The 139,799-nt window shown below is 40.4% G+C and overlaps 8 protein-coding genes and 1 pseudogene across 12 annotated transcripts; 5 read left to right on the forward strand and 4 right to left on the reverse strand.

Moving 5' to 3' along the window:
* Positions 1–6,262: 6,262 nt before the first annotated feature.
* On the reverse strand, positions 6,263–31,121 carry chd1 (chromodomain helicase DNA binding protein 1). Its single transcript, XM_029515304.1, has 36 exons — positions 30,795–31,121; positions 29,237–29,342; positions 28,269–28,479; positions 27,913–28,032; positions 27,585–27,766; positions 27,146–27,420; positions 26,771–26,996; positions 25,430–25,530; positions 25,159–25,337; positions 24,926–25,047; positions 23,910–24,126; positions 22,655–22,744; positions 22,308–22,498; positions 21,780–21,968; positions 20,344–20,506; positions 18,794–18,946; positions 15,941–16,012; positions 15,702–15,851; positions 15,321–15,469; positions 14,875–14,971; positions 14,688–14,783; positions 14,396–14,572; positions 14,103–14,263; positions 13,976–14,017; positions 13,762–13,895; positions 13,409–13,547; positions 12,848–12,998; positions 11,098–11,220; positions 10,850–10,993; positions 10,438–10,740; positions 10,154–10,285; positions 9,787–9,965; positions 9,574–9,673; positions 9,436–9,487; positions 9,087–9,348; positions 6,263–7,893 (listed from the first exon to the last, which is right to left on the reverse strand). The coding sequence occupies exons 2-36, from the start codon at positions 29,287–29,289 to the stop codon at positions 7,614–7,616; spliced, it is 5,415 nt and encodes a 1,804-aa protein (XP_029371164.1). The 5' UTR covers positions 29,290–29,342; positions 30,795–31,121; the 3' UTR covers positions 6,263–7,613.
* An 11,036-nt stretch (positions 31,122–42,157) lies between these two features.
* On the forward strand, positions 42,158–63,123 carry syk (spleen tyrosine kinase). 2 transcript variants are annotated; one of them, XM_029515316.1, is made up of 14 exons: positions 42,158–42,257; positions 46,511–46,972; positions 47,574–47,734; positions 54,749–54,887; positions 56,742–56,823; positions 56,952–57,007; positions 57,587–57,649; positions 59,413–59,491; positions 60,090–60,249; positions 60,634–60,843; positions 61,314–61,503; positions 61,867–62,007; positions 62,572–62,684; positions 62,777–63,123. In XM_029515316.1, exons 2-14 carry the CDS (start codon positions 46,571–46,573, stop codon positions 62,847–62,849), a joined length of 1,869 nt encoding a protein of 622 aa, XP_029371176.1. In that variant the 5' UTR covers positions 42,158–42,257; positions 46,511–46,570; the 3' UTR covers positions 62,850–63,123. The 2 variants fall into 2 exon arrangements, with proteins under 2 accessions (XP_029371176.1, XP_029371177.1); XM_029515317.1 differs by having other exon boundaries at positions 42,248–42,374.
* An 899-nt stretch (positions 63,124–64,022) lies between these two features.
* On the reverse strand, positions 64,023–75,102 carry reep5 (receptor accessory protein 5). The gene is made up of 5 exons (XM_029515351.1): positions 74,936–75,102; positions 74,672–74,765; positions 72,944–73,082; positions 64,953–65,121; positions 64,023–64,334 (listed from the first exon to the last, which is right to left on the reverse strand). The coding sequence occupies exons 1-5, from the start codon at positions 75,051–75,053 to the stop codon at positions 64,285–64,287; spliced, it is 570 nt and encodes a 189-aa protein (XP_029371211.1). The 5' UTR covers positions 75,054–75,102; the 3' UTR covers positions 64,023–64,284.
* Positions 75,103–78,519: 3,417 nt separating this feature from the next.
* On the forward strand, positions 78,520–83,286 carry cdk9 (cyclin-dependent kinase 9 (CDC2-related kinase)). The gene is made up of 8 exons (XM_029515343.1): positions 78,520–78,769; positions 78,880–78,993; positions 80,743–80,824; positions 81,179–81,269; positions 81,405–81,571; positions 81,760–81,931; positions 82,141–82,289; positions 82,373–83,286. The coding sequence occupies exons 1-8, from the start codon at positions 78,729–78,731 to the stop codon at positions 82,736–82,738; spliced, it is 1,182 nt and encodes a 393-aa protein (XP_029371203.1). The 5' UTR covers positions 78,520–78,728; the 3' UTR covers positions 82,739–83,286.
* Positions 83,287–84,522: 1,236 nt separating this feature from the next.
* On the forward strand, positions 84,523–97,961 carry lrsam1 (leucine rich repeat and sterile alpha motif containing 1). Of its 2 annotated transcripts, XM_029515315.1 has the most exons (25): positions 84,524–85,119; positions 85,829–85,957; positions 86,052–86,108; positions 86,743–86,787; positions 86,900–86,977; positions 87,192–87,260; positions 87,344–87,428; positions 87,517–87,640; positions 87,854–87,942; positions 88,675–88,784; positions 88,867–88,896; positions 89,306–89,428; positions 90,114–90,253; positions 90,379–90,423; positions 91,814–91,884; positions 92,543–92,642; positions 92,727–92,814; positions 92,904–92,978; positions 94,016–94,096; positions 94,354–94,449; positions 95,000–95,098; positions 95,182–95,313; positions 95,736–95,802; positions 96,205–96,410; positions 97,317–97,961. In XM_029515315.1, exons 2-25 carry the CDS (start codon positions 85,886–85,888, stop codon positions 97,437–97,439), a joined length of 2,205 nt encoding a protein of 734 aa, XP_029371175.1. In that variant the 5' UTR covers positions 84,524–85,119; positions 85,829–85,885; the 3' UTR covers positions 97,440–97,961. The 2 variants fall into 2 exon arrangements, 1 of the variants encoding a protein (XP_029371175.1); XR_003841315.1 differs by lacking the exon at positions 97,317–97,961 and having other exon boundaries at positions 84,523–85,119; positions 87,517–87,638; positions 87,852–87,942; positions 95,182–95,802; positions 96,205–96,286.
* Positions 97,962–99,335: 1,374 nt separating this feature from the next.
* Positions 99,336–102,454, reverse strand: LOC115052329 (uncharacterized; annotated as a pseudogene).
* Positions 102,455–103,049: 595 nt separating this feature from the next.
* On the reverse strand, positions 103,050–115,303 carry fpgs (folylpolyglutamate synthase). 2 transcript variants are annotated; one of them, XM_029515326.1, is made up of 15 exons: positions 115,148–115,303; positions 113,309–113,437; positions 112,838–112,891; positions 112,476–112,540; positions 111,495–111,609; positions 110,175–110,252; positions 109,765–109,826; positions 108,835–108,934; positions 107,704–107,781; positions 107,018–107,162; positions 106,517–106,600; positions 105,757–105,907; positions 105,388–105,463; positions 105,158–105,224; positions 103,050–104,134 (listed from the first exon to the last, which is right to left on the reverse strand). In XM_029515326.1, the coding sequence occupies exons 1-15, from the start codon at positions 115,292–115,294 to the stop codon at positions 103,758–103,760; spliced, it is 1,728 nt and encodes a 575-aa protein (XP_029371186.1). In that variant the 5' UTR covers positions 115,295–115,303; the 3' UTR covers positions 103,050–103,757. The 2 variants fall into 2 exon arrangements, with proteins under 2 accessions (XP_029371186.1, XP_029371185.1); XM_029515325.1 differs by having other exon boundaries at positions 108,835–108,937.
* Positions 115,304–119,179: 3,876 nt separating this feature from the next.
* On the forward strand, positions 119,180–128,788 carry LOC115051729 (long-chain fatty acid transport protein 6). 2 transcript variants are annotated; one of them, XM_029515321.1, is made up of 10 exons: positions 119,180–119,892; positions 121,218–121,421; positions 121,588–121,746; positions 122,734–122,858; positions 124,232–124,426; positions 125,393–125,483; positions 125,584–125,782; positions 126,123–126,220; positions 126,483–126,537; positions 127,328–127,463. In XM_029515321.1, the coding sequence occupies exons 1-9, from the start codon at positions 119,415–119,417 to the stop codon at positions 126,521–126,523; spliced, it is 1,590 nt and encodes a 529-aa protein (XP_029371181.1). In that variant the 5' UTR covers positions 119,180–119,414; the 3' UTR covers positions 126,524–126,537; positions 127,328–127,463. The 2 variants fall into 2 exon arrangements, with proteins under 2 accessions (XP_029371181.1, XP_029371180.1); XM_029515320.1 differs by lacking the exon at positions 126,483–126,537 and adding an exon at positions 127,540–128,788 and having other exon boundaries at positions 119,181–119,892; positions 127,328–127,458.
* Positions 128,789–128,971: 183 nt separating this feature from the next.
* prrc1 (proline-rich coiled-coil 1) lies at positions 128,972–137,075 on the forward strand. Its single transcript, XM_029515339.1, has 9 exons — positions 128,972–129,041; positions 130,033–130,159; positions 130,674–131,063; positions 131,868–132,013; positions 132,651–132,753; positions 132,842–133,005; positions 133,167–133,270; positions 133,549–133,651; positions 134,954–137,075. The coding sequence occupies exons 2-9, from the start codon at positions 130,072–130,074 to the stop codon at positions 135,161–135,163; spliced, it is 1,308 nt and encodes a 435-aa protein (XP_029371199.1). The 5' UTR covers positions 128,972–129,041; positions 130,033–130,071; the 3' UTR covers positions 135,164–137,075.
* The last annotated feature ends 2,724 nt before the right edge of the window (positions 137,076–139,799 follow it).

The following is a 139,799-nucleotide window of genomic DNA, read 5'->3' on the forward strand; positions in this document are numbered from 1 at the left end:
ATCTTTGTATCAGGGCTCAGTTGCGAGTGTCACAAACAGTTAATTAACAGTTACAGTTAATTATGTAAATGGAATATTTCAGGCTTTTACTTTAAATAAATTAACAAAACACTCAAACAAAAAACTTTTTTTTTTTTTTGCGTTGCTGATTTTATCACTGTAGAGTATTGTGTGATTGTTGAGGAAAAAAAATATCATATTTAAGATGAGGCTGATGTAAGGGTTTGAAAGCTTTCCTTATACACTCTAGATATAAGTTTGAAAAATAACGTCACTATTTTTATTATTAATAACATGTACAAATATTTGTAAAATGTGGATGACTGAAGGGCTCACTGTGTGCTGGCCCTTTACATGTAAAAGGACACTGAAGAGCTCTGAAATATTAAAGACCAATCTGTGTTTGAAGAGATGACGATATAATAAAAGATTAGGGAGTGAGTGCAGTGCAGAGTAACATCCACATTATACAGAGCCTTCTAGGTTTTTTGAAAGGTCAATGTTGAGAAAGAGGAATGGATATGTATGAGGATGAACGGGGACCATGGAGGATAGTTCCTCCTCATACGGCTGCAGGTAGGAAACTTCATTGAGACTTCGTCATCTTAGGCCTTTTTCAGTTGGTGAACTTCTGTCTTTCCTGCAGCAGTGAAAGCAAATAAAGCTTTGAAAGTTGGTGCTACGAGTTCATACAGATCAGTGACTTCAAGAGACACTGACCAGTAGCATACTTGTCCTTCATCTTTTATCCTTTACGCAGTGAGTCATAGCAGAGAAACAGATGCTGACGGAGGTCACGTGGTGGGTTAGGTATCAGAGAGAGCTGTAGTTATCCATAACAACTATTGGTGTTGATGTGCCTTTGTGTATTCATGTAATATACAAATATGGGAACGTAGACAAAAATGTGTGCATGCATGTAAACAAAGTGTAAACGTTGTGTATTCCCTGTGCATGTGAGAGTACTTGACTGAACCTCAAACGACAAGTTTTGTGCACATGGGATAAGAGATAGCGATGAAATGGCTGAATGGAAAACTGAGGCTCTGCGCTACCTGCGGGTGACATCACAGAGATTTCAGCCATGTTTAACAACATTCTGTGATTAGTATTGAGTGTTGAGGAGTGACTCTTGTTTCTGTAAGTTTGGAGCTGAAGTGCTGATGGTAGGGTCAGGGTTATCCTGAGGGTAGAAGAACAGGGTGTGTGCGAGCCTGTTAACAGACTGTTGAGCCCCTGGCCAGCGGTTGCATGCAGGCCTTCCCTGTGGCTTCGAGCTGCTGCACAGAGCTTGACACCAGGCTGCACATCCCCACTGTGGCTGGCCTCCTTCCGGCAGATGTCCAGCTCTAGGCCGGGGGGAATCCCACCACAAGTCAAGGTTGCGTAAAGAAAGACCAGTTCCCCAGTACTGAAGGCCTACACCAAAGCCACTACTTATGGGAAACATCAAAGGTATAACTGTAACGGCATTCTTCACACCATTTTTCACTTTTTGTTTTTTGGAGTTTTTTCTTTTTTTTTTCTGCTGTAGTTTTTTTTTTTTTTTTCTTTAGGAACGGCTTTTGCTACCACAGGTGAGCCCAATCTGAGAGATTTGGCTATTCCTAGGATATGTAGAAGCATCATTTCTGTTTTAACTGTCTCTCTGCAGATGGTTTTGGGCCTCAAACACTACTGAAGGTTCATTCGGGGTTCTTAAGCATGGAGTAAACACACAGACATTGTTATTTTGGCCTCACGTCAGTTGTGCTTTGTCTTCAGGGACAGTGGAAAGATCTTCATGGTGAAATGGACTCCTCACAATAGAAAAAGCATAGTTGCCTCTGAAGACGTGTAGGACAGTTCGGTTCTGTTCAGGTGGACAATACACAAGGATCCTTGTACAGCTCATGTTCTCTCACTGAAACTGAAGCAGAGCGATGGAATTCAGCCATCTCTTCATTTACACCCGTGCTTTTTAGTAAAATGTCTAAGGGGACAACAGGCCCAAGTGTGGAGGTGGACCCAGACATCTCAGAAGCTGCTCACATAATCCTCAGACCGTACATCAGTGGCTTGATTGGCAGGTTGTTTATCACCATTACTCAATCCACTTAAATAATTAATGAATCTGCCCGGGGACTTGGTTTAGTCGCAGAGTGCATGCTTTGCATGCAGAGGCCCTGGGTTCAAACCACAGCCAAAAGGCAAATCAGTGGTAGGCTTGTTCCGGTGCCAAGCCTGGATAAATGGGAAGGGTTGTGATAGGAAAGGCATCCAGCATAATAGCTGTGGCCAAATCAGTCATGGAAGTCACAGAGCTGACACCAAACAGGGAAAAGCCGAAAGAGGACAACAAAAATCATGAATAAAACTAAAATGAACAAGTTAAAGTTAAAGAATGATAGTAAAGCCATAAATAAAAACAAACTTTCCAATAAACACATTAGAATTATCATCACTATATTGTATATTATTTACCCCTTGAAGCAAATAATGCTGACATGACAGCGGTCTTCATCTCTACGCAGATGACACCCCCTTTCACATCCTCATACAGCTTCATACACCTGATGTTTGTCCTACAGTTGTTCCCTGCTGAAATAAACACTGGATGTCCAAACAAGTGAAGAACCTGATTACTGCCTCAGATCCTGCAGCAGTTACCAGTCTTTTTATGCTTTATAGGGATCTTCCAAAATTGTTGTACGAATAAATATAGGTCATATGAGAAAGGACTTTCTGATTCATCTCTCTCTGTCTCCACTTGAAAAATCTTAATTGTTTTTCGAGATTTGCAGCTTTTTCCAAAAGGTCATAGATCAAATGAGCTCACAGGTTCACGGGCTCTGCCTTAAAAAGAGTTATGATGAAGGACAAAAAAGCAGCCAGGGAGATGTTTCACAGCCTTTAATCTCCAAAACGTTTCTGTGTCCTGCATTAATGTTAATGCATATACAGCTCTTGAAAAAATTAAGTGACCACTGCAAATTTTCACAAATCAGCATCTCTATATATATGACATGATTCCATTCCAGTTTCTGTAGAATTCTGATACAAGCACACCTGTTTCTGCCTTTCTACCTACTGATGAGGTGATCCCCTCAACCAAATCTTATTTAATGAGGAAATGTATAAAAACCTTTGTCATGGTCATCACTATCCTCCTGCAATGGGACCAACTGGATGGCAAAAACAGTGCTAGTATAGTTCTGTGTGAGGAAAAGAAGGGTTAAATTTTGGCTTCACTGGCAGAGGGGTACAGTGAGCGTCTGGTTGCTTCCATCCGTAACACTTCTAAGACAGTGGCTCATAAGAACAAAGTCAAACAGCAGACATTGGAAACAACAAAGCTACAGTCAGGCAGAGGCCAAAAACAACTCTCCACTGATCAGGATGACGGCCACCTCATCTGAATGTCACTCAGGAACCGGAAAATGGCATCATGAAGGACAAATGGCAGAGGTGAAGTGTACAGTGAGAATGCTTCGAAAGAGGCTCCTAGAGGCAAGGCTGAAGTCATGTAAAGCTAAAAAAAAAAAAAAATGAGAAGCAAAAAACCAGGCTGAAGTTTGCAAAAGACCGCAAGGATTGGACCATGGAGGACTGGAGTAAAGTCATCTATGATGAATCTAATTTCCATCTTTGTCCAACAGCTGGTCATCTAAAGGCGAGAAAGAGCCCTGGAGAGGCCAACAAACCACAATGTCTCACACCCAATGTGAAATTTTGTGGAGGATCAGTGATGATCAGGGGATGCTGCAGCAAGGCTGGAGGGCAGATTTGTCTTTGCGAAGGACGCATCAATCAAGCCATATATAAGATTATCCTGGAAGAAAATTTGCTGCCTTCTGCTCTGGCAATGTTCCCCAGGCCTCAGGAATGTGATCAAGAGGAAGATGGATGGTCAGAAGCTGTTAAACAAAGCTGAGCTGCTTCAATTCTTGCGCCAGGAATGGCATAAAGTCATCCAACAGCAATCAGAGCAAATCAGTTATTCCACAAAGTATTGTTTTCAGAACATTTCCTAAATTATAGCATTAGTAATGTGCTTAAAAATGAATGTGAATTTGTTGTTTTTTTGTGTGTAGTGTTTGATGTCTGAAAACACTGGACCTTTTTTGGTATTTTTCATTCTCTGCAAATATAAGTGCTATAAATGACAATATTTGTATTTGGAATTTGGGAATATTTGGGAGTTGTCAGTAGTTTATAGAATAAAACAAAAAAGTAAATTTTACTCAAACATATACCTATAAATATTAAAATTAGAGGAAGTGCTAATTTTGCAGCGATCTCTTATTTTTTTCCATTGCTGTATTAGTATATTCTATTAATAAGTTAAAATTTGCCTGTTGGTGTCTTTTTTTTTTTGTGACTAATTAGAATTTAAACCTGACTCAATCAACTTTTGGGAAACCGATGGACATATTCTTATTTGCGGAATATGTTCTATCAAATCAAACTGAAATAAGGCCAGCAAGTGGAAAAACTTGGTTTGAGCTCAGGATCTCTTTTATGCTGCTGCCTCCTGCTGGTAAAGCAGATGAAAAACACAAACACTGACTGCCCAAAATCGAATCCGCTGGCTCATGCCAGTAGAAGAAAGAATAATTCACATTCAGTTGGAATAATGAGGTAAAGTTGGTAGACTGACAAGTTACAGTGAACTGCTCTGAAATGAGGGAGGAACAACACTTCAGATGAGCACTCCATTTACTTTGGATTGAGTGAAGGATGGGACCTGTTCTGCCTGTTAGTTTAAGTGTTTTAATACAGTTAAAGACAGCAAGAGTTATTTAGGCAAAAAAAAAAACAAAAAGAAAAACCTACAACTCAGTACAACCCCTACACTGTTTTTAATGCAGCATATACACCAGTACACACATGTATCAAACAAAAAACATGACAAGTAAAAAAACAAAACAAAATATAGACATAAAGGAGGGGGGTCCGGCGGTGGGGAAGGTGGCCGTGATTGTTGGTGGCTCTGGGTGGCTCCAGGCCAGGCCTGAGTTGTGCTGCAGGGGCCCGAGGCACTTTTTTTTTTTCTTCTTCTTCTTCTTCTTCCTCTTTCATCCCCCTCTCCTCCACCCTCCCTCTGTATAGCTGTGGTTGTTCTGAATATTATCATTATCACAATTATTATTTATAATTGCAGCATTATTGTCAAAACTCTGATTATTAACATATATGCAAGTATTATAACTGTCAAATTCTACTACTACAATTCTTACTTTACCAGCATTTATTTCTTATACTTCATAGTGAAAATGACAGTTATAATGTACACAATATATAACGCTATGTAATATATATGTAACAATTATTCACTCACACACACACCAAATTGCTCTCTACTGCAGTGCCACGTTGTACATTTTCCTTTTGTCTTATATGTACGTTGTTTGTGTTTTGATGTTTTGTATTTTATGTTTCCTGTATGTTATAACACAAGCACACCAATAAAAAATAAAGAGATGAGTTTACCTTCTCATCTCATCTCATACATGTCAAGAACCCAAACTTGCTCAATACAGGAAGAGTTTAGTCATGAGTATGTTGATCAATGCCGCCACTGGGACTGGATCAAGTAAATGTGACGATTGGTCATCACCACTGGTGTAAAACATGGGCTATTTCTCAGTTCCCGTCAAGTCTTACTCCATGTCAAACTGTAATCACAGAAGTTGTGGTTCAAGTGTTCGTTGAAAAACTCACTTCAGACTACTTAAAGTTAGAACATTCGATGCAGTATGGAACTTTGGAGTGGTTGGTCCGGTCAAAAACTGCAACACAATAGTTGTGCAGTGTATCAACGAATATATTAAAATCTGTGTGCTTCTCTCGGCTTCATGAAGAGGGGACTTGTTAGTAATCTCTGCTGCCTGTGAGGAAGTCCACCCAGAGAAAATTAGGAGCTTCATGGAGGCCAGCTAAATATTTCTATTAGATGCAGCAGTTGGAGAGATGTAATGCCACATTCGGAGTATTTATATAAATGAAGTCAATTAACAGTATCCCAAACAAGATGTGCATTTACACTAATGTTCTCTGACAGCACTCATTCAACACTTTGCTTTAATTGCCTCTTGCATTAATAAGGTGACAGTAAGAGATTAACCCTGTTATGAATACTACATCACTTTTACATACTAACAAGAATAGTACATGTAGGAACATTCCAAGACTGAATATTGTCATTTGGGAATCAAGCCAGGAGGATATCTAATCAGAACAGTGTGTTATTGTCTGTCAGATAAACAAACTGGACACTGTGTTGAAGACATGGTACGAGTGAGTACACTGATTAATTTTAATGGCTTTGTAAACAACTATATAAAACAGTTTGTAAAAATTCATGCACTTTCAGTGTAAATTCATTTTTGAAATAGCTGAAATTTATGTACAACAGTGTGAACTGTAACAGTGACTTCATTCAGTTGGGTGGTTCACCACAAATATATTCAGCTGCATAGAAACATTATTATTGCCTACACGGAAAACCAGAAAGCAAAATCATGTAAAAAAAAAAAAAAAAAGAAAAAAAGAAAAAAAGGAAAAAAAAAGAAAGAAAGAAAGAATAAAATATATTTCTAACAGGTGCTTCTATTGAAAGACGACTGTCCTGACTGATCAGACGGATTACAAAAGTCAGTTCCTTCCAACTCACTTATTTAGCTGAGACAAAAGAACTAAGTTCTAGTGAATAAAGTATTGTTTAAGAACTTTCCCTTTACTAAAAATTACATTCTGAAGTATCAGTAAAGATCTATTGTACATAAAGTCAATAGTAGACGACAAAAAAGCCTGAGTTGATGGGGAAAAGTCATAATAGATGAATCATAATAAATCCAAAAAGCCTGAGGAAAAAGACCACTGATTTACTATTTTACAAAAATTTACAACTGTATCATTGAAAGAAATAAGAAAAAACAAAAAAAAAAAAACAAAGCAAAACATGACAAGTTGCTCTAAAAAAAAAAAATCTAAATTATTTTTTTTACAGCTAAGATATGTTATTAAATAATTCACTCTTGGTGGAAAAACAGAAAACTTACTGAGGAAATCAAAAAAATGATGTAAATGAGGTACTTCAGGTGGTGAGCCTGAGCCCAGACTGGATTCAACCTTTATTTAAGCTTCTAACTGTTATTCATGAGACGTGTCCTCGAGCCAACACTTAAATAAGCCAAGTAATCACATTAAGCTTGATAGAGCGACAGAGAGACAGATTAACATAGAGAACAGTCAAATACAGGATCCAGTGTCATGGGTTGGTGGGAATATGAGGCAGCACTCAGGGTCAATTGTGTCCATTTCCAGAATTAAAAAAGTTTATAAAAATAACAAAAACTGTGCTGCATGCTGTTGAGCCTACACAACGACGCAGCGTTGAACTCTTAAATATAAAAATATGCTTTGATTTTTTTAAACTGCTACCTGGTTTGAGCCGCCACACCCCTGGCGTTCCTCTCCCAGGATCCCGAGATGAGCTGAAGCGTGGAGATGACAGTCATGCTGAACTGACTGAGACACAGTGTTTCAAACAGCTTCAGGTTCGAGTCAACAGTCCCTGTAAGGCATTTGCTAAGTCTATGGCTGCGGGTAGCAGACCCAGACAGCTCCTGTTATGTCTTCCGGCTGCTCCAGATCTGCTCAGGTGTGCTCTTGTGGTCTGACGAATAATCGAAAGGTGAACGGTGGCCCATGGGTGAGCGGGAGTCATAGGGTGAGCGCTGGTCTCGAGGAGAGCGGGGCCCACTGGCCGAGGCCCGTTGCTCTGTCTGCCAGTCTGAGTGGTAGCGGTAGGAAGAACGCTGGTCTGAATGGCCGTAGTCCTTCACATCCAGCCGATGGTCTCTGCTGCGGAACTCCTCCAACTTCCTGTGCTTACTGTCGTTGTAATATCTACACAGGAACACAGCATCAGCATGAGACAAAGTTCCTATCAGTGAAAAACGCACAAAATGACCCATGCCAGCCTTCATCAGTAAGGGGTCAAACCCCAGTGTTTTTGTGCTGGCTTTGCTAGTGCCAGTATCAATATCATTGGCATCATCACTAACCCTATTATTATTATTATTATTGTCATCAATAATGACGGAATTAAAGAGCAGCATCCTGTCGAGTTTGTCACTTTCTTAGGTTCTAACACCAAAGTTGATGTGTAGACTTCAGAAATTACTGATAAAAAGTAGGTGTGGATTATTTAGAAGAAAAATTATTTATCTTTAATTGCATTTCACCCTCCAGAAAAATCAACTACATCCCAGAGCTGACATTTTCAGCACATTAAAGTTATTCATACAACCTGGTATCATTTCAGAAATCAGTCAACTGACGGGAAATCAATGAACATCTTCAGACACCTACAGTCTCTAAATTTGGAGTCCAGAATCTTCAGAGGCATTCATCATCTCTCACTCATTCACTCTGTGTGAGCAATGCTTTTTATGTGTAACAGATGAAAACAGTGCAGATCTCATGAAGTGTGAGAGCATATGCAGCTCCTATGTCCCTTTTGATTTAGGCCGCAACGGTCAGGGGACAAATTCTTAGCTGTCTTAATCGCTACAGGCTGCTTGGACCCTGGTTATGGTTCTAACCCGAAGGAAGCTCTTCATCCTTTCGAGCAGCCCCGCTTGCGCACAAGTTTGCTTTAATGTTTCTGATGCAGTGTTCAAACTGTGACCACACACTCTGGTTATCTTTCACTGTAGAACAACCAGTTCAAGTGCATGCTTGAACATTACATTACAACTGAAGCAGTAGCACTGCTTATTTGGGGATCTTTAGTTAATTGGTCTTAATTCAGTAGTTAGTTTTACTGAAGTGCTTGTTGTGGTGTGAAACTGCCGTTCTTGTGAAAATAGACCTTAGTTGCTTTTGTGGAAAAGGGTCTATTGCCATCGTTCCAAAAGTTTTATGGCTCATCTGGAGAGTTGCCCAGCAATTTGTCCACAATGAGCCATACCCTGGATGAACTGTATTGGTTACATGTCCAGTGTTTATGCCTGCCTAGGGACATCAGAAGGATGTGAATAACTAAAGCTGGTAAGATGCAACTTTTATCATTATATGACAGTGAATTATGTCCCCACCTGTCCTGTCTGTCTCTGTCCCTGCTGTCTGGTCTGTAGTGGTCTCTTTCTCTGTGATCTTTGCCGTTGCTGAAGGAGGAGTGTGGCCTTTTCCTGGACTCCCCTCCTGCGGTTTTCCTATGAGAGTCTGAGCTATGTCTCTCCTTGCTGCTGCTACTGCTGCTGCTCTCGTGGTATCGTCCTGAGGCCTGATGCCTGTCTGAGCTATAGCTGTCCCTGCTGCTCTCGTCCTGGTGAGCGTTGTCCTTCAGTCTTTCAACATCTACAGATGAAGAAAAGAAAGCATTCAGGCAGCAGTCACAGCTTGCTTTACTTATGTTTTTATGTGCAACAGGGAAAATGCCCATACCTGCATGTTTAAAACCATGGGCGTTTATACTTCTAGTGTTCTGTTCCATTGCCTGAAGAAACACAATCATCATCATAATCATGAATTTCTATAGTCCGCAGAAGGAGTCACAGTATTATCATGAAGGTCTTCCCATACCTGGGCATTCTCTTGTCTTTTTTTGATTGCATGCTTATACAGTTTGTGCAGTTTCCTGGCATCAAACTCAGTGAATTTGGAAACAAATATCCACAGGTTTCTGTAAAGACAAAAACTTAAGCTTATTACATACAACAACTTATTTGTCAGTTTCTTTGTGTGCTAATTACACAAGTTACATGTGATAAATCATGACTGAATGTGTGTACGAACTTTCTCCACTGTTTTGTCTGGTCAGGGTTTGAATACTCCTTCAGACACTCTGTGATGTGGTCTCCAATCTTTATGAGACATTGCCTAGTATGCTCAAGCTGCTCTCGCTCAGACAGCCCTTTCTCCGGTCTGTCCAGTTGCTTCAGGGCAGCTTTCACCGGCCGCATCCTCTCTTTACACTGCAACAGTCAAACCCAAGTTAACGCCAGTAAAGTCTGTTTGAACTTTGCTGCCTCCGCTTGCAATACAATCACAGTATTCAAGCATTATACTACAGTATATAGAGGCTGTTTTATTGTTCCCTCAATCTTTAGCTTCTAATATTTTCTTTCAGGAGAAGTTTTTTTTTTCCCCCAGAGAAACATACCACACTGAAAGTCCGCTGGTCCAGCTCCTCAGACTCCTCAGACACCGGAAGATTCTCTCCACTTGCTGTTATGTGCACAGGGACATCAGAGACTTTCTTTGCTCGCTCGCGTACCTCAGTTTTTACTTCATTCTAGTGAAAAAGATTTGTGATGTGATTTATAATGAGATACTCTCTTGTCATTTACACAGAGCCTTTAGCATTATTATGTCAACATTATACTTTATTTAATGAATCAAGACTATGACCCACATTGGGAAAGAATATATGAGTCTTAGTTTCACCTTGTCTATATTCTCCTCTTGTTTATGTATAGCCTCCAGGGGCTTTATTTCTTTTTTCTCCTTTGGATCCTTTGCTTCTTTGAAGTCCCAGCTATCCTCCTTTTTCTCCTTTTTGCCCTCTTTTTTGATTTCCTTTTCTTTGACATCTCTCTCGCCTGATGAAGAGCCCTCATCCTGCTCAGGCTCCACCTCATCTTCATCGTCACCCTCTTCCTCTTCTTCCTCCTCTTCCTCCTCCTCCTCCTTCACCGTGACCCTGTCTGCCCGGCCCCGTCTGCTTGGGTGCTTCACTGGTGCCATCTCCTGTAAGGGTAAGGGCACACCACGCATACAGTTCCAAACAGGAAACATGCAGCTGCAAGGGGGGGGCAGATATAACGTGATTGTCACAAATATTAGTATCTGAATGTACCTTTTCCTCATTAAGTGCGTCCTCATCGTCCGACCGCTTGTCTGATGTGGCATCTGAAGACAGACTCTTCATTGCCTCGTCTGTCTTTGTCAGTTTCAGAGTTTTGCTTTTTTTACTTCGAGGTTTTCTCTTCCGTGAGTTGGCCTGCAACACGGTGAGACATAGTGGACTAGTAGACACATTCCACACTCCACAGCAATGGTGAAAACACAGAGGAACCTGGACATTAAGAGTCATGTTAAACTTACGGTCCCAGCTTGTTTCTGTGCTTCTTTTTTGGCCAGATCCTTGCTCAGTAACTTGATGAGGTAGTCCGCTCTTGTCTGTAGTTGTTTGGCCTGTGGCTTCTTATCGGGGTCATCTGGTAGGAGCTGATAAACAGTGTACACAGTTTATGCTTCAAATTCAATTTGAGTAGAAAGTTGCTACCCACGGCTCTGTGAAACTTTTCCCTTAGTTTAAACATGCCTTTGAAGTGACCGTAGACATAAGGCCCCAGTGGACAAGTTTATAGTGAGCACCTTGACTTTCAGTCTTTCATCATTTAAGAAGGGTTGGCAAATGTGGCCTAAGTATTATTGTGATGCAAAATATACATCTCCATCTTTTCTATAGGAAATCCAAAATGCATAATTTAACCCTAGGTGCTCCCCCCCATTGGACCCTGAAGTTCCATTATCTCAGATAATTTTCCATTGAGACAAGTGATCTGTTGATTGTCATACACTAAAAAGAAGACATCATGATATAGTTTCAATGTCTTCATATTACACAGGCAAGTCAACATATATAATTGATCTTGTCTATTTTTGACCCTTTTAGCAACTGCAATGAGAGACGCAAGAGGCAGCATGGACTACATGGTCCCATCAGGCACATTGTCAGTTATAACCATACCATGCACAATTTAATAACTAACTTATTAGGTTGAACGCAGTAAGTTCTTATACTTCCACCCATTGTACACAAATTACAAAAGCACTAACTGGCTTCATAGTCCCTCTGCTCACATTGCCCCAACACTAGGGGTGCGCAGTATAAGAGGCAGACTGCATAAAAGATATAAATTTGGCGTACGGTAGAGATTTGGACTCTACCGACCAATCGCAATAACACTTGTTGATGACGTCATCGTATCTGCCTCAGTGTGGCAATGGCTTTAAGCACAGAGATCATGGAGCAAGAGGGGCTGGTAAAAAAAAACAACAAAAACATGGTGCTACATCAGTGATTTGGACTTGGTTCATATCAAAGAGTTGGATAGTGAGCAGAAAAATTTAATTTGTAAGATGTATTGAGCGACAGTGCCTGCTAACAAAAGTAAAATGAGCAATTTGTTCTACTTCTAAAAACAAAACATGACCTCGAGTATGAGAAGAGCCAGAGGAGGCACTCATCTCAAATGCTCTGTAAGTCTCAGCACACAGTAGGGAAGAAAACGCAATATAATTTTAGGCCATATCACCCGGCCCTACCCCACACCAAGCTTCTTCGGCCACAGGAAACGCTCCACATGTGGACAACGGAGTCATCCGTCTAGCTAAAAACATCACACAACTGTTTCCATACGAAGTGGTGAAGTAAGAAGTAATTACATGTTGTTACTTGATGCATATGCATGGACACATTATGGGACAAGAACAGGTGGGAATTGACATGTTTCCTCGCTTTGTCTTGAGCAAAATTGATGCAGAATTATGAACTGTAGAATTTAACAGACAGTTTATTCAGATTCTGTTTCTTTCTTCAAACAATTCATAACATCCGATCGCCAGTTTCTCCTCTTCTCTTTAAAAAAAATTGGTAAAATTCAAAGACAGTGTTTTGACTTTTTGATGATGCTGGGACTGGGAATAAGCTATGGGGGTTTTTTAAAATGTTTTAAAATCTGGCAGCAATAGAACAAAATGTCAAAGAATAGAGGGATCTAAACACTTCCTAAAACCACAACACTCACAGACACTTGTGAGTACATGTACATGTTCTCTTCTAACTGACCTTGTGTGTAAGATTGAGGTCTGGGTCCATCTTGATCATCTCCCAGCTGCCGTAACCGTACTCGTAGATGCCAATCAGGAGGCTGGAGTCATCCTCCTTCCCCCACTCGATGTCAAAGTGAGCTGCCTTTGAGTGGCATGGAATCATATACCTGCTCACACACAAAAACTTCATGAGGTCATATTTAACTACAGGGTGCCTGTTAACACAGTATGAAATGTATGAGCCACTAACTTACTGGGCCTTTCAAAGAGTAAGGGTGTTTTAGAATACAGTCCTCTGCAAATGGACTAAACCCCATCTTCTTTAAGTGGACAGAGAAGTGGACTTTCTCCAATTTTCATTTGAAAGAGGACACTTTCATTATCCATCTCAAATCTGACACAGCAACAGCTAATCTGATTTCAGTTCAACTCACATTAGGGGGTTAGAAATGCTGACTAATTGTTCTGAATTAATTTTGGAGGTTGAAAGGGACCAAGTGTGAAAATAACCTAATAAAATTTGAAGTGAAGCCTGATCCTGTCCAACGGGAACCATTGTGTGCAATAGAAGCCTTACTTCTTCCTCTCCTCTGGGTCAGCAGGAATGGCCTTGTGCAGTGGTGCCAGCTCTTCCTCATGGGAGATAACAAGCTTGGCATTCACCTGAACTCCAGAGATCCTGAATGTGGGGCCTTTAACCTTTCCTCTTCTGCCTCCTGATCATAAAACAAGAAGAAATAAGGAGTTTCATCAAGGGAAGCTCCAAATCACATTTTGAGAACCATGAAATCACAGCAGACACAAAATGTCTGCAAATAGTGAATGTCATGAACTATTACTGTAGCCTTTTCAGCATGTGTACACAGCACAACAATTATACATTCATAAATCCTTCAGACCCAGGATTATCCATCAAGATCTGTTAGTCACCTGAGGTCTTGTCTGGTCCACAGGGGTTTTCTCGTAGTGTCCTCACACAGCCGTTGTGAACTGTTTCTGCCAATCGTTTCAGGTCGTGTTCAGACTTGTCCACAAGTTCAGCATCACGAGCAATAGCATCCAACCTGAGTTAAGGAGATGTAGACTTACTAGTCTGTGTGGCATATTGCTGTTATTAAGAATGAGTAAATCTGGAGTATCTTGCCTTTCCAGTGGTCCTCCAAATTTTTTGTAACTCTTGACAAACCTGTAAGGAGATGAAAGAGGTTTGAAGAATCAGCTGCTGGGATAAGATAAAAAGTCACAAATGAGAAATCAAATCAAACAGTCACCTCCGGATCTCAGCGTCACTGAAACCTTTGATATTTTCTCGTGGAATGGTCCGAGGCCGCCCTCGTTTCTTTGGCCTCTTTCGGTCTGAGGGGGAGTCACTGTCAGACCCGGAGTACCTCCTGTTCCTGCTCTGTCTGCCCTCGACAGCATTGAAGCTTATCTAATAATGTATCAAGTTCATTAAAAGTTGATATATAAAAGCTCATTAAAAACAAAAAACCCTGAACGTTCTGGGAACTAAACATCACAACTAAACAAACCCTGATCATATTATGCATGACTGCCTGCATACCTGTTTGGCACAATTCCTCATGCGTGGTAGCATGTAGATCTCCTCCAGCTCCTTCTGTCTCTCCTCCTCTTCCATTCTTCTCCTCTGCTCCTCCGGAATAATGTCGTCCCAACTCCGCTGACTTCGCTCAGAGTCGATGTCTATTTCTTCGTCTTCCATCATTGAGAAGTTTGCTACCTGCAAAGGATGGGTCAACAAACAACTGTGAATGGTACCCCTCTGAACATAAACACAAAAGTAAAGCCATCTTTGCTTTTGAAACCACTTTCCAAACCAGTGAACAATTTTTAACCTTGAACTGAGACAGCAGTTCCTCTCCTACTGTGGAAGGTCCAGGGTCATTCTCCCTGGTCTCAGCTCTTTTCAAGATCTCGTCAATATCCATTTCCTGTGGTACAAAGAACGCCACAACATGCTATATCAGTACTTAATCATGCACACACACTTGAGTAAATAAAACTGGTAAATAAACTACGTACCTGAGGCTCTTGCTCCTCACCCTCTGGCTCTTTGAAAAGCTCCTCGGCACCAAACTTGAGGATGGCAGAGAGCTCCTCCTTATTGAAGGGTGCTGAACTGTATTGAAAAGAAATCACCACACATTAATAGCAACAAAGTGTAACACCAATCTTTATGAAAAACACAAAGACCACAGATCTCAAAGTCACAGTGACTTAAGTATTTGGCCAATATCAGCCAATTGATCCTTGAGTCAGAGTTCCAAAATTTGAGAAATTCCGACAAAGAGTCACAGGGATGTCAAGTTCATTAGAATGATAAAAATTGACAACACCACAAAACGTCATGCCTGTGGACATGGCTCCAGCTGATTTGAAAATCTGCATTAATTCTGGCAATGTGACAACACAAGGTGGGCAGACAAAAAGGAGGGGGCATGATGGAGCAGCAGAGTGTGGTTTCTTGCCTGGATGGAGCAGCACCAGTATGGAGGACTGTTTTCCCTGTGGTGTCCATCCTTTGAATAACAAGATGGTCCAGCACCATTTTTTTCTTTGCCCTCTCAATGATGTCCTCCTCCACAGAGCCCTTTGTCACCAGACGATAGATATTCACCTGCCATTGCACATGGAAATCATAATATATACAGTTAACTCCTTAAATCATAGCAGAACAGCAGGCTGTGGTCTCTGTTCAGGTTAGGTTGGCAATCTTTATTTCCATGGGACAATTTGAGTGGGGTTATAAAACGTACAACAATACCAGCTTTTAAGTTAAATTCTATACTGCATTCCTGCCTCAAAATACATTGGAACATACTAACTGAGTTGAGACGGTGGCTGCTTACCTGTCTCTTCTGTCCAATCCTGTGGGCTCTGGCTTGAGCCTGTAGGTCATTCTGGGGGTTCCAGTCTGAGTCAAATATGACTACTGTATCAGCTGATGCAAGGTTGATACCCAAACCACCCGCACGTGTTGATAACAAGAAGCAGAAATCCTGAGAGCACAAATGGAGGTTGTAGCTATAAACAGTTGTGTTTTATTAAACAAATGCTATATTGACAGTATGTAGAGCAGAGAACTTACCTCTGAGCCTTCAGCATTGAAGTGATCCAACGCCTGCTTCCTCATCTCCCCTTTGATTGAGCCATCCAATCTCTAAACAAATAGACAGCATTTCATATTGAGACAGTTATAACAGACAATTACTTTCATTTTGTCGATTGAAAAGATAATGGTCTGAGTCCAACACTGGCTGGTGCGTGATGGCTCGCCACTCTCTCTCCCCCTTCTCAAGGGGGTTGGGTGGTTCTCCCGGTGCAAGGAAGATCTCCTTCTCCCGCAGTGTCCTTGGTCTGTGTGTGTTGGTCCAGCACCCTGCATGACCACAGCCCCACCTCGTCCTTCCTTTTGGGTGCTTTTCCGGTGTCCACCCGTGGAGGCATTGTCAGAGCTCCCAGGTGGGTCTCTTCAGCTGGTGGGGTGGTATCTCCAGCTCGTCCAGTGAATGGGGGTTGGGATTTGGGGTGTGAAATATCTGTGGCGGGCATGGATGGCTGGGTGGGGGGGGGGGGTGTGAGGCCCTCCTGTTCCACTCCAACGTGTGCTTGCTTGGGTGGTTCAGTGGTGCTTGCCGTTAGCTGCCTTAAACACTGGGGGTTGCAGCCATGTGGCTGCAGTGGCTCTCTGGGTTTGGTGCTTCATATGCTCCCACACATGGGGAGCCTTGCCTCTGACCCGACTCTGGACCCTGGTGATGGTCTCACTCATTTTTAGGGAATGCTCCCACACATGTGTGGTTTCACTTGCCAGCTCAGGTTGGGTCACATCATGAATCTTGATGAATCCTGCCAAAAATGGGCTGAGCTGTTCTGTCATTCCATCATTATGCACACCATCTTTGACTTGGCTCCTCTACTGGGACACCTTCACCTACCCAGACTCCCATCTCCCCACATATCTACACAGAAACCTTCTGGACTCTCTTAATCTCCGAGTGAGGTAACAGGGAAATCACAGTGTCCTATACTCTACCACCTGCTTTGCTTCCGCTCCCCTGCCCATCCTACTGCATCTTTCCTTTGCTTCCCCCTATAGTCACTGAGATGTAGCACTGCCTTCCCTGCCACACAAAGGTCATTCCATTCAACAAAGATCAACAAACTAGCTTCCAGGGAGGGCTGGTGATGGTCACTCACACACTCACACACACACAGAAATAATAAAATATTTAACAGCAAGACTATAAGTGCATCATTCTCATGGAGAGTTGATGCACCCTGTGATGTTAAACTACGAGAATAAATGCAGTACGAAAAAAAAAAAAAAAGAGTCAATCGTCATTAATCATAATGAAGTGTGAAACTTTATTTCTTTAATCTTGCTAACTTATTAAAAATTAAACTTGAAATCGCTTGACAAGTGTTTAGTCCCTTAAATTTGACTCCTAAATCTACAGATTACCTTGGATTAAAGTTCCCTGTATTTGTTTTCAGCATTTGTTTCAGGAAGATCTTCTCAAAAACCAGCAAATTGGATGGGGGAAACCTTTGAACTGTTATCTTTAGATCTACATGGTTTATTTCCAGACTGGCTGAGAGTCCCAATTTCACCCCGTCAACACATTTACATGTACAGTTAATTAAGCTATGGTTACACTGCGATAAAGCCATTTCATCTGACTTCTGTCCCTTTCCCAGTATACATGCACGGAAGTGAAATCGATTTATTTGTTGAAATCATGTCGCCTCCGCTATAATAGGTGACAATATGCACTCTTTTGGCTTGTGGGTAATGGGTCGCTACCGATTGACCTATGACATCACAGACTACAACAGAGGTGGAAATAAAAAAAATGAAAAAAGACTGATGAGCTAGCAAGTCAGCACATTTGTATCCACACAAAAATTAACTTTTGTTGCAGACTTGCCATGTTCAACGCTTCTTATGACCAACCTCCTACGTTTGTGTTTTAAATGCCATTCAACTTCCGGGTCATAGCTGAGCGCGAAACTTTAGTGCATGTGCAGATCACCTTCTCCAGCACCAGTCAACTGTCTATATACATGCAGCAGTAGATCGACTTTCAATCACATTATCTGGGTGTGTTAGTCCGACAATTACAAATTCGACTTCAGTCGAGCTGACATGTTTGCATGTACTTTAAATGTCCAGCTTTGGCCAGACTAATGCAACAATTAGGTTTTGGTTTTTTTTTTTAGGTGTCATGTAAACATAGTGACTATTGCCCCAGTTTCAGGTCATATGCACTCTGGGGTAGTTCATCCTAAAAAACTTTGGTGTATCTGGCTGCATGGAGCCATCCCTTGATTCTGTATTGTCCCTACCATAAGGCAATACCACCATAGCTTGAACCTGCCACACAACCATGCTTCCACATAAGAATTACATTAACCAGGGATTAGACAGTGAGACAGAGCATTATGCCACAATAGTTAAAATTTTCTCCCAAACCAGATCATCTTTGCCCCTAAAGTCTGAGGAAGGTACATCTTTTACTCCCATACATTTATTTAGTCATTGGTGGAGGGATGATCAGATGGCTATTCTGCCTTTAGACATTTCAAAAATGTTACATTGACTGAGTTCTTGGTCAGGTTGGCTAAAAGACCAAACGTGGGAAGAGTTGTGTGGCTTACAAACTTGCATTTTACACTCACTGAGATTATTGTGCTTCTGGCTACATTCACTGATCTATGCTGATTCATGGCTTGCACACATAAACCTTTGTAAACTGTCTATTTAATAGAACTTGCTAAAGGTTGACTCTGGAAAGGGTCCAATGAAGAACCTGATCACAATTCAAGAGCCTCAGCAAAAGCATATCATATCCATTATTTAAATTGTGTCCCAAATAAGGTGCTCCAAAAGTGTATGTACAGGATAATGGATGATCATGTGAGAGCAGTTTGTGTCTACCTGAAAGAGAAATTGTCGGCTTCTGAGGTATTCAGCCAGGATATCGAGCATCCGCACCATCTGGGAGAAGATAAGAACTCTGTGGCCTCGCTCCTTTAAACGCACCAGAAGTTTGTCCAACAGAACCAGCTTCCCACTGCTGCGGATCAGTTGCTGTGAGAGGACAGGATGGATTAACACAGTTATTGATCAGTATTCTCCAAGTAAAGAAATAAAGTTACTCAACCCAGTTATAGATTTGAATCTGTAGGCTTCACACATTTTCTGTCAGGTTCTAATTAGCAGTTAGAAAGTCTTCATATGGTATGTGCACACTTCCACCTTAATATGAATTACAAACAACAGCAACATAGGAGCTTTTATTTATAATTTCCTTTCAAGCTTTAACTAAAACATAAAACTTAAAAAAAGAAAAATGACAAAAAAACGAAAGAAAAAAAAAAAAAAACAAGTCCAAGTCTGTCTAAATAAAAAATCTCAAACTTCACACTGATACAAAAACAAGGCCATTTCAATAAGCACTAGCCAGCAAACTAAATGTTAATATATCCTTAAAAACACCTTCGAAGACAATAAGACTTTTTAAAAAAGTGCAGAGTAGGGATGCAGCGATTAACCAATTTTTCTATTAACTGTGCTTTAAGATGTCTCAATTAATTTAATCCCAAAGGCTCCGCTACACCGGGTTTTTCTCACTCCCCCCCCCCCAAAAAAAAAAGGTGTTCAGTGTTTTATTTATTTTCCAATGTAAGAGTGTTATTTGTACATTTAAATAAAAAAAACCCCTATACTGTCAGCTATAAGTCAAAAACCAACTAGATATTTTTTTCTACCATGTTTGCAAGTTCTCTACTCAGTTCTAAAAGAATTATAGAAAGAACACACAAACTGAATATACAAACTAGTTTTGTGATATTTTTAATCAAAAGAGCCATGCAGACAGAGGTCCTGCAGCCTTTGATTCCATTGTCTTCCCCCCCAAAAGGGAAATACTGATGTTTACTGATGTCTACAGAGCAGAGGCCACTTTTATTTAATTCCAAAGGGAGACTTTTTGTTTATCTTTATTATTTTGTACTGTATAATTTTATTAAGTGTTATTTCTGTCAATACAAAAATTAAAATATCTAAAGAATGCTCATGTGATTTCATTTCATCAGCAGTAGTGTGAAATTAATTAATGCATCATCGCGAAACTGTGAATTCGTATAATCAAAATCTATAATCATCATATCCCTGCGCAGCTCAGTGATGCAACAAAACTTTGCCACTGCAGCTAGAATCACACAAACATATCTAAAAAAGTCCCCCCCAAAAAAAAAAAAAAACTAGAAATTAACAGCTTTAGAGCCATCTCTCCTTTTGTTTAACTTTCTAAATTTTACAGCTTTAGTTCACCGTCACTGCTCTCTGGCTTTGGGCTGCAGCATCTATTTCTTCTAACAGTCTGAAAATAACTTCATTCTGTTAATCTTACCCATGTCATTAATTATAATAAAAAATAGACAACAACCCAGATAATCTAACACATTAACATACAATAAACAGACCTGTAGGGCTTCAGCTTTGTTGAATAACTCATTGTCCTCAGGGGGCTTGATAAGGTAACAGTGGTTACAACACTTCTTCAGTTCCATCATGATGTTGAGGAATCCTGATGTACTGCCTTTGGTACCTTTACTGAGAGCCTTGTAGTTCCTGGTCAGGATCCATCTAATCACAGACAGAACACTCACTTATTTTCCGTAACTTGCTTTAGTTTAGGTTTAGGAGTGTTTATGGGAATTTTTGACCATTCTTCCAGAAGCACATTTGTGAAGTCACACACTGATGTTGGACAAGAAGGCCTGGTTCTCATTTGCTGCTTTAGGTCGTCCCATGTTCTATCAGGTTGAGGTCAGGACTCTGCAGGCCGGTTAAGTTCATCCACACTAAACTCTCTCATCCATGTCTTTATGGATATTTTGTGATTATTTTGTGCACTGGTGCACAGTTCTGTTGGTATGCCACCATGACATACAGTATGGTATTCAAGTGATTTTGGACAATTGCCATGCTCCCAACTTTGTGGGAACAGTTTGGGGATGGCCCCTTCCTGTTCCAACATGACTGTGTTAGAGCAGAGACTGAGAGCCAGGTTTTCTCATCCTACATCAGTGTGTGACTTCACAAATGCGCCGTTGGAAGAACAGTCAAAAATCTCCATAAACACACTCCTAAACCTTGTGGAAAGTTTCCCAGAAGAGTTGAAGCTGTTATAGCCAACATCATATTAAACCCTTTAGATTAAGAATGGGATGTCACTTAAATTCATATGCGAGTCAAGGCAGGTGAGCGAATACTTTTGGCAATATAGTGTATGTCTAATACACTATATTGCCACATGTCATCCCTCACCCGCCCACCCGCCCCCCCCCAATTCCTTGTTACTCTTCAAACTGTCCTATCAAATAGAGAGAGAAAAAAAAAAAAAAAATAGATCACGTATCTGTATTGGATGTTATAATCTTAAAACTCCATTTTAAAATGTTAAGATATTCCCCATTTGGGAAGAGACAACAGAAACATTTTAAATAATGCATTGCATTTCAACTTAATCTTTTAGATTTTTGTTGACTACTCTACCATAAATTTTGTCTGACTAAAATCACTGTATTTCATCAACACAAAATTTAAAGCATTGCAGATTATCAAAATGTGACTTTAAGTAAATGGAATTTTCTTCAAGACTATGAATAAAAGTTAACACTGACTTGAACTGTACAAACTGGCTTTCTTGGTTCATATTTGATCTTTCCATCGTTATGTTCACACAAGGCACATGCACTATTGCCTGTGGTGCTACTATAGATTTGAACACAGAATAAACATATTTAAAACTAATGAACAGATGTTTATGTCTCCATGATAAAATTGTATGAGCTTGACTTGGGTGCATGATGACAAAGGGACAGAATTTCAGGATTCAAAAGGAAATGCAGCTTACTTATAATACTGTTTCTGGATAGCGCTCATCTCAACTCGGAGGATCTGTTCCACTTTGGCAGGAAGGGATTTCTCAACGTCCTTCTTTACCCTGCGCAGCAGAAAAGGCTCAAGTTCTTTGTGTAGACTGGTGTAGCCAGAATCCCTGCCTTTACCATGTTCCTCTTCAAACAGTTCCCAGGAGTGAAACCTTGAGGAAAAAGACAGTTATACAGTCTGCTCATGGTACAAATTACAAACTGAAAATTTATTAAAGATTTTTTTTTATGTATCAGTGTGCTAGTTGCTGATGATTTCGATTGAGCCACCTGGCCTCTTATTTTCAAACTTTTAGTCTTCGGCCCTAAGAACTGCTGACTCAAGTGACATCAAGAGGATATTTTTCAAACTTCACACAAATCCCTCTTGAGATACAAAATATTTAATTCCTCGCTTTTTATCCAAGTGCTTCTTTTATAATCTTGTCCACATTGCTTTTTGCTATAAGGAACAGTGTTTATTAGCCTTTAAGTGTGATAAAATGACCTACTTGTCTGGCATAATAAAGCGTAGCAGGGACCAGAGCTCTTTCAGGGAGTTCTGAAGTGGTGTTCCTGTGATCAGAAGCCTGTGATTGGACTTGAAATCTATCATGGTCTTGTAGAGGAGGGAGTCATCATTCTTCAACCGGTGTGCCTCATCCACACCAATGAAGGCCCAATTCACACTGCCCAAAAATGACTAGAAAACATTTATTATAGTTGTGTTAGTATCATGCACAGCTTTTGAACTGATCTTCACCACTTAATGAGTACAGCATGTGGAGGGGAAAAAAACAAAAACAAAACAACAACAATCCAGGACTATGTTCCATAATGCCATACAGTAGTTGCTTACTTTGTCTTTGAGAAGAATCTCGTATGTTGTGAGTAGGATGTTAAATTTAAGTCTCTTGCTATGGACATGCATCCACTCCTGTGTCCTAATCTACCAATTGAAAACACAGAAGAAAACATCATAAATGCAAAGACATTCAACAACAAACTGCATCCATACATTTTAACCCTTTATTCCCAGCAGGAGTGTCCTCAATCCCACCAGCATATCTATGTTTCAGTGCCTTTAGAATTGCAAGCAAATAAGATAGAGTAGCAATACTTTCTGCATAGAAAAACCTGAGGAGTTTATCATGCATTCAATGTGTCCCAGAGCGCTGTTTCTTCTTACTAAAGTGTTTGCAGAAATCCATTGTAAAGCGGACAAAAGAAAAACATAGTCCAGACTGTGGGCCTTCACAAGGCCCCCTATGTTGGAATACACTGTTAGAAAGATCTATTTTAAAATGGTACAGCTATGACGTAACTGTAATTTTGAAAATGTATGTAAAATTTTTTATTTTTTTTCACTTTCAACATTTTTATTAAGCTAAGTTATACATAATAAAATTTGGGATTGTATTGATGTTTTAAAAAAATTAAATACTACTAAAAAAAAATAAAATTAAAATGGCAATACAGCATGTAAAAAATTAACGATGCACTCTGGCAGATGTTCTATGGTAGGTCAAACAGTTAAACATTAACTACAGGAAAAAGGAATATTTAAGTCTTTTTTTTTTGGACCAGCGCGAATATTGAAGATGGATTTAGATGACTTGCTGTGTCTCCATCATTCTGATACAATCAGCTTCTATTAGCACAGTATTTACTGTCTGCAGCACTGCTAATTTAGCACAATGACTCCAGTTTTAGATAAACTGACGTTACTGAACTGTGTCTAGATGACAATTAGAGGCTGAGGGCTACACATCTTGTTACAGACAGTCAACTGACCTGTTCTGCTTTCCTGGCTGAGGAATTAGAAGTGCTTTCACCACAGTGACCCTCACCTCACACAATGCTTAGCTTGTGTTAACTGGACTTAACTGTAGTGGGATCCACTGAAAAACTAACTTTCTGTGATTGATCCATGTACATTTTATAAAGCTGGAATCACAGCTCAGTCTTTCACAAAATCACCAAAGAAACTGGCTAAGGTTTGACGATAGTAAGTCCGGACCTTCTCTTCTCTTTCTTAGATTTCAGCTGGAACCCACACTATTGAGTCTGTGAATGTGTGTCTGTAAGTGTACAGAGTGCCTGAACAACTATACCACATTTCTGCTGCTGATGTCTCCCAGATAGACCACAACATTCATCTGACTGGCCCAAAGCTGAATTTCTCTCTGCCAAGAGGTGAGTGTAGAGAGAGGCACAACCAGCAAGAAGGGCCCATACAGTTGGTGCTCATTAAACAGGTAGTTAAGAAAGCAGATGGTCTGGATGGTTTTCCCTAAACCCATCTCGTCTGCAAGGATGCAACTGTTGCCCCTATGAATGAGGATAAAGCAGAAGAGAACATCAGAAATTCAGTTTATTAGCCTGTTATGAAGCAGCTAAAACATGACTGTGGCATCTATGCCATTTCCATGCAGTTCTGTGAAAAAAAGCAAACAGTTCAACCCTCCTGTGAACACACATTAAAAATAACCCTTATTTAAAATGTTTATGCCCTGTTATCTTTCATTTCATAAAATAATAGGGTGAAGAGGGATTATACCAAAAGCTTTAGCTTGCATTAATTGACATTTTGAGCTATACCTGGATCACTGTCCTGCTGTAGAAGCTAGCCATGGTTCAGATATCTAGATTGACCTATCCCATGCAAGTTTGTGCCAACTCCAAAGATAATACAAAATGAACAGGTGTGGGAAAGTTGGTGGATTCATTGCTCTCCATGTTTCTTACTTTTTACTGCCTCAAATTAACTCAGTCAGTCCGGATTTCTTGCATCAATTTCCTTTTTACTAACATGTTTTTAGGCCTTTAAGAAACCTTACACCCAAATACAACTGATTTGACATTTCAGTGGAGAAGAAACTCCACGTTGGCTCAATGATCACCTTCATGAGTACATCATAATGAGATGTCAGCTAATTTGCATTATGTGAAGAACAGTAACTGAAGATTCATTTGTGCAATCCTCACAGAACTGAATAAAAACATCCTCCAATATCATATATCACTATCCAACCCTATATCACAAGCAAAAGTTGAATCACATCCAATAAAGGGCAGATTAATGTTGGAAGGTGAAATGAAACCAATTTAAGGACAACTTGAGACACACTTGCACCAGGAGTGGGCCATCCAGTTCAAACTGTCCAACTGGTAGTCTCGCAGCTCCAGTCCTTCACCAATGTAAGCTGGCTGCTTCTTCATGGGCACAAATCTGGGTCTCTGTTTAAGCACCTACAAGGAACAACGGGAGTTAGTTGACATGATTAAATGCAAAAGTCTACTAAGTTACCAAGTAATCACCAAAAAACTGCCACTGGCTGTGGAGACCTGGCAGTATTTTACCTTGCAGTCTCTGGATGGAATGGTCTTGGACTGGTTTCTGCTCATATAGTCGTTGATGCATTTCTGGAACTTTTTAGCAATCAGGGCACCATCTTCCCAGCTACATTCTGAATATGGTAAGCCTTGCCACTTGCACAGATAGTCTGGATAACCTGCGGCTGACTTCTGGTTTGAGTGGCCTGGCCAGAAGAATTGAAGACAGTTTTAATTACACAAGTTCAGTGGCATCAACTACAGTCAGAAAAAAAATGTCTGAGTCATAATGGCGCACCTATGATTCTCTCAACTAATTGATACTGAGAGTGAAGGTCATCCATCAATTCTTCCTGACAATTGAAATATTCTATATCTTCTGGTGAAGCCATCTTTAACCTGTATGGGGGGGAAAAAACAGAGTTTACAATAACCAGTCCATGTTGGATATGGGACAAACCAACACTTTTTTGGAGTGTACTAACTTATGTATTTCACAAATTCTAGATTTCATCATTAAAAATTAGCTGGTCAGTGGGTAAGAGATGATCAGTTTAAATCCCTACATAAATTAGAAAATTCCTATGGTAAAAAGATTAACCAGAGTAACCGTTTTATGCCTCTAATATTAATGCAATTGTTTCCAGGATATAAATAACGCATCTGGTTTTAAAATTTGAACCAGTTGAAGTTGAAGTGTAGCTGAAGACTATTTTAGAGGTACAGGTGTCTGAAAGCATGACAGTCAAGACAGTGGCCACCTATCTTACTGAATACAGGTTTTAATGGACAACATTTGTTTTTATGTGTTCTTGGTTCTTTTGAGACACCAATTTTCAATTAAATTGAGGTTTAAATCTGTGAGGGAAATTTCTGACAAAAAGATTGTGGCGTATCAGTTTAAAAATGTTTTCATGCAAATGTATGTGGATAGAAATAGTTAAGTTAGAGATAGGTCTTAATTTTTCTTTTAAAAATAAACCTAACTTTTTAGTCTGGCTTTTAACAAAGATATAAATTGTCTTTGTTTATTTGCCTGTCCATTTATTTATATATTTTAAGGTTTCCTATAGGGCAGTACAGCAGCATAGTGGTTAGTGATGTTGCCCCACAATAAGAAGGTTGTGGCCTCTGTTCAGGTTAATTGAGAACATGCACACAGAAAGGCCCCAGGCTTAAGAATGAAACCCATGACTTTCTCGCTGTGAGGAAATAGCACTAACCAGTATGCCGCCATGCTGCCTTGTCTAAATATGCATTTGTTTCTTTTTTTATATCAAATATTTATCTATTTGTTATCATTTTATTGCTCCTACAGGTGATTCATATTAGTGTTTTCACAGTTTCTGTTATTACTGTATTGATTTTTTTTACTCAGTAATGGGTAAATGGGTGTTTTAGTTTCTGTGAGGAAGATTAAATGGATGTAGGATTTTTTTTTTTTTTTTTTGCATTTCTTGGTAAAGTAAGTTACACGTCTATGAAAGTGATGAATAAATAAAAGTCCGATGAATCACTGATTGTTGGGTTTAGCATGGACACGACCATTGAATTCTACAGAGAGAGCAGCTGCCCCCTCTATCTACTTTTATTTATCATCTAATCATATGAGAATCATGTACATCAAACAAATTCTCACCATTTCTTTTTTTCCTGTTCCTTCTTCTTGAAATTGTCCAGTTTCTTCATGCCCTTGGCATTCTGCAACTTGAGTGTTTCCTCTGTCTCCCAGGTGTTGTGGATATGGGCCCAGTTCTTCCATTTTATCAAATACTGGACCTCACCAACTTCTTTGTTGGGATTAAAGTTGGAATTAGGGTCTCCATCTGCTTCTACAGCATAAACAGTGGTTGAACTTCCTGTTGCTGTTTGGGAAAAAAAAAAAGATGAGAATCATTCTTAGAGCTGGGCTCAAGTAGCCATAAATCTCCCAGGTATTTCCTAAGTTCCCCTGAAACCCCTCAACAATTTTTCTCATTGCTCCATCTCCTAAATTCTGAGGAATTTAACTTACCTCTTTTCCTTCCTATCCTACAGTCCATCACTCTCTCCAGTGTTTCGAATTCATCTTCTTCAGGCTGTGGGACATCTTCTCCTAAGACTTCCACCACATCATCTGAATCTGTCTTTAGTTCTTCATCCTCCTTGTAGCTGATGTTAACTGTGGCCTGCCGCCGTGGCCCCGCTGATGCCACCTTCTTGTAGTTTTCGTCTTCATCCTCAGAAGAAGAGCACTTCTTGGTGTTTTTCCTCTGGGTACTACTTTTTTTCCCGTTGCGAAAATTCAACCTAAGGCATGACAAGAAGTGATGCATCAAGTTAAACTCTGTGTGTGCACTATTGATCACAGATTTTATGATCAATACTTAAACAGACGATGTGACTGATCACTATAAATGGTTTATAATGTAACCATACATACCTTGGTAGACATTTAAAGGAAAATGACTTACTTGGTTGGAGGCTTTCTGCTTTTGATTTTGTGGCTCGGCTCATAGTCTGATGCCGTTTCATCACTATTCTCTGGTGATGAGTCTGATCCAGAGCCGCTCCCCGATGCAGAGTCAGAGGAGCCTGAATTCCTTCTTCTTTTGGATCCACTTGAAGAGTCAGATTCATCGCTACTTGATGAGTCCTACAAAAGATTATTGTTAAAGACAAGCACTTTTCTTAAATAATAAGAAAATGAGTCTAACAATTACATTTGCAATGGAGTCAATTAGTTCCCAATTAAACAGCACAACAAATGTATACTGGGAATCAAATTAGTTTGAAACCAACCTCATCAGATCCACTGTTTGAAGAGCTTTGTCTCTGCTGCAGTTGCTGCTGCTGAAGCTGCTGTTTCCTGAGCATAGCTGACCTTTGCACCGCTAGGATACTTGGGTTGGACTTCCAGAACTAAATCAATGAGTGAGGTCAAAGTTTAGCCAAAATAGGTGCAGATTAAAAGCTTTCACATATTAAGAGATTTAATGTGTGTTTTAATAAGTGTTATGTTTTAACACTAATGCGGCAGAGTCAATTTTGATAAATAGTTTAATGCAGTGTGAACCATTGGATGCTGTATTACGAAAGGCGCTTTACAGTTAATATATGAAGTTCAAATGAAAGTCCACCTTTGATAATTTCTTTACCTCAGCCCCATCAATATTTGACTTATTTGGTGGTTCCATCTTCTCCTTGGATTTCTGTGTGTCAGAGTCTGACTGGCTGCCAGAATCTGAGCCACTTCCTGAGTCACTGCTTCCTGATTGGCTGCTGCTGCTGCTGGAGGAACTGGAACTGGAGCCTGAGCCAGACCCTGATGCAGAGCCCGATCCAGAACCCGATTCATCATCAGAATTACTGTAATGCCAAAGGAAAATCCAAAAATTATTTGTTCGTAGTAATTCAGATCAATTTGGTTTAATTCATTCAAAACATTTTTGAATGGCTTCCAATAAAACACCTGTGGTTGCCTTTTATATACTTGGACAATGACAACAATGCTCCAACATTCATCTGAATTAAACATTTGTTTGTTCTTTAATTTGTTAGTATTCATGGAAAGATGACTGAAATAAAATTTGTTGTTAATACAAGCTGACACATAAGATTCCTCTGTAAAACTTCTTCATCTGTCAAAAAGGAGCTGGTCACATACAAGTGTCTGAATGACACTACAGAGGTTGTCAGGGACTTTAAATTACATCAAACTGAACGTGAAAATCTATACAGTCACCAGTCCACTTTTACAGTCTGATTGAATCCATACAAACTATTATTGCATTTCTCAGAGAGAAAGAACCAACTTGTGGAAGATGAATCAATTAAACAATTTGAAGTGTGGTGGCAGTGATGGAGGAGCCATATGACCATGGAGGTGTTAGCTTGCATTTTACGTCTGCTGATTGTATTTATGATTCAAATATTAAAGTTAATTAAATATTGTTAGATATCAGTTCATATAAATGGCACACATCAGTGTCAAACAAAAGATGAGGAGTAGTTCAAGACCACCCTGCTTCTGTCAAATGTGTTGAAATAATAAGATCCAATGGACAGTGGGGATTTCAATTAGTGTCAGCAATGTTGTAATGTCATTTTGTGAATTATGGCTTACCTTGATTCTCCACTGCTGTTGCTTACACTTTCATCCTCACTTCGTCCAGCCATTTTGAAGTCCAAAATATAGACTTCCCTTTACAATTAGGTTCCACCTAATTAACCTAAGAGAAGATGCACATTTAAAACATTATATATAACTGTCTGAGAAATTTTGTTTTATCCTGTAATTGCCTCAATTTGGCAAAAGTTGCAAAAAAATAAATAAATAAATAAATAAATAAAATCCAAGTCCTGATGATCATAAAATAAAAATCATATTTCCAACTCAGGACACTATCCCAAACAACGTGTAGTTGCTTCAAAAAGTTCAACACACGAACTGTCTATATGGAGCTGTCATTGCTCATCAAATTCGATTTATTAATGTCACATTTTCTAAAGCAATTTTTACACTGCGTTGTGCTTTCAGTTAAAATTGCGTCTCTCCTGCATGCCAAATCACTTTAGCAATGAATACCTGAAAATAAAATCTAAAACATAAAGACCTGCGTGGATGGTTGTTGTTAGCTACATTTGTTCTCTCACTGCAGAGGCCTATCAGGCCTGCGCAGAAGCAGCGTGTTTTCCCACTCACACAAAGATCCGTAAGCACTATTACCTCTAAATAACAACAAGGACCTTAGCCACAGTCAAAACAATCTTATCATGCGCGAAGTTATACTAACCTTCGATTCAGAGTACCAGTGAGTCTCGCTGTTGCTACACTTTAGCTTGTTGCTAACTACCCAATACCGGTTAGTGACGCCAGTATTAAATGTTGGCGGGGAGCGTTAGCAGCAATGTATACAGAAACGGTAAAGGCGCCAGTCAGCATTTTATCTCCGAATCCAAAAGGCCAACAAAACCAGACAACGATGGCCATAATATGTGGTACCAAGAACCAATTTGATTAAGGCTAGGTGCTCTGCTAGCCGCTGTACCTCACGAGTAACCAATTACTGTTTGTTAGCTTTAATGTGTTAGCATTATGATTTTCTCACAGAAAATTATAACACTTTTAAAATTAGAAAAGCATCAGTTAGCGTTATATGTCCACCAGATGAGCCACAAAAATGTCAGCCAAATGTTAAATGTGGTACCATTTATATTTTCGACCAACGTGAGGTCAACAAATATTAAGGTAGATGATAGCCCAGCGTTCACTGAGGTTGTCAAGCAAAGTACCATTGGCTAACGTTGTGAAGCACGAGGCTACCACGGAAGCTAACAAAATGACAAAACTTTGCCCCAGTTCATCTGAGCTGGGAACCGCTGGAATGTTCAATTTCTACTTATGGTCGACACTCGCTGATTAACAGTCAACAATATTTAACTATGCAAATGCATATGCAAGTAGTCGACCTTGATGGACTTCCAAACGTGTTTACTATTCATTATTAAACCCACAAATACAAATTAGCTAACCTAACTTCACCCTCTTCCATCTTGTTTTAATTCGCCGCTCACTTCTCGCGGCTTTTACCACATAAACATGCAACGTTAGCTCACTTTCTTGCTGAACTAAGTATTGAATTGCTCCGTTCTGTATGTTACTTTCAGTGAATCTTTGTTACCTGGAAAATGGCAAAGAAATAGCTGACTAAATCCACCTTTCCACTTCAGAGGTCCTTTCTTCTTTTATTTAACTGGTGAGCTAGCAGCTGCTGGTAGCTAACGCTACCTTACGCTAGCTAGCTATCTCCCAGTTCGGGAGAGCTGCCCCAACGACTCAGTTCTGTAAATCTGGAGCAGTTTTGGTTTCCCCCTCGCTTCAAAAATCAAGTTAAGCCCCCTTTCCCGTTGTAGGAGTAAGTAAAGTCTAATGCTCGTCGTCAACCACGATTGTAGAAAGCTGGCATTTCAATCCAGGGTCCTCCGACCGCCGGCCTCCGCCATGACGCCGTAGGGTTCACTTCACTAGGAAACCCCGGGCAGTGACGTAACGACTGGGCTTCTCATTACAGCAGCAGCAGCAGCAAACATCTGGCAGCAATGGGCATCAGAACTTCTTCCAAACACTTTAATCCCAGCTATGGGACTGTAAAATAAAAACTCCGCTTATTGAAGGATTAAAATCGTTAGGATTTAGACTGAAACAGGCTTATTCTACTCAGTGATACAGGGTTAAGGTTAGGGTTGGTTGTGAAATTCAAGGCACAACCCGATGAAACCTGGCTGCTATACATCCTTATCATTATCAAATATTTGCATCCTCTGAATATAGGAATATATGTTTATAACACATGGGTTATAAGAAAACATAAACAAACAAAGAATTTAAATATGTATCAAATAAAAAACGATTCAAAGCATTTCTGTAATATCCATGTGATATGGCATATACTTTTTGATAGAGTTTGACATGTAACCATATGTTGTTAAAGTACATTTGATTCATTTTTGCAGGTTTATTAAAACAACACATTAAAAAATAATCGCTTAGAATTAAAATTTCAATACGTTCAAGTCATTTTTTCTTATAAATGGCTATCTAATTAATTTAAAGTGCATCTTCATGTACTTTAGATGTATATGTATCTATATAGCATCTACAATCCAGCATAAAAAACATAAGATAATACATGCAAAATACTTACATTTGTAAATAAACTAGTTTGAGATGGTCATACACTGATATCAGTCATAACATAATGACCACATGTCTAATATTTTGTCAGTCCCTCTTTTACTGCCAAATCACCCATGGAGACGTGGACTCCTCTAGATGTCCAAAGGTGAGCTGTGGCATCTGGAGCAAGAGTTAGCAGCAGCTCCTGCAAGTTGTGAGGTGGAGACTCCATGAATGATGGATTGGATTGAAATCTGAGGAATTTGCAGCCAGGTCAACACCCTGACTTGGTTGTTGTTCCTGAACCATTGTAGCAGTGTGGCAGGCAGCATTATCCTGCTGAACGAAGCCACTGCCATCAGGGAACACTGTTTCCATTAAGGGCTAGACTTGGTCTGAACCAAGTTTAGGTTGGTCTTACATGTCAAAGTAACATCCTTATGAATGGTTTCCCAGCAGAACATTGCCCAGAGCTTTACAATGCTCCATCAACCCGTCTTCTTCCCATGATGCATCCCGGTGTCATGTATACCCCAGGTGAGAGAAATACACGCGCCCGACCATCCACATGATGTCCACATGGAACCAAACCATCTGCTTCCATTGCTCCATAGTCCAGCACTGATGCTCATGTGTCCATCGTAGATTCTTCGGTTGTTAGACAGGGCTCAGCATGGGCAGCTGCACAGCTTCATACACAACAAACTGTGATGCTCTGTATGTTCTGACACTTTTCCAACAACAACAGCATTAACTTTGTGCTACAGTAGCACTTCTTTTGCATCAGACCACATGGACCAACCATCACTCCCCAAAGAGTCATGACCCAGTCTGTAGTTCAGTGTCTTTCCATCCTTAGACCACTTGTGGTAGGCTCTGATCTCTGCAGAGCAGGAATATACCACAGAGCTGCAGTGTTGCAGATACTCTGATCAAGTGGTCTACACATCACAATTTTGCACAGTTGCCCATTTTTCTTTCAACACATCAACTTCAGGACAAAATGTTCACCTGCTGCCTAATATATCCTACTGACAGGTGCCATGGTAAACAGATATCACTGTTATTCACTTCACCTGTCACTTGTCATGTTATGGCTGATCATATACAATTTAATATATGTAGATGACATAATTGCATTTGAATAGATGTGGAATATATTTCTTTCTGGTTGCATGTACAGTCTGAAGAGTGACAGCGAAGTGAACGGAAAAGTCAGTGGCGTTGACTGTTTGAGCAGCTCCATTGGTCGGTAGAGGAACTCGTTGTCTTCGACTCCCGACCAATAGGAGATGATCCATTAATTTGGCAGCTTCGGAACGGAAGTACATAATGTGCATCCAAACATTTATAAGCAGCGATAACAGGATGCTACTGCCGGGCCGTGAAAGCAGCACCAGCCCTGCTCACAGCACAGAGTCAGTGTAATCCCCGATCAACACACTGAAGCCGCAGGCGACCGGACGGAGACGTAACGATGGGGTGACGCTGTGAAGGGACGGCGCACCGCAGGGTGAGTACGTTACATCCACCATAGTGACACATCCATCATCCAGGCTGCACCGAGCAGGCAGCAGGATATTCAACAAACTGTAAACACCAAAGAGCACAGATGGAGAAGTGTTTTAACAGCAGGAGTTAAGTGTGAAACGGAAGGACGAGGGCAATGCGGAGGAGCAGCGGCTCCGAGAGGCTGGTCTCGACCGGCAGGGGACGCTCCTCCTGCCGCAGCCAGCGCAGCTTGTTCATGTGGGATAGTTTAAAGGCGCAGTTCAATCAATAAGAGCTTGACAATGAGTCACAATAAAAAGTCAAAGATGGAGCACAAGCCAGGGTGACCTCAAAATGCAACGTCGAAAATGTAATGCTGGCCTATGTATATAGGCCTGTGTCTCTTTATCAAGATTAATGTTGCTGTATAAACTATAAAGGTGCATATTATTATCATGCATATATCCTCTGGATATATGAAGATGTGTTTTTGTAACATATTAAATTCAAAGAAAGGTATCTGCACATGGAGAAAAAGTGTGCAAGATGAGCTCAAATATAGTATTACATGTTGCATCCATATATTTTAGCAATATTTAAGCATATATATGGAAGCTGAATAAAACAACACAAATTCATGTAGGACATGTTGTTCTTTTTCAAATTCTGGGAAAGTCAGGCTAAAAACTGCACCCTAAATAATGTAGCACATATTTTGAGTTGGAAATATGCTTATGCAATTAATGCTTCTCAAAATGCAGAATAAATAACCCCCATCTCTTCTTTCCGATAAACAAGTAAACAAGTGAGTCTGTCTCAGCGGCTGGCTAAAAGATGAATAAGAGGGGGCCATTACCGTAGAAGAAAGAAAGAAGGGCTTTCTCAATATTATGCGGTTTATTTATATATAGCACATATTGCCTTCTTTCAATATTATTTTTGCCCCCACAAAATAAAACAAAATTAATAATGAATGAATATTATTATTATTATTATTTCAAATAATATAGTTACCAGTGCACCATTGTGATAATTTGTTGCTGCTCCCATTATTAATATCACTTATCCATGCAGAATCAAGGGTCAAGCCAAGTCTTTCACATGAGGCAAGGGTGTGGAACACCCTGGACAAGTTACCAGTCTATAACATGGCAGACATATAGAGTCACCAATTCACCTAGAGGCACATGTCTTTGGACTGTAGAAGGAAGCAGGAGAACCTGGTGGAAACCCATGCTGAGACATGGAGAACAAGCAAACTGCACACAAAAATAATAAAACTAGTAATACTTTTGAAACATACTCCTAGTCCTCAAACATAGCCTCAAACTCAGGTAAAATGCAAATGTTGCTCTAATGTCCTTTTGGCCACTCCTCCAATCTTACCCAGTCTTAGCTAGATGCTTTACACCTTTTCACAAAAAGTGAAAAAAAAAAAAGTGTTATTTATTATTACTCATTTGATTCCTGCTCCTTATCCTGACTAGTGTGAAGCCACAGCTAGGCCACATACACAAAAGCCAAGGGCAGGTGTTGCTCAGTGGTCGCACAGCAAGCCAAGAGTAACATCATCATTGTGCATAAAAGTCCTGAGGAAACATCATCATCTAAGCAGTTATGGTTTATAGCAACACTGTTTCAAGGATGGTAAACAGTAATAATAATAATAAATGCATCATCATCTTAATCACCACTATCATCACCATCACCATCATCATCATCATCATCATTAAATACACAACTGGGGGTGCAAAATAAAAAAAAACTATAACAGCAATAAAAAGGAACAAAAAACCCAAACTATGACACTTTCTACAATACTTAGTTACAGACAATTATATTTAACTTCCTAGGATCCTTGCATCCATGTCATATCAGGACATTACATTTTGGGTTGTCTTTGTAATTATACTTAATTATACTCAACTCGGTCTTGTGGGCCTCATTCCTGAACAGTATTGTCTGTTATGGCCACTACAGGTGGTTTCATATTCAACAATAAAACCTGACAGAGCTCTGCTCATGGCTAGTTCAAGCTGAAATGAGAATGAGAATCAGAATCAGCTTTAATGGCCAAGTTTGTGCACTCAAACAAGGAGTTTGACTTCTTTGCTTAATATATACACAACAAGATGAACGTGAAAATATAAAAAATTCTCAAAAGTGAAGATGTCGAAGACTGGCAAGAGAAGGAGAGAGAGAAATAAAAATAGAACACAAAAAATATAATTATAGAAATAGAAATATAAATGTGCAAATATGCAAATGTACATATGACATATGACAAATAAATAATAAAAATAAATAAAAGTATTTGTACTTGAGTGCTTTGAATGTGAAGTGTTCATCAGATATAATTAATATCTATAACACAGTTTGCACAATCAGATAATTGGACACATATCTACACGTCAGATTTGGTGTTTGAGCAGAGCAGGTGGGTTCTCCAAAACATTCGGCCGGCACCTCAGCCTCTTGTGATTTGAACTAACAGCCTCATTCTTTTTTGAGCCCTTTTGGGATTTTGCACACAGCCACTTCAGCAGCAACACCACAGGGGGGCGGTGTGTAATAGGCTACACAAGCTTTACAATGACCGATTAGGTATGGAATGCTGAATAATTTCAAGAGCCATCTATGTGCTTGTGCTTACAGCTTTTGACGCTATCCGTCGATGTACTTTAAAAGAGATACCCAACCAAAGATATTACTCTTACTTGCATTAGATTAATAGAGTAGTGTTAGATTTAAGTTTTTTGATCAACCTGTCAAAAAAGCTACACAAAAAAGAAAAAATATTGTGTGCTGTTATATTTTGTTATGATCTAATTTCAGAAATGGTCATTTGCATGTTATAGGCTTTTAAAGTAGTTTCCACAAAACTGTAGAATATCATACAAACTCACCAACACTTTGGAGAAATGTATAAATCAAGTAATGGAGGGCGCAAGGGAACATGAATGATTTTATATGGTAATGAATTAGCTTTTACTGTCAGCAGTAGTGCATCCATCGAGCCATCCGGGTGCTCCGAGTGCTAGAGCCAATTTCAGCCAACATTCCGGGCAAGGGGCAGGATACACCCTGGACAGGTCACCAATCCATCACAGGGCCAACACACAGAGACAGAGACCAACAACCACTGACACTCACACTCAGACCTACAGCCAATTTAGAGTTGCTAATTCACCCAAGCATGATGTCCTTGGACGGTGGGAGGAAACCCACACAGGCATGGGGAGAACATGCAAACTCCACACAGAAAGGCCCCAGGGTGGGAACCGAACCCACAGCCTTCTTGTTGTGGGGCGACATGAGCAGTAGACAATATTTAGTAATTTATGGATATTAATCCTTTTGCTTGTGGTCTTGTTCAGTGGAGTTAACGTGAATACTGTAAGCCCAGTTCCACAAGAGTTGAGAGGGTGTGTAAAATGTAAATAAAAACAGGATACACTGATTTGCAAATCAAACCAATATTTTATTCCCAATAGAAAATAAACAACATATTAGGTGTTGAAAATTAGACTTTTTTTTCACAGAAAATATTATCTCATTTTTACATTTCATAGCAGCAGCACATCTCAAAAGAGTTGGAACTGGGCAACGTTTACCATCATGGTGCATCCCCTCTTCTTTTAGCAACTGTCTGTAAATTCTGGGAAGTGAGGATACTATTTGCTGGAGTTTTAGGAGAGGAATTTAGTCCCATTCTTGTCTGATGCAAGATTCTGGCAGCTCAACAGTCCATCTGTAGCATCTGTACCATTTTGATTCATCTGAACACAGAACGGTTTTTCCATTAAATGAGCTTTGGCCCTGCAAATAAGGTGTTTATGGACTGTGTTCACATATGGCTTCATCCTTGCATGATGCACCATTAACTTGCATTTGTGGCTTGCACGACAAATTGTGTTCACAGACTGATTTCTGGAAGTGTTCCTGAGCCCATGCAGTGATGTCCAGTAGAGAATCATGCCTGTCTTTAATGCAGTGGGCCCATCCAGTTTTGACCTTCGGCTTTATCCCTTGTGCACAGAGATTCCTCCAGATTCTCTGACTCTTTTGTTGATATTATGCACCGTAGATGGTAGGATATTCAAGGTTGTTGCAATTTGCATTAAGGATAATTTTTCTGAAATTGTAAGATAGGTGAACCTCTGTCCATCTCTACACATAAGAGGCTTTGCCTCTGTGAAATACTACTTTTATACCCAGTCATGTTGCTGACCTGCTACTAATTAGCTTAATTAGTTGCCAAATGCTCCTCCAGTTGTTTTTGATTTGTGCCAGTTACTTGTCTAGCCTTTTGTTGCCTCTGTTCCAACTTTCTTGAGATGTGTTGTTGCCATCAAATTCAAAATGAGCAAATATTTTCAATGAAATGGTAAGATGTTCCGCTTTCAACATCTGATATGTCGTTTATATTCGGAATATATTAGGAATTAAAATGTGGGTTTATGAGAACACAGCGCCCCAACTTTTTTGGAATTGGGATTTTAGAACTTACGTGCAATTTACTCTAGTAGTGTATTTATCAGGTTAATCACTGACATTTAATGTTCTTCTGTAGAAAAGCAAATTAAAGTTTATTAATCATCATGTAAATACATTGCTTTGAACTGAACCCACAAAGGAAATGTAATGCTTCAGCAGCTGCATGTACAACTTGTAGATTTAAATTAATAATAGAAATGAGGAACATGGCAGACTCAGTATTTTCAAGCTCACTACACATTTATGCTCTTACATTTGTTGTTTGAAGTTGTATTTGGTAATAAATGAATGAATAAATAAATAAAATCAGAGATCTGTATTCCCAATCAAAACAATATTACAGTTACTGTTTTATTTTTTAATACGGAAATAACCACATCAAAAATATATTGCTTGTTCTTATTTTAGAAAAGCTAGCTGGTGTTGTTACTTTCCAGTCAGGATTAGTCATCAATTCCTCTCTCCCTTGTTTTGGGGTTGAGGGCTCCTTCCGGTGCTTACAGGGTCGGGGACGCACATCTAGAACACTGGTGACTGCAGCATGCCACGTGGCTGCAGTGGCTCTCTGGGCTTGGTAGCTCACATCCACCTCCTGCATCAGGGTGGTGGACCTGGGGAGCCCTCTGGGCCCTGGTGATGGTCTCACTCATATTTAGGGAATGGCCACTTGCATGTGTGGTTTCACTTGCCAGCTCAGGTTGGGTCACATCATGAAGAATTGATGAATCCTGCCTAAAATGAACTGAGCTGTTCTGTTATTCCATCACTACGTACACCATCTTTGACTCCTCTGTTGGGACACCTTCACCTACCTGACTCCCATTTGCCCTCAGATCTACACAGAAACCCTCTGGACTGTCTTAATCCTGTGTCAGATAACAGGAAAAGCACAGCACTCTTCACCCCACTGGTTCCTACCAGCACCACCTGCTTCCCTTCCCCTGTCCTCTTTCCACACCTTCTCTGTCTTTTGTTCCCCCCTGTATTCACTGAGGTGTAGCACTGCCTTCCCTGCCACATAAAGCTCATTCCACTTAATAAAGATCAGAAAACTAGCGTCCAGGGAGGCCTGGTGATGGTCACAGATATGCACTGAAATGATAAATTATTTAACTGCAAGACTATAAGTGCATCAGTCTCATACCCTTGTGGTGTGAAACTATGAGGACAAATACAGACAAAAAAAAAGATTAGTCATCAAACAGTCACATAAATAATTCCCAATTATTGTAATTGTTCCCTTATTCCACATGGTGATCATGATCATGGAGTTGGTTTACTCAACAAAATCCTGATAAACTTTTAAAACATGAAATGAAATCTTTGAGAAAAATATATTTCATTCTTATAAGGTGATAAATGTAAAACAAGTCAGGATGAATTCATATATGGAAACCAAGAGACTCCAGTGGTCATTGAAGTCATGAGATGGTTTTAGTCCTTTACATGATGAGAAAGGTAAAAACTTTCACTTCCAACTCAATGGACCAATACATCTATTAGTTGTAGCTGCAGTAAAACAGACACCTACAGGTTATACAGTCTGATGGTAGATCAGATTAATTGTACATCAAGTCTAGGTTCTATATCAATCAAGTGAAAGTATCAAATGTCTCAGTCCAGGATATACACACAGTCTGTTATCAAAAACTGAGCCAAATCAGCCAATTTGTTGTGACATATTGATATCACAGCAAAGTCAAGGTTGCTTCGAACACCAAGCCCAGACCACCTTGACAAAAAAGCTAATTTATTTAAAAACAAAACGCCAACATAAACTACCCAAACAACACAAAACCAAATTTAACTAGCTAACAAACTCATAACTGAGTGTAAGATTATAAACCCAAAGCTGCTGAAGTATCATCTGAAGTTTATGAGTATGAGTGGTAGAAAGTCAGAAAATGTCCTGCATGGCTTGTAATCAAGAAAATCTTTGAGCGGTTGAAAAGACAGGAAGAGGGCTACATGAGTACTGTCCAATTAACAAATGAGCAAAAATCTCCATCTAGTCCTACTAACTCAAAATACAACAAGGCTCACAACATGGCAGAAAGTTACATGCACATAGAGACTAGTGTGGCTATTTGGGGCAGCAGGAAGCTTTGGTTCTGTCCTCGTGTGCAATCTTGGTTCCTAATATTTGAAGGACATCTGAAAGAAGCCAATCTGGTACCGGGCAATTCTTGTGCTGGTATACGTCCTTTTACAAACACTCATATCATTCCAATTCTCAAACTCCCACAGATAAAAAAAAGTAACATATACTGAAAAAATAATATGGCGGCGGTTAGAACAACTAGAAAACTGTAAAATATGCAATGTTTGAATTGAGACCTATGGCCCTTTAAGACCACATTCAACTGAGGTCAAAACTGCTGAGGAAGTGAAGACACTTCCTTCAGTAGGACAAGTTGTGAGGAGTCCAAGACTGCAACAGTATGTTGAAAAAGACCGCAAAGTGTAAAGTGTGCATAATATGGTGAGATTTTCCATTCAGTGCATCAGCTCCAAACAAACCTGAAGCACTTCGCCTTGAAGAGAAACTCAAATCTTTATGTGGCCTGTTTAGTTTGAAATGTCAGTGTTGCACAATGGGTGTCATGCTGTGCTGCCTGATTGCTTTTTCCTCCCCTTGGTTATTGCTGTATGATTGCAAAAATATTTTAGAACTGTTGGCTTCTTTAAATAAAATAAAACTTTGAGATGAGTAATAAATTAATTGATGTTTTTATCTTGTTTTATTTAAAAAATCTGAAAAAGCATTTCAAAATCACAAAAGCATATTTTTTTATATGCAGTGTGGTGACTGCACAATGATATTATTTTATTTTGTTTTACTTTTATTGAATTCAGCCAGTCATTACAGTCTGTAATGGAATAGTTGATAATAGTTGATATTAGATTTTAACCAGAATAGCATGTGCACAATGTGCATTAGTTGAAATATAAATATAAATAAATATCCCAGTCATAATTTTACGCATAGGTTGTCTTTTTACTATTTAAAATTAGGATATGTAAAATACTTTCCGTTTAAAAACAGTTTTGGGAATAGTTAAATAACTCATATCAGATGCACATAATCTTAAGCATTACAAGGACATCCGTTAACCAAAACCTGTCCCTAAAATTTAAGCCTAAATCCAGCCTTCAAATTTCAAACGGCCCATTGAGGAAGTGTAAAAGTCTAAAAGTGTGGTAACCCAAAGTTTCACACATCATCTGTCATTTTACTGTTGTTACTGGAAAAAACATTTTACATTTACATATATTTGTCAATTAAATTAAAGTGAAACTATATTTTTGGACACACCACAAGTCAGCAGAGCGCTAGAGTCTGAGCGGGAAGTGTGTTTCACTTACAGTGTGTTTTGAGCGTGAACACACCAAAGGCAGCTGGCACTTCCGGAGTGGTAAACATTCTGGTAGTGACACACAAGTGACTGACTGACTGTCCCTGCTGCTTCCACTGCTCAGTGCTAACACTGCCAAAACACAGACAGACATATATGCATACAAACACACACAAACACACACACACACACAGTCAGTATGCTTGCGTAGAGGTACTTTTAAGTGAAAGCAGTTGACACAGAACCTGCAACAACTGAAGTGAAAGACTGATGAATGTGACACTTCATCAAACTGAAAAAGGAGAAGTAACATTATTAACCAGCTGAATAAATTAAATGAATTAATGTGCCCATCATATCTATTTAAGGATAAAGGTTCATTTGTACAGCCTGGTCAACCAAAACGTATTGATGGAAAATGATGTCAAGTGGTACAAATGTGAGCTTACTTAATTTGAACTGGTTGAGGTTAGACTCATTTTTCTTTACTCAGAAGGCCCGAAGCTTATATGGTGTCTATAATTGATATAAATTAAATGATTTTGTTAAAATAAATTCCACTTTGGTCAGCAGAAATGTATTCATTCATTTATTACTGCACCTGTGATATTAATGGTAATCAGCATCAATAATGAAATAATTCAAATCAGAATTCTTTATTAGGCCCTGCGATGCTGGCCACCAGCCCTGCTGTGACTCTAACAGATAAGCAGTAGAAAATGAGAGAAGAGAATGCTTTATTAATTCCCATTGGAAATTTATGTGTATAATACAACACTGTACAATATTCTGTACAATACTCTGCTTTTTTGTACATTTACTTAAATGTTTTAAGGCATGATGTTTACATAAAATGTAATTTGGGTTAGGCAGTCGCAGTTTTTACCTAGATACATCACTTTTCATAGTTAGTGCTGTCATTTGTGTCAGTGGAGTTGTCACATCATTTCCTATGTACAACAGACATGTTGGTCAATGTTCAGATGAAAAAAGGGAAGTAAAAAATTAAATTGTCAAGGAAGTGGTTGAAATGAGGAAGTGTCAGTGCAACACAACCCCATGTGTATCGGTAAACAGCCTGACGGTTAATGTACTCCAGCTGGGAAACAACGCTTGGACCAACAGTGAGTGAGCCATTCTTTTCTACAGATTTGCACATCACAACAAATTGCTTGTCCGAATGTGAGTTTATGATGACATTTTCAGGTGTTCTCAGGCTAGTGGCTGCTGTTTTGCCGAAGGTCAGTAAAAAGGAGGCTCAAACTCCGGCTCTACTTTACCAAATCCTAGTTAATGCAGTATTACCATTTCTTTTAAGACCAAAAATTGGGACTTCATAGCCCAGTTCTTTATTTCAAAGTGTTCTACTTTTCATTATTAATTAATCTCTCACCTTGCTAAATGATTGTTGATCCAACATGAAAGGGGTGAGATCATTCCCATCGTCAGCAGTGCAGTTCGTCTTGTTCCAGGAAATGTATGTACTAGATGCATGAACATTTTAGAGAAGAGGGAAAGACATTTTACTTAGATGACCAGGAAGCATTTGACTTTAATAGTAAAAATGCCATTTGTTCAGTATTTATCAGTCAAGGAAAGTGATGGCACTCTAATTAAGTAGTCATAAATTAAAGTAATGATCTCAAGTCCAATATCCATCCATCCATTCATCTTCATCCGCTTATCGGGGTCAGGTCGCAGGGCAAGTCCAATATAACAGAAGTATTTTGTTAATTAAGGCTTCTACTTCATTATATTTGAGAGGGCAATATTGGACTCTTTCTCTGGCTCTGTCACATGTGCACTACAGTTCTACTGAAGATAATTTTCTCATATGTGTGTATCTCAGCTTTGTCTTTGCTTTTCTAACCACATTAATCATCTCACAGCTCCCCTGATTTCTGCTAAGTGCTTTAAATGGAGGCCAGGTGAGGAACTGTAGTTGAGACTGAGTCAGTTTTATCCAGAGTAGGGAATTGTGTTTTGGTTCTTTCACCTTGATGGAGGAGCTGGCCAGTGTTTCGACCGCTGTTCTTTGTGGAGGTGTTTCTGGACTGGTACGGATGTCGTATTGAAAACGGATTGATTTTGTACTTTCTATGTGACTTGTAGTTGATTGCAGGAGGTAAATACTATTCTCTTATTTGAATGTTTGGACCCTTAGAGCTAGGGATAACCCTTAAATTACGAATGTCTAATTTTCATATTTCTGAATTTCATTGTTTTTGTCCAGTTTCTAGACAGCAACATTCTAAGTTGAATTTTTTTTTATCATATCATTCATGAATAACATACCTGAATGACTTATTTTTAAGCAGTGCTACCCTGTGTGAAATTAAATAATGGAGTAAAGATAAGATGAAGATCATACCATATGGGTTTTAACATGTAAAGTTTCCTTTAAATTGCATTGAACAAGGTAACAGTAGATCATTGTGAAAATTTAAATTTAGAGCTTGATCAATTGTAGCAACAGTTTTCCACAAAGTCTGTAAGTTTAGTGAATTTCACCATTTGAGGATTACTCTAAGAGTTGTGTATGCTCTACAAAACACTCAGAATCCAAATAATCAACTTTGTTAAAGTCAGCATTTAAATTACAGGAAAGTTTTTGTATTTTATCAATTTCACATTAAAACAATTACAATAAATTACATTTACATTTTATCAAACAGAATTGTACAGAAAAATAAATACTATGAATTAACAAAATAATTTATGTTTGATAATGAAATATACTGTTGTTATTGTTATTGCTATATTCTTGTCGAATTCAAACTCTGTTAAACTTTTAGATGTGTCCATGATAAACTAAACACTAAACTAAAAAGAAAGCCTCCAGAAAAATAACTACATTACATTTAAACATTTATCCAACATTAAAAGTTTAACTCTGTTGTTCATTAAATATCTGTTTCCAAAATACTATTATTGCAATTTAATAAATTTGTGCTTATAAAATACTTTCTGCACATGTTCTGGAACAAGCTTCACTAAGCTTTACCTTCAGACACTAAGTAGCATGTAGTGTGAGTTGTTCAGTGAATGTTTTCCAGGGATCCAGTGAGTTTCCAAAATGGCATAGTTCTAAAAAAGTGCAGATAAATGCATCATTCATCAGATCACAAGACATGTCAGGCTAACAGCCATGTTAAACAGAGTTAATCTAGCATACTTCAATATTGTTTGTTTTAAGTTTGAAGTTGGAGTTTGAAGGATTCTGAAAGCAACTTCAGACTGAGTATGTATGTCAGCCTAAAGAGAGTGCAGTCTGCTTTGGCTGCATTATCAATACAAGTCAGCTTTCATTTCTTACACGACAGCACTCATTCAGCCATGTAAAGGCCACATGAAAGTTATTCTCTGCTGTCGCCGCTGAAAAGCTGTAATACTTTTCAATGAAAGGACCAAAAGGAGAAAGAGTCCTCCGGGTGAGATTGAATTCTTCAGTAATTTTTGTGGTAGCCGACTGTGTGAGCCCATTGAGCAATGGCTTTATGTCTTACTGTGGCTGCACACACAGATGATACATTCTTACATAAATACATACTTGTGCAAAAATAATGCTAAATATCTTAAAGAATACAGCACATCAAAAATGCATGATTCCCTCATAGCTGTGGATGTCTAAGAACAATACTGCAGTAATGTGTTGTGACAAGGGAGTTAATGTGATGTCCAACATGGTCTACGTCACGCCACGGTGGTTTAACCCACGGTCACATCTAATGAGGAAATACTTAGAAAAAGACAAAATACAATAAAAGTCCAAAAACAACAGTTAAAACACAACTAAATACAGGAACTACACTTCCAGTAGCAAATTTTGTCATTGCAGATTATAATAGAATCTTTTCATTGGGTTTGGTGAACTTCTTTACAATTTCCTCTGAGGAAAAAAATGCTATAAAACAATTGTGTCAGTAAAATAAACACAAAAAACAATTTGAGTACTGTAAGAATCATTAGTTATTTTACTGAAGGGCCTCTTTCAGTTTTGCTTTGATTCCATTAAGATATTCCCAATTTCTCAAAGGATCCCACAACACATTCCATCCCTCTTTACAGGTATTAAGGAAGAGATTAAGAAAGAACAGTGAAAACAAAAGCATCACAATATCATGCACAATACTTGTTAAAGTTCATTCATTCATCCATCTTCTACCACTTATTCATTTCCGGGTCGTGGGGGGGTGTTGGTGCCACCAGGTGAGGGCAGGGTCACCCTGGACAGGTCACCAGTCCATCACAGGGCCGATACACAGAGACAGACAGAAACCATCAACCACTCACACTCAGACCTACAGACAATTTACAGTCACCAATTAACCTAACGTGATGCCTTTGGATGGTGGGAGGAAACTGGAGTACCCGGAGGAAACATGGAGACTCCACACAGAAAGGCCCCAGGCTGGGGACCAAATCCGCTAACCACTGTGCCGCTGTGCTGCCTGTCCTAACATATTTGACTGATTGACCTTCTTATTGTGGGGTAACAGCGTTAACCGCTATGCAGCCATGCTGTGAAGTGCATAACTTATTTATCTAAATGAAGTTTTCCATCATCTCTCATCAATCTACACCTGGTAACCCGTAATGGAACAGAATTTTTCAGAATGGAAAAGAGTTTTTGCTTTTTTTTTTTTTTTTTCAATTTTATTAAATGGAAAAACTAAAACATTTCACTTTGATAGCACTCTTCCTCCCATTTCTTTTTTCCATCTCAAAAATGTTCCTCCTTTTTTGGACATCAGTAAGATAGTAAAATTTTCATTTCGTGACTGTGGGTAAATAGGTATAGATCGATAAGGGGGAAAGAGGAAGTAAAGACAAAAAAAAAAAAATTAAATGTCAAGTAAAATGACTGTTGTTGATTCCTTCGCCTCCCTCTTTCTTTGTGCGTGTGTGTGCTAAGGTGAGCAAGAGGGTCTGTGAAGTGGTTTGTTGGCTATATAAGACAAAGCTGTTGATTTCCTATTTTATGGTGAGTGTGCTCTTCAGATTACATTCAATCAGGGGAATGGAACAATCCAATGAAGCGAATCAGTTTAAATAAAAAACTTTGAAAGATATAAAACATGAAATGAAGTCATGCGCTCCAGATTAGTGAAACGTGAACAGCTGTTAACAGCAGGTGCCTAACATACAGACTGGTATTTTATGTTGTTGTGTTTCTGTTTGAACTTAATTTAAGCTTCATTTTCTATGAATATCAAGGCACAAATGAAATCTCAAATTAATAGAAAAGCGGTAGTCTACACAAAGACATGTTCCCCTTAATAAAATAGAATTTTTAATGATTCACAACACAAGCAAATATAACTTTCAAAGAACACAATTTTATGTAAAATTTATCCTGATTTTTATATGTTTTTAGGTCAATTGTATCCAGGCTGTACTTGTTGGGTGAACTTCCTTGTAGCAGCCAACATCCAGAATGGCAGATCGGGTGAATACACTGCCATTCTTCTATGGTAACATCACCAGGGAGGAGGCAGAGAGCTACCTGCAGCATGGAGGCCCAAGCAGTGGCTTCTACCTGCTGCGGCAAAGTCGCAACTATCTGGGAGGATTTGCGCTGTCTGTGTTACATTCAGGCCGCTACTACCACTACACCATCGAAAGAAAACCAAATGAAACCTATGCCATCGCTGGTGGTAAGAGCCACAGGACCCCCATGGATGTAATTGACTACCACTCCCAGGAGATGGATGGCCTTGTGTGTCTGCTCAAGAAGCCCTGCAATAGGCCCAAAAATATGCAGCCAAAGGTGGGGCCATTTGAGGACCTGAAAGAAAGACTGATCCGGGAGTATGTAAAGCAGACCTGGAACCTGATGGTTAGTCTCAACTCTTTTGTATAATAACAATGAAGAAACACCAGAGGAAATGCAGTCAGGGACACATTTATTCATGTTTGTTTCTCATCCACCCTAAGGGCTGTAATAACATTATACTCACTAAACAGTCAGAGGGCTCAGACAATTAGACAGCCTTACGAGCGTATTGTCCATGTCAGGTCATGGTCCATGTCAGTTCTGTGACTGAACATGTTCAACAAGTAAGTCCAATGAATATGACTTTCATTGTCTTTAGTATGACGTTCATTCACTAATACAGCAAGTGGCTGTTTTTTAACTGCAAAAACAGAAGAAAAGAAGACTTTCTATCCAGGACTGTCTGTAATGGGAAAACAATGCCAGAGTCTTAAACCTTCATTCTATCTCATGCACATCAGGGCGTGACTCCACTGTTTAGATAAAGAAATTTGATTATATTGGAGTGTAATTGAAAATGGCCTTACTTCTCTCTAAATATTTTGTTTACTCATAGGTTGATGGTCGCAAACAACTAAATGAAAAATGAGGTGTCACATATCTGACTTTTTCTGCTTGTTTTCTATATTATTATCATGGAGTCATGGGTCATGTATGTGCCTAGGGTGCAGCTTTAGAGCAAGCCATCATCAGCCAGAAGCCTCAGCTGGAGAAGCTCATTGCTACCACCGCACATGAAAGAATGCCCTGGTTCCATGGAGCAATCACACGAGAAGAGTCTGAACCAAGACTTCAAAATGGCTCACGTAGCAATGGAAAATTCTTGTAAGTATTTTTCCTTAAGATGTATTTACAAGTAATGCTATAAAATGAACCTTAATCAAAATTATTCTCCAGAACTCAGTACATGATGCTCCTTCATTCTCCTCCTACCGGTTTCAGATTCTCTGGTGTGTCTCAGGTCATTCAAATGCATACCTATTTCACAGTTAATGTTCATTTCTAAGGAACTTCTAATGAACTTCTTCATAGAGGTCCTTGGTCCAAAATCAGTTTTACAAACATAAGAATATGCCACAGCGTTCAAATCAAGTCTTGGCTTGAGTTAACTGTCACTAACTCAAATGTTGGTGGACAAAATGACTCATACCTGCCCATACTGTAGTTGTGGTTCAAAGTGTAAAGATAATGGACACTACCATCAGGGGGTGACTCCACTGTTTAGATAAAGAAATTAGATTGTCATCATCATGATCATCTTCAGCTGCTTATCCGGGGCTGGGTCGGGGGGGTAGCAGCTCCAACAGACTTTCATTAACTTCAAACTTCCTTTTCCCCGGCCACATTGGCCAGCTCTGACTGGGGGATCCCAAGGCGCTCCCAGGGCAGTGTGGAGATATAATCTCCCACCCTGGTCTTCGGCCTGCCCTGTGGCCTCCTCCCAGCTGGACATGCCAGGAACACCTCCCTTGGGAGGCGTCCTGGTGGCATCCTTATCAGATGCCCGAGCCACCTCAACTGGCTCCTTTCCACACAAAGGAGCAGCGGCTCTACTCGGAGTCCCTCCCGGATGGCTGAACTTCTCACCCTATCTCCAAGGGAGACTCCAGCCACCCTCCTGAGGAAACCCATTTCAGCTGCTGGGACCTGCGATCTTGTTCTTTCAGACAAGATCTTGTTCTTTCATGACTCATCGCTCATGACCATAGGAACAAAGACTGACCAGTAGATTTAGAGGTGCTGATCCTCATCCCAGCTGCTTCACACTTGGCTGCGAACTTGTCCAGTGAGCACTGGAGGTCACAGACCGATGGAGCCAATAGGACTACATCATCCGCAAAAAGCAGGGATGTAACCCTCAGCTCCCTGAACTGCAGCCCTCCTTCCCCACGACTACGCCTCAATATCCTGTCCATGAAAATCACAAACAGGATTGGTGACAAAGCACAGCCCTGGCAGAGGCCGACCCCCACTGGAAACAAGTCCGACTTATTGCCGAGAACTTGGACACAACTCTCGCTTTGGGAATACAGAGATTGGATGGCCCTCAGCAGAGACCCCCTCACCCCATACTCCCGCAGCACCTCCCACAACATATCCCGGGGAACCCAGTCGTATGCCCTCTCCAAGTCAAAAAAAACATGTAGAATGGATAGGAATACTCCCAGGCCCCCTCCAGGATGCATGCAAGAGTAAAGATCTGGTCCGTTGTTCCATGACAAGGATGGAATCCGCATTACTTCTCTTCAATCTGAGGTTCGACAATCAGCTGGACCCTCCTTTCCAGCACCTTGGAGTAGACCTTCCCAGGGAGGCTGAGGAGTGTGATCCCCAGATAATTGGCACACATCCTCTGGTCCCCCTTTTTAAACAAGGGAACCACCACCCCGGTCTGCCACTCCTTTGGTACTGTTCCAGACTTCCACGCAATATTCATCAACACCCATAGCCTTCAACATTTCCATACGGATCTCATCAACCCCCGGGGTTTTGCCACTGTGGAGTTGTTCAACTACCTCAGTGACCTCCTCCCGGGAGATCAACACTGATTCTCTATCATCCTCCAGTTCTGCCTCCACCCCAGAGGATGTGCAAGTTGGATTCAGGAGTTCCTCAAAGTGGTCTTTCCACCTTCCGACTACCTCCTCAGTCAAGCTCAACAGTGACCCATCCTTGCAATAGATGGCTTGGATGTTTCCAAACAACCGCTTTCCCCTGCTGAGATGCCGAACAGTTTTCCAGAAACACCTTGGTGCCTCCCGAAATTCTTTCTACATGCATTCTCCAAACTCCTTCCACACCCGCTGCTTTGCCTCCCAAAAGTCTTTTTCCATGCGTTCTCCAAACTCCTCCCACACCCGCTGGTTTGCCTCCCTCACCGCTGAGGCTGCAGCCCTTCGGGTCTGTCGGTACCTTGCAACCGCTTCGGAGTCCCCTGGGCTAGCATGTCCTCTTTCAGTCGAACGGCTTCCCTGACCACCGGTGTCCAAGGGTTACCGCCGCTGGAGGTACCCAAAACCTTGCGGCCACAGCTCCCCACGGCAGCTTCAGCAATAGAAGTCAACTCAGGTTCGATGTCCCCAACCTCCAGAGGGATGCTAGAAAAGCTCCACTGGAGGTGGGAATTGAAGGACTGTTGGACAGAGGCCTCCTCGAGACGTTCCCAGTTCACCCGCACTACATGTTTGGGCTTGCCAGGTCTGTCCTGAGTCTTACCCCACCACCTAACCCAACTCACCACCAGGTGGTGATCAGTTGACAGCTCCACCCCTCTCTTCACCCGAGTGTCCATCACATGCGGCCTCAGATCAGATGACACAATCACAAAATTGATCTTTGACCTTCAGCCTAGGGTGCTCTGTTACCAAGTACAATTATGAGCATCCTTATGCTTGCTTACTTACTCAACCAACTTACACTGTAAAATTCTCCTAACCTGTACATGCGTCAGCATTAACAATCTAGTAATGAATGGCTGGTCATGTTCGATATAATATTTTATTGATCCCCATTGGGGAAATTTGAATGTCACAGCAGCACAAACCAAGAGAACAGGTGACAAATAAAGAAATTAAATAGGACACAGAGGGCAGACGACAAAAAAACCCCAAAACATTAAATAAGACAGAGACAACAATAAGATTAAATAAAAACTAAGTGATAAGTTGCAGATAAAGTAACATCATTTCATTGTAAATCAATGTGGCTGCTCTGAAGGTTGTTAACGACTGAAGACGTAACAATAAGATTAAATAAAAACTAAGTGATAAGTTGCAGATAAAGTAACATCATTTCATTGTAAATCAATGTGGCTGCTCTGAAGGTTGTTAACGACTGAAGACGTATGCCCTGGTGAACTCCAGTGTGCCTTCATGTTTTTTGGTGGCATGAGCTCTGGTGACAGGTGACAAGGCACTCATTCTTGAAGTGTCACAAGTGTGACATATATGACCTGAACCTCCAGATAGTCCATTTGAAACTGATCCCAGAGCTCTTAAATTGATGTTGCAAATGGATGGGGCACAGTGGAATGATTTAACATGATGTAAGATGATTAGAAGTATTGACAAGACTGCGAGTTCGTAAGTGGTGCAATGATTTGCACTGCCTTTCTGTAAGGAGACTGTATGTTTCTCTGTGTTTTCTGTGCCTGACCCTGCTGGTGCCCTGTCCAACCCCCCACATTTAATGGAAAATTCAACATCCTACATCTGCAGTTACAGCAGCACATAAGATCAAGGCTATGTTTCATATTTCATTCAAAATGGGCATTTGTTACATTTGAGCAAAGTGAGTGTAGTTTATTTATAGCAGCTGAGCAGTACACACGTACAGACATACCCCCCCACACGCATACACACACACACACCCTATGGTTTCCGCTCTGGTCGTTTGCAAAACTTCCTGAAGTAGCCAAGACAGAGATAGAAAGACGTAGGGTGAGACATGACTGTTAAGAAGGAAGGAAAGGTGATTTTAGATTTATGCTCATATGAGATATTTTAGAATCTCTGTCAACACTCTAAAATAAACTTTTAATATAAAGTAAAGCTATAACTAACTAAAAATATCATTTTTTTAAGTAGTAGCTCACTTTGGAGCCTCGTAAGTGGAAATGTTACTGAGAGACTAGCATGGACCAACCTGATGGCTGACCACTGTATTACCCCCTGTACTGCAAGGAGACCACCCATTGCATTTATCTCATTAAGATACACAAGGTGGCAGATCAGCCATCATTAGTACAGCATTATCCAGCCTTGCCAAAGCTCTGCTGTCATTGAAACACCGCACTACATCAAACTCCAGGAGGACCTGACTCAGATGAAATATTGCCTTGCTCTTCACGAACAAGCTGACTTAGGTAAGGACTGTGAGAAAACGATTACTGGATGACACCACAACCAGCCTCGGCCAGACCACATATGCAGTAGCATTACTCTGTCACATCACTAAAGCTTTAGTCCACAACAATACTTAGTCAAGTGCGAGAAAGCCAAGGAAAGATGTGCAAAAAAAAAAAAGGGCAATGTAAATGCTGGTGAGGCTGGTTCGGGAGTTAGAGGAGGAGCATTCTGGAGCCAGCACTTCTGGTTCTGATAGCATGGGAACATTCAAGACTGTGAATGAAGAATGATTTTGAGATTGAAGTTTATTGTTGAAAACAAAATTTCAATGATATATTAAGAGGTCATTTTTTTTGTTTGAGGTTTTATTGTGAATTTATACATAGTTTAATTCTCTTGCAACAGGCTGTAGACAGGTTTCAGTAGGTTACAAGCAAATAAGAGGAATTTCTGACAAGATATAACTGTCAGATGGTTTTGAACATCGGCAATTCTAGGATCAGGTTTAGGAGTGCTGGACGGCCAGGCCAGATAAATTTCACTGTTTTGTACATTTTAACGAAATTTTGGACCATCATTCCCACATTTGTGAAAGAAAAGCAGAACACATTTTGAACAGAAGAAACACTGTGACTAAACCAATAAATCTAAGAAAAGTTATTTAAATGCTCACCAACAGCAAATGAGGAATGGAGTATAATCATAAAAGAAATATATAACATAGAAAAGCAGACTTTATCCCTGAACCTATGTATGGACAAATTTATTAAGTTCTGGAGGAAGACAACTCAGCTCCTCAACATATACACAGTATATGTGTATGCTTCTGGAGTAAAACAGCCCCCTATAGTGAGTACCAAAACTGGACCTTAGTCTCATTTTTGGACTTTTACTTGAAATGCAATACACAACATGTAAAACACATTAGCAGAAACAGACTTTTTCAATGTTTGTATCTGCCTTTTTCCTTTTTGTCTGCATTATATAATACAAATAAATACATAAAAACTACTTCTCAAAAAAGGTGCTTGAAATTTCCAAAATAATAATAATAATAATAATAATAATAATAATAATAATAATAATAATAATAATAATAATAATAAATAATGAAATAATAAAGAGAGGTAACCCTGCCTAAGGTACAATGTTGACTGACACCTGTAGTGTTTCCTAGCAAGAAAAAACGGCAGCTAACTCCTAACAATAGAAACAGTGATTTATGACCAATGCAGCAGAAATAAGGACTGGTGATGATAATAATGTGTTGGTATTGAGTGGTAGAAATAAAGAAATAGGGCATTGTTAAGGTTGGAGGAATGGGGTGGATTAAACCATTTTCGAAGAATGGGGGGGTGCTGCTGTATTTTTGTTGTTAAAATATTACGTTTAAACCATATACTGTATATGGTTTCAACTTTTCTTCGGCTTATTAAACATGGACATGCAGTAAAAAAAATCTCTTAAATTTTAGGGGTGCTGCAGCACCAGCAAAAACGGGTGAGAAATGCCTATGGTTTTGAGGGTGTCACAAAATTAAAATTGCAATGAAAATATATATATCGGTTGAAATATAGATGAAAAGGTAGTCTAAGTCTTCATCTAAAATCATAAAACATAGGATGTGAAGTCATGAGGAAGAGAAATATATTGTTATTTTCTTCAAAGAAACACGTGTGTCTCAAGTCAGATCAAGCTTGTTGTATTCTTTGATGCATTTCCTGTCTGGTTTATTCTGGATCTCTGTTCTGATACAATAGTTGCGATGAATGAACATATTTACTTTTACTACATTCACTGTCAAAAAGGGTTTAACCATCATTCACCTATTATGGTAGAGTGTTGAAACCTTTGGTTGAAATCAATGTATGATTGGGTTGATCTTTGGATAGGAACCACGGGGTTGATGTGTCAAGGAGGCTAACCCAGGTGCTTGCATCATCTTGGTTTCCTCCATAAACAACCAATGAGATTTTTACTTTTATTTAACAGAAGAAAATAAATCCAATCAACAGTTTTTGCTCCTAGCATGTTTAGTTGAGAAGGTTTATCCTCACCAGTGAACTTCGATGTAATGGCAGTATGGTCACATGACTTCAATGTCAACAACTCTTCAACACAGATTGCTTTTCACGTGCAGGGTTATGATCAATCAATCAATCAAACTTTATTTATATAGCACCTTTCATACAAAAAAGTAACACAAAGTGCTTCAAATAAAAGCAAAAAACAATACCGCGCCACCACCACAATAATCACCAAATTCACCAAATAATAAATCAAAATTGGAACGGAGGAAAAGCTATCATCATCACTCTCAATTTCTAGTGAGGAAACACCAAAGGTAGGATTAAAATAGATAGCAAATAAAATAAAAAAAAATAGAAATAATAATAATAATAATAAAAATAGAATAAATACTAAAACCTCTGCATAGATGATAAAAGTCAATGAAAGGTTAAGCATGTTAGCAATGTCATGCTGAAAAAAATAAGATAAAAATAAAATAGAATAAAACAAGATAAAGGGGATGTAATGAAATGAAATAATTATTAAATATAAAAAATCAATTAAAAGCCAAACTAAAAAGATATGTCTGAAGTTTGTGTTTAAAAACATGAACACTCTCTGCCCCCCTTAGGTCCACAGGCAGGCTTTTTCAGAGGCGCGAGCCATAACAATGAACGGATGCCTTACCATGGGTTATAGTTCTAACTGAGACTCAAGAATCTAGATTGGATTATTTACTAAGGGAGGATGTGATGAAGAATAAGATTTGAAAATTTCATGATCTGGTCGCAGACACACAGACCAATCAGCTAACCATACCAACTCAGAGGCTTTAGGAACTCCCTGGAAGTTTCCTGCCCCATTGCTCCATGGCTTTGCTTTCAGTAATATTTCTCTATTGAGTCACTCTTTGACATCTGGTTAAAGCCACACTTGAAATTACTTGAAAATACATTCATCTCATTCTCCTCTGTGTTGTCAGGATTCGACAGAGAGACACGAATCGATCCTATGCTCTGTGTTTACTCCATGAAGGAGAAGTCCTGCATTATCGCATCGACAGGGACCAGGCGAACAAGCTCTCTATCCCAGATGGCAAGAAGTTTGACACCCTGTGGCAGGTTAACAGTGATTTTCTTGTTTCTTGTTATTTCCATGTGGCTCTATCTCTGAACAGCTGATGACAGATATCCAATTTATTCTTATTAAAGTAATTCATGGTTGTTATTATTAAAGGAGCTCAGTCTGATACTAAAGCTACTGAGGTGTTTGAGTCCAGAATAACCTGGTTGGCACGCCTCTCCTTGGCTGATGCTCTCATACCGTATAGAATCAATGTCCACTCTGTTCTTTGAGTTGCAACCAACTAACAAACTAGCGACATGATGATTGCCTCTGCGCCTCAGCAGTCAAAAAACATTTGCCCTTCCAGGTCAAAACCTGATGAAGAGTGAACAATGCCACCTATAGGCACCTGACAGCACAGTGACGCCCCACACACGCTGAATGAATCACACCAGAAACCTCAGAACACAACCAAACACATTCAGCTCCTATAGTTATGATTCCATTAATACCCATCATGGACACTGTACTGAAAAGAGCTGACAGCATTCATCCTCCCCCAAGTTATATTTTGCTCTGTCTGTAAAAACCGTAGCAGCGCCTAACCCTAACCCATAGTGGTTAGCACCGTTGCCTCACAACAAGAAGGTTGTGTGTTTGGTTGCCTTTCTGTGCGGAGTTTGCATGTTCTTCCTGGGCTGGCATTTCCTCCAGCTACCCCGGTTTCTTCCCACCGTCCAAAGACATCATGTTTGGGTTAACTTTGATGCTAAAGTGTCTGTAGGTCTGAGTGTGAGTGGTTGTTGGTCTCTGTTTGTCTCTGTGTGTTGGCCCTGTGATGGACTGGTGACCAGTCCAGGATGACCCTGCCCTCGCCCAGGACCCCCCACGACCTGGAAACAGATAATCAGTTGAAGATGAACGAATTAGTTTACAAAACCATTAAAAGCAACAAATAAAACAGTAGTAATAAAAAACACAATCGTTTCCTAATCCAATTTATATGCCAATGAGAAACTAAATAATACCTTACCAAATAGCAGACCTTAATATTCTCTTAAACACAATTTAGTCCAATGGACCATTGTGCTCCAGGGCTTTGTCCTGTTGCCTCACAGCAAGAAGGATCTGGGTTCACTTTTTGTCTGAGGAGTTTGCATGTTCTACTTGTGCCAACTTGACTTCCCATCAGATTCTCCAGCTTCTCTCCCCAGTCTTCAGACATGCACATTAGGTTGATAAGCAACTCTAAATTGCTGAAGTTTGAATTATGTGGCAGGTTGTGGTACTAATGTAGCTGTTTGTCACTTCACATCAGTTTGTAATCTTGTAATGGAGAAGCCCTATAGATAATGGAAGGATATGGATCCAAAATATGCTACAGTTCGACTTTATTCTTCAAATGATGCTGTAATACTTAACATCATGAACCAGTGAGAGCTGCATTAGACAACGGTGGGTGTAAGCTAATCTAAAACCAAATTGGCCATATTTTATTAGGCTTTTTGTTGTTCTTCAGATGAACTAATAAACTAAAATAAAGAACACATTGATCACATCTGGGTGCTTCACCACCCATCTCTAGCAGTCTGGGCAATGTGTTCAGTCCTGTGGAGGTTGTAGGCAGTGGCAGTTTGTAATCCCATATGTCACAGACATTACTGCCGTGAAGCTACTGAAGTGAAGCGTTTTTTTTTTTTTTTGTTGTTGTTGTTTGTTTGTTTGTTTGTTTTTTTCACTGTTAGACACTGATCAGATGTTTATGTGACTTCTTTAAGGGATCATTTGTGACACACTTCAACAGAACTTTACTGTGAACTAAAATCCACCTTTATTTCACACTGTTAGACACTTATCAGGCCTATAAGTGTCTTTGGATCTATAACATATCATTTCTGTCTTTATCACAGTTGGTGGAGCATTACTCATACAAACCAGACGGTCTAGCACTAGTGCTAACAGAGCCCTGCCCAAGACCTGATGGAGCAAATGGTAAAAATCACTTGTGTCTATACATAGCTGGCTTTCAAACCAAGGGAGATGTATATCAATTGGTGTCAAACAAATAAAATAGAGAAAATTTTCATATCTAACACATTTGTAAAATGTTTTGCTCTTAGGGCTGATAGGGCCACCGCAATACCCACGGGACCATCTTCGACTTACTTCTACCCTAGTAAGTAATGTATTTGCATATTTTCTTTGGCCCGACCCTATGTCAGAAAGGGAAGAGGCCAGCTCAAATTTAGTCAAAGAAAATGAGAGTTTGTCCTGTCGGCCTCCAAACATTGATTGTTTGTATTGATTCTTCATTTTTATGCATTGTGTTAGCACAAATTTTATACTGAAGTGGCTTTGAGCCACACATTTATTTGATATGCCATGTTTTTTGTGTCATAACATATAATAACAAAAGTGTTTGTAAGCGTCAGTATGGGATCCCATCATTCAACATGGATAACAATTAAAGGGAAGCTAGGAGGAGGAGAATCAATCTTTACATTTTGAGGCTTCCTCCCTCCACACAGGCAAATGTGACAGTAAAGTGAACATGTAAATGTTTTTTAGGCCATCTGTATAAAGAGGGTGTTCCCTCTACTTGTTTGAGCTTGCAGTTGAATAAGTCAGAAAGAGATAAAAACCTTGGTGTTTTAAGATAACCTTCTCCTTGAATGTTTACTGATCACATGTGATCAGATGATCAGAACATTGTCAGGTTACCTACTGATAACCTTTCTCACATTTTGGTTTCTAGCAAAATGCAGCAGGTGGAATTCTCACCAGACTCAGAAATGTTTCCATACCTGGCCGAAAAAAGGTGCATTGCTTTTGGGCAAACCCATTGGGACCCCCCTATAAAATGCTCTATTACATTTTTGGTTGGATTGCTACTTACTAACTCAACTCTCTTCCCCCTCTCCTTTAATTTCCCAATCTCTTGGTCTTTCGCTTTGTCACATTCCTCTCTTATCTAATAGATCCCAGATCAGAGACCAGATCTGATTGGAAACATAAAACCTTTTCAATTTGTAGTATGTGTGACAATCATGACAGTTGGCCTACTTGTGATGAAAGTCTCACACCACCCTGTGGTTACTCAATAGACTTGAACCACAGCCAGAAGTCTTATGCTGCGTCAATTCTGTATCTGCCTCGTGTGCATGTCAAGGCCAAACAACACCAAACTTGTTCTGTTCAAAAACTCCTCTATAAGTTATTATTTTTTTAGATTTCTTGTAATTGAAGACTGTACACATTGGTAATCTATAAAAACACAGCTACCTAGATTTTTTATCTCATAGCTGACCACTTTTCCACTACTGGGGAATAGCACAGGAATTACTAGGTAATTTCAAAACCTTTGGCTTATATATTGCTTATTGATATTGATATATATTGAGAATTTTTCCTTTAGTGCCACCCAATGCCTATTCAACAGAAGTTTTATTTTTAAAGGAGCAATTTAGTTTGTTCTCCCTACACAGTTATTGTTATCACTTACACTCGAAACGCATTGTAGGTCAGTTTCAAATGTCATTAATTCACCAACATCTGTTTCCAGAGGTGGAAAGCAATGCCGATGTCACAACTTGTCTGTATCTGGTCTCTTCTTCTACTACATCTGGCATGCTAATGGCAAGCCTCCACCCATGGTTGTAACACATCCGTGAGATTGTCACTTTCACGTAGTATCTAACGGCAAAATACACTCTGACCAAGAGACATAACATTGCTGACAGGATTGTTCACGAACTGCCTCTGCAAGTCAGATGACAATCAGCAGCAGAGAGAATGCCCCCATAAATTTATGTTAAAACCTGATGGCTAATGTTGAACAGTCCTTTGGTTTGTCTGATCGTAGCACCTAGTATTCCCCTGTGAGGCTCTGATGAGCCACCTCCATGTTCGTTGGTCATGTTGAGAGTGATCTTTGTTCTTTTTTTTACCTGGTTTTACTGATTTTGGATCTTTTTGCATCTCACACCTTTCTTTGCTTTTTGAGTTCAGCATTTCCAGCTTTCATAAATGCAGGTGCTTTTGATAAATTTACTTTGGCACTCTCGTCATCAATGTTAGAGTTCAAATGGGTGCCTTGAATGTCACTATTTTGAAAGCAGGGGTGTGGGACATTCTATACATTTCACAGTTTATGGATCATTGACATCAAGCCTTTCTGAAGTGAATAGTCATTCACTTACTACTCTTGTTCCATACCCCTTCTTTGAGTGCATGTGAAATAATCCCGTGTTCTCCTCCTCTGAGCCTTTGGTATTGAATGCCCCATTTAATAGACCATGTATTAAAGTGATAAGAAATGATAACTGGTATATGAACCAACCTTCTGCCAATGGATTTTGACATTTTATTTTAATTCAATTAATAATAAATATCATTTCAATCTATCACTGTAATACAGGTTCCATTTAAAGACTGGCATCTTTCTGCATTTAGTTGTTTCTCTGGTGCCAAATGAATTCACTCACTGTAGATTTTATTTCACCAATGCACCCTGTAAAAGATATGCTTCATATCTTTTCACTGTATATTCTCTTTAACGTTGTTTCTGATGACTGATAACAGGATCAGGGACGTCAACATAATCTCGCTGGTAATAATAACACCTATGAAACCAGGGTGCCTAGTAGTCAGCCAGGCAAAGGTAAGTTATTTAAGGTATCTTCAAATTAATATTCAAATGTGTTGAGCAAATTGTAAATATGTAGGCCAACATATATTGCTTTTTTGATCTAGTATGTTATGAAGTATGTTAGATTGCACTCTGAGCATTCTCTGTCTGGTATCACATAGATCTGTATAGATAGTCTCTTTGCCATACTACTTTTCTTTAAAGCAGTGGTTCATAAAAGTTCGTAAAAATTGGCCAACAAGTCTTTGATGAGCCAATAACTGGAACTTTGATGTTGTCTCAATCTGATTCCATGCAAAAAAATTAAACTCATGGTAAAAAAAAAGAGTTACTAACAGGATAGATTAAAAGCTATACAGTCTAGCCTAATCTTTCTGTGCGTATCTTTCTTTATCTATTCCTATATATGTGCGCATTCATTGCACACAGCAAACTTCATTGTACAGGGAAACATGTTTTTTTTACATATGGCAATACTTTGAATTTTAAATCTTTAAATCTTTCAGGGTCAAGAACATGTTGAAAATAATCTCTTGTGTCCAAATTTGCTTACGTACACTATTGTGTCAGTAATGACTGCTCTAATGTGGAGTGGTTATCTCCACCACAGAGGCCATGCCAATGGACACAGAGGTCTACGAGAGTCCATATGCCGACCCAGATGAACTGAGGAGTTCATCAGTGGATCGCAACCATCTTTTCTTGGAGGATGGAGAACTGGGCTCTGGGAACTTTGGTACAGTCATGAGGGGGATCTACAAGATGAGAAAGTATGATAAATCACTCTACAGCTCACCAACAACACACACCATTTGCTAAGAATCAATAACTTTGTGTTTGATTGTTGATCCTGCAGATCGTCCTAGATTTGAGTCCTGACACAGTCCCGATACAGTCCTGACAGTGTCCTGACACAGTTCTGACACAGTCCTGATACAGTCCTGACAGAGTCCTTATACAGTCCTGATACAGTTCTGACACAGTTCTGACACAGTTCTGACAGAGTCCTGACAGAGTCCTGACACAGTCCTGACAGAGTCCTGACACAGTTCTGACAGAGTCCTTATACAGTCCTGACACAGTCCTGACAGAGTCCTTATACAGTCCTGACACAGTTCTGACAGAGTCTTGACACTGCTCTGCTGATTTTATAGGACAGAGAAGTCGGTTGCAGTCAAAATTCTTAAGAATGATGATAACAACCCTTCGGTGCGTGAAGAAATGCTGCGAGAAGCCAATGTGATGCAGCAGCTGGACAACCCTTATATTGTCCGGATGATTGGCATCTGTGAAGCAGAGAACCTGATGCTGGTCATGGAGCTGGCTGAGCTGGGACCTCTCAATAAGTTCCTACAGAAAAACAAGTATGTGCTCCTCAATGGAACAAGGCATTCTGACTGATGTGTTATTATGATGATGATCCACAATGATACTGTCCTGTGGCAGTGTGTTTTCATTCTCTATCGTCAGGAATCCCTCAGGAGGTGGTCTGGCCATGTCCCCCCAACTTTCTAAATTCTATTTTGACCAGATCATCAGTCCAAGATCAGGCTCTTCATTATAAATTTTCAAATTAAAATTCAGAAGTTTTCTCAAAGAAAGATCGCTATTGACATAGCTAAAGATTAAAGAATTTCATTTTTTTAATTACTAAATTTTAACAGCAACAAATAGTCTGTTCTCCTCCTCAAGTGAAGTATGAACAAGATGTACAGGTACAATTGTGTTAAACCTTTGATAGACAGACAACAGGTCAAAGCAACACAATGGTTTGTTTGTGATTACTTTCTCATCTGTACCACATAGAACCTAAAGAAAAATGTATCATCTGCAGGCAAACCACTCTGAAGAACATCACAGAGCTGGTGCACCAGGTCTGCATGGGGATGAAGTACCTGGAGGAGCACAATTTTGTCCACAGGGACCTTGCTGCCAGGAATGTGCTGCTGGTCACGCAGCACTACGCCAAAATCAGTGACTTTGGACTCTCCAAAGCCGTGGCTGAGGAGCACAACTACTACAAGGTACTACATCTGACAGATACATAATATTTACATAGGTTAGGCTTGAAACTCATTATAGCGTAATGGTGGAGTGAGGCCAGATAACAAAAATACCCTTGATAGTAATGAGCCTTGACTGTGTCATAAGAGGACTTTTACAACTTACAGACGAAAACAAAGGTTGAAGTGATTCAAATGATAAAATCTACCAATCAGAGCCTGGAGCTCATCTCTAAATTTTTCATCGAGTTCCCTCATGTTTTCTCACACATACATACACACATAATGGCAGTAATCATAACTGGCTTGCATGCTGAGTTCAAAGTATCTGCTTTGATTTAAGGAAGTGAAATCCTGATTCTTTCTGTATCTGTTCTCATCCAGGCCAAAGGTCACGGGAAGTGGCCAGTGAAATGGTACGCTCCTGAGTGTATAAACTACTTCAAATTCTCCTCCAAAAGCGATGTGTGGAGCTTTGGGGTCCTAATGTGGGAGGCCTATTCCTATGGCCAGAAGCCATACAAGGTACAAACGATTGCCCACCATACGTCTGGTCACTTACTGGATCATATGGTCAGGGGACAGGGAGGGGGGGTGTTCAGTCCTTCTCAGACCTGCAGGTGGGGACAAATGTGATTGTTGGTTATGTTTCACGAGTAATACTGAAGAAAGTCAGTGTTAACTGATGTAGAGTATCAATTCACACATTCAAAACTGTCATGCTTTCAAATTGGTTAGTCGAAAGTTTATATTTAAATGCTTACAACAAAACAAGCTTCAGTAAACTATAATGAAAGAACGCTACAGCAGAAGTCAGTTTGTCTGTTGACATCAGAATGAATGTGATTACATGTGATTTCCAGTAAAAGTTAAATGAATGTATAAGGTCACAAAGAAACTGTGAACACAGCATATAATAAAATAAAAAATGAATAAAAATAATAAAAAAAAGCAGCAGATAAAAGAAGACACGATGATCTCCCACCAAGTTCAGTTTTGTATCAGTTCCACCATCCTGCACACCCTCACAGAGCTACTGACCATGGTCTGATGACATCACAGTGAATCTGAATGCGTTTCTGTTCACAGGGAATGAAAGGAAATGATGTAATGCAGATGATTGAGAGTGGAAAGCGCATGGAGACCCCAGTGAACTGTCCAGCGGAGATGTATGACCTCATGAGGACATGCTGGACTTATAAGTGAGTCCCCACAAGGTTGACTGATGAATTGACAATAGGAATAATGGGAAATGTGTGTCAGAACTAATTGTTTGCTTTATTGCTTTCTACAGGGCAGATGAAAGGCCTGGATTTTCCATAGTTGAACCAAGACTACGACAGTATTATTATGACACTGCACATTGATTCTGTACATGGATGTTATGAAACTGTGGGTTACGTGGAAAATGACGTTCACTATGGTACAAATGACTGAAGTACATTTTTAAAATATACATGCAGTGGTAGAATGTTAACTTCATCTGGGGGATCCAGCTGTGCTGTTTCTGTCAAAACTGAATCCTTTATTTGATGTTTCCATTTCTTGTTACAGATCATAACTATACAAAACATTTGTTTGCTAGCTGTGTTTTATACTGTAAATGCATTATGTGTATTAAAGGTTCACCATTGCAGTGTTGCAGAGTTAAAGTCATTGAATGGAAGTGTTTTTCTTTAACAAAGCTCACGTCGTTGATTATATTTTTAACAACAGCTGCACAACACCCTCTGTACAGCAGGCACAGGCACAGACATGCAAAAGACAAAAACAACATAGTGATTATACAGTTTATGGATTACAAAAACATGTATACAGACATGTTCTGTTCTCCTTACCACACAAATGGAGAGAGACAAGTAACACACAGAAGAAGAAGAGACAATTCTAAACTGTGGCACCAAGAGAGTGGAAGAAAAAGAAGGAATGAAGAAAGGAACAGGGAGAGAGAGAAAAGGAGAAAGATTGTGAGCGTATTCAATGGCTGACTAAAGAATATTATCAAAAGTGAAACCAATTTACTGAAGTAATCCAAACTCAGAATGGATGAATAAACAAACTATGACATAATAATAAAATGAACATTGAACAGTGCACCTTTTCACAGTGGGGCTGCTCATGTTCAGACAGGTTGTCTCCACCTGCCATCTGAAATTAAATTCATGATTTTCTTCCTCTTCCCTCCTCTGAGCCAATCACCTGTAATTACTAACCCTTTATTGGTTTATTTGAGCAGATGTGTCCTGAAACTCTTCATCCATCCACCAGATGTCCTCAGATTTCCCTCCCCATCTGACAGATCCACCTTTCACCAGTCTGCACTCACCTACTCATCTTCCGATGTCTCTGCTGGCTGAGAGCAGTAATCTGTTGTAGGCATCTGTTCTCTTCATTAGCTTTTAAGGTGGCTTTTCTGTATTTTAAGGAAATTATCTGTACAGTCTTGAGAATTTAGGTGTTTTACTGCTTCAGAAATCTGAACTGCTCTGTGTGGAGGAATATAGAGTATAGAAAATAAAGTATCACAATCAGAAAACCACTTCAGCAGGTTGTGTTTATTTATTTTGATTAAGCATATCATATTAGGGCCAGCAGACAGTCTATCTACAGCCTTCCAGAAGGCAGAGTTAAATAAGTAAACTAAGGGGGGATGGTTTTGACTGATACATGTGTAACGTCTAATACAGAGTGAATCAACATTAGGTTCAGTACACAGCAATATCTCTTAAAAACAACAATTTTGAAGGCAACATTTCACCCGTGACTGTCAGCTCCAGAGATGACCCTGAGGAAGGAAGTATCCTAGGAACTCTTCTTCTCCTCAAACATGATGTTTGCTGTAGCTCTCTTAGCTGCAGATAAATGACAAACAAACATCACATCTTGTTTATCATCTAGTCATCTGATGATCAGTGGAGCAATTGTACTGCTAAGAGCTTGCCATGTCATCACAAAATTTGTTGAATTATTTTATTTAAGTAACCATGTTGAACCGAGCCACAATGCACCCACAAGCTGACCAGCTTTTTATCGGTTTGCTTGTCTCCTGTCTGTGCACATACAGTATTGAGCATTTTAGTACAACTCAATTCACCATAAAGATGTTTTCATTCAGAGTTTCAAGCAAACTCTGAAACACTCAGCTGCTACTAAAATACTGGCTTTATAACCAGGAACTTGCAAGACAGATTCAGCAACTGAATGAGTTAAGGACGGAGACAGTTGTTAGTTCAGCTTGTCAATAATGGCACAGAGAGAAAATTAGAAGTTTATTCACGGTTAGCTTCTCCTCCCTAACTTTTCTCCTTCGGGCATGTGTTGGGTGTGCCTGTCCCTTTTGTCTTCTCCTCCTGTGTCCTCGGCATGTTTGTGTTAGCTTCTTGGCATACATGCACACACAAACACTGACTAACTTAAACTCCCTCAACCCTCATTCATTGATATTATTATTTATAGTAAACATCACTCACCCTCATCTTTGAACTTGTCTGCAGCTTCGGAGGCCTTGTCTTTCACGTTCTTCACCAAGTCGTCAATTTTAGCTTCATTTTTGAGGAAAAATGGTCGGACAATACGGTTATAAATCTGGACTGATCCGTTGGAAGGAGTTGGGGCCATGCACCAAACCAAGAAGGCACACTGGGAAGGAAGACAATGACACTCATTATCAATCGCAATACAAATATTTATGATCATAACGATCCCAGAATCTGTGAACGTTGACATAAAAACCAGGCCAGCATACTAATTACGCACATTTCTTACAGTTAATCACATCTAATTAGAAAAAACAATTGCAGCCTCCTGAGCCTAGCCCGTGGAGAATACCTCATTTATGTCTATTGCAAATGAATTCCTGGCACCAAATTTACAGTAACCTGGAGAGTCAATGCGAAGGAACATGCCTCAAAGCAGGTAACTCCAGATCAGTTCCTGAGCCAATATGTGATTTCATTCCGTCAGACAGAAAAACATTTTTTTGACAGTCTTTAAAGGTTCTGTCTCACAACTGGTATTTTGAAATGTATCATAATCCATCCATCCATCTTCTACCGCTTTTTCCGTTTCCGGGTCGCAGATGTATCATAATCATGATTATTAATTCCTTACTCATAAATGTAGTCAACTCTAAATGTGTACATCAATGTAGTCCAATTTTGATTCAGAAGGGAGAGCTACTTCGTCATTGCTACCTTGCCAAAGCCTGACCCTGCTCATACCTCAAGGCTATTTGAAAAACATACAAAGAGGAGGGCACGTGTGGAACCAAGATTCTTCACAGGCCAGTTTGTGGATAGCATACAATCCTCCACCTGCGACTCAGAGAGCCCACAACTTCCATTAACTAGAACTTTAATCCTTAATTAGAGCTGCAAGCAGTGATGAACAGGCCCTTACACATCTCTGCAACTTGGACTGCCCCAGACTCACCCCCAGCCAAACACAATAAAATTTGAAACGTTTGTGTGGCATGCACGCACCATCAAGTTTACATAATTTGGAAGTGTACAATGTGGAGAACACGTCCTCTATATATCATAGAAATTGGACAATGTTAGTCTCAACAGGCTGGCTTCTTGTGTCCAGTGGGTGGCGCACAGACTCTGAGCCACTATTGACATATAAGGCCTGATCTACTAAAGGTTTGCTCGTATAAAAACGTGTGAAAACCAGCAAAAAAATGTGCAAGCTGCTCTATTAACTGTGCGCGCTGAAGACTGCGTCTTTGAAGTGAGCTAAAGGACACGTGCTGTTCATTTAGCACCTTGGCCTTGAATATGGAATATGAGGCGTTTCTGCCCAAGTGAGCAAAATACTGGGAGGAAAAAATATCAGCACACGCATTACGATTTATGAAACCTAAAAGTAATTGCAGGGATTATGATTGCATCTAAAGATAATATGTTGGAAGGGCAGGTGCAAATCATCCCAGCTTTACGCACAATGGCTGCTGTCATTGTCACCAGGAGAAACACAGAGATCAGAACTGATTTTTCTTGTTTGCCTCAGTATATTTGAGATGACAGAAGAAAACGTTATTCAGACATATCGTTGAGCCTGTGTACAGGAATCACAAACACAGCCACTCATTAAACGTGCAGGTGACTCCAGAGGAGTCATAACTCATGTTGTGGCTCCTGGGTCAGTGCATGACTCGTTCATCATGAGAAATAGTATATTTTCAAAGTTAGGAGATGGCGAGTATGGTGATGGCTGGCTGTTTCTATATACTCTATGCTATATAAATCATTTCTCTCATCATTGAACAAGATTGAACCATGTAATTTCATATGTTTCAAAGGTGAAAGTGCATTTCCCCTCCATCCCATCCTCCTGACTCCAATACTCAACCCTACCACACGGGGAGAGAATCAATACAATGTGGTCCCTCTACGCACACTGAACATAGTGAAGCGCATGTTTGGGGTTCAGGTGTTTATTTGCCCCCTCTACAAGCACTTCCAATTCAACGGAATCAAATTTCATTCTGCACTTTTGCTCTTTCTCCACACTTGCCATGATGGAAAGGGTGGCAGCGCACAAACTCCTCATTTAAATACTGCTGTTTGCACCTATAGTGACTTTGGCAATTTCCAATTTCTCCTAGTAGATCACCCACAAATGCATGCAAACCAAGTGCACAAAATCATCATCATCATGAGCCCGCAATTTAGCGCCCCTTATCTGGGATCTTAATAGATCAGGCCCATAGACCTGTTTAGAGTGGGAGTCTGACCTGAGGGGTATACTACAAAGGAAACTCAAAAGAGTCGGGCTTTCTTTGGGTGAGCTGGCTCAACAAAGCAGAAAGCTACAATCACAGATAACGAGTATCACAGTGGTGGTTATCATCTTGATTTGTCGATCCAGGCTTTCCTCATCAGGCTTTGTGCGAGTTCACATAAAAAGGGGCGTTTAGGTGTCATTTGATCCTATTTCCACAGAAAAATGGACCGAAAAATGGACCGAAATGGACCGAAATATTTCAGCCAAGAGGAGCAGATTATGATAATGGCGAACTATGAAGAGTTCAGACCAGAACAGCTAAAAGCAACACTGTTTCTACAAACAAGGCGAGAGAGGAAGCCTGGCAAAAAAACTGCAGATTGTGTAAATACGTACGTTAATATATGTAATATAATATATATCATTATATAACATTAATTCCCTCCCTGACATTGTATCACAATGAAGGATACATGGAAATCAGATTAGGGCTAAATCAAAATGAGATTTATTTGATTTGTCTTATTTGTGATAAAGTCTAAGCTATTTTCTAATTGGTCTTCTATTAGTTGTAGTGCCAGCAGGGCAAAACGGTCTTGGCAGCAAATCTGGACCAAGCACAAGAATATAATCCAAAGTGTTATGTATTTATCCCTCTTTTAGTGGAATGTGGATGATACACTGTGTTAAATATTAAGTGTTGATATTATCTGATGCAAACAAGAAGAAATGAGAGGACAAAGACTGGAGGGGCCCACTCCAGCAGATTCCAAGGCCTCAGAGGAGCTGGATCATGGAGGGGATACAACTGGGTATTCAGTTAGACTCTGGAGCTGGCAGCTCCCAGCAGCTGTTCTCTGTCCAGGGGATGTATAAGTGCTTTGGTGGTAAAATACTAAATGCATATTTATTGTTTCTCAGATGAGAAAAGTCTATTTGTGAATAATGAACACAGTGCACCAGCATAACTGAAAATGCTATCTCACTCTGTTGCTTGATGAACACCTCAATGTCCTATTAATATATGTTGGAGCGGATAGTTTGAGGGCCTTTTATACAAACGATTTAGAGCTGGTTAATCAGAAAAAAGAGCTGGAAATCAAGGGACTAAAACGAGATTGAGCAACTGGAGTACGAGAAAAAGATACTGCAGTAAATGGTACTTTAAAGTGTTGTTAAGGATGATTGACATTGGATATTTATGACTTTTTCCCAGAAAAGGCAGAACTTTAATAAATAATAAAACACATCCTGTGATTGGTAGGGGGTGAAAAACTGCCGGTGATACTGTAAGTGTATGGCTTCGTTTGGTTGTATTACTTACATAAGGTTCAACAAGATTGCTGAGAATGGTTAGGGTTAGGGTTAGGGTACTGCTCATCGCACTCATATCACTCCGGTCTGGAAAAACTCTCTCCCTCCGAAGAGCACCTCTTAAAATTCAGGCACCTAAATCCACTGGATTTTCCAAAAACAGTGAGGTCATGTTCAAGGAGGATGATCAGTAAAGGTGCAGCGCTTTTTATTGCCGACTTTAAGATGAAACTCAGAAACTCATTCCGGACCAGGTTATGATTGCAGTATAAGTTACCATGGTGATATAATCAGCTTAAAAGAGAGCCACCTTCGTGACAATGTATGGACAATGTATGTTGGCCTTATAAGGAAGTGCTATTATGAGTGTCCACTCTTTGGCACCAGAGAACTTCCACCAATCTTATGTTGTGTCATGTCGTAACGTACAATGTGGAGAACACACCCTGTAAATATGTAAATCTGATGATGTTTGTGTTATAAAGGTGACCTGTATTCTGGAGTTATAAGGATTTCCTCTTCTAAGGCAACATATTGAAATTGGCGCCATAACCGCAGCAGGAGTAGTGGACGAAAAAGACGTTCATAACTTTTCATCTTCAAAGTCTTGAATTGATGCTCAGTGCACGTGAAGTCTTTTGAATAAATAATGCAGAAGGAGTTCTTTTATGTATGGATCGTGCTGACTACCTGTGTCCAGTAGGTGACGCTCTGCTTGTCACTCAGTAATAAAAGATACTCGCCACATCACCACGCCAACCAAGTATGACTGACAAAAAAGATTATGCTAGTTTTATTTCCTTGTGGTATTGAGATGATACTGAGTGAATATGAAGTAATTTGGATGAAAACTGTAGAGGAGAATGAAAATCGACAAATTCTGCCAAAAATCTTAATTTCAAATCAAAATGCCTGACTTCCTGAGTGAGGCTATAGGTCTTTGAGACTCATCATGACATATATGTTTAAGTATGCAAATCTTGAGCGAGGGCCTCAGTTTTTTTGATTTTCAAGGTAGCGCTGTTGAGTCTTTTTTTTTTTTTTTTAAATGTGCATTTCTGCAAGAAATTAAATATAGACATTTCACGCAGTCCAGATATGCTGTTCAAATTTCTTGAGTTTTGGTATATGTTAAAGTCCCCAAAAAGGCAGTGGAAACAACGGAAGGATAACAACGCCAAGGGATCCAATGGGATCACACTGTTGAGTGCTTGGGCAGTAATAAATTGTGAGCAGGTGAGTTACCTAAAAATGAATCCCATGGATAGCTGCTATGAAGGAAATAATTAGCTGTAGAGATCAAATGTTTTTTGGACTGTAAACATGTGGCTGTAAAGTACTGTAGGAAATTTTAACACAGGAGTCTGGACTGACACACTGTTGGAGCTGGATTTTGTTGGCTTTATTTTTTTAGCCTTGGGGACTGGTTTTGATTTAGACTGAACTTTAAGTAATTCTGTTACCGATAGTTTAATTTGCTTAGACTGTTTGCTACTGCAGGGTTTATCACTTTATCAAACTGTAGCCTACTTTCCTAAGAAGTTTTTAATGAGGTCAATCAGCTGCTGTGAGCTATCGCTCACTCAAACATGTCTTGTCATATGTCAGCCAACAACAGAGCGTTGGCTTTCAGCTGTGAACAAAGATATAAGCCATGTAATAGGTTCAGTTAACGAGTAGACAGCCCACAGATTAAAATGAATTATTGTCACAGCCTCAACATTGAACCAATACATTTGCTCTGCCAGATCTCTATCTTTAACACCATACCTTTGCCTAAAGAGAAATACAAGCTATCATCATGTTATCACTTCTAACAAGCATACTAACACTTTGCTCAGCAGTTTCAAAAATCCTATTAAATCACCCAGTCAGCAGCCAACAGTCACAGCATGTAATGGGACTGTGGGGCATTCACAGGAAAAGAACCTATAGCTGCTTTTTCAAAAATACTGTTGTTCTTCACCTTGGTTAGCATTTCAACCTTACATAACCTTGAATATTACTTTGCCCCTGATATTATAGGATAATATAGAATGTTGAAATCGTTTTCAATGACTTTCTAGGACTGGAAAACTTTCCAGGACTCATGACCATGTGAAACTGGGCTGATGTTTATTAGTTTGGTAAATTGGTAGTAGAAGTGCTAGAACAAAAAGAACAAATTGCTGGATTAATGACTGTATATTCATATTAAAAACACTTTCATTGAACTTGTCCTTGTCCCCTCAACTCAGTCTCTGCCCCTGACAGCTCCTGTCTAGTTCCTGTGTATAAATGTTCAGTGAGACTAAGTGACTCAGGTGTGATAGCAATCACCATGGTAACACAGAGGAAGTACAACTTCCTTTAACTGGAGGAGAGGGTGTGTTTGTGTGGCTGACAGGAAACAAACATATGTAAATTCCACCAGAGACCAACTAGGTTACAGTGTCAACATCACACTGTGTGCTGGAATTTACAATGAAAATAGGTCATATAAGATGTATGTTATTAAGGCGAAAGCAGATATTACAAATATAAATCAAGTCACTGTCTGAATCTCATTGAAACATAAAGCTTATTTCACTCAGGATGTGTCTTTATGTTTTGCAGCTATTCTTGTACAGTCTGATGTTGAGGTAAAAGCTAATAACCCAGAAAAACCAAAACTAAACCCAAAAAACAATGCGAAATACGAATCTATTGACTACACTGCTAACTCAGTTTTGCTCAAGACAAATTTTTGATCAGATTAATTTCATGGCTGCTCTGGATTAATTTAGATTAATCGTGATTAATATTCATTATTAATTAATTGTGTTTCATTTTGTGGGGACAAAAAAAAAAACGTAAAATGTAAAAAGGTAATACATCAATACTGTGTAGTGTGTGTTCACTTAAACTAAAAAGCATTTATGGTGTCCAGTATATAAATAAAAAAAGTACCAACCACATTATATTTAGAAACCTTTTTTTTAACAAACAAATATCGCCTTTAATCAGCTGCTGAGGCTCACTTGTTCACTTGTTTATGGTAGAGATGAACTGACCGCTTCTTATGGACAATATTACCTGGAGTGGAGAGATGTTTGCGAGCCAGCAGTGTCAGTGTCATTGTCATGTCATTTGTCTTCAAATTTAATATTTTGATTGAAACAAATCTCAGAGAATCAGTATTAATTCATTATGCCACAAAAAGTATGGGTATTGTTATAGAATCATAAAAGTGTGGTATCGCCCATCACTACTGACCATCTCTTCAAAGGACAGTCCTGCATACTAATGCTCAGCTTTGCTCTGTGCTGCCGGCTGCCATCTTAGATAGCAATTTAGGGCAACTCCACTTACGCACTGCCCAACATGCGTCGCCAGAGAGGGTTTTTGGGGGTTTTTTCTGGATTTTGAGACATATTCATTCCGTTAAAAATGTAATGCAAATGAATTAATATGGATTAATGTGTTAATTTGGACAGCCCTAATATCAACATATGGCAGCGGATAGCTAAGCAGTAAATAAAAAATAATGATTATGATTATCCATCAGGGCAATTTGGATTAGTTAAAGAACATGGATCTGACCTGCTCTGGGCACCATCCAGTTTGTCAGCCTAGTCACTGTGCGTGTGGTACAATGTGTCCATCACACAGCCGTGCCCCTAAGTGATCCTCTGCTTTGAAGTTTGCGTTCCTCTAAATTAGACCACAATTGAAAGAATGAACCTGACTGGCCTCTAAGTCATTAGCAAAAAAAATTTCTGAGTGAAAATGAAGTGACATTTAGTGGTAGTTAATCAACATGCTTGCCAAAGTAGACTCATGTACATATACATAATATATAATGCAGTTTTATTCTGATTTTTGACACTGCAGCCAAATGACAATCGCAGTATGTGGTTGCAATTGGCTCCTGGCACGATATCTGTGGGAAGCTTTGCTAAGCTCAGTTGCAAAGTTGAGTTTCCTCTGTGTGACATGGAAGTTACACCACTATCAGTTCAAACTGTTTGAACAGTTGTTGCTAACCCCTCCACTTTGTAGCCAATAGACCACTGCTGACTGAGACACATATCTTAGATTTTATACATGATCATCTCCTTTTTGCACATAATTAAGTTCAAGAAAAAAGACTATTGAAAAGAACACAACATAAAGCTGACATTATGTTTACCTTTAGGGCTTCTCTCTATCTCTGCCTCATTTATACAAACACAGGCTACTGACAAGGCTCTTGGTACTCAGGAAGTCTTTGTCATCACAGCCATGTGCTCCACCCTCCACTGACAACATGTCGATTAATTTACTCAGTTCAGAGGGACTGAGAGCAAACACTCACTCAAGGAGGTCCTATCGCACCTGTGAGATATCAAGGTGGGAAATCTACCCAATAGTTTTAGTTTTATGAATCAATGCTTCAGCACATTGACTCAAACACCTATACCTTTCCAATATAGTAGAATGGGAACCAGGAGAGGAAGATGTCAGCAAAAAACTCTGCCACGCTGAAGATTCCATACACCACCCAGTAAGTCAGCCATTTAGTATCGTCCTCTTTGGTGGCACTTTCAATAGCCTTAATCCTGCAGAGAGAGAGAAAGAGAAATCAGGTAATACGCATGGATGGTTTCACACATGATGAACATGAACCTGCAGCTTGTATGAGGTTTTGAGTTGGGGCATACAACTCTTTGAAGGGAGGAGAGACTTTATATGCAACTGAAAATATCTTGAAAAAGGTTAAATTATCATCTCCTATTTTCGCTTCTGTGCCAAAAATTACTTCAGTGTAGGTAAAAAGAAAGGAATAATAAGCCTGCTTGATTGCATAACCGAGTTTTATGTGTAAGTGGACAAGGATGACAGCCAGACACTGGTTGTGATGGTACTGTAGCTCTCCTCCTGTTGTACATGAAGGATTATGGGTAATGGTGTTTGTAGGATTGGTTATTCAAAGGCACCTGAGGCAAAGGTATGGGTGCAAATTAGGGTCAAGAGTAGTATGTCAACAATAATATTCAGCCCACCACATGTGACAATCAAGATGTTTTTTTCGGGGGGGTTGAGTGACTGATTCCTGGCCACCAGCACAAATCAGGCCCCATGCTCCACTGCGGACAGGATGCTGGTGCTAACAGTTATCCACAAAATCAGCTCAGCTTTCTTTTTGCAAATTTTGCCTACAAAAAGTGGCGGAACGTCAAATTTATTTATGTATTTCAAGCTTCTGTGAGATTTGTGAGATTGAAAACCTTTGACAGGAAATTGTTATGATTCTTTGCTTCACCTGCTCCATTAATATAAGCCTCTCCTCTGATTGGCTGACTGTTTTCTGAGTGATCCAGTAAAAATATATCAGCTTTCAGGTAAAGCACTCAGGAGAAACCAAATCCTGCAGCTGGATAGTAGGTCCAGGTGGGTGGGGCTTTGGGCGTGGTTGAGGGTGGTGACTGCTTCGTTATGACATCAAGTCCTTACTTTCAAGGTTTCAAGAATCCGTCCTCATTTATAAACAACTATGTTACCTTAACATCAACTAAACAAACTCTGAATAAAATACCATATATTTCACCGACTGTCTTCTGTTGAGATTTGAGATCAAAGCCCATTCACATTATTTTGTCCTTCCTGAAATAAAGACATGGTTGTGAAGCAACTAAAACTGTCACATGTTCTATTTGTGCAGTCACAGTATCAAAGACTTTTCGGCTGAAAATAATCCCCGGCACTCTCCATTGGTCTAGTTGTGGAGTCATTCTCTGAGGCCTTCAGGCATCCAAGAAGAGCACAGAGCCAAAGAATAAGACCGGCCTACATTGACAGCCTGAATCTCAGTCTTTGAGATAACAATAACTGTTCAAATTATTGCAGAATATTATTCAACCATTTTATATAACTGCAAAGCCATCGTCACAAGATTATGTTATGAAACTCTAACTTCACAGATAATGAGGCATTTGGAAACACACGTGTGGTTCTCAGGAAAAAAAACAATATATCGAATATTAAGTCAAAGCTATTCAGTGATATATGTGGCGTTCCCTTTTCATGTATTGTTCAAAACACGTCGTTTTAAATTCAGATGAAAGATTTCATTAGACTATGTGCTTGTGTGTGAGTGTGTGTCGGGAAGGCCCCTCCTTGTTCGTTGTTTGAAGAATGAGACACTCACGATATGTAGGCTGGGTAAAGGAAGCCGATGAGGTTGCAGAGCAGCGAGGCTCCATAGCCGATGACCAAGTACACAGCGATGACAGCGATGACAGCTGCAGCACAGCGGATGTTGAACAGTTCAGAACACACACAAACGGGCCATCTCTACATGTGAAAGAACATTCCTGAACCTGCCCACACTGTTACTGATCATGTCTTTTTTAGCTCAGGACTGAAGGTTGTCTGGCGTCTTTCTTCTTTTTCCATCCCCGTCAACACTCACCGACAGCGATGTACGTCCTGTTCACTCCGGTCCTGGTCTCGATTTTCTCCAGAACATCTGTCATCAGATTCTTCTCATGGAGAAACTTTTCAAACCTTTCCTTTAGCCCCTGAGCCATGGCTGCACTTACTTCCTCAGCTATGCTGCTCAATTCCGAAATAACGTTGAACCAAAGAGCTCCACCCTGAAAGCTCCAGACTCAGCACTCACCCGCGCCTTCAAAATAAGAGCTGGGGCCTGGTGCAGCTCATGAAGATGGAAATTCAACTGTCGCTCTTCTTGATCAAATCTGACAAACTGTTATAGGTCACATATATGTCCCTCCCTTTATGTCGATTATAAAGAGATCTATTATATTATACTAGATATTTTATTTTTCAGGCCAATTTCAACAACACTATAACAAAGAAAACAAAATGGGAAACAACAATGCACAAATTAAGAAACAAATTTACATCAGATGGCTATATTAAGAGTTATAATTTACATGAAATACCAAATCTATTGAACCACTGGAAAAATGTATATGCTAATATATTTTATTCATTATGAGATTTTCTTCAATTTAAAATGTCTCTGTTGTCTGTCAGACTTTTGACCTGACTATATTTTATATTGTTATGCTTTGAGTGATAAGATATTTATTGAACAATATCAGCATATATAGATAACCAAACATATTTGTATGGGCTAGACGAGTATTAATAGATTACATTTCTAGTTGGATTATATTTGTATTAAGTTTTAGATATAATTAAATGAACGTATATTTCACATCTGGAAATTCAATATATGTACATTACACATTGCCAATGGGTAAAGTCCTACAAGTAACCTCCTGTTCCCACATTTGGACTATTTTACTTGATAAATTTGTTAAATTATACAATGAAATAATCATTCGTCAAATTCGGTCTTGTAGATGTGAATTATGGATATAAATGCTGTGAATTCAGAACGTAAATTATAGTTTACAAAAGACAGATTAGAAGTAATTAAGGCCATATAATGTCATTTAAATTCCAGCAATAGATTCATTCTGATCTGTATTTAGACAGTTCTTAACATTAACATAAATAAATCCATCTCACCTCCAGTTGCATGTTAGAAAAACTGTAGTGATAATAGTGAGTGTTGTTAGTTACCTAATACTTGACCCACTCCGATAAGTAGTCTTTACATATTTACTGTGAAAGTAATAGGAAATGACTGTGATCTCCTCCACAGTGGCAAGCTTGGTGAAGCTATTGCTCAACAATACTGATGCACTTGGGTATAAACCCTGAATTTCGTCTTATAGGCATTACATTCTCCCATATAGAGACAAAAGCTCCTCCCATCAAAGGTTGTAGGTTATTGAGGTTAGACGAAGAAGCAGTCATTTTACTGCCTGAGCTGCTGGAGAACCTATTACTTATCACAGAGAAATATCTCCTGACAGATCAAGATCAGGGCAAAATCCTTGAAACCCCAGCAGCAAGCCACACCCAAACTTGCTCTGATGACGATGCAAAATACAAATAGTAGCATAGAATCCAATGCTTTCAGCATCCTGCAGCGGATTTCAATATCAGCTCAATGTTTCATGATGGCAGGACATCAGTATTGATCACCTGCTTGGCTTATGATTAAGCATACTATGCAAAACTGTATGTTCAACTTGCAACAGGTTAGATTTGCTCTAATTGCATTGCACTACATCATACTGGATTTAATTGGTGGCTCCCAGAATCTGTATATCCATATAATGTCATCAATAGTGTTGTAAATGGTCATACTGTCTATACAGTGTCAGAAATAGGACATGATGTTTTGGTAGTGTGAGCAGTGTATCCTAAGACCCTGCATCCTCATATGATAGCAATACATTTTGGGTTCTCTTTGCAATACTTAATTTTGCTCAGACCTTTTAGCATCATTCATGCACACTTGTGTCTGTCATATTGTAGTCACCAAAGCACATCATAATTATCAGTGTACAATAAAAATGGCAAACAATTCCCACTGACATGCATAAAAAATAAAAGCTTGACTCTCAGGAGGAAATGTTAAATCGCTTGAGCAACCAGCAGCAGCTGCAGCACTGCAGACTCCTGATCAGTGGCTTGAATTGGCATTAATGCAGAAAATTACAATTACAAATTAGCATTTATCATGCTGCCTTGGCATTGTTAATGAATTAATTGTCTCAAATTCATTTCAAAATTAACATTTTAAAAAAGGCCTCGTCCCTTGGACTCAGGTGTGAACCCACCATGATGTTTGTGTGAATGTGATCTCAACTCCACAAGTACTTGTGCAGCTGTGTTCACCTGAATTAGGAACTGGACAAGACTGACAACATTAATGCATATGCAAGACTTGAGAGCAGGTCTATCTGCTAAAACATCATACAGGGTGTACTTCTATAAACATAAGTATTGTGAAAATCAGCCAATTTCCATCTTGTTGTCTGCTGGGTCATCAGCTACACTGCTGACAAGTAGCGACTAACAGACTCATCAAGAGAACCAGCTCTGTTCTGAAAAACTCCTGGACAGGAAGATGATGGTGAAGCATCTTTCACCTTGCACAGCACTGCCTGAGATCTGAGCAGCTCCTTCAGTGCCAGTCTGCTGCACCCGTGGTGCGTGACAGTGGGATACCACAGGTCTTTCCTTCCTGCCACTGTCAGACTGGGGAACAAAAACAGCACTGAGGTCACCTCAAACACAACCTTGTAGCATAGGCCGGGGGCTTCTTGTCACACTTTTTGCTTTCACTTCAGTTTCTACTCCACATCAAATTGAACAGTCATTTCTTGGGTTCAAATCTTTAGATTTCCAGTCCCCAATTAATTGTAGACTGATAAATGGTGAGAGAAGAATTTTTTATTTTACATAGTCCGCTGATGTTGAGACGATCAGTGTTACAATATGCCCATGGCCGGACCTAGAATAATTAACACTCATCAGCTGTACTATATTATTGATCTTCTGCTATTTTTGACACATTAAAATGCCTATTAATATTTCTACTATATTGCTTAACTATATTAATTTGTTACACTTGATTCCCTACCACCACCACCAGAGATTTAGATAAGAAATGGATGGACATGTGGACATGTACTGGTGGACTGGATAGAGATAGAGAGAATGCTCTATAAAAAAAAGTACATGGTGATTGAACAAATTATTGCTCTTTTTTTATAGAAAACAGAACGATGGAGCATCTCCTGCTTTCAGGTTAATGCTGAATGGTCAATGTTTACATAAATTTCAGATATATAACCTATGTCCTATATCCAGTGGATGTATCTGTGTAATGATAACCTATCCCAGTGGCATTTGTCACTACGTTACTCTTGACATGGGGACAATTTCTCCGGGAATTCAGTTTGCAAGGTTTCCCATTAGACCATGAATTCAGTCAGAGGTGGCTGTAGTTCAGAGTAAATTTGTCCTGCCTCACTTTACAGGTGATTCTACTCCGAGCCTGCAGATGTCGCTTTCAAAATGTTTCACAAATAGTGATACCTTCAAGTGCCGTAGTATTTATCTTCTTTTTTTTCACAGTTTAACATGTTTTGGTTAAAATTTGTATGTACGTACATATACTCATGTCTTAACCGATGAGACCCAGCAAAGTAGAAGACTTTATAATCTCCGTATTTTTGTAAGGTTGAATCGGAATATTGAAATGCTGTAATTCTATTAGACTACGAGTAATCACTGTTTATTGAAACTACATTTGAGAGTCCGAGTTGTTATTAAAGGTGGCATCACGGCGTTTCGTGCTAGCTACAGAAAAGATGCAGCGAGACCGAGCAAGCAACGCCGGCGGGGCTGAAAAGTAAGAAGAAACCCGTCAGTGGAAGTGAAACGTTTGTGTTTTTGTTGTTGTTTAGCTTGTGGTGGTTCAAAAACGTTTTCTGAATTCTGGGTGAAATGTCTCCTTTTCAGGCCCGACCGAGAGGCCGCCATAATGTCGAAATACTACGATGGAGTTGAATTTCCTTTCTGCGACGAGTTCTCCAAATACGAGAAAATGGCCAAAATAGGCCAGGGCACCTTTGGGTGAGTTACTGTGTGTTAAAATGCCTGAATGCTACTCTTTACCGAGCTAATGGCTAACATTAGCCGTAGCGACTAAGCGACTGATGCCCCCCATCCCCCAACGGATCACGTGTAGCACTGGATAATAAACAGTGTGAGGAGTCAGTTCTGTTAGTCAGTCTGTAGTTGCCGGTTAGCACTTGTCTGAGCTGTCAGACGGTCTGTAGTCGCCGGTTAGCACCGGTCTGGGCTGTCAGTCGCCGGTTCTGTTGGTCTGTAGTCGCCGGTTAGCACCGGTCTGGGCTGTCAGTCGCCGGTTCTGTTGGTCTGTAGTCGCCGGTTAGCACCGGTCTGGGCTGTCAGTCGCCGGTTCTGTTGGTCTGTAGTCGCCGGTTAGCAACTGTCTGGGCTGTCAGTCAGTCTGTAGTCACCGGTTCTGTCGGTCTGTTGTCGCCAGTTAGCTCCTGTCTGGGCTGTAGTCGCCGGTGTGTCAACCGATTTGATTCCCCCAAATTCCTGTTCCCCTTTACGCTGATTTACTGCTGAGTCGTGCGTAGTTGCTAAGTTACCGTGCGTACTTAAGGAAGAAACACAAATAGAAACACAGCTGGGTGTACGGAAAGCGAAATGGAAAAAGCCAATGTGTAGGTTACTGGTGTGTTATTTATTATACAAAAAATAAATTGAGAATGCGTTTGTTCGGCCATTCATTGTCAATATTTGTGTAAATGGATGCCAGCTAGCATAGCTGTGCGAGAGTAGCCTACGTTAAGTAAACCTCACTGCCAGATAACTTACACTAGTTAGTCGCTTCGAACCAAATCGGTTGACACACCGGTTCTGTCGGTCTGTAGTCGCCAGTTAGCTCCTGTCCGGGCTGTCAGTCGCCTTCTTCCTCTCTGTGGCTACAACAGCAGGAGAGCAGCTTTTAGGTTTGCCTTATCAGCTCACACTCTCGCCTTTATGTTTTAAAGACGTCGTTTGTTTCTCACATATATCATTGTCACTTGAGCAGCTGGGCTGTGCAACAGTGTTAGCAGATAGAAATGTTGCAGTATCCTACCAGCGGCTTTTAATTTTATTCAATAACACAACATAACAGACCATGTATACTAGTTGATCAAACTTAAACGGAACCGTTGGAGGGGAGCACCTTTTGCAGAACAGCGCCTCTACCTGACACTATCTCACTACTACATTACTCCATGTATTAAACATGGATTCGGGTGAACCAATATGTGTCATGATACTGCCTTATTGCTATCTTGAAACACATAACAAATGCTATGTTGAGCGCCGATTAAAAAGATGCTTGTGAGACGATGCCTAAAAACAGGGCAATATGTGATAGATGAAGTATCCCTTGCATGCGTGCGTTATCATACATCTTCAGAAAAGAAAAGACAGCCATCTTAATTTCATTTTCATGTTTTTCTGTTAATTTTATGTCTTGGGTATTTATTGACCCTGTTTTGTTTTTTTTTAGAACCACTTCATTTGGAACTACTGTATGAGTATACATAACTTAACCACAATGCAAAAAATGAATCAAAATGTTCAAGAAAAAAATTCAAGATTAGAAAGTGGAGGTATTACAATAATCAATCAAATCAGTGTTCATTCATATTTTGTTCGTTTTTAACTAGAAATTCAATATATACCATATTTAATAGTAATTTTATTTTTACAGATTCCTCATGTGTAACTTAAAGCTCAATCTCCAGAGTTTGATGTTGCCCTGTCTTGTAATGCAATTCTCTCCTTTCACAGTGAGGTGTTTAAAGCGAAACACAGACAGACGGGAAAGAAGGTTGCACTGAAAAAAGTTCTGATGGAAAATGAGAAAGAAGGAGTAAGTGACAGTTGGAGTCTATTAGTCAGTTTACAGTCTAATGGACTGAATAGATTGGACAAGAATTTGTGGGACTTTGTGGATCATCTTGTTGACCCATAGAGAAACACTGCAAGGTGAATTTGCAAAAAGTCTCATGTAACCCTGTGGCTTTGATGGTTTTATTTTTGGTGGCTTTTTTGTTTTGTTTTTTTGTTGTTGTTGTGTTTTGTTTTTTTGTTTGTTGTTGTTTGTTTGTTTGTTTGTTTTTTTTTTTTTTTTTTTTTTTTTTGGGGGGGGGGGGGGGGTCCGCCCTAGAGGCTTTTGCATCCATCCTGTACTCAAAAGTGCAGCTCATCTTTATCTTTGTTTCAGTTTCCAATCACAGCACTCAGAGAAATCAAAATCCTGCAGCTGCTCAAACATGAGAATGTGGTCAATCTCATTGAGATCTGTAGGACCAAAGGTTTGTGTTGTAGTTTATTAAATTTCTTTTATACTCTGAGAGCTAGATTATTAACAGGAGGCAGATGTACTGCACTATTATAGTTTGTTGGTAGACATCTCTCATTCTTTGTTTTCCTTTTCATTGTTCTTAAAGCTACTCAGTTCAACAGATATAAAGGCAGTATTTACCTGGTGTTTGACTTCTGTGAACATGACCTGGCTGGGCTGCTGAGTAATGCCAATGTGAAGTTCACCCTGGCAGAGATCAAGAAGGTCATGCAGATGCTGCTTAATGGATTGTACTACATTCACAGAAATAAGGTGTGGCATCAACATTAGTAGTTGCTTTCAACCTTAGGCTGCTTTAGGTTTCCAATCTAAAACAGAGGCCTCTAAAGACTGACAGTTGGAGGTGTGTGTGCGTGTGAGAGATTAATTTATTTTTTTTTTAATCTTGATGTTGCAATGCTTTGTGGTCTTTATCATGACAAAGCTGTTTGTTGGAACAGATCCTGCACAGAGACATGAAAGCTGCCAATGTGCTTATCACCAGAGATGGGGTACTGAAGCTTGCTGACTTTGGTTTAGCTAGAGCCTTTAGTCTGGCTAAAAACAGCCAGGGTAACCGCTACACCAACCGTGTTGTCACACTCTGGTACCGGCCCCCAGAGCTGCTGCTAGGTAAGCTGCCACCCTCCACAAAGTAAGAAACGTATGAACAACTTTGTATAACATCATGGATGTTGTGCATACACTGTTGGGAGCTTTGGTAATTTGTTTGGTTTCAACTTGCTCTGTGTGTATAGAGCCTTGTAGTAACTTTATGGTTTGGTGCTGTATAAATAAAGTTGACTTGACATTATTATATTTTAATTTTTTTTTTATATAAGGTGAGCGAGACTATGGCCCTCCCATTGACCTGTGGGGAGCGGGCTGCATCATGGCAGAGATGTGGACCAGGAGTCCAATCATGCAGGGCAACACAGAGCAGCATCAGCTCACGCTTATCAGTCAGCTTTGTGGGTCCATTACTGCAGAGGTGAGATGGAACAGTAATTTTGCATTACATTGTGTTTTTCTCCCGTTGGTAAACTGGACATTGAAAACTTGGCTTTCTATCAGGTGTGGCCTGGTGTGGACAAGAAATATGAGCTGTACCAGAAGATGGAGCTGCCTAAAGGCCAGAAGAGGAAAGTGAAGGATCGTCTCAAAGCCTATGTGAAAGACCCATATGCTCTGGACCTGATTGATAAACTCTTAGTCCTTGACCCAGCACAGCGGATAGACAGTGATGATGCACTCAACCACGACTTCTTCTGGTCTGACCCCATGCCATCAGATCTGAGGAACATGCTGTCCACCCACAACACCTCAATGTTTGAATATCTGGCCCCACCCAGACGTAGAGGCCACATGCCTCAGCAGCAGCCCAATCAGAACAGAAACCCAGCCACCACCAGTCAGACTGAATTTGATCGAGTGTTTTAATGGTTGAAGGTGTGACTTTTTGAAGAATCCCTCTTTCTTCCCTCACTTTCCTAAAAGCCGTTCAAACTAACTGGATGGTTAAACCGCAACAACTCACTCTGGACTTTAAAAGCAAACTCCATGTCATGTGTGCTCAGACTGTACACTTTTAACCTAAGGAGCCATTACAGTGTAAATATTTCATTTTATCCTATTTTTGAATTTATTTTTTTTTTGGGGGGGGGGGCGGGGGTAAATGCAAGACCTTAGCTCTTAGTTTTGAAAGTTGTTGAACCAAGGACTATAGCTGCCTAAGGTTGAGGAAAGCCACACATTCCTTTTTGGCTGAGATCTTTCTGGATGTTCATAGGTTCCCATATGTTTTAATGGCTGACCTGCAGACATAATAAAATGTTATCCTGATGTAACATCATGCGTGTGAATATATTTGTGTTGTTTATATATTGTATTTGTTTATGTTGTGGATGGTTGGGACTGACACTGAAGTTCCTCGCAAATATGGAGTTGGCATTGTGTGTGTATGTGCGCACAGTAGCAAAGTAAATATACTTAAGGACTGTACTTGAGTGATGTATTATTTGTCTACTTTCACTCCACTTCATGTGAAAAGCAAATGTTGCGCTTTTGACTCCACAACATTTCAATGAAGTACTTATTTGCGTTGGAAAACTCCATAAAACTCAAGTTTGGGCGGTGAGTTCGCAGGCGAGTAAAGGCAAGTAAAGGTGATCCAAGCTATGGCTTTGGTAGGCAATGGAGACGAAACCTTTCTCTTCCTGATCATCAGTGATGGTAGAAGTGGAACGTTCGAGAGATCAAACCATTTGGAACCATTGAGGACAGAGAATCGATCTTTTAGAACGTTCCAAGAGCAGCACCTAGTGGTTAAATGTGATTATACAATACATTCATCAGTAAGTGGAGTGTGTTTGTCCTTTTCTGTCTTGTCTTGTTTGGGTTTATAGTACTTGTATGGAAGAATATTTTGTTTTAATCAGTCACTGTTCATACGGGATGCTTGTTTACATTTTAGTATTTTTATTCAGGAAAAAAAATCCCTTCATCAGTGCTCAGACTGTGACGGTGTCTTGACTTGTTTGAAGTCTCTCCTCCTTTTGAGAATATTCTCTCACAAGGCACTGATGTGGCTGGAATTTAGAGAGACGTGTTGGCCAGCTGGAACAGATGAGGGAATATAGCAGTGGGTTGGTTCCAGCAAAATACTGTACATATAACACATATGTGTAACACATGTACATATAACAATATGGCTTCTTTTACTGATCAAGTGCATAATTTATGCTTATTGTGAATAAGTGTGTAAACTCACCATAAATACATGCTGGCCGTGGCTTGACTCAGCACTTGGCTGTGTTGTGCTAGGAATGCAGATGTCAGGATGTTTTGTCCATAAGTGTCTCTACATAGTTATAGTGTTATTGCAAAATGCACGTTGGTACATGCAATGAATACATTTTTTAACACAGGAAGCTCAAAGTGTTCCCAGACAGCTGACCTGGGACGGCTTCTACTCCCATCCATTTCAAAATGATCTCAAATCCAAGCTTCACTCCGCGACAGGGAAGAATTACTTAACAGAAATTTGAAAACCAGCTTCTGCTAAATCTGAACAAGAACTTCATCCAGTTTGAGCAGTAGACTAAAAGGAGAGAGTGGAGGGGAAATAAATGCAGAGGAAAATTTGCACTTACACAGGTTTTGTCACTGAGCCAAGACGCTTAACTTTTTTTTAATTTAGCATTTTGATTTTGAACGGGTGGTTTTCTTTCAAAAAAGAGAACAGGATAATTACAGTGTTGGTTATTTTTTCAGTTTTAGTTTGTTTCTATATGATTTGCTTCTTATTCAATAATTACCTGTTCAAATCAGTTCATTCACTGCATTATTTTAGACTTTCTTTGGCTGTTCTGTTTCAGGACACACTGCACTGCAATGAAAAGTTGTTTTAAAAACTTAATTATTTTCTAAAAGCAAGTACTCCAGTACTTTACCTTAGTGACCTTCACTTTTATTGGAGTAACATATGACCAGGTGGATCTGTAATTTGACTCCAGCACTGCGTGTGCATATGTATGCGTATGTAGTAGCAAACCTTTGTCCGTGGGGGGGCAGCGTCAGGCTTTACAGTGTATAGTCTGCCGAAAATTGAAGAGAAGAAGAAGAGGGAAAGGTGGCGGAGTCCTAGAATAATAAATAACAGTGATCAGCTGTATACTCACGAAGCGGATGCTATGAAAAGTGGATGTGACCCTGACGATACCTTAGCGGACTAACTATCCAGCCGACATTCGTTAGCGAAGCTCGGAGGTGCACAGCTCCCAGACTGATCCTACAGAGGAGCAGGGACACATCACACCACCGTGAGTATGAAGCCTCTCTTTGGGTTAACCTGACATTTTGCCTGGAGGCCGAGTTTTTTTCAGGTGTATTGCAGTGTTTACGGGCCGCCATTGTCAGCTCACGTAAGCTGAAGGTATCAGGCACCTGATGATGGTAGCTGACGGAAGCTAATGGTGTCATCCCTGTCATTAAATACAGACCTCATCGTGCTGCAGCTCAGTGAGGTTAGTCAGTGTAGCACAGGGATGGGTTCTTAGGGAGTGAACATGTGGAGGATTTCCTGCGTAAAGGGGCCCTGAAGGGCCTCTGCTGTCCACTCCTGTGCAGTGTCACTAATGATGCACTCATCAACACTACGGTGGCGTCGACGCAAAGCAGCAACAGGGAAACAAGTCGGGGATTGTGTTACAGTTCGAGCAACCGGGCAGTGTTTCCTCACTTCCAGCGAATCAGAGGATTGACCACAACCTGCAGTAGTCTAATCATCCCCAGACTCCCCAGGCTGTTTTCTAAGCCTTTCTTGGGTTTCCAGACTTCAACTTTCTACTACTGTAAGCTGTGATGCAACCACTGCTCACCTGTCTAAAACAGCAAAGAGCATATCAAATAAGCAACCAGTTGGTTAAGTATTGTTTAGCAGCGGAAGAGCCAGACATTTGTTTGATCTTCAGGCATTAATATCACAAATGCGGTACTCCTCAGTGGGCCAACGGTGTCAACGTTTTCTAGCTTGTCCCGCAGTTCCCTGGAGAGTTGTGGAAGGACATCAATACCCAGCAGGACAAAATGCCTCTGTTCTTCAGGAAGAAGAAACCCAGTGATGAATCGCAAAAAAGACTTGAATATCAGCTGTGTTGGGTAAGAACAACACGTGTCAGTCAACCTCCTGGCACTGCCTCACATAGTCAAAAGTATCTATCTCAAACAATAACTCCTCACCCTTGTCCCGCAGTCTAAGGAGGCGGGTGCTGATGACATCCTGGACATCTCAACTTGTGAGCTCTCAGAGGTGAGTCTGTCACTGTTGGGAGTTGTGTTACTGACTAGTGGTCTAAAGTCCATAATTTTAACTAAGAGCAGCCTGACAGTCTTATGAATCACATTCATGAGAATGTTGTGTTAACATGGCTGTTTATTTAGGACTGCTGTCACAGTTGCAAATACAGACTCCATTGTGCTGGGGAGCATCACTTTACATCATTCATTTTATTACTCACACTTGTTACTTGTTTCTCTTGCATTTTCCACTGTCACATGAGCAAATGTCAAGTTTCAGTTCCACCTTTTATCCTCTGTCAATTCACACAATTCCCACACGCTTATGTGTGTGCTTTCTGTTTATTTTCTATTCCCTTTTTTACTCTCTCTCAGCCTTTTTTGTCAAAATTTCTCACTTTCTCTCCATGGTGGAGTTATTATCCTTAAGACAACATTTCACCTGTGGGAGAGACACCCATTTACTTAGCAGATCACCCTCACTCTGCCTACATCCACCCCTCATCCACCATCTTGACTTATTTGATGGTTCTATTTACTTACATTTTACATTCACCATTATGCATTTCTGCTCTGTCTGCAAAAGTGAGCGTTTATTGGTTTGGTCAAACTACAGATGGTGTTGTCTTTGGTCTGTTCTGCCACAGGTTCCCTCAAGTGCCTTTTCCATTTGCAAGGTGCTACAGAAGAAGGTAAGAGTGAATTGTGGAGTTACAGGAAATTTATTTCTAGTGCAATGTATGTATATAAGAAATGTATGACCCTGGATGAACACTCAGCAGAGAGACGTGTGCTGTCTTTCAGGTCTTTATCCTCCACAACAATAAGCTGAGGTCACTGGTGCCTAAAGGATGTGACATCAGTGCTCTGGCCACTTTAAAGGTGATGTAATGCATCAGCATGGTGAGAAATAAAAACATGTTGTATAATTTTTAAAAATCTACCTCTAACCTCGAAGTGACATAGCGCAAGTCCTCCTGCTTTATAGTCAATCTATCAGCAAACAACCAATTTGATAATATAAACACGTTTGATGTTTTGTCAAAAGACTGTGATATACAGTGGATCTGATAGAAGCCTTACTTTTGACCCTCAGGTATTGGATCTGCATGACAATATGCTATGTGCACTCCCAGAAGACATTGGCAAGCTTGTGTCTCTGCAGGTAAACAATTATGAACTATTATGTGCAGAGGGAGTGTGAGTGAAACCTGCTCATTATCTGTTTGCATCAATTTGTCCTGTCAGATTCTGAATGTGGAGAGGAACTGTTTGAAGTCCCTTCCAGACTCCTTTGGTAATCTGCGGTTTCTGCAGACACTCAATTTGAAGGGTGGGCCACTAACTGCTTATGCATTACTGACATGTGCAAGTCAGATGAGCCTGGTAATGTAATGCCCCCATAACTGTGTTTGCAACAGGAAACTGTCTCAGCGAGTTGCCCACATCAGTGGGCTCTTTGAGCAGCCTTCGCACTCTGGACCTGAGCGATAACAAAATCACCAAGCTGCCCCAATCTCTGGCCTACATCCGCACCCTGGAGGTGTGTTATACATTCTTGGGAAAACCAAAACGTTGATTTGGTTACACTGTAGCACAAACCCTGTGTGAATGTCAAATCATATCAAATCAAATCAGATTTATTTGTATTGCGCCATATCATAACAAAGTTACCTCAAGGCACTTGATATTTAGAGCAGGTCTAGACCAAACTCTTGGTAAAACTCTGTATAAAATGTATGTGTGCTGTGAACAGAGCTTTACCCTTGATGCAGCCATGATGACCTACCCACCTGCTCATGTATGCACTGAGGGCACAGAGAGCATCCAACGCTTCCTGTGCAGCGGTGAGTGCTCACTTTGTGTTACTTGCTGTAACCTACTTACTGTGCCCCCCCTGCACACACACTCAAAGTCCTCTGTGAGCTGTGAGCTGTCCGTCTGTCCAGCAGCTTCTATATATTTACATTATGCTGCATGTACTTATCCAGATGAGGGACATCAGTAAAATCAAAATGTTTGTGTGTATATAGATATCACCCTGTCATGTGAGCTGAGTGTTGTCAGGTTTCTGATTAAGGAGCGCTGACAGGTGAAAGGTAGTTTTACAATGTCTGTGTTGAAAGTCATTCATACATTTACTTGGCTCTTGTTAACAGAATGAACTGCATCAGGTCAACCTGTACCGCAATCACTTTGGTCATTTTAATCCTGATATTAAATCTTTCTATTGTTTTAACTCTGGAGGTCATGTGACCATTAAACTTTGATGTTCCTGTGATCAAATCAGTGCAGGCTGTAATGAGTATCTGAAAAGGCCCTAAATGGTGAATGTTGTGCAGCTGTTGAATGTTAAAGGATCAGCCTGTGCTTTATATCCTTATTTGTTTAATACCATTTTAACAAGTAAGAGACTTCCAACACACACTAGACATGAGCACCACACCAAGAAGAATTATGGCTGAAATCAGGGTGACTAGGCCAACCTGCTTTTCAAATTGGATGAAAGCTCTAGTCAGTGGGATTTCAGTTCTTGTTCACGGACTGATAGTGTATTTCTTTGTTGATGTGTTTTTCAGAATTGGGGGAGGAGTACTGCTCCCCATCACAGTATCTCCTGCCAGTTCTGGAGAATGACTGCGGCAAACAGAGCTGTGACTGCTGGGATGGCTTGGAGGAGGCTTGGCAGGTGACTGACACACAGGACTGTCGAGATGTGGAGCTTTCTCTTGGCACACACTTATTTAATATGTCCCCACTATCTGTTCCAGACCAAGTTCAGTGACTACACCAGGAGAAAGGTGAGTGAGTGCACAGACACAGCTGTCAGTTTCCCCTCCAGATGTGGGGGTTTAGGTTTGTGAATCTCTTATTTTTAGAGAGAGGATACCTGCCTGCAGTGAAACAGTCAGAATACTTTCTATTATCTATACTATTTATCTCCAGCAAGCAGCAGATGGATATAGGTGCTAGATAAAGACTTCAAACTCTCGCTGCTCTTCTTTCTCTCAGTTTGGCATTAGAAGGATGTTGATTTTCAGGCGAGACTGAGTCATCGATGTTGTGCATGCCTGTGATGTTTGTGTTGCTTGTTGAGGCTTTAGCTGCACTGCGGGATTGTACCAAAGCTACAAAGGTCAGTGTTTTTAGAGGTAGATGCACACCTATGTGCAGTATAAAGACACTTGTCTATCCTGCTCTGTCCTTCAGGAACAGAAACAGGAGGAGAAACTGGCCTTTGAGCGGCACCTGGAAGAAAAGCAAAGAGAGCATACCCAGCTCTTACTCAGCAACAACTCCCGCAAAGAGGGCATCCTCAACTCCGTGCGACAGGTACACCACATGCTCACTCCTTCCTGGTCTTTGTTTTACCTGTCAGTGTTGGATTATTTTCTTTGACCTGAGTGACTCTCAGTCAGTGAACTTACAGAGCTTGTTTCTGTTTGTTGTTGCTGATCTGTAAGCTATCATCCCTCCCTCAAGATACGACACTAAACCAGTGTCCCATGCCAACACAGATCCTTCGTATGCCAAATCTCAGGCCTCTGTTCAGCCTGAGATTTGGCTGAATTATGACAACTCCAGTCATCATTAACAAATTAATATTTTGCATTAACTTGGTGTATTAGTTTTATTTTGGTGACCACATATGAAGCACTGCTTTGAGGAAATTGGTGAACATTTGGAGCACAGGAAGCGGAAAATATCAACATATATCATTTAGATAATATGGCTTCCAGTTAACTGGATCATTATAACTCCTGGGTGGCACATTGTTGTTGTTAAGATTGTCAAGACTCACTGTGGGGAGGGAGTTTCATGGATAGTAGCTCTTCTGAACACAACTGTCCTTCAAAGTGCCATCTATAAAAACCTCTTGTCACTATGGAGTTTATGGTACAGTTTTTCATTCTAAATAAGGTAATCTCCAGAAACCACAGGCTGCAACCAATTGCTGATTTATTTTTTTCCCCTGTATGTTTGTTGCTGACTTAAGTGAATCCTGTGTGACCTGTAGGAGCAGGAGCGTCTGGAGCAGGGGGTCAGTCAACAGCAGAGGGCTCAAGAGGCAGAGAGGATGCTGATGCTGGAGAGAGTCAGACAAGCTGAGGAAAGCATCAGCAACCGCGTCAGCAATATGCTGAGGAACAGCAGCCGGTAGGACCTCCAGGAACAGACTGTGTTTTATTGAAAGAGATCCACCTGTGTGGATCTGTGGCTCACGGTCAACTCTGTATATCAGATGCAACTCTTTTAACTGTGATATACTTCTATCTTTCCAGGCAGAAGAAGAGCACTGAGTTTCTTCAGGCCATGGAGGAAGATCGGTGAGTGGGTATATAACTGATCCATTACACCCAAATCTATCACATCAGACAGAAAAACAATTGGCTGCAATCATGTGGTTGTTTTCCACTTATCAGACTGAGCCTACTTATAGAGCACTTTCCTTGTCAGATGCACAAAGTGCTTTCCAGAGGAGGATAATAGAAACTGCAGAGGAGAAGCTGTGACACAGCAAACAGTGATCAAAAATTCATAAAGTACTAGTGGACCATTATTAACGACCAGGTGTAGTTTTTAAAGGGTTAGGGTTAGGGTCTTGAAAATTAGAGTCCGCCCCCCGGACCGATACTGGAAGTTGGTTCCATAGAAGAGGAGCCTGATAACTGAACGATCTGCCTCCAGATTTATTCTTGGAGACTTTAGGAACCACAAGGAAACCTCCATCTAGAGAGCAGAGTGGCCTGCTAGGACAGTAAGGAACTATGAGCTCTCTGAGATATGATGGAGCTTGGCCATTGAGAGCTTTATATGTTAAAAGAAGGATTTTGAATTCTATTTTACTGGCAGCCAATGAAGAGCAGCTAACACAGGAGAGATATGATCTCTTTTCCTAGTTCCTGTTAATATTCGTGCAGCAGCGTTCTGAATTAACTGAAGGCCTTTTAGAGATTTGTTTGGACATCCAAATAGTAATGAGTTACAGTAGTCCAGCCTAGAAGTTACAAATGCATGGACTAGTTTTTCTGCATCATCCTGAGAAAGGATGTTTCTGATTTTCCTAATGTTTCTCAGGTGGAAGAAAGCTGCCCGACTAACTTGTTTTATGTGAAGGACAAAGGATATGTCCTGGTCAAAAATATATACTGTGGCTCAACTGAACGGGTCGAATGGAGCATCAGTCTTATCATCGTCATGTCTTTTGGAGAGGCTTCTTCTAACCCCACTGGCTGCCAATTTATTTAAGGATTGATTTCAAATTATTTTAATCCCTTTTAAGGCCACATTTGGATTGGTACCAGTTGATCTTTCCCCTACTTTGGAACAACCAACTCTCTACTGAGGCAGTGTGAGACTGGGTGAAGTGTATTATAGCCTTACTGAGCTGCTAGAGTAGCCACAGGGCTTGTAATGACCTGGTCCAATGGCGCCTCAGGGAGCCCTATCTGTGTATTTTCTGATACTGGTGTCTGAGTTTGGGGGGCACAGCAATTAGTCTCCATATGTCGACCCTGCAATACTGTAGGCTGGTGACCTGTCCAGGATGTACCCCAGCTGACACCTACTGCGGTATCAGCACTGTAGATAGCGGATGTTCAAACACTGCACTCTGTAACTTTATATAGACTTGATGTCTGTATTTCTAAGGTTAGACTTAAGTTACAGAAAAGTCAGACAGCAGTGACTATTAAAATGTTGTTGACTTCTGCACAGGATCCGATTGGAGCATTTGACTGCTATCACACAGGAAGAGACCAACTCACTGAGGAAACGGGAGGTGGCAGGTGAGCTACGTGGCTGGAGACCTTAATTTAGCCTTTTGGCAGAGATATCTTCTTCTTTTTGTGTTTGATTTCTGCCAACACTTGACACATTCAGTTGGATGAGCTAAACCCACTATTAACAAATGCATAAAAACATTTGTGATGTTCACTTATCAGAGAACTTTGTAATGTTTGAAAAGGGTTAGCCTAACCCTAATGTTTGAGAGGAGGTCAGATCCTTGCTTCAGTCCTCTTCAGCTTCTCATTCTTGTGGTTTTAAAAAACAAGATGGCTAATGATCAAATTACAAACTTGAGGCCTCAAAACAGCAGCTCGCAAACCGATGGGTAACGTCACACTTGACACTGTGTAAAAACCTCCTTTATTAATTATTACTATGGTTGTTGTTGTTGATGTTGTTATGGTTATTATTATTAATGATACAGATTCTCTTAATTGTATAACATTGTTGGATTCATAGAGTGAGGATCCAGACAAATGCAAGAAAAAAGGGGGCAGGGATGAAAACTCAAAATCCAAAACACAGGCAAATCGGAGAAAAAAAACTGTGAACACAGGGAAGCCAAACATAGAGACGTCATTACATCTACGAAAGATATGTATTAAAATCTTTCAGGCACATCATTGATCAGAAATCTGTCCCACTGTGTATTCACAGCGGCCATGCAGAAGATGCTGTCAGACAGTTGTGCTATGAGTCTTCTCCAGGAAGCCAGTGACTATCGCAGACAGAGCCTAGTGTCTGAGGCCTACAGAAGGTTACACACACACACACACACACACACACACTCCAAATCAATGTTTTGAGTAACATGGGGCTCTTCTTCTTCCTTCTGTAACAGTAAAGAGAATTTGGACAGGAAGTTTGATAGCATGCTGTCCCTCCAAGCTTTGGACAAATCTAAAGCCATAGCCCAAATCCTGCAGGAGGTAAGTGGCGCCGAAGTGTGTCTCTGGGTGAAAAGCTCTCACCTGGATTCAGCATGAGGCCCAGTCACCTGTCTGCCTGTTCCTTGCAGGAGGAGATGCAGAAAGCAGCATTCCAGGTTCTGCAGCTCCAAAAGGACGCTGTGCATGGCTACATCCGTAACCAGGTCTGTGGAGAGGGGAGGAGGTCCTGTCTGAGCTCCGTCAAATGCTAGCTAAACAACATTAACATACTCTCCTAGTTTGCAAGACATCCTCGTTTAGCTTTTGTTCAACATCATATTTCATATTCTACTTTATGTTTCTGTGTGTCTTTTGTTACATTACTCTTTACACATTGACAAACTAATAATAATGTGAAAAGTGTGTAGTTAGCATAATTTATTTGTGGTTCCAGCAGACGTTGCATCCATACATCAGCAGCTCTCACACTTGTCATCTTGGGATTCTATGCAACCAGGGATTTCAGGAATTTGCCTCCTAGTTGCCTCCTATGATCACAAGCGGCTTTTTGGAACTTTAGTGAACACAGCTGCTGCATAGTTTGATCTCACTAATACCAATCAGCTTCATGATGGCTCAATATTTGACAATATTAAGGCCATGTTTTGAAGTGATTTTTATCATCTAAAAAACAGTAAAATCAAAATCACTTTGAGATTTTCACTGTATCAACAATGATTGTTATTCAGCCATCGAGAGATACACATGACCAATATCAGTCAAAAACATAAACATAAACCTAAAAATTGTCCATAACTCATGACCTACAGGGGACACCATAGGTATCTGAAACCTGCGCCTCAAAACCCAATCAACAGAATTTCACAATATTGGTTCATGTCAAGTGTTATTTTATTGAATTTTAAAATGTTTACAGAAAATGTATTAAATACAGAAAAGTTCAGCACTAATACATAGATGAAAAAGATTAAGCCCCTATGAATATGAACTTACTGAGTACATCCACAGTAGGAAAAAAAGACAACAGAGAACCTTATCTAACTCTCCATCACCCCACCGCTGTGGAGGGTCTGAGAGATTTAGTTGTTTCCTTCTTATTTGAACTGTGAAGAGACAGAAAGAAAAGATAGATAATAATAATATCACACCCAGAAAGATCATGATCCGTGTTTTTATCCGATGTTCATCAGCAGCATCTTCCTCCCTGCTACCTTCATGTTTGCTTCTGCACTGTCCCCAGATCAAGCTCATAGAGGGTGAATTAATGCAGCTGACTAAACTGGAGATTAAAAGGCGCAATCTTAACGCTGAGAACCTGCAGGTTGGTGCTGCCACCTTCTCCCTTTGCCTTCCTCATTTGCACATTTACCTTTTTTTTTCCTCTTTAATACCATAAAATCTATTTTGGTTATATCCCTGTCATTGCTTCATGTCAGCAACAGACATAAAGAAATGTGTCCTGCTTTACTTATTGAGTTATTATAAAGAAATGACTCAGCTCGGAGGCAGGCTGGTGTGTGTGAGACAGTATTTTCTAATGAGTGCATGTTGTGACTCTGCCTTGTGTGACATGTGCAGGAGGCTCTCGTGGAGCAGCGCACAGCCTTAAGTGATTTTTTGCAGCAGCTTCTGAAGCAGAGGGACCAGCGGGAGCAGGAGTTGCAGCAGATCCTGGTGAGTGATCTGCTCATAGCAATGTTGCCTTAGCTGTTTAAAACATGAGAAAATTATCCAGTGTTTCAGCTTTGCTTTTTTATTCTCAATACTGAGATAAATTCATGTTAGTTTCAAACGAACTGTCTCTTCCTTCAGCAAACTGGGATGCTAATGAAAATGGAGGTGACTCCAGGAAAGTGCTAGAATATGATCCTGTGTGAGCCTGGCATTAAATACATGATGGAGGAAATGCTCCTCCCTTGTGATAAATGAACATCTCAATGTGTGCTCAGTCCAAGTGTTGCCCATTGGTTTGGGAGACACAGAACTAGAAGTGGTCTCAGGCCTTCCTGTTGCTTGGTCTCATATACTCTTTGTCAGTGAGTCACCGTGGCTTGTTGACAGCAGCTTCAGCAGGTCAGCAGTTTGGAAAGCATCATTACATCACGCTTTCCTCCATCACCTTATCAGTTGGCTACCATTCTCTCATTTTTACATTGGCACACACAGCTCTGTCAATGGACTGACCCGTTCGTCTCATTTGTGTCTCTGCCTGTGTGTTTTCCAGGCTGAGATTGAGCTGAAGTCTGAGTCCAATCAGCAGAATTACTGGATGATCCAGTATCAGAGGCTGCTGGATGCCAAGCCAGTGTCACTGCATGTGCAGGTACTGAGCAGAACAGGACACATAGGCACAAACACACACACTGGAGGTTTAGTCTAACTTTTCAAACTGTGATGTCATCATAGGAGGCAGGCATTGAGGGGGATTTAGTCAGCCTGCTGTCTAAACTGTCAGCTCAACATTACCTGCCCATCCTGGCTCATCATCGAGTGACAGCTGAGGCCCTTCGCTACATGAGCTCCTCCGACCTCAGGAAGGTCCATGTGCAACACTGACCTATATGTTTCTGTCAGACCAAATCAGATGTAAAGAATTATTGCAGAGAGTGTGTTTTGTCTGTTTAAATGTGTTCTGAGCTGCCCTATATTGAGCCTTCGGGGGCCACCATATGAATAGCCTGAGATGTTAACAGAGATATCTATCTTCAGGCTGCAGAGGTCCATCACTCACATTCAGGCCCACTCACATGCATGTCAGGCTCTGTGCTTATTAATGCCACTATTTATGCAGCACTCTTTGGAATTCACTCTTTCACACTGTTACATCACTCTACTGTGTTCTTCCTTTCCTGCCTGTTTGTTGAGTTTGACTGACACAAGGTGCTAAGATGAGTGTTGTGAGCACCTATGAGCACCTATGAGCAGAATAATTAACAGGAACTTCATTGGTGTGTTCTCAGCTGGGAATTAATGAAGTGGGGATCCAGAAAGCTCTGCTGACCTGGGCTCAGCAACACCAACCACAAGGTACCTGACACAATCCTGTAACGTTAAACACACTATTAGCTGTGCATGCTCACAGGTGGAACCAGAACCACGTACACTCACATCTGTCAGCAGCTCACAGCTCAAGGAGTCATGAAAGAGATAAACTAAGGGCTAATTAATGTGCTAACATAGTCAGAAGACGTTCTTCAAATACAGCCATCACTGGCATTAGTGACGGAGTAGTCATAGTGCCAGAGTACACAAAAGTCACCTCACATTATCAAAACTTTCCTTTCTCATCATCCATTCTATATTTTCTATCCTGCTTTGTTATAAATGTTGATGATGATTAACCTGCTATTGACCTGATGATGTATCAGCCAGTCAGAACTCATCGCCCGCTTATCTATCTCTCTGTGCACTGGCGCTGTTCCTCACAAGGAGCATGTGAGGCCTTCCACTGGGAGAAGGTATCAGAACTCACTCCCACGGCTCCACCCCCTTCCTCTCCTACATCTCTTCCCAGTACATCAACCATCCAGATGCCGAGCCCTCCGCTCACCCCAGGGACCCCTGTCACACCTTCAGCCCCTAGCCCTGTGGAGGGACCAGGGAACTCTGAGTGTGTTGTCTGCATGGAAACCGGGGTAAGAAGACCATTCAGTGTCAGATGCATTTTAAGCAGCACTAATAGTAGATGTCCAAACTCTCCACCTTTCTGACTTTGTCTCACTGACTGACTTAGTGTCTGACTGGCCATCTGTCCCTCTGACTGACGAGCAGATTGTATAAATGACGTGTTTTACTAACTGAATTCCTTGTCTCTAAATCTCGAGACTAGGGTTAGCAGACTGTGTATGAACTCAGATCCTGGATGCTGATCTGGGACTGAGGACCAGACCACTATTTATAATTAACTGAGCAACTCTGGATTCCTGGGTGGACAGCAACTGTGATTACAGTTTACATAAGTCCCCTAAACGCCTCATATGCAGGCTATTAGTGGATAACTAACTGTTGGCTGCACAGAGGAGATGAGCTTTTACCTGTATGGGCTGTGTGGAATGGTGTCTCTACAGGCGTCAGTCTTACACACACCATGGACAGGTCAACAGTCAGCCTCCACACAGACACAGAGAAAATATTGAGACTTTATGGTTCAGATATGGAACATGCAGATTGTTCTCATTAGAATTGTGCCTGGGGCCTTTCTCAGTGGAGTTTGTATGTTCTCACCGTGCTTGCATGGGTTTCCTCCCACCGTCCAAAGACATGCATGTCTAGCTTAATATTTGACTCTAAATAGTCCGTAGGTCTGAGTATGAGTGGTTGTTCGTCCTTGTCTGTCTCTATATGCTGGCCCTGCGATGGACTGGTGACCTGTCCAGGCAATGTTGGCTGGGATTGGCTCCAGCACCCCCTGTGGCCCAGAAAAAGATCAGAAGTAGAAAGCAGCTTAGCAGTTTAGTCTGATTAAGTATGCAGCAAACACAGGAATGTATCCTTGTTCCTGAAGAGGACATGCTGGCTATTGATCCCCTCTCTCTCTCAAGTCGCAGGTCATCTTCCTGCCCTGTGGTCACGTGTGTTGCTGCCAGGTGTGCAGCAATGCTCTGCTGACCTGCCCACTGTGTCGCAGCAACATCTCCCAGCGCATTCGTCTCTTCCACAGCTAGAAGCTCCCACCCGGCCAACCTGTTTCCTCTCTATTTATGCATGAGCAATCAAGCTGCTGTGAGTGAAAGGTTACCTATACAAAAGCTCTGTAGCTGGATTTTCAGGGACTGAGCCTTGTCCTGTATCAACCTTCCAATACTCATGTCATGTATATACTTTGAAAATTAAATATTTGAATGGACTTGAGTTACTGATGGTCACATCCATGTCTGTTGTCTGTATTTTATTTTTTTTTTGTTTGTTTTTATTGTTTTATATATTAGAGCCAACATGACACCACTAACTGCTTCAGGTCCTTTCTCCACTAATGTGCCTTTCACTGAAATTGTATTGTCTCTGCTTCAACCAAAGTAATACGTATCCAACATTCATAGACACAACAGAAAAAATCATCACTGGCCATTGTTGCTATTCAGTGTGTTTCACAGCTTGTTGTGTTCTCTCTCACCCTTGTACCTCTGTACTCACTCCGTATTTATATGCTGTTAATTGGTGCAAATGAATAAAATAAATGAAGACAAATGTGTACTTTTGTTTGATCGTTTATGGAGCAAAGGGGCACAGGGCTTGTATTCCAGCACCGTGCTGGATCTCTGGCGAGTGTCATTGGACTGCAAGTAAAAAAATAACATTAAAAGCCAACCCTGTTTATGCTGGATATTGATGGATATTGTCAGGTTGGAGAAGTCAACTAAGTTCCCCTAATAGAATGAAACACCAAACTAACATCACTAGCCAATCAGAAGTAGGGGAGAACCAGCAGGTGATGCTGCAATCCAAACAACTTGAGGAAAAATGAGCTCCAAGTTGTCAAACTCTGAAATTACTGCTTCCAAAACAAACATAAATGGCTGCTTTGCATATTTTAGCGTTCAGTATACGGTGGCTATATGCCAAACTAATTTTTTCTCCTCCAAGAAAGGTGCTCTATTGATTTGAGATCAGTGAAATCATTGTCATGTTCCAGCAAGCAGTTATAGAGGGTGTGAACTTTGTAACGTGGTGTATTGTCCTTTTGCAAGTATTCATCATAAGATGGGTGAGCCAAGTGTGAGCCGACATTCGTCAACATTTTTAGTAGGTCAGAATTTGGTGTAAACAACATGAAAGCATGGATCCATCCTGACTTGTATCACTGCGGGCTCAAGCCAGCAGCACCAACATTTTCAGTGCGCCCGTGCCATGGAACTTACGGGAATTCAATACCGAGCGAGAGTACTTCCGGTTTTCAAATAAGACGTCGGTAATACAAAGGCAATCAGTCAAGCTCACCCATTCATTCTAATGACTAAAATACAATTTTTAATGTGCCGTAATATCACTTTGGTCCATAAGTTCTCACAATGGTTGGTACAGTTGACCTCAGGACCATCCTGACTGCTACCTCACTCAGTATCAAACATTTTTACTGTATCATTTTGGAGAAATTAGGCCTTGAATTTGTCTTTTTTTTTTTGTGTGTTACACTGAAAAAGCCTAATGTTCCATCTTTACTATACAATAACAACACTTTGGCCCATAAGTTCTGACAATGGTTTTATTGTTGGCAAATAGGACAATTCCAGTCACTAGTCTTTGCCTGCTGAGGTGTTGCAGAGTCCATGTTAAGGCACTCCACATGGAACCACCGGCAACAGGTGTCAAACTGAATCTGTAAAAAGCATGCAAGAATAAACCCCCGGGTATTTAGGTCATGTCCCAGATGATATTTCACTGTGTGAAGATGCATTCACACAGTGTAAACCAATATGTAATGTATGTAAATGACATGAAATTACAAGGTTGGCATGGCCATTGTTTTTGCATTATTCATGGTAATCACTAACATTTTGTACCACCACCCTTTGATGACTATTCATCTGTATTTGTTTAGTCTCCAGATCAAAATTTTGTCATCACTTGTAAAACATGCTTATCCTTTTGGCTGGCAGGCACCTAGCCTTCCAGCCTTGTCTTTGGCAGTCCCTGACCAGGTCGTCATATTTTTCCCTCTTCCGCTCAAAGGCCTCCTCCATACGTTCTTCCGACGGCACCGTGAGCTCTAGTATGACAGCATTCTTTGTTGCCTCTGGCACCAGAATGATGTCATGTCTGAGGGTGGTCTTCGCAACATGCTGGGGGAACTTGAGTTGGCTGCCCAAGTCCACTGAACTGCCAGTCCTGTGCAGAGTTGAGAAGCCCTGATTTTGCTCTCTGTGTTGTTCTTGGCTTCTCTCCAGCCATGGCCTTCTTCATGACTTTTGCCCTCCAACAGCTGCTAATGCAACTAAGTATGTGTTCGAGCGTCCTCTTTCCCTGGCAAAGGGGGCATGCTGGTGTATCGACCAAACCCCAGCAGTGCAGGTTGGAAGGGCTGAGAAGTACATCGTAGACAGCCTGGACCAAGAACTTGATGTGCTGTGGCTCTGCCCACCAGAGCTCAGTCCACAAGCTCTTCCTCTCCGCAACTTGCTCCCATCTCGTCCAGGCACCTTGCTGCCTTATTCCCACTGCTCTGCTGGATCTTTCCTCCTCCACCACTACTCTCACCTCATTCTGGACTAGTTGCCTCCGCTCCTGTTCCCGCGCCTTATCAAAAACGAAGGGATGGGATGGTTGGTTCCCAAGAGGACTCTGTGGCGCAGTCCAGACTCTGCCTGCGCCACTGCTGTATCTGCTCTCCATTTCCTGCCAGTCTTAACTGCTACTCCTGCTGCTGATGCTTTTGGGTGTGCTGACTTGTGGAATTGCAATGCCTCCCTTGCACACAAGACCTTGAACTCTTCCTCAAAGGATATCGGATATTGGCTTCTCAGAGATGGTAGGGACCAGTGTTCCTGCAATAGAGAAGCAAAACTTATCTGTCACTCTGCCCTTTTTCAAGACCAAGGATCTTGATTTTAATAGCTTGAATGACATCCTGGCCCATCCAATTTGCCTCCAACCCCGTTAAGATCCATCTGCCTCCAGGCACTGACTTGGTAGTCAATGTCAGGTCGGTTGGCGGATCCCAGATTTAGATTTGGTACCTCTATAGTCTGGTTCTGCAGATTTCACCAACATGTCCATTGCCAGAGCTGACAGGATCACTAAGATAGTGCAGTCTGTGTTAATTCCCATCTCCATTCTGTGCCACTCAGATGTGGCACATGTGTGACCCAGCTGAGACCCTCAGGCTGAAGTCACCGTAGTAATCCAGGATGAGATCTCTTACTGCAGCTGGAACATGGTGCCTCTCCAGGGTTTCAAAGACAATCTTGTGGGGCATTAAGATGTAGGCATTGGCCAGGTCTAGCCACAGCACCACCAGATCACCCTTGTTCTCCCTTGCTTCTCTGAGGAGCTAAGTGACCACGCCAGCATGCTCTAAGCACTCTGGTACCCCGGGGATGCCACCTTTCTGCATGGAGGTGTTGATGTATCCATTCTTGAGGAAGAAATTAGCCAGTCGCTTAGCTACAATGCTGAAGAAGATCTTCCCTTCAACATTCTATAGAGATCCACACACCCTCTGCAACCACTGCTGTGCTGCTTTTCCCCTTCTCCAGATGACGCTCAAGATCTTGGGACAGTGTTTATAGACCTTATAAGATGTTCCGCTTGGTCCTGGTGCTGACCTGGACCTTGCTTTCCTCACCACCTCCTGAACTTCTTTCAGGTGTTTTCCTGTGTTGTTCTGCTCTGTGCAGGATTGGGAGCTTTTCCTGATAATCAGATGGAGCTCTGCCAGTGGTACACACTCTTCTTCACTTGCTGCCTTGTGCTGTTTCTTCAAGGCTTTCAGTTCTTTCAGTCCAGCAACCCAGCTCTTGAACCCAATTTTCCGATGGATGTGCAATTTTCTTGGAAAATATCATTCACAAATGCACTTATACAGTGATTGTTATGAACTCATGAAATAAGAATTAATTCAAAATTAAATACAAAATAAAAAAAGTGTATAGAAAAATTTATTTATTAATTTATCTAAAAAAAATAATTAATAATAATAATGTATTTTTTCCCTCCAAAATTATACAGTAAAAATGTTTGATACTGAGTGAGGTAGCAGTCAGGATGGTCCTGAGGTCAACTGTACCAACCATTGTGAGAACTTATGGACCAAAGTGATATTACGGCACATTAAAAATTGTATTTTAGTCATTAGAATGAATGGGTGAGCTTGACTGATTGCCTTTGTATTACCAACATCTTACTTTGAGAACCGGAAGTAATCTCGCTCGGTATTGAATTTACGTAAATTCCATGGCACGGACGCACTGAAAATGTTGGTGCTGCTGGCTTGAGCCCGCAGCGATTCAATTGTCCAATTTTGCTGAGCTTGTCCAAAATGTAGCCTCACTTTCCTGTTCTTAGCTGACAGGACTGGCACCCGGTGTGGTCTTCTGCTGTAGCCTTCTTCAATGATGGAAGTGTTGTGTGTTTCCTTGGTTCTGAGTAGTTAGTTGAGTCATCTTGAACCAGTCTGCCCATTCTCCTCTGACCTCTCACATCAACAAGGCATTTTCTGCACACACAACAGCCGCTCACTGGATATTTTCTCCTTTTCAGACCATTCTCTGTAAACCCTAGAGATGGTTGTTTATAAAAATCCCAGTAGATCAGCAGTTTCTGAAATGCTCAGACCAGCCTGTTTGGCACCAACAACCATGCCACATTCAAAGTCACTTAAATCCCCTTTTATCCCCATTCTGATGCCTGGTTTGAACTTCGGCACATTGTTTTGAACACGTCTCCATGCCTAAATGCATTGAGTTGTGGCCATGAGATTGGCTGATTAGCTATTTGTGTTAACAAGCAAGTAAACAAGTGTACTTAATAAAGTGGCCGGTGAGTGTATATTAGTCTATGTTATAATGGCCCCGCTTCTCACTTGACTTTATCAGCTTAGTAAAGGTTTTCTTAATGGGTTTACGGTGTCAGTCTCTAGTGTCAAGTCTCCAATATAGCATGGTGTTCATGACTTAAATGTGGGTCCCATTTAGAGGATAATGGACCTTAAAGCTGGGGATGCATTGGAGTGAGGCTACCCCATGATTGAGAAATGGACAGTTTAAAAGACATATTTATGCCAGTCTTTGAAAGAGAGAACAATAAAAGATAGAATTTTTAGAAAGTTTAACTCATTAGTAAAGGATTGATTCAAATGCAATCTTCATTAATGTTATATAAACTTTGATGAATCAAACTTGATCTAAACTAGCACATCAGATTTGATCAGAGTAAGCTCTGCATTCAGTGACCCCTCTAAACTGCAGACTGTTCTCAATAGAACTGTGTTGACAGACCTTTTGTTACAAATCCAGTCTCATATGAACCCACTGAGGTTGGTTTTTTTTTCCCCCTAATCCTGTCTCAGTCAAATGGGGAATTTTGGAAGTTGGGACTCTATAGCAGCAACCTGTAGTGCTGTAACAAATCAGATTACCAAGACTGGTGTCCTGGTCTGTCAAAGGTCCTTGGTTGGTCTTTATTACTAGTTCATGTTTTTTTAAATATATCATATGATGATAGAGAAAATGAAGTTATAACCTTGTGAAATCTGAAGGTGCTGCTGAACTCAAAATTGATAACTGATCAATTTTTGTAAAACACTGAAAGATTTAAAGACAATGTCCATTAAATGTAATTTTTATTGCCTCGTGTTCACTATGACATAACTGTTAATGATGCCGATCTTAAGTAAAGTCCACTTACAGAAACCAGTGTGAATCCTTCACCTGCAATTTGGATTTGTCAGTTACATGGATGTGACGTCAACATTTACATCTAAAACACAGGACAATTGATGTGGGTGAAGCAGGCTGTCAAAGAAAAGTTTAAACATGCATTGAATGCTAAGATACAAAACATGCAAAGATTTAAAAAAGTGGAAGGTCAAAGAGTTTCAAACACATATGTAAAGGTGTGTAGTCCATGTAGCACTTTTTGGTGGCTATTAATCTGCAGGGTTAAACACAGTGATGGTGACCATCAAATCACTCTACTTCATCCACACACGCGTACTTACGCAAAGACACACACGCACACAAAGTTCCAGCTCAGTCAGCTCATATTGTGTGACCCTGTAATTCATGTAAACACGTTGTGCTGCTTCAGGTCACACTGAAGAAAATAAGGCTTTGTGTGAGGCAAGGGCTGTTCAGAGGCCTGGGACTGCTCTCTAGAGGGTTACCCAGACAATAACAATTGCTGGGTGTCATGAATCTGTTCAGGTTGAACCTGAACTCACTATCCTAGCATCACTCCTAACCCTTATCTATACAGACCTTATCTTCTTCCATGAAGGAAGATTCAACTCAACAGTGTCTGTCTGAATTCCCATCACATGGCCCTATTTACTTAGAGGAGGCTGGGTCGAGGTGTTTGAGTGCACCTCCCACCAGGTGCAGGCTTCCAGTGATGAGGACATGGATCTCAGCTGCGTCGCAGAGCAGAGCAGCTTTGGCCATGATGCTGGGTTTAACCATGAACACTGCCTTGCCTGGGTTCGCCAGCACTGAATCCCGGCCCTGGGTGATCCACTGGAGGGCGCTGAGGATGGAGGGAAAGACCAGGGTGTCTGCTTTCTTCTCAGGGCCCAGGGGCAGGCTGTCCTGGATCAGCAGTTGAGGACCTGAGTTGCCCCCCCTGCTGTGATGGAGGTGCCAGCTCCTCTCATTGTCCAAGCAGCGAGTCACCATGTTTTCCACCGACACATTAAAGTTCTGCTGGTCTGAGAGAAGAGTAAATGACAAGAAATAGATTTAGGACTACACTTTATACTATTTTCATATAAACTAAAATATCAACAGCCCCATTTCCTCACCTTTTTTCATGAGTTGAATTGAAGGATCCAAGATTTGTATTTAAAAAATGTAAGAACCTTCTAAGAATTTATATATATATATATATATATATATATATATATATAAACCACATTTATATAATAAATAAATAAATCAAATAAACATAAACAAAAAAAAGACCCCTTCATTATTAACTGCACTATACATGTATAACCACATCAATGACAGAATTTATTTTAGGGTGAAGGGTGTAGATCAGAGAAATGCTTTAGGACGCAGACTGGATCAAGTTGCGTCCCACAACCACTGGGTGCGTCCCACAACCACTGGGTGCCAATTATCTCATTCACCTTTCTACTGTTCTAAACCCCCCCCTCTACAACTACATGCTGCTGGAGCTGTTCGTGCTTCAGACTCCTGACACCACAACATAGTGAGATTCAGAGCTGTTGACAAGTTTCTTTTTGAACAGATAGATTCATCCCATCTTGGTGCTAAGCTAAAGAGTGTAAGAGGCATTAATCTGCTTCTCCTCCTGGAAACCCAAACCCAGGTTTCACAAACTGTTGAGCTATTCCTTTAGAGGAGCTTCAAAAAATATCTAAACTTTTTCACTTGAGTCCATCCCTCCCTCTCCCCATCAATATGACCGAAACATGCATCTGATCACTTAAACCTTTAGGTTTTTGATTTGTAATAAAATTTAATTTAATTTCTGAGAACTTATGTCACTTTCACTAGCATTAAATTCACAACAACATGAGGGGGGAGTCCTAAATACTTAATCAAGCCAGTGAAAATAATTAAAATTACTGGTTGTGATTCTAAAAACTTTCTTACCATTTGTAGATATTGTGGGGAAAAATACAATTAACCAATGGTTCAGTAAAGATTCTGTGACTTCAGTCAGAAATACTTTGTTAATCCCCAGAGGAAATTTTGTGTTTTACCTGCATTACAGGAAGCGATGGCTTCAGTGATGTTTGGGCAGAACACGGCAAAGTCAAACTGACATGGCTGAAAAGAATCAAGATGGAAGAGAAGATGGGAAGACAATCAGGATTAGATTTTCTAAACTGCAAGACGCATGTGTATCCAATTTACTTGAAACCATGTGACACTGACACAGGAAAGAAGCTCTACAATCTACATTTTCTCTGCAGAGGACAGATGTACCCACCACCAGCAGCTTGAGCATGGCTGCTGAGTCTCTCTCTCCTGTGGCATTGAACAGTAAAACTCTGGCAACAGGGCCGCTGCAACACAGACATTCTGTTTTCAAATCTCATTCAAAGATATAACAATTAACAACAAATGTATTCATCCCCATCAAGCATTACCTCTGAAGTTTTCCTCATACTGACATGTTACAGTTGTGATATTTTACTTTTAAAATTTATTCCTGGCAAGAAGGGTGCTTTTATATAAACTTAAGTAAGGTCCGTACTAACAATGAACTATAATCAATGTTGAATTGATGTGGGAAAACTCATTAAGTTGCTGAATGAGTAAAAACAACACGTGCACGCGCGCGCGCACACACACACACCTTGCATTCCTCTCGTGCTGGAGTGCAGTTTCTGTGAACCAGTCAACACAGGCTTGCATGCTGCGCATCGTGTGAGCACCATCCAAGAAGTAAGTGACCGCTCCATGTTTCAGAGTCTGATTTCTGCCAGGCCACTCCGTGCTGGCTAGCCCTTATAGCAAACAGAAATAACACTGGGTGATGCCACATCAGCCAGGAAGATGTGATGTATCCGTCATCTGTGCATTATTAGTTTAGTGAGACAGATACAGGACATGACTTTTGCCCAGTGACTAGAGAACATTTGCGAAGCCTTCACAAAGCCTCTTGACATTACAGTATGTAGTCATTAACATTATCTGATTTTCATTTGCAACATAGGTGAACACAATAACACAAACGATATCAATCTACATTTTTAAAGAACACAGTAACATGTACAGCAGGTGGGTAAAGTGAGTGAACTTTTGGATTAAACTAATATGAGTTTCATTTTCTAGACTGAAACACCAAGTTTATCACTAAGTGTCCAGCGACTGCTGAGGACAGTTTGTGGCAGATTTTTGACTCCTCAGAGCCAACATAACTAACATGTGAATGCACATAATTCAAAAGAGGATTCACTTTGTCTTATCATAAATATATTCATGAATGCAAACATACTTGTTAGGAAGTGGGTCTGTTTTAATTTGCATAAACGCTGCTCATTTACATAGTAGATTTGAAACACCTGAATGCAGAAGCGTATCCGCTAAGTCAGTTTGTCCCAGCTGAGACTCACCTTTGACCATGATGGGGCTGAGATTGAATGCCATTGCCTGAGGTGCAACTGTTTTCTCCATACTGAATGAAGGGAAGCTTTTATCTGTTGAGAGATGACATGGACTGAAAACCAAGACACAATGAAAATAAACACTGCTTTCTCCTTCCACCCATTCAGTAATGTTACTTCTATCATGTGGGGTTATCTGATGATGAATCTTGACAAAAACATGAACTGGGCTCAGTCATAGTGTTTGGCGGTTTTAAGTGTGTTTCAGTCCAACATGAGGGAATCCACCAAATACATTAATAATAGCAATATTGAAGGAGTGCAGGAAAAACACACTCCATGTCTCAGTGTTTTATCACATACATTCAGCAGCCACAACAGGGAGATGTGCCTGTAAGTTTGTGAGCAAAAAAGCTTTTAATTTTCTTATCTTATTAGTTTATTCATTTGAGAATATCTTATTTTCTTCCTGTTTTTGTAATTTCAGAGGTTAGTGACACCATATCCAACCTGGTACACTTCTCTGCAGCCAAACATTACTCAGCTGGAGGGCCAGGGAGGCGTTGGATTGCTGGTGCAACCCTGCCAGGCCCAGATGCACAGGTCCACTATCAGCTGTATAGTCATCCAGGTCTGGACACACCCACAGAGGACACTATGATGACAACAACAAGTTAGACAAGCTAGAAAGGGTGTAGTCTAATGCCCCCCCCTTACGTCGAAATTATCCTATATCAATTCAGAAAATCCTGGTATTAATCTTTTTTTGCCTTAACTGTCTCCTGTGGATGAGAAGCTGTGGACATTCTACCTCTTTCGTCTTCAAGTCTAAAGGTAGATATGTAGCTGCTTTTCAGATTTAAAAACACACTGTACATTAACAAATCACAGTTATTACCTACCTATTATCTTGTGACATGTTGGTCATATTAAATAGGAATTGCATCGATTTGCAATCTAATCATTATGTTAATAATGTACCAGGTTATAAGATGATTTTATAGCAGCCTTCTTATTAACATGCAAGGCAAGTTTATTTAGAGAGCACAATTTGTACCCAGGATAATTCAAAGTTCTTTACAGATAAAGAAAAAGTTACAAGAGGGCAGAAATGAAATGAATCGATATCAACAATCCAGAAATCAGTGGCATAACCAAGCCGGGGTAGACTGTTTTATATACACTACTTGGCTTACTCCTATCTCTTTAGCTCTGTCCTTCAGCACAGTCATTGCATTCTCCGGTTGTTTGGTTGTGAAGGCAGGAACTCCTGGCTGAGGGGGAAAAAAAAAAAAAACGTACACAAGTGATATATGGATGATACTACACTGAAATGTGTAACACACATGAAGATCATACGGGATTCACTGATGGGAAATATAAACCCTGTTAAATTGTCTTGCAGCAGCTGAAATAACTATTTGGTGATTTTAAAGGATTTTTGCTTTCAGTGGTAATTCCATCTTTTAGTAGCTGCTCGTTTAGAGCCATGTGTCCCTGCTTTTTCATCCCATCAAAGAAGATAACATCATTATGTGTTGGACCTGTAATCCACAATGAATAGAATCCTTTATCAGGCTGGTTCTTCTGTTTACTTTATAACTTTCAGCTTTTCTTCCTTTCTATAAAGTTTGGAAGTAGGTCAGAGAGTTGACTTCGTCTCCGCATCCTGTAGACCAACATCATATTTGGTGCTTCTCTACCTTTTTGGAGTTTCTCAAAAGGTCAGAAGCCTATTAATAGATCCAGTAATGTCTATCACAAAATGATAAAAAAGGGAAATATATACACAAACCAGCATGAAACTCCAATGTCTTGGAGATGTGAGGAGTCAAGCTGCGACCCTTTCCCATCAAATGGTACTCGCCTAGGTTTCAGCATTGATTAGGGTGCCTCCTGAGAACTTTGTGAGGACACAAATGGAAGAAGACCTCAGGGTAAACCCAGAACTTTTGGGGCCTATATATGCCACTAGACTGATGAAAAACCTGGAGTCCCTCAGAAGGAGCTGGAAAGCAGGGAAAGCTGGCGTGAGGGATGTCTTGTCTTCTAATACTGCAACCCCACTGCAGTGATGTAAAAGAAACACTATCCACAGTCTTGAGAATAACACTTATTCAGTTTTCCTTGAGATGTACACGGGTCAGCTTGGTCAGCCAAAAATCCAGATTGCACATTTCATTTTAACAACAACAGAGAAACTTTCTTCTGTTGACAGAAGCGTCATTAAGCTAGTGGGAGGTATTTAAGTCATTCTTCTGTCATATTACTCTGAAAACTAGTCAAACCAAACAAGGACATCATTGTGATGAAACCAGTAAACACACCTTCAAGATGCCTCCTTTTTGCCAGGCAATTTTTTCAATGGTGTCTCCGAGAATCTGTGTGTGGTCAATACCCAAAGAGGAAATGCCACACACCCATGGCCTGCTGTTGAGACATAAGCAAAAGATAAAACATTGGCAATTTCCTCATGACATTGGCAAGTTGTAATAAACGCATTAATGTGGTGCGATTCAGTAATCCTTTACTTGATAGGAAAAGTGACAGCAAACAGAGTAGGGGAGTAACAAATACAAAGAATGTGACCAGCCAAGTGAGAAACCAGTGAACTGCTACGTAGAGCATTTGTTTTGGTATAGTACATGCCCACATCCCCTTAGAGGCTAGAGGATCAACTCAAGGACATGCAATTTTATTACCACATCATGAGGTGGACCAGTGGCATAAAGAATGTATTAGCATCATATAAATAAATGTGAGAGTTGTTAAAAGCATAATAAATTCTATTTGTTACTTTGGAACAAGTGAGGGGGCTAAGTACTGAGCCCTGTGGAACACCAGGAGACACACAAATGGGTGCAATACGTGGAGATGTAAGAGTTCACCGTTCATGCAGTATTATCTGCTTTGACTAACAAGAACAAGAAGATTTATCTACTTATTACTCTCTCTCTATTTTCCAAAATATGTGCAACTATGTACTGTTAAGACTTATTTACAGAAGTGTGTCATCAATAATCACAATAAAAACAAATCTTTAGATTTTTGTTTTGTAAATAAAACCATCAGTTGTTAAAAAGGTGTTGGTCAAGTGTAGCCCTGGAAAAACAGGATTAAAAAAAATATATATTAAATCTATCGGTGTATCCAAGCAATATTTACACTGTGCACAATCCAAATCAGAGAAAGTAAGTCGAAAATGATGCCAGTCCAGATTCGACTTCTGTCTCTGGGCTCTAAATAGACAGTCTTACCTTATAATATTGGTGCAGTCATATGCTCCACCAATTCCAACTTCAATTAGAGCTAAATCCACCTGAGCAAAGACCAGTAAGTAGCATTATAATTCAAAGTAGGTTAATCATTTAATGCAAAAACTTTTTTCCATCCATATTCATATTATCTCAGCTTATAGAGAAACTGAAAAAGATGTCAGTAATTCCCACACACTAAGTGGACCCCGAGGATAAAGCCTTATAATTACCGACAATTGCATTATTTAACTTTGCACAGAAGTGGCAATAATGATTCTAGAAGGGGGAAAAAAACTGATAAAATGGGGAGTCTGTGCCTTCTCTGGACAGTCAAAGTGAGCCCTGTCCTCCGTTCACAGTCCTATTATGCTGAAGGCTTCTGTAGATCTTGTTGTTTTCTGCTTGTATACCTTTTCTTGCAGAAACACATGGAAGGCCAAGATGGTGAGGAAACGGAAGTATGCTGGCATCGTCCCTCCATGGGTACCCTGGGGAGGATGAAAGCAAGGATAAAACGACTGCATCGCTTTTCTGCACAATAGTAGACGCCAGTGCATGACTTTTTATTTTCATTTTTATTCCCTTTTACCCATGGCTACTTATGTGTTACCAGTACACATACAGTACATTGTAATTGTCTTTAGTGCAGTATCTGATTTTCATGGATTTTGCATACTAGGAAAATGCAAAATTAAAAATTACAAAGTTGATATTGAGGCTGCAATGAGGTAAACTTTGCTTTTAAAAAAAGCTCTTGCACCTTTGGTTTTTTACACCCAATACAAACAAAGACACTAATAATAATAATAATTTAAAAAACGACTATAAGGCAGCATTCGCAGCTAAAAGAATACAAGGCTTTGCATATTAAGTGCCCAAATCACTCAAATGTGGACCCCAGTTTTACCAAAACAACAGATTCCTTTTCACTTTGGTTCCAGGACCATTCTTAGCCTGGCTCCATCAAAACTAGGAGCAGTATCAGCTAATTTGGGCTTAGACCAGCACTAAACTGAAGCTAAAACACAGTTAAAACTCCCATTACCATTTCAATTTGAGAGTTAAGTAAACATAGGCGTGGACTTTCTCTGCCACTTTCTTATTTAATGTGTTAAGGAGTTCATCAGGTTGCCAGAAACCAAAAATAAATGTACTTTTCCAACACAGCAAGTATCTGAGAGGTCCAAAGGTGTTAGAACTATGCTCACTGGATATTATGAGGCAAAATAATGTCAGAAAATGTATGCTAACTACTATAATCTTATAGTCATATGGTTCATCACATAGTTTAGCCTGATTCAATTGTATTTTGAATGGAAATTATTAACCCCTGCGCCTCAGAAAATGGGGAGCTATTGAAACAAACACAATGGGATTTAAAGGAGCTGTCACCATATTTCCTTCCTGTTTTGGTTTTTTGACAAGCCATTCAAACACTGATTACAAAAAATGTGACCAAAGCAAACTATCACATGAGGGTCATGCTGGTCTTGACATCAAGGGTCTCATAGTGCATTGAACTCAATTACAACCAGTGACACTCATAAAGCACAGCGGAACCGTGAAGGGACCCTGTTAGTCTCAGATTAAAGGTTATTTCAATCATATATTTGAGTGAATTAACTGAATGAGTATCCAGCTTTCTTTCCAACCCATCCAGTTTCAGGTAAAGTGACAGTGATAGATTTATACTGTGAGGGAGCTGGGTTTTGAAAAGATACAGGACCTACCTTAGTTTCATCCAGCCGTCCATAAATCTGCCAGAAGTATTTGGTGAAGAGCTCTTTCCCAATGGGCTGCCCATTGATTCGAATCCTCTCCCTGACTTGTACCAAATGTGGGGAACTGCAACCAAGAAAGAAATTTGACCTTAAATTGAGAAATCACTAGTGTGCTGAAGTGCATACATATTATCTTCACCAACTGTGTAATTTATACATTTACTAATTAAAAACTTGAAAAACAAATAAGGCCACATTCCAGTCTTACAATAACAGAATTGATTGTCTAATTTATTTCAATTTGTTTCAAATGACTGCATATTATAAATTATCAAGGACATATTCACACTGCTTAGGCCATTAAAATGTAGTTCCTCTATTTTTATCTGCTAGAGTTTTAGAGGGGTTAAACTTTATCTAAGGGGACAGCAAATTAGTCAAAATGCGCCAAATGCAACCTCATTGCGGAATGGTAATCCACTTGACCAAGTTTTGTTTTAATCAGTCAAACATGTTAGGATGATGGGCAGCACGGCAGCATATTGGTGAGCCGGTTCAGTTCCCGGCCTCGGGCCTTTTGGTGTGGAGTTTGCATGTTCTCTCTGTGCCTGTGTGGGTTTCCTCTGGGTACTCCTGTTTCCTCCCACCGTCCAAAGACATGCATGTTTGAGCTAAGTGGTGACTCTAAACTGCTGTTGGTCTCTGTCTGTCTCTATGTGTTGGCCCTGCGATGGACTGGTGACCTGTCCAGGGTGTACCCTGCCCTCACCCAGTGTGAGCTGGGATTAGCTCTAGCACCCCCCATGACCCGGATACGGATAAGCAGGAGAAGACGGATAAATTAGAGAATATGTTAGGATACATTAGAACTTGAAAAGATGAGACAGTAAGTTTGAGGTGGATCAAACTGAATGCTTGATTCACAAGATTTTTGAAATAACGCCAAGACATATAGCATTTCCTGTTAGGGTTCACTCACTATAGAGTTACCTGTAAAATCCCGTGCGGAACCCATAGCTTCTTAAAATCCGCTCAGTGAAAGCACACGTCGAGCCCTGAAAGGCAGACAGAGACAGTAAGAGGCCAACCTTGTACAGGTGCTAGGAGTCTGACTTCCCTTTAGTGAATGCAAAACACATTTTCAGAAACTCCAATCAGAATGGTCTAAAAGACAACTGGGACCTATTACCACTCTGTTACATCTATAAACCAAATTATGTACAATAACTGTCAGAAGTTTAGAAACACTTTTCTATTAATTTGAATGGGAAAGTGTTTTCAAACTTTTGACTGGTACTGTGTCAATTGCTAAAGATTAAGCTGAAAAAATTATGCATGTTTTGCCAGCTCACCTTGCCCTTTGTTCCCGTCACATGAATAATATTGAGCTGATTTAATTCCTCCACCTTTGAAACAACCACACAAAGTCAGTCAGAGAAAAGGCTTAAGGAAAGAAGTACAGTGACCACTCTCCTTAAAAACAATCATTTTATGAACCTTCAGAGATCGGAATAGACAGAGCCGCAAGTTAAAATTGCGTTTAGAATGCTCCCCTTGCCTTATCACTATTTATTTAGGTTTTATGTATCACTTGTGTTAATAGTGTCAGCTGTACACTGGTACACCGCATAGTCACATTAAAAGTACGCTATCATACAAAAATATGAGTATAGAGTTTGGTACCCTTAAAATGCCAAACATTGGGAACGCAACTCGTTCGTAAGTTGGGCGGTCACATCAGACAATACTACTTTGCAGTTGTTCAAGTTAATGTTGTGACAGAAAAGCCCTGTGTACTATGTGAAATGATAAAACAGACTTACTGAAAGACCAGCTCGCTCCAAGAAGCCCTTTGTGGCCAGGAGCTGCTGCTGTGGGTGGCCCCGCTCCCGGCGTACCTGGTCCAGAGCACTGACATTGGTCTGTAGTGTGTTCAAAGTGCAAATAGCATCCTGTGGGAACAACAAAAAGTGTGTTCAGAACCACACCAAAACAGTCACTACCATATTGGATATGGTAATGTCATAGGAAGGGAGCTTGCTTTTGATGGAGTGCAATGGCCTTTGGCAGATTGCATAACGTAAAACATAACTCATCCATGGACTTAACAGTCAGCATTGCTCTCTTCATCTTAAGATTTCATGAGTAAAAGGAAAGCTCACCTTGAGGACATAAATGATGTGAAAGAATATCCAAATGTGTGTGGCAATGACCTTTGAACCTTGACTAGAAATATTTTCCCCATTTCCATTGGGTAGCATGCAAAAATTGTCTAACACATGCAAGCATAACTTAGCCCTACGTTCTACTGCAATATCTGTTGCAGACCGTGATAACTGTATTGTTTTTATCTCATATCCATAACATGTTCGTGAATTTAATGTTGGCAAGCATTGAATAATAAAATGGATATACATACGATGCAGTTTCAAATACATAATTTACATTGCCCTTCAAACTCATTCAGACAATATTAGCTTAACTTTTACAATTTTAATTATTATTGCATTGCACATAAAATATTATACAAAATTCATAATGTAAAAACAAAAATTTACATTTTTAATAGTTAGGCTTACTTTTCCTATAATCCCACCACATTAATGGCCAAACATGAGTTTCCATGGGGAAGAAGGAATTACTTATTGACTTTACAGACAGTTTTTGACTGCCTGTCCTGCACCCTTGCACAATTTTCAGAGACTCAAAATAAAACAACCCTAAGAGATAAGCGGTGGGGTCGGGTCGGTGAAGTGAACTGTTTCAGCATAGGGGCAAATTTACATACAAGGCACACATTAAAAAGTAGAGCTTCAACTCTACTCTGTGCATTTCCACAAATAAAAAAATGTTGGGGCTGATAAATGAAACAATGCCAACATAAATGCCAATGGAATTAGAGTCAACAATGTCAGAAAGGAACAATGCTGCTGTGAATAATAAACTCAAACTCTTTCAACATATAAAGATAACCTTTAATTTGCATTATTTGAATTTTGCAAAACATTTACCTTACAGAGGCTGTCGGAAACACTGCAATTTGTCACAGTATTGAGACATGGGCAATATCACTGTTTTGCATTGACTATATTGCTGTCTTCTGTCTCACAGCTCTCTGTGCTGCTGTCTTCTGTCTCACAGCTCTCTGTATTGCTGTCGTCTGTCTCACAGCTCTCTGTATTGCTGTCTTCTGTCTCACAGCTCTCTGTACTGCCGTCTTCTGTCCCACAGCTCTCTGTACTGCTGTCTTCTGTCTCACAGCTCTCTGTACTGCTGTCTTCTGTCTCACAGCTCAGTTCTCTGTACTGCCATCTCCTTTCTCACAGCTCGTTTAGAAGTGACAGATGCTCATGAAAGTTACTTAAAACAGGCCGGAGTGGCTCCAAACCAAAGATTTTAGACCACGTGTTTTCACAGTGGCTGAGCAGTCTGTTAATAATAACAGATAATACTGCTGACTGTGCTGGTCTCTCTGTCTACTCTAACGCTGCTCAGGCACCATTTTCTGGTCGCTGGCTCGACTGACATACAGCCATGTTTCTGTCATAGTCTAGACGCTGCTGTCACTCAGCTGCAAACTTCTATCTCGCTAATTGCCCGTTACCTCGTTAGCTGTAGCTGTAGCTGCAAGGACGGACTGTGTAAGCTGTGACACTGCTCACCTGGTACTCCATGCCGGGTACGTGCGGAGCTGTCTTGGCGCTATAATGTCTGCCTGACAAACCCGCCAACCTGCGCGCCAAATACCGTTGTCGAACCCGCGCAGTAAACACAGAGGAAGCATGGGACACACGCCACACGCGCACCATGATGAGGCGTTGGGCGGTCAGAGGGGCGAACCAAATACTGGAGGTTTCTCCCCCTGACGTAGACATAGACCCCGCCCACTCCCCTTCTTTAAATCAGAAATGGCTATATGCACATATATCAATATCAAATATAACGCTGTGCCGTATCACAATGTATGTAATGGTTATCATATTAATACCTATAATTTCATACCATTTTACATTTTTGTAACCATTAATATTGAGATGATGTTATATACATTATATGAAATAGACTTTTTCTCTGGATTATTATTAGTATAGATATTTCGATCTGTAGTTGGTATCATAAATCGTGCTAAGTGTCCCAGAAAATTAATTGAATTAAATATTGATGACTTTTGAACGAACAAGAACATTAGTAGCCATGGAGTTTTGGAGCAAATCGTAAATCACTGCAAGGCGAAACACCACCCGAGTCTCTGTCGACATTGAAGGAGCATTGCTGCTTTACGACGGCAGAAAGTCTGCAGCCAAAGACGGATGTAATCTCGGTGTTTTTGGCACTATGCGGCCGGTCCAGAGGGCCCCACCTGAACGCAACCGTCAAGGTGTTGACCTTTGAAACGCGTCCTTTCACCGGGGGCACAATGACCTGGGGCCTCCTTTATAAACATTGCGTTTGCACAAAACGTAACCTAAGACTTGTACGCAAAGGTTGTGATCTATAAAGTAAGGCTCAGACTTGAAGGGAGAACGTCGAGCTATCTCTTCTCCATGCGTACGCACAGCTTGGAGGAGAAGGGGATTTGGCGACACATACGGTGCGGCGGAGAACTGAAGTTATATTGAAGAAATGAACGATTGTGTTTTTATTATTGTTTTAATGCCCTTCACACAACCGTATCATGGGTTAGAGCCATGTGACCAGAATGATTTAATTCAACGGCGTTATTTTTGCATTAACAGAGTAGTTGTTTCGGAAACATCTTCTGAGAATCAAACTGATAATTCTAAATCAAAATCCCTTCTCCACGTTTAAACAACCGTCTCTCCGTCATATTGTTCACTTCCGGAGCGCAGGAGGAGGAGAGGACGGCGCGGCAAAATAATAAAATATTATTAATACTTCTCCACTGGTCTGTACTTTCAGTGCAATTTCGGTGTGATTCCTGTAAGTTTTGATAATTTTTATATAGTTAAAATCGCTGTAATCATGTAGAGATGAGAGATGAGGCAGTGACGGGCCGTGCCTCACCCCAGATTGCGCAATCGCTGGCAAACTGGATTGAGCGCGTGCATTTGGCGCGTGCTTGTTGCAATTTCTCTGTATATTTCTAATATATCCAATAATCCTATTTGAGACACTTTTATTATACGTCTTAATTTCCATAGTGTTCGGCAATGTATTTCTCGTATGTGTGTAATGTTTCAGTCTAATTGATCTGGCATGAATCCACAAGAAAAATCAGCCAGTACAACAGGAATAGTTCCGTTTAGGACAAAAATTGGTTTGAATTCAAAGTGGTTGTGTTTTGTCAGAATTGGAAATCTGTTCCTGAACCTATGTATGAACAAATTTACTAAGTTCTGGAGGAAGACAACTCAGCTCCTCATCATATACACTGTATATGATGTGTATATGATCTGTATGTGTATGCTTCTGGAGCAGTAACGGGGGGTGGATTTTTAACTGTCGGTCACACAGACACACGTACACAGCCACCGCTCTTGTGGGAGGGTTGCGGGAACAGTTAATTGTGGATGCTGCTTGCAGTAAGTTTATTTTTGCTTGTGGGGGCTCGGGGGGGGGGGGTAGTGAGTGGTAGAAATGAAGAAATGTCACATATCCTGGTTTGGGCCAGGTTCTTCACCTCACACTCTGGAGGGGCTTCGTTGACGCTCTGCAGATGAAGCTCTCAGATCCGGGGATCGGGAAAGGTGGGAGGGATGGGTGGATGAAACCATTTTCGAAGTATGGTGGGGTACTGCTGTGTTTTTGTTGTTAAAATATTACGTTCAAACCATATACTGTATACGGTTTTGACATCTATTCAGCTTATTAAACATGTATATACAGTAATAAATACATATATATCTTAAAAACGGGCTAGAAACTCCTACGTCGGTGAGTAGGTCGCTCGCAGGTCCACCAGAATGGCCAAAATTGCAGGGGACAGTCGGATGGCCTGAAAGAGGCCGAAAGGTCAGCGTCCCCTTCTCCACCCACCGCTGATTATGGATTGAGCACAACCAATTTGTTTCATTAGCACATTCGTTGTACGCTATGTTAAATACATAAAAAAGTCAACTTTACCTTGATCCTCTGTCTTGTCAGTGTCTCCTTCCCTCTCACACACGATGCCACGCACGCTAATTGTGCCAATTATTTTAGTGTAGACCGGCGTCAGGTCAGCCTCACTACCCCCGACACAGGTGGGCACACTGTCAGTCACTGTAATTTATGGAGGAAAGATTGCTTACAGATGGCGTACGCAGGGCTTTATAAGGCATATGTACACTTTTGGTAACGATCCTACTCATAGTTTCATAAATGAGGCCACAGATATACCAGACAGGACCAGTATAACTCCATGTCACCGGCATTTGTCTTCCAGAGAATGGTAAATACTGCACCCAAAACACGCCCTTAGTGCTGAATGCAACCATTGAACCGTGCATCTGGCACCGACATTTTTTTAAGAGAGGAATACTACATTTAAGATTTTTTGGATTAAAACTGTATTTAATTATTATGTTTCTGTTATAAATGTAATCTTGAAAGTCATTTGAATAAAAAAAACAAAAGAATATACTAACATTTCAAAGAAGAAAAACAAGTAAGAAGTGTAAGCGTTCCTAAAAGCAAAGTAATTAAGAAAAGAGAAAAGATTAGTTAAAAGCTAACTTAAAAAGTTGGGTCTTGAGTCTGCTTTTAAACACTTTGGCTGTCTCTGCGCTCCGGAAGCCCTCCAACTGGTTGGTCTGGAGAGAAGGCCATAGAACTGAACTTATATTTTTCACTTTCTTATATTCCTGATAAGTGGAGTAAAATCAAGGTCACAGTCAAAAAAGAATCAAAAAGAACGGCCAGGTTTTTAATGCATTGTGATTATTTTTTAAGACCTTGAAATTTTGATATGGGTTTCTGTTTCTGACCCTCAGGAGCAATAAGTAAAACCTCAGTTTACTTTTACTTTATGCCGTGCCTTCTGATGTCGTCTCCAAGTGCAAGCATATATAGATTAAGTATTGGACATGTTCTTGAGGCGCATACATCCATACTGACAAAAAAACAGTTAAGAACAATCATTCAATCCATAAATTTTATTTATGAAGCACTTTTCCTTGAATAACAGTGCAACAAAGCACTTTACAGAACAAAAGTGGCAAAATACCACCCCCACCCCTCCATTCACCACACCCTAATACATAACCTGCTCATGATACATTATATTATTGAATGAGACCATAAACATGTTGGTAAAATGTGTGATGAACTAAAAAATGAAGGCAAAAATAAGGCAATTTTCGCATGTACTCCACAATACAATCTAACTTCTTTTTGCAACCACTAGAGTCACCCCCTGATGGTCTCTGATGGCATTTAGATAGAAAGCAGGTTTCAGGCTCTTGGCCTTCCAGACCGTGCTAGTCCACTTTAACAAAATGCCCAATTACAGAAACTTTAATGGCTCAATCTTATTTCTACAGACATAATAGTGCAGAAATGTACTGACTGTTATTACGCCCATATTCACTCTCAGTCATTTAAAACCTAGCCCATATGTGTTTCGGTAACTTAGCTGTATTTCCTAACTTGGACTGCAGGAGTGAACCACATCATGGTCTTGTAGTCATCAATGGGCCAGCAGGGGCCTACATCCGGGTGATGTGTGAAAGGAAGGGGGACTATGTGTCAGAGCAGGTCTCTTCTGCGGGCCTGTGAGGGCAAGACCTCACAGTGAAGTAGGCTGAAGGTATCTGAAGTGAGTGTTGCACCTTGAGAGTGGTTTATAAACGTGTGCGTGTGAGACACAGTATGCTCACTGCTCATTGGCTGTCAGTATGCTGCTTGGAAACAACATGCTGAGTGGCCTGTGAGCTTTCCTGCAGGTTTCCTGGAGCAGCAGCAGTGATCCATCGCTCTGGAACAGTCAACATGATCACCCTGCTGTTTACCAGCGCTGTGGCGGGACTCCTGGCTCTCACTGTCTACCAGACGCTGGCTTACCCCTTCTTCTGGCAGGATCTGATTTATTACCTGAAACTTCTTCGGTACCGAAGGAAGGCGCAGGCCGATATGCACCGGGGAATCATCACATACCTCGACTGTTTCCTCCAGCAGGCGAGGACGAAACCGAACAAGCCCTTCATTATCTTCGAGGAGCAGACCTTGACGTACCAGGACGTAGAGAGGAGAAGTAACCAGTTTGCCAACGCGTTCCGGACCGAGGGCTCCTTGACAAAAGGGGACATTGTTGCGCAGTTCATGTGCAACGAGCCGGACTTTATCTGTGTGTGGTTCGGGCTATGCAAGCTGGGCTGCGAAGTTGCGTTTCTCAACGTCAACATTAAAACCAAATCCTTACTTCACTGCATCCGGAGCTGCGGCGCCAGGGCGCTGCTTGTTGGAAAAGGTTTGACACGTTTTCTCCTAATGTGAGGCAGGTAGAGGAACCCCCACCCCGACATTTGGCACTCAACACGCACTGCACAAAGCCTGCTCTGCGTGCACATGAACATACAACCCTCAGCAGAGAAGGACAATCAATCAATAGTCAATATAATCAAATCCATAACCAAAGTGTTTTAAACATTTTTGATTACTTTTTTATACTTTTGTTGTATTTCAACTGAAAGTGGAAATCACACCATTGAGGGTTCATTTAAGGCGCTTGCCCCTGTTGCTGGGCTTCTTTTAAGTACATCTATAGTGGCCCTGAGAGGTCATTGTTCTGATGAAAAACAATCAAATTCAGAAATGTGCTGAAAGTAGCACTGACAGCAACAGAGGTGTTTGCAACTGGGCACTAAAACTTTGGACACACTTGTTATGTTCTATGTAATTTCTCATGTTAAAAGCATTGGAAAAACAACTGTGTCAAGGTTCATCAGGTTCAGATAAATCAAAATAAACGATGGCTTTACAGCAAATGATAGCCATTTCACTGTCACAGACACATCTCTAATGTCACATCTCATAATGTCATCCTCCCCTGTCATCCTGACCTTTTCAAAAATATGCAGTTGATTTTAGAAGCATATCATGACAAGTATTCCATTCCATAGTATTCTATGACTGACTTTATACGTAAATGCCAATAATGATAACAATGATTGATAATAACACAGAAGTTCAAATACCAAAAACTCTTTCTCCCTGTATTCCCTGTGCCCCACAAATATGATGGAAAACACACAAGGACTTTAAATGCAAGATCTCCAGTGTTTACAATTTTGTGTTGTAGCGTGCAGAAAATGTAAGTGCAAACAAAACAATCCAATATCCAAACATCTTTCACAAGTGGAAGATTACTGTGTTAAAACTTACCTTGTTCACTTGTCCTTTTAAGTTAATGATGTTTAAGATTTGGTCTGTGTTCTGTCATCCTAAGTAAAGAGTGGACATTCAAGATTGATCACGTGAGCTATATGAAGTTGCCTCCATGATTTAGTCTTACTGTCAACCCAAAACGTTGGTTGAAGTAGTCCTTAGAAGTCAGTTAATAGTTAAAGCTGCAAGCAACCAGTAATACGATGATGATGATGATGATCGTCTTTTACTGCCATGTAGTCACAGCTGTTTATATTGAGGAAGACTGAATAACAGGAAAACATTGGAATTTATTCTAATATAACCCCTTAAACATCACTATGTAAAATGACCATAGGATGCAATTTTTTTCTGCACATGTATGATTACCTGCTGTGGCTCTGATGACTCTGTGTCTGTTCAATCCAGAGCTGCTGAAGGTAGTGGAGGAGGTACTGCCAGATCTGATGAAGGACAACGTGGATGTGTGGGTGGTAGATCACACATCACCCTCTGAGAAAGTCAAGAGTTTATTAGATAAGGTGGAACACATGTTGGGAGAAACCTTGAGTGAACGTCCCAAAGCTGACATCATGTCAAACTTCCTCTTCATTTTTACCTCAGGCACCACAGGTAATGCACAAGCATAATGCCGTTACCTAACCCACGGGTGTCCAGACACCTCGCACTGCACAAAAATACCCAAGACATTATTGTAGTTCCATAATAATAGTACCTAAAAGTAGAACAAAACAATGCTAAACACAACTTGTGAGCAGCTGGTGCTAATCTCTTCCAGGTCTTTCCAAAGCTGCACGTGTAGGGCATCTGAAAGCCATTGCGAGCATGGCCTTCCTTCCAATGTGTGGAGCCACGTCTGATGACATCATCTACATAACGCTTCCTCTCTACCACATGTCTGCGTCCTTGTTGGGAATCGGAGGATGCATACACCTTGGTAAGAACAGCTCTACTAAATAAATGTGAAATTTAACATGGGTCTTTTGTGTGCGCTCACTTTACTCACTAGCCTCCAGTAACACCTCAAGGGTAATTCTCCAGGTTTGGTTTGAACAAAGATCCCTGCTGGTCAAAGCTCACAGTGTTGTCTAAAGACACCACTGCTGATTGACCAGCACGGTAACTCGGAGGATTTGTAATCTTATTACTTGCGTTTTGAATAGTAGGCAGAAGGAACAACCAAGACCACACCACACAGATGTATTTTTAAACTTGAAATTGACTGTTTGAAATCAAACATGCCAGTTGTTTTGTTTTGTCCCAGGTGATCCGATCACAAATAGACAGCTGAGAGTTTTGTACCACGCTGACAAATACACACACACTAAACTACCCTAAGGAGCCCTATTTAGAATAGAAACCATGGGGGTCTGTAATTGATTGCTGGGTTTGCCAATTTACATCTTTGACCAGATCAGAGAGCAACATCAGAGATTCCCCTTGATTTTCAGTGTGATAGGGGTTAGGGTGAGGAGACTCTTTGTTCATGTGTTCTGGAGTTATTTACAGTAGCTTTTTATTCAGGTTTTTATAGTTCTTATTATATATATTGTGAAAATTACAAATGATCTCCAATATTAATAGTTTGAAACACATATTTATTTCAGTATTTACTATGTACTTATTTCTGTAGCTTTTAGTTTTACTTCCTATTGTCTGCTGTCTGCTGTGTTTTCCCATCCATCTGAATGTAACATGGTGCTGGTAGCATCAAATATAAACATAAACTGGAGGATGTTCCATTCATATTCAGGACATTAAAAAGCTTGTGGCAAATGCTTTTTATAGGTCTGTAAGGATTTAACACACAAAAGGAGAAATGACAAAGAAAACAACGTGGGGGATTTCTCACAACCAGTTTTTATAAAATGTCTTGGAGCACTTCCTGTTTGCCTCTCATTCTATCTCCTTTTGTGGATCCCAGGGGCAACTTGTGTATTAAAAAAGAAGTTTTCTGCCAGTCACTTTTGGAAGGACTGTGTAAAGCACAATGTGACTGTGGTGCAGTACATCGGAGAACTCTGTCGGTACCTGCTCAACCATCCTTTGGTAAGACCTCTTTATCTGCATCCCTAACATTTGGCTAGATGTGCTATGGGTGACCTAAGCGATCAGCATTCGGAGCTTTTCAGTGTTCATTTTATATATATATATATATATATATATATATATATATATATATATATATAATTTGACCAGCATCTATTTCCTAAATGCCGCATATATATATATATATATGCGTCATTTAGGAAATAAATTAATTAATTAATATATTGAATGAATGTTTGAATATATGGAATGACACTTTAGTTTATTTCTTAAACGGCATGCCATAATATATATACACACTACTGTAACTCATTACTATCTGTATGTCCAAACAAATCTCTGAAAGGCCTTCAGTTAATTCAGAATGCTGCTGCATGAATATTAACAGGAACTAAGAAAACTAGGAAAAGAGATCGCATCTCTCCTGTGTTAGCTGCTCTTCATTGGCTGCCGGTGAAATTCAGAATAGAATTTAAAGTCCTTCTGTTTAATGTATACAACTCTTAATGAGTCAAGTAAATCTGGAGGCAGATCTTTCAATTATCAGGCTCCTCTTCTATGGAGCCAAATTCCAGTATCGGTCCGGGGGGAGGACTCTTTAGTAATTTTCAAGACCAGACTTAAAACTTTCCTGTATGACAGAGCTTACAGTTAAAAAGTTAAAGTCCTCTACTCTTTAGCTATGCTGCTATAGGCCTAGGCTGCTGGGGGAAGCATCCCCACCCCCCCAGTTCACGGCATGTGTACTGGATTTACTAACCATGTTTTCCTGAAGTCTCTGTCCAAGGTTTCTGCCTCTTAAAGGAATTTTTTTCTTGCCACTGTCACCAAGTGCTTGTGCATGAAGGGATCTGTTGGGTCTCCTTAAATAAGTGCTTGGTGTAGACCTGCTCTATATGTAAAGTGCCTTGATATAACTTTTTTATGATTTGGCGCTTTATTCACTGGATTTGATCTGATACATATGTGATAGATAGATTGATCAGTGCTCTTTAAATATCATGGAATGAACATCTAAGATTTGGCTGCTCCTTGATGTGTCTTTTACAAGGATCTCCAACATTCGCATATGAGGCCAATGATCAAATTAGCTCCTGATCAGGTAAAGAGGTGTCAAGGAAAAGTAAGAATGAATGCACAAGACTCAATCAAATGACTATGAATTCTGTCCTTAGGTGAGGTCAGATAAAATAATCCTCAGAGGATCATCAATATTCATGACTGAACCCATAAAGCTTTGGAGCGTTTTTCTTCCCTCTGCCAAAACAGTTCAGTGCCCAGAAAATGTACTGACAATAAGCACCTTTCCTAAAACATCTGTCTTTACAAACTTAAACTGATGCTTTTTCTTCAAATTCTTTTTCAACCTCCAGGTTCCAGAGGAGAGACTTCACCAGGTTCGGTTGGCAGCAGGAAGTGGTCTCAGGTCTGACATTTGGAAGGAGTTCACCAATCGCTTTGGTGGAATAAAGATCAGAGAGGGTTACGGCCTGACTGAGGCCAGCATTGGCTTCCTTAATTACACAGATGAGGCTGGGCCAATTGGGAGGGCAAGCTACTTCAACAAGGTCAGGAATAAGACATTTAGTCCTCTTTCCTCCTGGACTTTCCATGCTCTGTATTTTACTTTGCAGTAACAATATCTTGATGAAGATTAGTCTTTTGTCATATTAAATATATATATATATATATAAAAGATGCTGGTCAGTCAAATTAGCTTTCCTCTGACCCAGATTTTACAAAGGTGGTTCTAATGTAAAGTCCCTATAGTTTGCATTATACGGAATGATCTATGTTTTTGGAGCATAGTCCACACTAGGTCAACATAAAGAAGAACACTATAAGAATTATAAGAATATTTCAACATTTTTTAAATAAAATGAAGAATTTCAGAATGATAAATATATGTAATTTATAAAGCATTCTTAGATCAGTGGTTGTTGTTGTGCTTGAACATCCCAAGATGCACTCCTGGACTATTCATAAAAGTGATCTGAGACCAGGGTTGCCAACTCACATGCTTTCACTCAAGCTCACACCTTAATGCTGCCCACACATTTCTCTAACCAATATCCTGTGATTTAGTGGAGGAACTACAGCATTTTATTTTACTTGCAGTGTTTAGTCTGCTGTACGACTACAACAGACTTTTAGAACCACTGTATGAAAAATAAATATTATGGGGAATTCAAGAAAAAAGTTTTAGTTCTACAGGAGTAAAGTCATCATTCATTCTTTCATCTTCTACAGTACCACTTATCCATTTTCGGGTCGTGCGAGATGCTGGAGCCAATCCCAGCTCACATTATAGGGCCAACACATAGGAAGAGATGGAGAAGAAGAAACATTCACACTCACACTCAGACCTATGGGCAATTTAGACTTGTGTATATTTTCCAAGCTAGTTTGGTGGGCTGATGCTAACCAAATAGCATTAGCTAGCTGGCTAGTATTGTGCTATTACTGCTGTTATCGTTTACATGGCATTTGTAGGACATGTCACAAACTCACAGTGTTTAAACGTGTCTTTTCAGCTCTTCATGCCATTTGAGCTCCTGCGATATGATCCACAAACATACAAGCCGATCAGAACAGCTTCTGGAAGATGTATACGGGTACAAGCAGGTAAATCAATCACATGCTGAGGCCTTTTCAATTAAAGTCTATTGGCATAGTTGAAGAGTTTATGTTCCTTTTTACATTTTTCTCTTATTTTGGTACAAAGGAGAGGCAGGGATTCTGGTAGCTCCCCTGACAGCCATGAATCAGTTTCTGGGCTATGCTGGAGACAAAGTCCAGTCTGAAAAGAAGCTAGTCAGGGATGTGTTTAAGTCTGGGGACGTCTATTTCAACACTGGCGATCTACTGTTCCTTGATGACAGGGGTTTCCTCTACTTCCATGACCGCATTGGAGACACTTTCAGGTACGCTCATCAGCAAAACATTTTTTTTTTCATCTTTCCCAGTGCCTGGGGCCTTTTTTTGTTTTATTATTTACTGTGCGAATTGCCAACTTTGACATTAGACTGCCCGTAAATGTGAGTTTCAAAGTGAATGTTTTGTGATGTTAATGTCAGATAAGATTTGGATTGGTTCCACCATCAACTCAGGCTTATTACATATGTGTTTTCCCTGTAAGGGTGTTGTCAGTGTTTTTGGCTGTTTTGTGCATAGTATGAGGATGTTTGTCTCCTATCAGTGTCTTTGTATCTCTTTCCCCACAGTTTCTGATGGTCTAACTGTAATAACCTTCATGTCTCACAGGTGGAAAGGAGAGAACGTGTCCACCACTGAGGTAGCAGAAGTCTTGGGTAGTCTTGATTTTATTAAGGAGGCCAACGTCTATGGAGTTAGTGTACCAGGTCTGTGATACTCTGTGATTCATAGTACTACAAACGATGCATTATTTTTGAAGGTGCTTTTGATTTTTATTTTATTTATTTATTTTTTCTGGATGCAAAAAAAAAACAGCAACTGAATTTAAAGTTAAGGGCATGGCTACCATATGAATTACAGACTGTACCACCCAATCAGGATAGAGTACAGAGCAGGTCAGATCCAGCTCCCACTCATCCACTGCTCCACCTTCTTCTCTAAATGTGGTTTCTTCTGGTTTTAAAAAAGATGGCCAACAGTCAGATGACAAACTGGAGACTTCAAAATAGCAGCTCACAAGCCGGTGAGTGACGTCATAGAATCAGGGTAGTGTCTTTACTGGTAGACTTATGGAGGTTTATTACTGGTGCAATATGTGATTCGCAGAATGTGTTGCTTTACTGCTCCTCACTAAGCAAACACACACAGGTAATTTGAACCCTCACATTATCATAATATAACCTGGTTAAAAAGCACTGCAGCAGAAATGGAGTGTAGCCAAAAGTAGTGATGTGTTGTTTCAGGTAATAACCACAGACTGTATATAAAGGCAGACAATATTAATAATTGTCTGGTTATCATTAAAGATTTAAAAATTGGTCAGGAAAAATAGCAGGCAATTGTAAAAACCTTAGAGCATTTAATGACATTATATGTTGTGAACAGACTTAAGGATGTCACCCACAGATTTTTGAAGAGTGCTTTTGAAACTCAGAGTGAGTTACTCCACCGTCAGCATCTTTCCAGGGCCTGTTGTTCTGCTGCTCCATTTTAAGAGGTCTCTAGTTCCAGGCTAGAGAGGTCACATCCATCAGTTTGTAACAGGTCATATCACACTATGAGTCAATTTGAATGACAGCATTGTGTCCAAAACAAATCTCACCAGAAGTTTGCAGGTGTTGTCATTAAGACATAATGTAATCTCATATTGACATATTGAGCTTGTAGGATCAGATATACAGCAGGAGAGAATAGTTCTTTTCACTTGGCCTCCGCCGTCATATATCACAGAGATGAAACACCTTCATGGCAGGTAGTTTTCCCTTGTTCATCTAACATGAGTCGGTGACCTTCTCTAATCTGTGTGTGCACAGGATATGAAGGTCGAACTGGTATGGCTGCTATTGTCTTAAAACATGACAGCACGTTAAATGGAACAAAACTTTTCAACCACTTAGTTCAAACTCTTCCTGCCTATGCCTGGCCGCGGTTTATCCGAATACAGGTGAGTCATGCAACCATTTAATACCTTCAGTGGATGTTTAGAAGTGTAATTGACGTGTCTGCTTTTTTTGCTCCCAACAAGACGTCTCTGGATGTGACTGAGACCTTCAAGCAGCAGAAGGTGAAACTGGTCCAGGAGGGTGTTAACCTGTCCTTGATCCAGGACCCTCTGTATTTCTTAGATCAGTCTCAGAAGGACTATGTTTTCCTGACTGTATCTATACATCAAGGGATTATGTGTGGAGAGATCAGTTTATAAACAATACAACACAAGCCAATTCAGGAGGACTGAGAGGTACTTAATAATGGGATGAAGATGATCAGTGTCATGGCCACATTTCTATTTGTGTTGGATTGGTTCCCAGCAAGTGGTGCAAAAACTTAAAAAAAAGAAAAAGAAGAATGAGATTGAATGATTAAAATTAACCTGACAAGGTAAAGCAGATTCTTTCAGAATAACAAAGCACTTGGCAGTGTTCACCTGAGCCTTTATTTACCTGCATACCTTTCTTAGAAACAGGTTTGTATTGAACGGTTCTGATTCTAATCTTTGTTGATTTATACCATAAATAGATCATATTTTATTGAGCCTCCCTAAATTGCCATTAAGCTCGAGAAAATTCCACCACACTAATTCAGTACAACAGACATATTAGCCAATCTACTGGAAACACTGCCCCTTTTAATATCAATACAATTTTTATTAAATTATGTCTTACTATTTAATAATGACACTCTACAAATGATTCCCAGATTAGTGACCAACCCTTGTAGCTATAATTCATGAAGACAAGGATGACACAGTTTTACTTTTTAAATATAACATAGCATTCATATACATTTTTATACCTTTGTGAGCTTTACAAATATAATGTTAATATACCATTTAATCATGCTTAACTTTTTTTTTTACTGTGAGCTAAATTTGAATGTAAAATGGGGAGAAAAGTAAATTTTCTTACAGCTTTAGGGGACAAATTAAATGTTATTAATTTATCTTAAAGTAAAGATTTTACAATTTACAAGGAAAAAGGGAAAAGACACTGCATTAACTATTGAAACAAGTAGCTTGAAGTACTTAAACATTATGAAATTTAAAATATGTTTTGTTTTTGTAAAAAGCTTGGCAGTGTTTCAACCTCTGTTACACCGTGTAGCCGCTTTCCATCTTTGTAACTGTATATTACAGTGGCTTAATGGTTTTTTTTTTTTTTATTATTGTTTTTTAAATTGTTCATGACGTAATAAATTCTTCAACCTAATTTTGCATGTTACTGTAAACAGTAACCACAGAGAAGAGCATATTTTCTTATTCCTACATTTATAGTAAATGAATTTCTGTAATGAAAAATAAACTTAATTCATGTAAAATATGAATTCTCTATTGAACAATTAACCTAAAGACATTTGTTTGGGGGGCGTGGTCAGAGTTGGGGATGGTCACGTGGTTTCCTAAAGTTTGGCCGAGCGCTCTTGGTAAATAGGAGGAGTCGCGGTGGAGCAGACGTGGCAATAGGTGACGTCATCAGAGTGGGTCGGTGGGTTATTCATGGGGTTGCAGAGTTACTTCAGTCCAGCAAGCAGGTGAGTAGTCCAACCACCGAAATAGAAATCTTTTTTGACGCGTGTCTCCTGGATCATTAGGTAAAATTGGAGCTGTAGCTTTTTCCATATTGGAATGTGTCCTCTGTTGACGTTTTGAGGTGGAAACGTGTAGTGCAGAGCTGTGACTGCAGCGAACAAGAAGCTAACACCGAGTTCCCTTCAAACACGCTCGGAAACAAAGACGTTCACGGTGACGCTTCAGTTAAATGAGCATTAGAGAATATGACAGCTGTTTTTAATGACCCGGACCCAGCCTGAGACCGAGCTGTGACCTGTTGTCCTCAGTTACATTAAACTCGACTACAGTGTGATGAGGCTGAAAAAGTTAGTGCGTTATCAACCAGACATCAGATTTTCATAATCGGATTCAAACAACAGCAACTAGAGGAGCTAACCAAACCATGAACAGACAGGTGTGAGACGAGGCTCAGATTAGGAAAGCTAAAAAACTTTCATTGAATCTTCCCAAGAGCACGGAGTCCTCTATGATGCTCAAAAGGGTGAAATCTGGAAAAACCAGAACTCTTCTTCTTGAAGTTTAGTCAAGGTACAGTATCATCTCACAAATTTTCAAGAGAAAGGGAGAAACCTGAAATAAATTTAGTGTATGAACACTTGTCAATGTGATGTGTTGGTTTTTCCTATTCAAGTGAATTCCCACACTAAAACTCTGCTCGTGCTTCTGAGCACACATTGATGAAGAGAAATAATATTCTGAAATTTAGAAAAAACAAAGAACAAGGTGGAAATGTCAAATGAGAAGGCATCGATTCCCAATAAATGACCGCAGATGGCATTTTATTTGAAACTGGCAACATTTTGCGAAATCTTAACATGAATAGAAAGGCATCCAAGTAGAGAGAGGCTGATTTTAACTTATTAATCACTGCTGTAAATCTGCCCAAATCAATGAGAAAATTGACTAGGCCAATAAGTTGAAAATATGCTAATTCATTACATCTTATTGCAGCTATATTCTTGGTTGAAGTGCAGGCGTAAGGCAGAGAAGATGATGGAAGAGAGTGGAATCGAGACAACTCCTCCAGCGAGTCCCACACCACCTCTGACTGCTGTCAGTGGTCCTCCTCTGACCATGGGTAAGACACAAACAATTAAATGTTGCAAAAAAGGTTTCCACAGCTGCAGAGGATTTCCACTCATCCTAAGTCAAGAGCATTTATTGATTTTACTTAATCAACAGCATCATTAAAATCAAATTCTAGAGACTAACTTCAGATTGGTAGTCAGTTATTACAAAGTAGGAGTCATTCTCTAATTCCAGGTCAGGAAGTAAGGAATACTTTTTTAAAAGAATAACAAAACATTATGGAAAAATAGATGTCATCAAAAAGACATATTGATATGTTTTTTTTCCAATGACTTTGAAGTTCATAGTGAGTTGTCCAGCTGTTGCCGTCTTGGCAGCAGCTGACCTTGCCCCTAACCCTTAGTAAATCCAAAGGAGGGAAATTATAGGGACTGACTCTGGAGCCTGGTGACTCTGGTGGTCTTTTGAGGAACTGCAGGTCCTTATCCTTTTTCCTCAGTTCTAGCGTTATTGTATGAACATGGGAGTTGCTCTAAGGACTGACTGTAATTGTCTGATTTCAGGTCTGTCCAGCCCTCTGTCCCTCCCAGGCACCAGCTCCATCTCCATCGGTTCCTCATCAGTCTCCACTGCACTTGCCCCCGTCCCCTCTCTCCCTGCCTTTAGCAGCCCCTTGGGTGCACCCCACTCCCAGTTGCCTCTTCCTGCCACACTCGCCTCCCCCTTCACCAGTAGTTCTCCCTTCCCCCCCTCTGCCTCCCCCTCATTGCCTCCTCTGGCCTCCCCTGCCAAACCACCTCAGCACTCTGCTCCTTGTGTGTCAGCCCCTCCCACAGGGCCACCTATGTCACACTTCTCCATGAGTGCAGGATATGACATCACAAGGGGTCACGCTGGTCGCACACCACAGACACCATTGATGCCAACATTCTCCAGTCCTGTTACTATGGCAGGTAAGAGCCTAATTTTGTTTGAGGTCTATGTTCATTCTGGAAAGTTCTGTGATCAGGACATAATTAGATGGTCATCTTTGTTCTGCACAGACAAAATGTTGTCATCATATGTTTAAATATAACTGCATTCCATAATTTCCAGACTATAGAGCGCACCTGAATATAAGCCACATGCACTAAATTTAAAGAGAAAAATAGTTTTGTACATATATATAGGCCGCACTTGTTTATAAGCCACAGGTTTTGGAAATATGGGAGGAAATGGCATATAGCAGGAATTATGTTACACAGAAAGATTTCGCCTTTTCGCCAGATTGATCGACTTTAGCTCGATAAAGAAATCATATGCATTGCTTCATGTGTTTTCTATGATAATGGTGAGTGCATGAAGTGCAAAATAAATGAGTGATCTGAAGAATTTAGTGTGGGTGCGTTTAACTTAATTTAAACTATTTCATTGGTCCACTGTGACCTGTTCAGTAAATTGATTGGTCTGATGTGACTCTAAATGTATTTTAGAGTCACAGCTCGTTACCCGTAAAAATCCATAAAGTGTGTGTGCGTGCGCGCATCATTATTATTGCTATTTTATTTTTTGGCACATACATTTTCCAAAACTTCCAAGTTAAGGTGATAGCCTGAATGTGTCCTACATGCTCCATATTGAAACCAATATCCATTATTCTCCCTCCTCTTGGTTTACTCCAAATACTCCCCCACTAACATCCTTCGTTGAAAGGTTGTTACATATATATTTGCCATGTCTTTTTCTCAAGAGTAAATATAAAATATTTTATCTTCCAGGTGTGGTGCCAAACGCCATGGTTCAACAGCCAGCCATGACTTCAGGGTTTGATACTGGATCTCCTATAACCTTCCCAGAGGAGCATGAAGATCCCAGAGTGTCTGGAGACATCAACACTGGTGGGGGCATCTGGGGCTTCATCAAGGTAATACCACTCTCATCTTATTCTCTTCACTTTCCACTTTAAAGGCCCCTGACTGGATGATTGGATGAATATACTGTGATTTGTGGCCAATTTTATTTATATAGCACCAAATCACAGCACATATTATCTGAAGATGCTTTACAGAGGCAAGTCAAGGAGTAGAAGGAGCACTGAAAAATTTAATTTAACTTTTACTGCTTAAGCTTCCAGTCAAACAGCCCTTTACCTGGAGAGTACAGTTTGTCAGTCACTGAAATTCTGTACTACTCTGCGCAGCTATAGAGCAGCACTTCACATAATCCTCTATTAGGTAAACCCAAATATCATTTAACTGTCATTTCTTATGGCACATAATTACTTACAATAAAATTAGCTTTCACATATTCAGGAAATCCATTCACACACATACAGCTGCTTTCTGCCTCTGTGTGCTACCTTAGGATATTTTACAATAAATGCTAACTGGCATTGTTAGTATTTTCAATTGTACAGACAGTGAGGCAAACTTTACGATGTATACAATTCCCTATAGTGTGAAACAGTTGTCACTAACTCTCTCGCTCTCCCTCTCTGTCTCTTGTCCCTCTCCCTCTCTCTCTGTGTGCCTCTCTGTGTCTGTCTGTCTGTCTCCTCTCAGGGTGTAGCAGGTAACCCTGTAGTAAAGACAGTCCTAGACAAAACAAAACACTCTGTGGAGTCCATGATCACCACTCTGGATCCTGGCATGGCTCCATACATCAGTACGTCATCACCACACCGACACCTGACGATCAAGACTCAACCAAATGTTCACATATAAATGAAGATGTCTGTTTTGTTTCTCTTCAGAGTCTGGAGGGGACATCGACATAGTGGTGACTTCAGACAAGGAGATGAATGTGGAGGCTGTCAGAGATGCCTTCCAGGAGGTTTTTGGAATGGCCATGGTAACTGGTGAGCCTGGTCAGTCCAACATCGCCCCACAGCCTGTGGGCTATGCAGCTGGTGTCAAGGTTAGCCCACCATCACAGTCGCCCACTAAATCACACCAAAAAAGTGCACTTCAAGTTCAGTCTCCTTAGAGGAGACCTGAAACATGCAAAAAACATATTCAGTATATTTATGTATCAATATCTTTTTCCACATTTAATTTCATGTGTGTGTGTGTGTACAGGGGGCTCAGGAGCGCATTGACAGCCTGCGTCGCTCTGGTGTGATCCATGAGAAACAACCTGTGGTTTCTACAGAAAACTTCATCGCTGAGCTTTTTCCTGACAAGTAAGAAGAAATCCCCATACACACGCACGGCAAAGTAGCAAAGCAAAGCTACAGTGGACAAATGGTGATTACTACCTCTGTGCCAAAGCTGTGGGTTGTATTGGTGTGAATATTTTCCTGTGTAAACAGCCTTTTCTGCTTCTCCACCCGCACTGAAGAACAATGGCCCCCTCTAAAGCCACACCTCAGAGTGCAGCTGTGGAGGCCAGACTTTAACTGATCAAGCCCTGCAGGGTGCAGCATGTTTGCAAACATATTTATATTTCTGTTGTGTCCAGGTGGTTTGACATTGGTTGTTTGATCCTGGAGGACCCTACTTACAGCATCAGCATCGAGGTCTTCACCCAGGCAACTCCTCTGGCTCTAGATCATGTCCAACAGGTGCATATTACCAGCTCTCAAGCTTCATCCACACAAACGTGACATGGTGTCCACATTAGTCATGTGGTTTCAGGATTTCAAGTGGCCACAATAAGTGACATGAGTAACAAATCAGAAGCCCTTTGTATTTATTTAAACTGTTCAGTGTCTCATTTTGGTGTCATATTTTGGATCCAAGCAGTCACTTGCACACGACACAATCTGCAATCTGCTTGTCTGCACATACATATTCACTGTATGTGTATGGTCATGTGAAGTGTGTGTTCAGTATGGATGGAGATTATTTCTGATATATATCTAAACTTCTCATCTAAATAGAGATAATTATGTTTTAAGGTGTGGTTTTACTGTAGTTGTCGCCTAAACCACGACTCAGCAATGGATACTTACTTTACTTAGGCCTTTATATTCCATAACATAGGTCATAGGTCATTGATGTAAGCTATGCAACATGCATGGCGACGTCAGTCACCAGTGCAGCCAGCAGGAAACATGCTGCCCAAGCAGCGCAAACCCTTAAAAGTTTGGTTACATCACAAGAAAGGATGACAACAGGGCAACTTGCAATACTTGCAGTATTGGATGGCTAGTGGATATTTCATCAAAGGGAGGAAACGTTGTGGAATATTAAATAAATGGGCCTCTTAAGCCCTCACTGTTGGGTTTGTAAAGTCATGTTATTTCTAAACTAAACAAAGTTGACGCTAATTGACCTGTTCTACTCATTTTACAAGTGAGAATCAAAGAAGAACCGAATCGTTACGCAGAATCGAAAATGGAATTGGAATTGTTAAAATCTTATGTAAGTTTGTCAACCTCTTCCAGTGTCTGGTCCCTGATGTTTATAGGACCCAGTCCGGCTGTTGTTTCTAGCAGTTAGGAATTCTCTTGCATCTAACTTTAGGAGATTAAGGTTAAATAATACATGTAAAAATGCAGTTGTCAGTGTAAGAAAAAAAAGGAAAAATATTGAAACAAAAAATGTTTGAACATCATGCTTAGGTTAGTTTAGGCAACACGTCTGACAGGTTTCACTTAAATTTCACTGTCCTGATGTTTCTGCTGCACGAGTGACACCTGTACATTTACACGTTCACATGATTCCACGTTCTTAAAAATCATCGTTTATAGAATGAAGGATTCATGTGCTTCTTTTGAACAACCACATCTCTAGTCATTTAGCTTCACTGCTGCTGTCAAACTGAAAATCGCTTCATTGTCTTGTCTGCGACAGACGTCAGTTTCAGCCGCACCCACTACACACCTTTCAATTAACCTGTGTATGTAACTTTCCCTGTGCAGGCTCATTCTCTGACCCCCCCTGATTACAGCCTGCGCTGGTCAGGTTTGTTTGTCCCAGTGGGGGAGGTTCTGGAGAAAAGTCTACCCACCGTCAACAGAACAGATTGGCACCAGACCATAACGGGCATGAGCCAGCGCCAGATGATCCACAGTGCTGCCAAAGCTCTGGCAGGAATCTACAAACAGCAGCTGCCCCCCAGGACTGTGTGAGGCTGAGCGCTCCAGGCAAAAGGTGGACACATGTTTAAAAACTGACCGGTGGGACAATGAAGATCCTTCCTGCTCCCTCACCAAGATCCCCTGATTCCCTGTGGGGTGAAGCCAAATGTACATTTGTTTAAAGGCGCGCTTGTGTTTTTTGTACAGTTTCTAGACATTCCAACATGTCAGCAGGGTTTTGTTGTCAGCACCAGCTGCAGAAAAAAAGTTAACCATGAACTCATCAGGTCTTCATCTTCCTCAAAAGATTCTCAGACATGTATCATAATCTTAACATCTTAATTCACACTGAAATATCAGTATCAGTAATGCTGCAGGGTTTGTAGAGACTATTACACAAGCCATGTCCAGTTTGCTGTCTATGCACTAAAGATTTTAACTTGTCCAACAATTTGGAGAACCCATCTCAAATTCATTTTTTTAAAGATAAATACGTAAACCCACTCAGACGGAACATGATATGTCTGACACTGTCTTGGATACTGTATATGTGAACACTGTAAATTCACCTTTGTACTAAAGCTGGCAGATTATGATTTTAATCACAAGCTTCCAATAAGATGTCGTTTGTAAATGTGCCTCGTATCATTGCAGATTGTCTCAAACCCTCAATAGAGGACAAAGTGCTTCTTTAAGACACACAACAATGCTGTCCACATGCTTTAATGTGTAATGTCCCCTGATTTCTTTGCCTGTAAAAATATCAGTCAAACATGGATTTAACCTGCTCAGGGGCTTTGCGGTCCATTTGTTATTCCTATGCTTTTAACTTGTGCTAAATGTATGTAATAATTTCCTGTGTGGTTATTCCCTTAAGCACAAATGAGTTGAGTTGAGTGAGAATATGTAACATGTAAAATGATTAAGGTATTAAAACCTGATTTTTATGCAGAGCCTTGAAATTTGGTTAGGCTGTTTATAACCAGTTAATGTGAGTGCTTTATTGAGGTGTCTTCACATGTGTCTTAAATGACCATAAATCAGTTGCCACACAGCAAATAGGGGGCAGCAGCAGTGGCTCCCAGGGGTCAGAGCACCTGTGGCAGCTTCCACTACAGGTTTCATTTAGCACTAATTCAGTGTTGTCCATCTGTGAAGGAAATGGTTGTAAACATTTGTTGGATGGTATGTACGTCCTGCAGGGTTGACTAACATGAGTCAGAATTAAGTCCTACAGGGTTGAGTCCTGGAATCCGGAGATAAGGAGGTTTGGCCCCTCTGGTTCCTTCTTCCTAAAGTCTGTGGGCTTTAATTTGTTTTCATAAGTCTTAATCTACCACATCAAATCCTGCAGTAAATACTCTGGCCCTTATTCCTTTCAGCTTCTCTGTTGGAAAAAAGCTACTTCCTAAGTGCGTGAATGAGATGACAGTGGTCGTCTTAATCACACCTAACACGAAAACTGATCCAGTCAGTTCACCTTTACAATCTGGTAGCATTTCTACAAACTGTCACTTGCTCTGTCAGAAAGGAAAATTTGAGAAAAAATCAAAAACAGAGACGCAAGCATCATAAAGTTCATGAGCAAAGATCCTGCTGAACTAACTTTGGATCAGGATCACTTCTTAGAATAATTCAAAAGCCAATCCCCACAGGGTGATGCCAACATCAATCCTCCACACCACTGCTGTCCAGAAATATCACTGCTCACATTAATAAAATTTTGTCCAGCAAGGGTTTAAGAAGATAGGATGAGTGGAGGTTCGCCTGAACTGTGATAGCCTGAGAAACACAGCCTGTGATACAAGTGTGACCTGCTCTATGGTGACAGTATGATTTTTGCCTCATCATTTTTTCCATGCTTTTCCATGGAGACCCAACATCTCCTGAAGTCTGGGTCGTTTCTCCTTAAGCAACACATCACGGCCTGAAGTGATGTATTGCTTTTATAAAATGGTTACAATAATGGAAATATGAAAGGGGAATACACAATCTATTTCGTGTAGTTTTTGTTTAATCAGAAATACATATTATCCAATAAAAATAGCCAGCTCTGTGTGTTGTCTTTTCCTCTTTTCTTTTTTTTTTCCAGGAGACAGTCACTGTTCAGTCCAGTCCACTGCTGTCAATCCTCCCTGGAAGTGAAAGTTAACCTTAAACATGTGAATTCAACTAACTACTGTCTCAGTTGGCTGTTGTCAGGGAAACATAGTTGGTAACAATGACAATACTGAAGAGGAATACGCAATCAATTTAATGTAGTTTTATTCAATGAGAAATATATAGCTTACATAGCTATGTATACATACACATAGCAGATCTGTCCCCCGAGACAACCCTGTTTCAGAGGTCTACAGACAATTCCTTTGACTTCATGGCTTGGGTTGTGCTCTGATGTGCTCTGTCAGCTGTGGGGTCTTATATAGACAGGTGTGGCTTTCCAAATCATGTCCAATCAACTGAATTTGCCACAGGTGGACTGCAATCAAGTTGGAGGAACATTTCAAGGCTGATCAGTGGAAATAGGATGCACCCGAGCTCAATTCTGAGTTTTATAGCAAAGGGTGTGAATACTTATTTATATGCAACATTTGAATGAAGTCGAAAGAATTGTCTGTAGACCTCTGAAACAGGGTTGTCTCGGGGCACAGATCTAGGGAAGGTTACAGAAAAATATCTGCTGCATTGAAGATCCCAAAAAGCACAGTGGTCTCCATCATTCAGAAATGGAAGACATTTGGAGCCACAAGGACTCTTCCTAGAGCTGGCTGCCCAGCCAACATGAGCAAGCAGGGGAGAAGGGCCTTGGTCAGGGAGGTGACCAAGAGCCCGATGGTCACTCTGACAGCGTTCCTCTGAGGAGATGGGAGAACCCTACAGAAGGACCACCATCTCTGCAGCCCTCCACCAGTCAGGCATTTATGGTAGCATCATGCTGTGGGCATGTTTTTCAGTGGCAGGAACTGTGAGACTTGTCAGGATCGAGGGGAAAAATGAATGCAGCTAAGTACATTGACTTCCTTGATGAAAACCTGCTCCAGAGCACTCAAGACCTTAGACTGGGGCGACGCTTCATCTTCCAGCATGACAATGACCCTTAGCACACGGCCAAGAAGACAAAGGAGTGGCTTCAGGACAAGTCTCTGAATATCTTTGAGTGGCCCAGACTTGAACCCGACTGAACATCTTTGGAAAGACCTGAAAGTAGCTGTGCACCGACGCTGCCCATCCAACCTCACTGCTTGAGAGGATGTGCAAGGAAGAATGGGAGAAACTCCCCAAATCCAGGTGTGCCAAGCTTGTTGCATCATACACAAGAAGACCAGAGGCTGTAATCGCGGCCAAAGGTGCTTCGACCAAGTATTGAGTAAAGGGTGTTAATACTTATGTATATGCAACAATTGAGTGTCTTATTTTTAATAAATTTGCAAAATGTTCTAAAAAAGTTTTTTCACTTTGTCATTATAGGGTATTTTGTGTCGAATTTTTCAGGGGAAAAAGGAATTTGCTCCATTTTGGAATAAGGCTGTAACATAACAAAATGTGGAAAAAGTGAAGTGGTATCAATACTTTCCGGATGCACTGTATAATAAAGTCCCTTCATTTAAATCTAAAAGTTACAGCAGCACAATCAGTTCACAATCCATTGTAGTGTTGTGAATAAAATCCTTCTCTCACACAAATGAGGAGAGGGTACAGCATGATTCAAATTTGCTCCGGGGCAGAAACTCTGCTGGCACTGGGAGAATGATATGAAGGGATGGCAGCTCATGTGAATCTACTGCAACGTGCTGACTCACCACCTGGCATCATTTACACCTTTGTAACCTGATTTTAGCCGTTTTAATCTTCTGGAAAACAGAGTGAGGTACATGTACTCCCTTATGAAGATGAAGTGGAGTTCACACTGCTGCCTGGCTGTTGTCGAACTAAGTGAAGTCACAGAGGATTAACATGGACACACTGAAGGTCTGGAGTTGTCCTGTGTACTGTAATAATGGCAGTATTGGAGCTGTCAGCGGACTAACAGAGTGGGAAATGTGCTGGTCGCTTTAATACCTGAGTGTTGGTTTTGCTGCCGCTGCACAGCGTTGTGTTGTGTTGTCGGTGCCGCCTCTCGGTCTGTGCGGGGACGCGGAGCTGCGGAGCTGCGGGGATGTGGAGCTCTGGTCCCGGCCCCCTTCGTCTGCCGACCTCCTACGCGCTCCTGAAGCAGGTTTGCCGCAGATGCCACCGACAGTGAGGCGGGCAGGTAAGGGGAAGATGCCCCCTCTGTGAGTCCCCGCTGCCGGCAGCTCTGGACAGGATTGCGTGGCTTTGCACTTGTTGAGTGATGTTGATGTGTGCCTGTCTCCACAGCAGCAGCGTTCATCTTTCACGTTTGCACATCACATGTGAGACCTGCTTTCGAAGCAGAGTGTTGCGGTGACAGTGTCCTTGTCAGGTTCAGGCTGATAACTGCTGCCAACTTCACTTCACCTCCTGCTCAGCCATGAGCTGGCGTTTTCTGTGCTGCACTGACAGAAGCTGCAGATGGATCTCAGCATCCATTCAGAGTAACTGAGGCAGTGAGCTGAGCAGGAGCATCCAGGGTGGATGTGACAACGAAAAGTGTGTGGTTTTTCATTTAAGACAACAACTGTTACAGTGAAAATAACTGACTTATGCAACTGCATGTCATCTGAAA

The sequence above is a fragment of the Echeneis naucrates genome, chromosome 12, assembly GCF_900963305.1.
Source record: "Echeneis naucrates chromosome 12, fEcheNa1.1, whole genome shotgun sequence".
NCBI lineage: Eukaryota > Metazoa > Chordata > Actinopteri > Carangiformes > Echeneidae > Echeneis > Echeneis naucrates.

Coding starts and splice junctions, on each gene's coding strand:
- chd1 (XM_029515304.1), bottom strand. CDS start 29,289: ATGGCTGGACGAAGTGAGGATGAAAGTGTAAGCAACAGCAGTGGAGAA. Junction 25,338..25,429: donor ATTAGTTGAGAGAATCATAG/GTGCGCCATTAT, acceptor TCTTCTGGCCAG/GCCACTCAAACCAGAAGTCA. Junction 25,048..25,158: donor TTCCATCCAGAGACTGCAAG/GTAAAATACTGC, acceptor TGTTCCTTGTAG/GTGCTTAAACAGAGACCCAG.
- syk (XM_029515316.1), top strand. CDS start 46,571: ATGGCAGATCGGGTGAATACACTGCCATTCTTCTATGGTAACATCACC. Junction 54,888..56,741: donor AGTTTGACACCCTGTGGCAG/GTTAACAGTGAT, acceptor TCTTTATCACAG/TTGGTGGAGCATTACTCATA. Junction 61,504..61,866: donor AGGAGCACAACTACTACAAG/GTACTACATCTG, acceptor GTTCTCATCCAG/GCCAAAGGTCACGGGAAGTG.
- reep5 (XM_029515351.1), bottom strand. CDS start 75,053: ATGGCTCAGGGGCTAAAGGAAAGGTTTGAAAAGTTTCTCCATGAGAAG. Junction 74,766..74,935: donor CAGGACGTACATCGCTGTCG/GTGAGTGTTGAC, acceptor GCTGTGCTGCAG/CTGTCATCGCTGTCATCGCT. Junction 65,122..72,943: donor CATTCTACTATATTGGAAAG/GTATAGGTGTTT, acceptor CTTCCTTCCCAG/TGTGCCTTCTTGGTTTGGTG.
- cdk9 (XM_029515343.1), top strand. CDS start 78,729: ATGCAGCGAGACCGAGCAAGCAACGCCGGCGGGGCTGAAAA. Junction 80,825..81,178: donor TGGAAAATGAGAAAGAAGGA/GTAAGTGACAGT, acceptor TCTTTGTTTCAG/TTTCCAATCACAGCACTCAG. Junction 82,290..82,372: donor GTGGGTCCATTACTGCAGAG/GTGAGATGGAAC, acceptor GCTTTCTATCAG/GTGTGGCCTGGTGTGGACAA.
- lrsam1 (XM_029515315.1), top strand. CDS start 85,886: ATGCCTCTGTTCTTCAGGAAGAAGAAACCCAGTGATGAATCGCAAAAA. Junction 88,897..89,305: donor GTGACTACACCAGGAGAAAG/GTGAGTGAGTGC, acceptor TCTGTCCTTCAG/GAACAGAAACAGGAGGAGAA. Junction 94,450..94,999: donor AGGAGTTGCAGCAGATCCTG/GTGAGTGATCTG, acceptor TGTGTTTTCCAG/GCTGAGATTGAGCTGAAGTC.
- fpgs (XM_029515325.1), bottom strand. CDS start 115,294: ATGGTGCGCGTGTGGCGTGTGTCCCATGCTTCCTCTGTGTTTACTGCG. Junction 112,541..112,837: donor TGACGGGAACAAAGGGCAAG/GTGAGCTGGCAA, acceptor TCTGCCTTTCAG/GGCTCGACGTGTGCTTTCAC. Junction 110,253..111,494: donor GACGGCTGGATGAAACTAAG/GTAGGTCCTGTA, acceptor CATCCTCCCCAG/GGTACCCATGGAGGGACGAT.
- LOC115051729 (XM_029515320.1), top strand. CDS start 119,415: ATGATCACCCTGCTGTTTACCAGCGCTGTGGCGGGACTCCTGGCTCTC. Junction 122,859..124,231: donor ACCTGCTCAACCATCCTTTG/GTAAGACCTCTT, acceptor TTCAACCTCCAG/GTTCCAGAGGAGAGACTTCA. Junction 125,783..126,122: donor CGCATTGGAGACACTTTCAG/GTACGCTCATCA, acceptor CATGTCTCACAG/GTGGAAAGGAGAGAACGTGT.
- prrc1 (XM_029515339.1), top strand. CDS start 130,072: ATGATGGAAGAGAGTGGAATCGAGACAACTCCTCCAGCGAGTCCCACA. Junction 132,754..132,841: donor TGGCATGGCTCCATACATCA/GTACGTCATCAC, acceptor GTTTCTCTTCAG/AGTCTGGAGGGGACATCGAC. Junction 133,006..133,166: donor GCTATGCAGCTGGTGTCAAG/GTTAGCCCACCA, acceptor GTGTGTGTACAG/GGGGCTCAGGAGCGCATTGA.